The sequence below is a fragment of the Porites lutea genome, chromosome 13 (genome assembly GCF_958299795.1).
Source record: "Porites lutea chromosome 13, jaPorLute2.1, whole genome shotgun sequence".
NCBI classification, from domain to species: Eukaryota; Metazoa; Cnidaria; class Anthozoa; order Scleractinia; family Poritidae; genus Porites; species Porites lutea.
Window position 1 is genome coordinate 1,472,930 of NC_133213.1, and position 137,103 is coordinate 1,610,032.

At 39.2% G+C, this 137,103-nt stretch overlaps 11 protein-coding genes across 16 annotated transcripts; 4 read left to right on the forward strand and 7 right to left on the reverse strand.

The window, feature by feature from the left end:
• Positions 1 to 14,087: 14,087 nt before the first annotated feature.
• LOC140923347 (prolactin-releasing peptide receptor-like) lies at positions 14,088 to 26,692 on the forward strand. 3 transcript variants are annotated; one of them, XM_073373440.1, is made up of 2 exons: positions 14,088 to 14,121; positions 25,562 to 26,692. In XM_073373440.1, the coding sequence occupies exons 1-2, from the start codon at positions 14,103 to 14,105 to the stop codon at positions 26,641 to 26,643; spliced, it is 1,101 nt and encodes a 366-aa protein (XP_073229541.1). In that variant the 5' UTR covers positions 14,088 to 14,102; the 3' UTR covers positions 26,644 to 26,692. The 3 variants fall into 3 exon arrangements, with proteins under 3 accessions (XP_073229541.1, XP_073229542.1, XP_073229544.1); XM_073373441.1 differs by lacking the exon at positions 14,088 to 14,121 and adding an exon at positions 19,758 to 19,898; XM_073373443.1 differs by lacking the exon at positions 14,088 to 14,121 and adding an exon at positions 24,073 to 24,905.
• Positions 26,693 to 30,836: 4,144 nt separating this feature from the next.
• Positions 30,837 to 36,842, reverse strand: LOC140923557 (uncharacterized). Its single transcript, XM_073373630.1, has 6 exons — positions 36,701 to 36,842; positions 34,440 to 34,583; positions 33,300 to 33,526; positions 32,353 to 32,410; positions 31,231 to 31,458; positions 30,837 to 31,039 (listed from the first exon to the last, which is right to left on the reverse strand). The coding sequence occupies exons 2-6, from the start codon at positions 34,579 to 34,581 to the stop codon at positions 30,840 to 30,842; spliced, it is 855 nt and encodes a 284-aa protein (XP_073229731.1). The 5' UTR covers positions 34,582 to 34,583; positions 36,701 to 36,842; the 3' UTR covers positions 30,837 to 30,839.
• Positions 36,843 to 39,681: 2,839 nt separating this feature from the next.
• Positions 39,682 to 41,820, reverse strand: LOC140922923 (G-protein coupled receptor 83-like). The gene is made up of 2 exons (XM_073372970.1): positions 41,801 to 41,820; positions 39,682 to 41,356 (listed from the first exon to the last, which is right to left on the reverse strand). The coding sequence occupies exon 2, from the start codon at positions 41,319 to 41,321 to the stop codon at positions 40,281 to 40,283; it is 1,041 nt and encodes a 346-aa protein (XP_073229071.1). The 5' UTR covers positions 41,322 to 41,356; positions 41,801 to 41,820; the 3' UTR covers positions 39,682 to 40,280.
• Positions 41,821 to 47,225: 5,405 nt separating this feature from the next.
• On the reverse strand, positions 47,226 to 50,939 carry LOC140923645 (allatostatin-A receptor-like). Its single transcript, XM_073373717.1, has 2 exons — positions 50,836 to 50,939; positions 47,226 to 48,349 (listed from the first exon to the last, which is right to left on the reverse strand). The coding sequence occupies exons 1-2, from the start codon at positions 50,849 to 50,851 to the stop codon at positions 47,355 to 47,357; spliced, it is 1,011 nt and encodes a 336-aa protein (XP_073229818.1). The 5' UTR covers positions 50,852 to 50,939; the 3' UTR covers positions 47,226 to 47,354.
• Positions 50,940 to 53,545: 2,606 nt separating this feature from the next.
• LOC140922814 (zinc carboxypeptidase-like) lies at positions 53,546 to 83,246 on the reverse strand. Of its 3 annotated transcripts, none has more exons than XM_073372839.1 (10): positions 83,039 to 83,246; positions 81,265 to 81,346; positions 78,595 to 78,810; positions 77,465 to 77,566; positions 76,994 to 77,104; positions 76,361 to 76,468; positions 75,950 to 76,052; positions 54,425 to 54,630; positions 54,156 to 54,240; positions 53,546 to 53,797 (listed from the first exon to the last, which is right to left on the reverse strand). In XM_073372839.1, the coding sequence occupies exons 1-10, from the start codon at positions 83,143 to 83,145 to the stop codon at positions 53,547 to 53,549; spliced, it is 1,371 nt and encodes a 456-aa protein (XP_073228940.1). In that variant the 5' UTR covers positions 83,146 to 83,246; the 3' UTR covers position 53,546. The 3 variants fall into 3 exon arrangements, with proteins under 3 accessions (XP_073228940.1, XP_073228941.1, XP_073228942.1); XM_073372840.1 differs by lacking the exon at positions 54,425 to 54,630 and adding an exon at positions 75,206 to 75,411; XM_073372841.1 differs by lacking the exons at positions 53,546 to 53,797; positions 54,156 to 54,240; positions 54,425 to 54,630 and adding exons at positions 71,697 to 72,382; positions 74,577 to 74,661; positions 75,206 to 75,411.
• Positions 54,715 to 67,681, reverse strand: LOC140923441 (carboxypeptidase A2-like). The gene is made up of 16 exons (XM_073373535.1): positions 67,613 to 67,681; positions 66,527 to 66,742; positions 65,904 to 66,005; positions 65,135 to 65,245; positions 64,600 to 64,710; positions 64,216 to 64,318; positions 63,633 to 63,838; positions 63,065 to 63,149; positions 61,508 to 61,704; positions 60,649 to 60,842; positions 59,131 to 59,209; positions 58,358 to 58,573; positions 57,621 to 57,722; positions 56,814 to 56,924; positions 56,049 to 56,156; positions 54,715 to 54,867 (listed from the first exon to the last, which is right to left on the reverse strand). The coding sequence occupies exons 1-16, from the start codon at positions 67,679 to 67,681 to the stop codon at positions 54,715 to 54,717; spliced, it is 2,163 nt and encodes a 720-aa protein (XP_073229636.1).
• Positions 83,247 to 86,411: 3,165 nt separating the features above from the next.
• Positions 86,412 to 89,037, forward strand: LOC140923558 (uncharacterized). The gene is made up of 3 exons (XM_073373631.1): positions 86,412 to 86,607; positions 87,552 to 87,817; positions 88,579 to 89,037. Exons 1-3 carry the CDS (start codon positions 86,412 to 86,414, stop codon positions 89,035 to 89,037), a joined length of 921 nt encoding a protein of 306 aa, XP_073229732.1.
• A 584-nt stretch (positions 89,038 to 89,621) lies between these two features.
• LOC140923292 (indolethylamine N-methyltransferase-like) lies at positions 89,622 to 90,435 on the reverse strand. Its single transcript, XM_073373386.1, has one exon. It carries the CDS (start codon positions 90,433 to 90,435, stop codon positions 89,653 to 89,655), a length of 783 nt encoding a protein of 260 aa, XP_073229487.1. The 3' UTR covers positions 89,622 to 89,652.
• Positions 90,436 to 90,549: 114 nt separating this feature from the next.
• On the forward strand, positions 90,550 to 110,563 carry LOC140923045 (uncharacterized). Of its 2 annotated transcripts, XM_073373103.1 has the most exons (26): positions 90,550 to 90,633; positions 90,873 to 90,938; positions 91,506 to 91,591; positions 92,485 to 92,576; positions 92,995 to 93,094; positions 93,482 to 93,943; positions 95,050 to 95,136; positions 95,441 to 95,497; positions 95,983 to 96,063; positions 96,353 to 96,421; positions 96,530 to 96,580; positions 97,086 to 97,124; positions 97,368 to 97,502; positions 97,988 to 98,051; positions 98,424 to 98,475; positions 98,922 to 99,018; positions 99,565 to 99,645; positions 100,120 to 100,161; positions 100,594 to 100,702; positions 105,513 to 105,554; positions 105,934 to 106,027; positions 106,648 to 106,696; positions 106,839 to 106,936; positions 107,616 to 107,800; positions 108,627 to 108,688; positions 109,624 to 110,563. In XM_073373103.1, exons 2-26 carry the CDS (start codon positions 90,881 to 90,883, stop codon positions 109,768 to 109,770), a joined length of 2,439 nt encoding a protein of 812 aa, XP_073229204.1. In that variant the 5' UTR covers positions 90,550 to 90,633; positions 90,873 to 90,880; the 3' UTR covers positions 109,771 to 110,563. The 2 variants fall into 2 exon arrangements, with proteins under 2 accessions (XP_073229204.1, XP_073229205.1); XM_073373104.1 differs by lacking the exon at positions 91,506 to 91,591 and having other exon boundaries at positions 90,569 to 90,633.
• A 1,792-nt stretch (positions 110,564 to 112,355) lies between these two features.
• Positions 112,356 to 113,613, forward strand: LOC140922225 (adenosine receptor A3-like). The gene has a single exon (XM_073372208.1). The coding sequence runs from the start codon at positions 112,704 to 112,706 to the stop codon at positions 113,583 to 113,585; it is 882 nt and encodes a 293-aa protein (XP_073228309.1). The 5' UTR covers positions 112,356 to 112,703; the 3' UTR covers positions 113,586 to 113,613.
• An 11,689-nt stretch (positions 113,614 to 125,302) lies between these two features.
• LOC140922895 (uncharacterized) lies at positions 125,303 to 129,865 on the reverse strand. The gene is made up of 3 exons (XM_073372935.1): positions 129,734 to 129,865; positions 126,503 to 127,664; positions 125,303 to 125,990 (listed from the first exon to the last, which is right to left on the reverse strand). The coding sequence occupies exons 2-3, from the start codon at positions 127,652 to 127,654 to the stop codon at positions 125,586 to 125,588; spliced, it is 1,557 nt and encodes a 518-aa protein (XP_073229036.1). The 5' UTR covers positions 127,655 to 127,664; positions 129,734 to 129,865; the 3' UTR covers positions 125,303 to 125,585.
• Between the last annotated feature and the right edge of the window lie 7,238 nt (positions 129,866 to 137,103).

The following is a 137,103-nucleotide window of genomic DNA, read 5'->3' on the forward strand; positions in this document are numbered from 1 at the left end:
TAACTTTGGCTTTTTCTTGAGTGTGACTAATGTTAATTACATCTCATTTTGGCAATTTTTCAAGCATCATATTTTTCCAACATGGTAGCGGGTCATTTGAAATAATTATTTATGAGTAATACACGTCACTAGGTGACGCCGTCGTGTCGTGCAAATAGTATTTACTGTGGGTTAAACTTCGTTTACACGGCCACTCCCCGTCACTTCCTTTGACGGAGAGGCCCTGGGGACGAGGTTGTATTTATAAGTGAGGAAATTTGCAGCGGTCTACAAAATCGTCCAAGTTACCATCGCAGCTTTGATTTCTTTGACACTACGATATTGCGAGAAAACAGGATCTAAATAAGATGAAACTCGTTAGGGAAACTAAATGGAAGGCAAAGTTTTATTTAAAATTGCACCTGCTTCCGCATTCAGGAAGAAAGGAACGAATTAAACTGTACACTAAAGAGGATGCGATAGATGTCAAATCCGATTCGTGCATTTTGGTGAAAGGAAAGTCGTTGAGTTGAGTTACTAATTTTCTCAATTTTCTGGTAAATTGATTAGAACTGGTGACTAATACGTGCTTTTAGAAGACTTACTACTCTATTAACGCCACCCCGGAACAGGAACATCACTACTTTGCTAAATGGCAAGACCTGTTAGCTCCTGTTGTACAGGATGACGCAGTAAAATTACAGTTGAAGATTGAGCCTTAGACTAATAGTTGAGAGACATGTAAAGACCTTGGCGATAAATTTTTTATAAAGAGGGAAACTGTGGAGGTGTATAGGAAGATATTAGAACTTGAACTACATTGTCAGAGTTATTCCTGGATTATTCACTATTTTGCGTCAAATAAAGTCAAATAAATTTACAGACGTTTGTATGGCTGGGGGCAAGTTTGTGCTCCCCACCATATAAACGCCTGTAAAATTTCTCGCCTTTGAGGAGCGATATCTTCGTTAGTTTTCAACAAATGACTTTCAAATTTGGCAATTTTACTAATCTTCAGGCGTCGACGGATTTTCTCTAACTTGTCCGTGTCAAAAGTTGAAAAAAAAAACAGTATAAAGGTCTATTTGGGTTCACGCTGGTAATGTAAATAATGAAAATTGTATCAGAATAACTTACAGAATAATATTATAAGAAAATGTCAAAAAGTGTCATAAATGTCTGTTAAAAAAGCAGACGCTTCGGGTGAATAATCCTTCAGTGTACAGAAGAAAACCGTAGAATACACCAGAAAAAACCTTCTAAGATTGATCAAGATTAATTTCTCCTTATTGTTACACTACAAAATGATCAACAAGTGAAAAAAGGTCTTGATTGTTAAACAAAATCTTTCCATTAGTGCCATAAGAAATGTATGGGTAACTGTTTGGAGAATTAACACCGTGATGCTAGGGCTTAAAGGGTACGCAAAAAGCTTGGCAAGGGTAAATGAGAGTAAAGCACGTATCTTAAGCTATACATTTTCGACTGATAACCGATGCTATATACATACCTCTGTTGAAGTTACTGTTGGTTCGTATAAGCTTTTTAATTCTATCATGATCAGATTTCCAGTTTTGCATCTCATTGAAATTTGAACTCTGAGAGAATACTCATCTTCAGACTAAGAAAGCTTCAAAATGCTGCCAGAAATAAATAGTCTATATATCACCCCGTCACGTATACGATAAGTGAATAAACTTTTAAGTGAGCAATTTTTTTTTTCTGATTCACTTCGTGTGGGCTTTGGAAAGATAAATGTCTTAAACGATCTCGAAAACACAATACATTGGTAACGAATTAAGAGGCAATCAATCTGTGCTGACTGCACTTTGGACTCTGCAGGCGGAAACTCAGTAGAGGTCATAAAACATCACAATTTTTTTTCCAGTAGAGTGAGGAAGCCACTCTGGTTAATTGAATGGTAATAGATTGCGCCATGGATTTCATCAAATAAATGGGCTTTCATTAAAAGGACTTTTCACATTACGGTAAATGTGCGGTCGTGGGGGGTATTGCCTGATATTAGCCACATAGAGCTTTTTCTGGAACAGAAGAAGGCGTTTGCATAAGAAAAGAATTCATCTCCCAATATGGCCGCCGTGACGTCATGTCAAAATACTCTATACCCAAAGCGTATGGCTTTAGCGCCGTTTTGGTCTGAAAAGGGGTATTGACTTCAGTTGCCCATTTTGGTCTGAAATCGGGCGAAATATAGAAAATATCCATGCAGGGGAAAATTAACTAAAAGTAATAAGGAAATGTTAACGGAAAGATATTCATGAGGCGCGAAAACTCCCCAGGCACCCACGCCATAACTTTTTCTAATGGTCAATCCCTTAACCTACTCTGCTATTTTCTTGATGATGTTATATCCTGTATCTTAGCGTACGTAATCAGTGGCGGATCTAGGGGAGCGGCCCGGGGGGCCCGCCCCCTCCCCCCTTGTGTTTAGACCAAACTGAGGCCCGAGGGGCCGAAAAAATTTTTTTGGGAGACTGGGCCTCCCCTTATCTCAGGATCTGGATGACCGCCCCACCCCCCCCCCCCCCCCATCCCACCACTCCCCTCCCCCGATTATCTGAAGGTCTGGATCGGCCACTGGTAATGAATATAAATAGGAGTTCTCTAAGCCATAAACCTGCTTATTTCTTCAACCCGGGCTTTCAAGCAGGTGGTACAAATTTTGATTGAACAAATGATTAATTTGGCATAATGTTCACGCTCTCGTAAATGTAACGAGGTTCAAAATAAGGGTTTAAGCATGTAGGAATAATAGCAGCATCCTACTGACTGCTTTTGTTTCAAATGTTTTATTCATATGATTCACATTTACTTCTGCTGCACGCAAACTCTGAAAACTAAGTGTTCTTTCTTTGTCTCTCTCCTGGCGTAAACATTTATATTGAAGAGTACAGCAAGGACTCCCTCAATTTTCTGTGTGCGGCCGTGAGCGTTGTCCTTTTTATTGGGATACCGTTCTGCTCATATGGATTTGGCTGTTTGATATATACGTAATTGCTGAGATCGATACATTAACAGAATTGCTCGCTGCTGCATTAATTAAAAAATCAAACAATTCAACGTTTAAAAAACAGGAAGAACGTGTGGTGAATCTGCGTGTGAGTGCCAGAACTGTTCCTGTTTACTCATCACATTTGGATTACTTTTCAAGGACAAAGTAATTCTTTCTTTTTTTTTTAAGAGAGTTGATAAGATTTCCAAGTCACGTTTCACGGGAAATGAATCACAATATTAGAATGGCGGCTTCCAACAAAAACGAAGACAAAATATATTTCTCGTTTTCTTGATTATGTGTGGAGATGTCTGGACGTGGTTTATCCACGCGAGCGGAGCGTGGACTCTATATATGTTTCCCGTCCCATATATATCTTCATATTCAAAACCTCGGTGATTGGGAAATCAAGCTGTTTGTGAAAAGTTCGACTGTTATGCATGGAGATATCAGGACGTGATTTTATCGAGTTCCCACGCGCGCGAGCGGAGCGTGGACACTATGTATGTTTCTCGTGTCATAATCGTCTTCATATTCAAAAGCTCGGTTATGGAGTACGTAGTCAAGCTGTTTCTGAAAAGTTAAACTATTAAAGGACTTCTGTGTTGTGGTATTTGCACATCAGTGAAAATTATAAAGAAAAACGCCTCAATAAAGGTAAATATTGCGAAAAGACGACAAAGAAAACTGAAAAAAAAAAAAATACGGAAAGAAATAAGGCTGTAAAAATAATGTGGCCTCGGTAATGCATACGCAATGCTAGGTTTATCTTTGAGACGAGATCGAAATCATTCAACCAAGTAATTATATTTGTGTTTCAGTCGCCAACTAAATTCAACATTAGCTTTTTTTGTACAGTTTTGACAGAGCTTACGTTGGACAGTTCAAAGGGTAAATACAATCAACAATCCATCCATATTTCCTTCTTACCTGACCAGGGAATAAGCTGAATTTCTGAAGGTATCCTGTTCTTTCACTTTGTTTTTTTTCTGCTTAAAATGAGAGTAAACTTACAAGAATCCAACTCCACCGGCTATGCACTTCCTGTATCTTCTTACTGGAACCGTTTCACGCTTTATATGCAACAAGCGAGGGTTTTGTTATTCGATATGCTGAACAATTTAGCTTGGCTTGGTCCATGTTTTTCAAACTTGGTTTTGGCCATCCTGATATTTTCTTCTTTGCCAGATATCAACACGACACTCACTTTCTCCTGCCTTTCCGTAAGCACCTGACATGGCTTGATTCGGCGGGTGTGTTAGACTCAACAGAGTGTGCGAATTTTTTTTTTTTTTTAAATTTGTTGTTACGCCTTTCTGACGAGCCACATAAATGGCGAAACAGGTGTCTACAGCGACAAATCATCTTTATGGAGGTTCTATCGGAGTCATGTTTATGTCTTGCAGAATTTTTTTTTTTTTTTTTGCTATTCTAGATCTTGGTTTAACTACACCTACCTCGCTTTTAAGAGTCCTTTAAAAGTCTGTGGTTGAACAGGCATGCAAGTTCTTAGCAATTGACCAGTATAGTTAATAAATTTGATGTAATATATCAAACATGAGATGCAGTGTTTCATCACCAGATGAAACACCGAGAAGAGAGTTGAAAATACGACGCGCAGCGGAGTATTTTTGACGAACTTCGAGGTGTTTCATCTGGTGATGAAACACTGTGTCGAATGTTTGATATTTCTTCTCAAACAAAATCATTTTTGAAGGAGAAATTAAGGATGCAAATACTAAGCAGTGTTTCATCCGATTTCCAAACACTCATTAAACATTCATTTCCTTTGTATTTTCTTAATGAATTATTAATGAGTTTGAGAAGTAAACGGAAAAAATGAACGGCTTTCTTTTCAATACATTGAAGTTAACATTTGTGTTTCTCTTCCTTTTGTAATAAAACACGGTTGAGGTCTTTCAACAGCAGTTAGTGTCTTTGCTTTTTTTTGGCATGTTAATTTAGACGTTTAGAAAAAGCGGCGACTAATTAGCAGTTATATATACAGTGCCAGGGGGGGCTGGCAGCGAGGTCTGGAACCGAGTTTACATGATCGCCCCAGTTAAGAAATTCGGCCGAGTGAGACTGAGTACAAATTTTCCTTGAAAACAAATATGGCGGAGAATGCATGGAAGGACGATGAGTTATATCAAGAAAAGGTTTCTATGAACTTTTTTAATGGAGCTTTTGGACATCAGGAGCCGTGATATATGAACAGTTCATGGGTGACTTCACTTAACGTGATTCGGGATCTCGGCAAGTTCAGTTATTTTTAAGCTTCGTGAATTTTCGAGCGACCATCTTGCTCCATCTCTTATATTTTTCCACTTACGTACAGTGGTTTTAAGACTCTCCTCCTTATCTTAAACATATGCTACGCGCACAATATATTGGTATGAGTCTTGCAACAGTCATATGCGAATGTTCATTAAACCACTGATTTTCTACTTCGCTGTTCGTAAGTTTGTTTGTGTACACCGTGAGGCAAAACAAATATTTATGGGCGTAAATACAGAATACACGGCCAATTTAGTAAAAACCAGGGTAAATGTTCCAATCACTTTGCTTCACATATACTGGGTCTGTCAGTATAAGCTATTTTTTAATATCAGAAGGCTGGGAGGGGTTTACTGAACCTTCAAAACCTTCACTGGAATGATAATCAATAAATTTCCAACCGCAATAACGTATTTAGTAGTTTTGTATTAGATAGTGACTTCGGTTTCAAGTACTTCCTTGAAATTGTTGGTACAAAAATTACCCTTTAGTTATGAATTATACTTGAAATGATTATAGTGGTTTAGTGTAAGAACAAGAGGCTAATTCAGTTGCTAATAAGAGTGAGTACATTAGGAAAGAGTATGCTTTGAGAAAATCCCTCAAAGGACTGAAGTACAAGAAACAGAAAAAAGAAAACTGAACGTTTTGCAAAGTTTATAAAGAGAATCAGAACGGGCTTGAAAAATATACAACTTAAGTTTATTGTTTGTGTAAGTTATGAATCTGATTTACAACTAAATTATACAAGGTAAAATTGAGTTTTTATCAACCATCAAAAGAAGCTATTTTTGGGCTTGAGCCTTATCCTCTCAGCAGTTCTTCCTACTATACTACCCTTGGCTTATTTGGCCTAGATGGGTATGTGCTGCTGATTTAGGGTGGTGACCATTTCACTCTTTAGAGTTTTGAACAGGTGTCTGTTTGGGTTGTGAAGGTTGAAGAAGAAGCCATCTATAGAGTACAGTCTATTGGTACCACCATCCCCGCCCCCCCCAAGTTTTGCCATGTTTCTAAGGTTAAAAGCTACCTTAATTCTGTATGTTAAAGGAAATGAATCAGGATTATAAAATAAGGTCTCTTGGCTTAAAAAGGGTAGGGAAATGCACAATGTGTCCTACTACCCATACTCTCTTTCAGTGTAAGCCCAGGGAGGTGATCTCACATTTTAATTCCCTTTTACCACTTGTTGTAACAGCAAAGTCAGTGAAGGTTTATGGTCTCTGAAAAATATTTTTGCCAGCCTCAACACAAGTTTCTAACTGTTATTGTTGACTGCAAATAATATTATCTTAATAATCATTTTACATATTTTTCCAAGGCATCCTATGGTGTTTTCAATATCCACTAGTACAAGGCAATTTTTAAGTTGAGAGGGTTTACTTTGGTTTCATCAACAGTAAACTACATTTTTACACAGACACAAACTAACCTGGCAGGTTGATGTCCAAAGGTGTAAAACATTACATGCAACTATATGGCAAAAAACTGATCTCAGTGGCCAAAGGAAAGGCAAAAATAGAAATGTCACCATTTTTTAAATTTTATAAATTCCCTTTGAAGCATATTTAGCCAGATGTAGTCCCTGTCAAAACATGCAAACTTGAACATTTATTTTCTGACCTTAGCCAATCTTTTTTAAACCAAACTCTTGTTCCAGTAGGTAGTGTAGATTTTGGAATAAAATATTTATAATTTCTCCCTCTTTGTTTGCAACAAAACAAAAAACAATTGAACGAGGACTCAAACTGAAGGCAGTGTAGTAACTGCTGTCATGAAAAGAGAATTCCAAACACACAAAATAATTACTCTCTCATTTGCCTATATTCATTTCTTAGAAACTACGGTAAAGTTTAAATAAAATCACACGAAGATAAGAACTTAAGCATATCAAGAGTGAATGATCTCTTGGCAAAATTTATTTAACCAATTATTTATTTAAACAACTCTGACAACTCTTCTACTTGACCACGGCCACCGCGCTTTTTTTAAAATCACAAAGGATTAATTTTCGGCCTTTCACTTGAAAATATAAACTCTTCCGACATACGCATTGGAGAGTTGGCCCTTCTTCTAGTCTTGTGGGTCTTCTAAACAGAAACACAGCTTGAAAGCCTGTAGTGAGCCAAAAGGTCGGGCATCGAGGAACATGTACAATGACTGTTCACTGGTCTCGTTCTTAGCGTAGTAAACGGCATGTAATGGCAAACGCAAGACCAGAAGATAGGAAAACGTAAGCTCCACATTACTGCGGAAAAAATCGGTTACAGCAAAGAAAGCAATGACTAACAGGACCAAAAGCGAATTCACTTCACACTGTCGAATCGCTGTGAAGACGAACTCCTTGGTGTTGTTGTTCCCAGCCCGTTTCGCGCATGCTCGCTACAGTTCTCGAATGATTGACAGATTTCTTAACTGGGGCGATCATGGAAAGCCAAAAAGCGGCAAGATCAAAGGCCGTTGCCAGCCCCCCCTGTACAGTGCCCTGTATTCGCGAAGATTTCTTGTTCTACGTTATCTTGGATAAACACATTGCACCTTTTGCCATTATAACATTACAGAGAAAAAATAACAAGATAAGGAAAAAAATCTTTATTTCCTTGCATCACGAAAGTCCCTGAAGGTAGACTTATTTTTTTAAAAAAACTGAAAGATATAAATAACAAAAAATACTGTTTTCTCGAATAACAAATGCTACAGCTGGTGAATGATATTTTCCTCATTTCTAATTATCTTCGATTTTTGTGATTGGCATGAGACAGCAGATATGACCTAGAGGGTACATAAACATAATTTTAAGACAGCACATATGAACTGGCAGAACTGTTTCAAACATCTTTATTAATTTATTTTCTTAACACAGCAAAAGGCGAACTGTTTTAGCATATGTATAACAGAACCCGCACTAAAAAAATAGGAAACAAAGGCTCCTTTGACTTGAAAATAACCGTCCATCGGAGTTGCTAGAAAGCTAAACATATATGGTGGTCTTATTTGTTTTGAATTTATACATTTTTTATTAATTATTCCGTTGGAATGACAGGGACAGTTGCAGTCAAGGAAAGCAGACAGGGAAGCTAAATTTTTTAAAGGTTTAACAGGGTACTGGAATGAATTGATAGACTTAAAATCATTTTCTCACATTAATTTAAGATACTACTCATGGAAAAAGAAACTATAGCTATACGACATTGGGAAATTAACTTTATTTTGACAGTTTATCAGCTAAATGTTATTATGGATCTTATAAATTTGACAAATATAACGTCTGCCATTATAATACTTCTTCAAGTTATAACTGAATGTTTTTGTGAACTCAAATTGGCGTCAAACTATTGGCGTCTTCAACACGTTTCAACTGGACAGGAGCTGCCAAAATGAAGGATAGCTAAGGATCTTCAACTAAGCAGGATTGAGCTGTTCGTCTAGCCCCTGTTAAAATGCTTTATGTCAACCAGCGAGAAAAAGAAAAACTCTAGTAATAAATAGCAAAACTTAGAGGAAATATCAATATTTGTCTAGATTGAGTAAATATAACGCAAACTTGTCAACGCGCACCTTTGTAATGCGACCATTTCATGCACTGGATGACATTTAATTATTTAAGGCCGTATATCTGTATAGATACAGTTATACTGCTGTATAAAGCTCTTATCGAACCGCATTTCGACTATTGCTGCCCCGTGTGGGACGGTCTGAACAACGAATTAGCCGATCGATGAATGGCCGAATTCATATTAGAGACGGAAAACCGTCTTGGACGGGAAACTCGTCCACAGGCGAAAAACTCGCCTGATTTGAATCCGGTTATGGACGAGTTTGCCATCTCAAATTTTTCCGTCTATTTTCCCGCCAAAACCGACAAGAAAAAAAAAACGGGAAATTCGTCTTAGACGGAAAACTTAGACGCAAAAATCGAGACGAAGTCTTTTGCCCTTTCACCCAAGGGGAAGACTGAAACTAGAAAGGCAGCAACTTTTTTGGGGTAAAAATGGCGCCCAGGAAGTTAAGGTCACGAGAAGCAGACTAAGGAAAGGACGGAGGGAGAAGTGAACGCATCAGGTGAACGCACTTAGGCTCATGGTCGGATTAAGGGGTCGGCCAAGCGGATCGCAGACTCCTTCCCTTCTGTGATTTTTTATGAATTCTGATAAAATAAATGTGTATTTATGTTGCTTACAAGTGTCCCGACGACTCCTTCCTTAATTTTCTGGATCCACCCTTGTAATTGCTTAACGTTGATGTTCTTTGTAGTAATTTAGATCGCTTTTGGCTGGATCAGCTGGAGAATCACGCCTTGAAAAAGCAGGGATCGGTCGCGACTTTAAGAAGGTTTACCGTCCTTAGGAATTCCGTGTGTTACGAGTTTTCTCGTTTTCTAATAGCCAGTTATAAAAACTAAAATATCGTGCCATTAGGGTAATCTGTGAAAGTCCGATTACCGCTCTCCTAGTGCTACCGCCCTTTGCTCAAATTTAGGATTGGATAACCTCTATACCAGAAGGAAAAAAACAGAAAGCTAATTTCATGGTTAAAATTTTGGATAAATGAACCGCGGAGTACTTACTAGATCTATTCAGACCATTCACCATTCAGCTGATCTTTACGGACTTCGGGCTCCTGAAGAATCTCCAACCTGGAAAACTCAGTTCCCATGTTGTCAAAAACACACAGTCTAGATATTACAAGACTTTACAACTTGCTTTTATTTGAAAATATTTCGAAATTTTAAAACCGAAGGGCCAAGACAACCTCCAAGACCCAAAAGTTAATATTGATTTATACAGAAATTAATAGTTTCTTTAATTAATTCTTCAACTGATTTTCTACCAAGAGAGGATAAAGGGGACAGAGAAGGCATCCCCCATACACACTCTGCTCCATAGGTAATTCGTCTCGAGTTATTTTTAGAATCGAGATAAAGTTACCTCGTGCGCTGCGTGGATGTTTCGTGGAGGTTCCGCATGCCTGTAAACGCCGTGCAAAACATGTCGGGCGAAAGGCAAGGAAAGCGTAAAGAGATCGAGAGCATTTCTGAATATTGAAGCGAAATGAGTCGCGCTCACCTGGGAAAAGGGAATCGCTAGACTCTTTGACAACCCGTGAAATCAGTTTAACTCGACGTTGTCGTAACCTCAGTGCTTTAATATAAAATGAGAAATTTTGCCGGTCTATTGAAACCGGTCGTATGATAAAGCTAGTAGGACGCCAAGTGTTATTTCTGTTGAATAATAAAAGACTAATAAAAGAATAAATATCAAACCAGAAATTGCTCTGTTCAAGCTGTAAATTATAAATGATCCTGAGAGAATATTCAGTGTGGTAAGGATTTCCCTGCTGTACTGTTAGCTCTAGCTATACAAGAAAGGAAGGGCGATTCTTTTTTAATTTCCGTTTCGCTGACACAGCTTTAGCAGAAATCTCTCTTTAGTCGTTTTTGTCGACAAAACAAATAGCAATATCGCTCTCCGCGTCTTCTGCCATTTTTTCTGCGTCAATTCGTGAAGGACGCGTGGCTCTGAACGTGGGTCATCCACGCGGAACACATTCGCGGTATGTGAATGGCTGTTGTCTAATCCCCCTAGGGATCTGTGGTCTTAAAAATAACTCGAGACGAATTACCTATGGAATAGGGTGTGCATGGGGGATGCCTTCTCTGTCTCATTTATCCTCTCTTGTTTTCTACTTAATAACCGTCAACCGTAAAAATCTCTAAAATTTAACCGTCAACCATCAAAATTGGAACGAATTGGGGCTCACGGCTTGTTAAACTACAGCATTGTGGTTGGGTTGTTCCCTGTGAAGTGCTCTATTGAGTTTCTCCTCCACAGAGGCTCCTGCTGGGTAGCGCGCGCAAGGGACGATGAGAAGGGGGATCTTCTTTCTCTGCGCCCCATCATCCCCGCGCGCTTTATTTTTCCCTCTCCTCAGCCTTCCCACGATACAAGGGAAAGAGCATTTTTGACCAATGCAAGGCCGATGGGAAGTCCAGGCTAAGTGGAGGTGTAAATTAACTTGGTCTCGGGCGGATTAATTTATAAATATCACAACGTGGAAGACAAAGATAAGTCACCGGGTTTGTTTTTACGTGAATAATTTCAAAGATATGAGCCCTTAAAGGTGGTACAGTTTAAAAAACACTGAGCCAGCGCCACCCAAATCCATGTGGTACTCCCAAATTCATTTCGTAACGCTAATCCAGTCCAAAATTAATATACTTGGACGCCAACGTTCACGACTATCACGTCATATATTATAAGAAAGTTGATTTAAGTCTTTTGGACGTAGGAGCCCCTGTCTAACAGGAGATCCTAGTGTCTTAAGAGACGTTTATTAGCATAACCATTTTCAAAGACCAAAACTTTCAAATTAGTATCATTTTAAGGTTTTATCATGTGCCGTCATGATATTTATCACATCGATCAAAATCGATCAAATTTATTTTGCAGCTCGACACAAACCGGCCCACTCAACTTCGAGGGGTCAATATGCCTGCTGATTTTTGTGAAATGATGGTGAAAGAGAAGACATTTGAGACATTTGCTCTCGCCGTTGTGACAAAAGAAGATTACTGAGTTCCTCGAACAGTTGTCTTTTTATGATTTTTAAAAGTCAGTTCTCTGCCACTAGCTCCTTGGCTCGCCAATTTTCACTGTCACAGGACTTTCGTTAAAAACAATTTTGTTCAATAAATGATGTCAATAATCTATTATATATAACGTAGATCTTAGACAATTTTGAGAAGATCTAGATCTGACACTTTTTTTTAGTACTTAACTCAAAGAACTCTTCCATTCAGATTTAAAAGGCTCATTAAGGACTCGCTAAACGTAGGCATCTCGCTATGGGGAGTGGAAATCGATTGAAACTGAGTTTTGCTACGAAAAAGGTTTCTCTCTTAAGGGTGCGTTCGATTGGGAATTCCGGATTTAGATTTTGAAATCCGGACTTCGGATTTGCAATCGAACGCGAAATCTGGAAACGGATTTTTACGCTGAGATAGCTGTTTTTGGATTTCCTTTTTACGGTTGCATTGGGAAATCCGAAAAAGGATTTGAAAAACTGTCCTTAAGATCAGCGGTCTTGCATATGCACGCATAATTGGTAAAAAGAAGACCGCTGTTCACGAGAATGGTTTTGCAATAATCGTTTTTCGGATTTCCCAATCGAACGGTAAAAGGGAAATCCATGAAATCCGGATTTGGATTTCTTAATTGCAATCCACCCTGAGGACGGGTTTCTCAGAGGTGAAATCCGTTTTCCGATTTCGCGTTCCATTTCAAAATCCGAAATCCGCATTTCCTAATCTTAATCCGGATTTCCCAATCGAACGCAACACCTAGTGTGCTATATGACCTTCAGTTTGACAGCAAAAGCTTTATGGATAAGTATTCTTTTCCGCCCTGTTTGTCGTCAAAGATCTTATTAGAACTTTTATCACCAAAAAAACTGCAAAATAAGTTGGAAGTTATCTTTCCAATCTCTTTTACTTTTATCGCTCTTTGCATATTTTTTAAACCGCAAACTTCAGCAAGAAGTAATCTGTAATGATCTCCTGCTGTTAACTAGCGAAACTTTCAACATGCAGCAGATCCCATACTATGCGGATTTAAGTTTTTGAAATTTTTGACGCTTTATTTCATTTTAATATCATATATTTGACATATTTTCACACTTGGTTTAAAAGCGTGAACCAGAAGTTTTTTTTGACAACAAATTAATAGACTTGTTCTCGCAAAGGATTGTTTTCTCACTCTGGAAAAACATAACGTCGTAAAATATATCGGTTAAACTGTTTTTTCTAGAGTACAAAATTCTTTTCGCCAAATTAAGCAGTTAAAGGAAACCGAGAGAGAGGCAAAAACAATTTGACTTTTTCATAACTTATTTTGCCGGGATACATTGCCTGAGAATCATCTTTATGCTTGTATGCGTTTACATGGTATGAGGATCGCAACTTTCCAGTGTTTTAAGATACTAAGTTGATAAGAAACAACAGAAACTGATATTTATATCTTCGAAATTTGTTACGACTTCCTGAACCCAGCAGTTGGCTTTCTTTGAGACAAATAATCTCCAAAACCATACACAATGCCCTCTGTCATTTGCGGTTGGAAGGAGTGGCGACTTCAATTATTTATTGATAGATGTGGGTAATTGAATACGGTACCTAAATTTTCGCGCGAAAAAGGAGCCTCAGCTTACAAAAACGTACAGCGTCAGAGTTGTGTCAAAATTGTTTGGATAGCTACTTTTTTGGACGTTTGATAAAAATTTGTCGAACTCCTAAGTAGGACGACAGCGCTATTGAGGGTATTTGATATTCCGGCACCTGTCAACCGCATATTGTAGACCACAAAATTTGGAAAGTAAAGAAAAACACCTTTTGCGAATGGGCCTTCAAAAATTAAATTAGATACTGACTAAGATTCTAGACTGAACAAATGATGTCAAAATTTACCTTGTCGCTGATTTATGTAACAAAAATCAAAATTCAGAAATCTGTATAAACATCAATCTTGGTCGCGGAGAATTTTTTTGAGGGTGAAAACTGACAATTGAAAAATGTAAAGTCTACAATTTCTTGTTTTGCTAAAAGCTGTACAGTTTTAAACTATTTATAAATCATTCTTTTTTCTCCAATTAACATAATTAATTACTTTTTACGCCGAAAGTTCATTTCCTTTATTTATTTGAATAAGAATCTCTCAATAATTGATCATTTTTAAAAGAAGGAGTTTTCTGTTTGTTTGCATAGTAGACGAAAACTGTGCCTCGCTGTGGTCGTGGACGACAGTGTGCGACTGCATTGTCTTCCTTTCTTTGAAGAGAAATGATGAGCTCCCCTCACAGTAAGTGAAATCATGATACTCAAATAATTTGGCACTTAAGTCTACTAAGTGCATTATTGTTCCATCATTTTTTGATAAAGCGACGAAAAGCCTACCTATGTTTTTAGAAAGAATTACAAAAAATCCGCACAATTCAAATAAGTTGAAAACATTAATTTTTCTCGGCTCAGGCCTAAAACTAAAATGTGCTTTTTCTTAAAGCTCAAAGAAATGCACTTTTTTCAAATTTCATTCGTCTGTTTTTTGAAAGCGAGTGTCAGGCTGAAGCTGAAGGCTAAAGATAGAACTACGTTGTACTAGAACCTCAAAGTTATTTTACAAAAATTAGCTGGGACCAGGTAAATATGCAGAATCTTTTTGCTAAATGGTCTTGAACATTCACCTTTCGTATGCATGACACGCCTAAATTTTCGAAAAAATATGATTATTTAAAAAAAAAACGTCCTCACTTTTTAAGACTTATCATTGAGATATTAATTGACAATAGCGTTTACGAAATTGTCATATGGAAGATTTGACTTATCATCACGAGTATTTCCCCCAGGGAGGAGGGGAGGGGTTTGGGAGTGTACTTCCTTTAATGGCCTAAACATTAACGGGGAGGATTTGCCCGAAAAGGGTATAGGGATTTCACTAGTTGAAGTAAATTAAAGGCATGTGAAAAAGTGTAAATAAAAAGGCTTTCTAGTTTTGTGATTTATTCAGATTTTAAAGACAATGCATTTACAGCAGTCAAAAGGGATGAAAAGTTCTAACTAGGTATGTGAAAGGAGTGCATTTTGCCATTAATTTTCTATCAAAAATAATAAATATAAAGGATTAGGGGCTGGAACTCGGGCGGAGTCTCCCCGTATAAAACTTCGGTGAGTACCCCCCGGGAATATTTCACTGGTGGACCAATCAGGGTTTAGTTTTTCGTTAATCGATAACATTCATTTAAAACAGAACAAAAAGCCAGTATAATTTAAATGTAGAAAAAAACTGTTTTCCCTTCAAAATTGAATTGAAAAAGGGTCAAACAAGACCTTACTTACGATAACGTTTTACATTTTAGCTAAAACGAGTGCCGGCGGTGGAAGCTTAAATGAGGACCGCCTAATGCAGCCGTAAAAAATTAAAATGTTCATAATTCGGCAAAGATACCATGCGGTTTCACAAGATAGTGCCGCTTAATAACTTTTCATATATCGTGTCGAAACTCAGTAGGTTTCTTCATTCTGTTTAAATTTGTTTAATATATATTGTCTCCCTCTGTTTCCATCTCTGTCTGGCTATTAATTGACAGAGGTATTTAAATTAAAAAGGTAATATAGTGGCTTTCTTTGAAGTTAATGAGTAATGTATATTTCTGGGTTAGCCCTTTTTTTCTGATCACTGCTTAACACTTAGGGCTTCCATTCATGTGTTGGAACTGACCGTGACTGGCTAGACCACTCCCATCGTAATGAGAGCATTTTACATTTAATCAAAACTATCTAGCCCGAGATCAGTCAAATTCTAAAAAATATGCACGAAGGAGATGATTTTTCACGGGCAAATTTCTCCGTAAAAGCCCATTAATTTTCAAAATGACAGGTCTGGCCGGCCAGTTCTGACAAATGGAAAGCGCCCTTGGTTTCACTCACAGAATGAATTTATATAATGAGTCTTGCGAGGTCATTCTAATTTTTGACTCTTTCTGGTGTGACTATTCAAATGAAACCTCTTCAGCAATACTTTCACATGGTCCTTTACATTTAGTATGCAGTACCAACTTTTGAGTATGTGGATGAAATCCTATGGTGTGACCATTCAACTGAAACCTCTTCAAAAGTACTTTCTCATCGTACTATGTATAGTTCTAACTTTTGAGTCTGTGGACGCAATCCTATGGTGTTACCATTCAAATGAAACCTCTTCAGAAATACTTTCCCATGGTACTATTTATTTAGTATGCAGTTCTAACTTTTGAGACTGTGGATGATTGAATACTATGGAGTTACCATTCAAATGAATCCTTTTTAGCAGTACGTCCACTAGGTACTTTTTGTTTTCTAGCATTTTACAAAATGTCATTTAGGAATTTTGTTGCGTTTTGACTTTGGGCACTTCTGGGATTGAAATGGTTAACAAGAGAGTGAACATCTTAACAGTGACGTGAAGGAAATGATCATCAAAGCAAAATGTTCAAGGTGGTTAAACAAATCTTCTCATTAGTATAGAAGTACACCGGGACCGGTGTAGAAAATACATAGTAATGCTGAAGTTAAGGAGGAATGGATAGAGGACGACGACAAATTTGCGGACAAAATATATCCTTTCTTTACTGATTCGGGAAGAACTAAGCATGATTTCGGTGCAATGAGCAATGATTTGAAAATCGTCACTGTCACTAGAAAGAAAAACTGACGCTAAAGCACGTTGTGGCATACAGTAAAAACCCGCGTATAAGAACCTAGATTTTTCCAACTTAGCCTAAATAGGTTCTTATAAAAATAGTATTTAGTGGGATTTTAGGCTACTTAGGTTCTTAAATAGGTTCTCAATTCGATGGGGGCACTAGCGATCAGCACAGATAACTACTACGGGGCAAAATTATCGCGGTATGGAATATATTGCTGTGTTAAATGATTATCCAGAATACAGTTTACATGATAACGTTACAGTGAATTTATCTTTCCAAAGTATTATCATGCATGTCTTTCATGCTGCAGTATCCATAAAATGCTGTAGTGTTACATTTTGAATCTTACTAACACCTAGACTTAAAATGTTTTTTTCTGTGTTTTTCATCTGTGCCTTCATTTTTGTAAATTAAGAACCTATTAAAAAATTTTAGCCTAACAGGTTCTTAAATTCTAGGTTCTTATACGCGGGTTTTTACTGTAGTGAAAAACAGACGATGTAGAACTACGAAAAAACGAAAGCACTGGTAGGCGGCTCCCTTTACCAAAAAGTTGTTTGGGTTTTTTTCTGCTTCTTATTATTTTTGTTTGAATTAAACCAATGACCCCATTCTGTTTTCTCATATATTGTGGAGCAAAATTGATAAAACTCATTACGTTAGCTGCAAAAAGCAATATTTCTTATTGAATATTTCAGCATCGCTACCGTCAGTTTTGATGGGCTATACGTTGATTATAAAGTCCTTTTGAGAGAGAACAAAACCGACACAGGTTTAGCCGAATTATAATTTCTGGTAAAATTCGTGATCAACTACGTTGGTAACAACAGCCATTTCGTTCTTCAGGCGGAGAAAAAAATGCGACTCAAAGGCGTCAATAAACAATTTTAAAAATGAAATCTGAAATTATTGCCCGATAAATGCATTCATATTTTAAGATATTTATTTCAAAGATAAATCGAACGCACTGAACGACGTAAAGAAAATTTAGAAATTGAAACTTTCATTAAAATTTTAATGATGAATTCAAGCCTGTTTAAATTAGTTATTTCTTCCGGCCTTAAGTCACAAGTAAACGCGTTATGCTTTGGGGAAGTACATTTATTTTTTTTGGTCTTTCTCAGTTGGATATTCTTTATTAAGGATGTTTCTTCCATATATTTCTTCTTGGATCAAGGCTAGAACTGAGCCAGTGTTGCTATTCCATGTTAGTGCACTGCGGTTAACAGCTAGAGGGTATCAAGTTCTAAAAGCATTGTAGATATTATGTTTTTTTTTTTCGGCTAACAGTCAAATCCTCTCCTTTCTCGCTGTTGAAATAGTCAGTTGTTTGAGAAGTTCGAAATGGAAACATGAGATCTGTACGTCTCTAAGGTTGCCTTTCTTGGATGATTTGAGGAGTCTTAACAAGTGATAACGACACCCTCTAACTAACTGAATTGTGGCTAGATAAGTTTTAACAGCTTACTTCCTTTACGATTAACGGTTAAACGTTTTCCATTTTTTACACCTAACGATTTATATTTGTGGCGACGCTACCACTGGTTTCCCCGCCAAATGAAGTCTGAGAAACGAGCGTAGAAAATTCATACTGATGACACGTCAATGCCCAGATCTGGGTAATGCTCCTTATTGGTTAAATCAAATTTCCCACGCGGCACGACCCGTCAGAAGCACTACCCAGATCTGGGTAGTGACACATCATTAGTATGGAATTTCTGCGCAAGTTACTCAGACGCATATGGCGGGGAAAGCCGTCGTGGTAGCGTCGCCAAATGTCGGCTGTTTTCATCGGTTAAAGTATTTATTTTTAACACAGCAATGCTATAACTCCTTCCACTTTATTTCGACTGATTTACGCAGTTTTCCGTCTTGTATGAGGGCGTCTTTCGTTTTAGGAGCGGTTTTAAAACGCGTTTTCGACTCTATGGGGGATTGCACTCATCGGTTAAAGTCCTTTTAAACACTTCAGTGTTATAAATGGTAATCTCCTTCCACTTCGTTTGGACTGACTTGGGCAGTTTTTCGTCTTGTGTGTGGGTGTCTTTCGTTTTAGGCCGAGCGGTTTTAAAGCGCGCGTTTTAGCCTCAATGGGGGATTACACTCATCGGTTAAAAGTATTTTGTTTTTGCACTGTAATGCTCAGTATAAAGGGTTAACTCCTTCCACTCGTTTTGGCTGATTTGCGCAGTATTTTCAGTCGTGATTCGGACTAGAGGGTACTGACGGGTTCGGATCAGAAACATGAGGATGTCGTCCTTCACCCCATTGAAAACTCAGTTTGTATTTGTTTTCTCTTTTCTATTTTCTGTTTTTTTTTTCTTTCTTTCTTTTTTCGTGGATCTGTTTTGACTTACAACACTTCTGTTTTTTATTTTTAATTTTTCTCCTGAAAGCCATTGTGGAAATTATTAACTTTCATATACATTGAAGTGAAATATAGTAGGACTGAAACTACATACCTTAACTATTATTTGCTTAATCACAATGTGTTAATTTTACGTGTTGTGTATAGACGAATTGCATTTAATTTTAGAAGTGGTTTTACAGCGCGTTTTAGTTGAATACTACTTGAAGATTACACTGACGACCAAAGTATGTAATTTCAGTATTGTGCGTGGGTGCAACACCAGCCGTGTTTTTTCAAGCATTTCCTAATTGTACTCAATATCTCACACTTGGGTGGTTGGAAACCTGGTTTTGTTGCCTAAGCACGTTGAAGAGTTTATCACGAAAGAAATGCTTTGTTTTTCACTGACTACAAAGTTAGTCAAACACTCTGTAAAGAAAAGCCAAATTTCAGCTTCCTTCAACCCCATGTAAAAGCCAGTCTTTTGCTGGACTCGATTGCCGCCGCTCTTCACTTATTAATTATAAACCCTAAGATTAAAATTTGAATTCCCATGGCCCTATTCATTTCCTACAGAAGTAGTGGGAAGAAGTTGAGAAAATATCGAGCAAATTCATCTTGTTTGATGATGTCCGTAATTCTCATGACCACTCTTTTTTACAAAGCAGTGATAATACAAGGAGAAAATTGATGCTGTTCACTCTTAGCACTTAAAAGGTTAAATGATTAATGTTCTTAAAAAAACGAAAAAAACCTATAGGCAGGTATTAAATTGCTGTCACTGCTACTTATTAGGGGGAGGATTTTCTGCTAATTGAAATATGAAGTCTGCGGCAATTTCTTGTTGACCTATTAAACCGCCTCTGATATATACAAATGTACACAATCCACAAAATACGTGATGGCTTATTTTATGAGTGACACCAAGCAGATGTTAGGCAGTATTAAAATACGTTGCTATCACCGATCGTCCTTCTGTTGTGCACTTTGCGCTGTTAGTGTCATACGGAGGTTTCTGAGGAAGAAATATGAATTCATCTGATGGTAAGGTTGAATTCTATACATATCTAAGCTTTCTCATCCATCATCAGGCCTTTTAATGTGAATTCGTTTGTTTAAGTTCATCGGTTGAACACATTTAGGCATTAACTTGCAATAACGAAAATGTCTGCCGCCCAAACTCGAATTCGCAGAGGAGAAGATTGCAACTTTTCGTGTGATAGTTAATTCATATGAGATTTTTAATGGATTTTGATTTAGGATGTGAAGCCTAGTTTCGCGTGGCGGTAAGTAATACAAACAGAGTGTGAGGCACATGCTGTCACAGATTTCCATAAATATTTCATACATTTTACTAAGCTATACCCTCTTTGCTTGATCATATAGTCGTTTAATTTTCGACTTTGATAGCAGTCCTGGCTTTGTGTGTAATGTATATCTGTCATTTCGTCGTCTTTCATCCCGCTTAAACGTTTCGGTGAAAGAATAACCTGTTTTTAGTTTAACTCTGCTTTCAGCCCTGGAATTAGCATAGCCTGTTCAAGGCTCCGATTAAAACGCGCCCCCTTTCCCAAGTCGCGCGCGTCTTTTTTTCGCTTTCCCCCGTTTTAATACGTCCCCACTATACTATCTGAGAGCCTGGCACACGCTAGAACTAGCACGGAAGGCAAATTTGAAAAATTATGTTTAATCCAAAGATAACATTTTCTGCAATGCCTGTTTCCCTGATAAAATAACGTTTTTAAATCGGGGACTGCTTCATCTTCCCCGTACAACACAAGGTTATGTTTTCCAGCTTTTCTGACTCTCTCATTTGCAGTGTAACTGAGTATAAAGGAACTTATAAATTTTTAATGCTATATCCAGTGACTTCAGTGACTTCTGACCAGTATGTAGGGCTGTATCTTAAGTGCACACGCCATAGGTTAGTTCTTAGGTCAAGAAAGCCGATTAGAAAAACGTACGGTAAAATTAAGCCAAGGTTTAAAGACGCCTTTCTCTTTGAAACATAATTCTTGCTTAATTTTTTTAATGATTGTGAAAATTGTTAGATTATTTTTTAAATCGTCAACGATTTTCATCTGTAAATAAATGCACGTTTTTAAAAAAGAAAAGGCTTTGCGTTGGATTCCAAAGTTGATATTGATCTAGCAAGGTTTTTCTGATAACCTTAACATGATCTTTTCTTCAAAAATTTCGCCTTCAAGAGTGAAATTCTGAACACCAATGCAAAGGGGAGTCAATCTGTATTTCTTCTCTCCAATTAAGTACTTTTGATCTGTGAGGAGCAATTTATGGATTTACAGGTTCTTAAAGACACCTTAAACTCTTGAAATTGGATTAAGGTTTTTCTACAATTCGAAACATTTACAAGGTCGTCGTCATTACGAAAACAAAACTATGCCCCACGCAAATTAATAACCGCCTGTCAGTGTAGTGTCTGCTAAATAACGAACTCAGATATGATAAAGCAAATTATATTATAATAGCCTTATTATAACACCGTACGTGATTCATTTGGGAAATACTGGGCTACGCCGTAAAAAAAGATAAAAAATAAATAATTAATTGATAGTTAGTCGGAAATAGGCTGCAACTGAATGAAATAATCATTGAATACACTCTTTTATTTTTTCGATAAGAATATATTTTATAAGAATATCGAGGCTAAAGATTTGCGAAATTTTAAGAATAGATTAAGAATAAACCCCAGGCTGAGCCGTTTGAAAAGGGTGTAATTTTGTGTTTTCAAAAACTTAAATACAGTACAATTATATGTTTTCAACTTGTTCCATTCTCTAAACGGCAAAACTTGCCAACAAGACGAAAAAACCTGCAATTACTATAATCACCCCATTATATTCTAAAACGGAAATGTTGTAATTAAGCTATAATTTAAGAATGATACAACAATATTTTCAGCCTAAAATCGGCAGAAAAATAAGAATATTCAGCCTAACTGGAGAAACAACGTTCTTATAAAAAAAAAAGAGTGTAGAGACAAAACATGGAGATATCTTCAAAATCCATCCCATGGGTCTGTGAACAAAATTCTATAGTGTGACCATTATATAAGAGTCTCAATAGGGTTAACCCTCAGTCGTCAAACGGCCTAAGATTTAACCGTCACAAAAGGTTATTTTTTACCGTCAGCCGTCAAAAATGCACAGTAATATTAACCGTCAACGGGTGAGGTATTTCAAATCTCACTATTTCAGCTGATCTTCCACGACGGACTTCTGGCTCCAGAAGAATCTTTGAAGTGGAAAAACCACGGGCCAAGTTCTCAAAAATAGGCTCTCTGAACATTTCGGCCCGGGTCGCGCAAAAGCGAATGTTTTCAACTTCAAAATTTTTGGCGATAACATTTTTGGAGAAAAGAATAAGGTTCCAAATTTTAACACGGGTCGCATTATACGAAATTTGCATTTTCCAAAACTCCAATGACCGACATATATATCATACAAGAATAGCTACTTGAAAGCATCACGTAGGAGTAGAAGGCCGCCACTGATCAATTATTTTCTTCGACCTTTTCTTGACTGAATTTCCTTTTTTTCGCAACAAAATGCCATAGCAGTTCTGGTAATAGTTATGGAGACTATTAACACGCCTTTATGTAGTTGGCTGCAGCTTTCAGGAGTGGCAGATCGCTTGAATCGACGGCGATTACGAAATTGTCCGTGGTCTTCGACTTAACATAACACGACTCATTGATACAATGCTGCTAATAAAGTCGGTTTGAATTTATTGGAGGATAGGATGCAAAGTTCGTGGCACATCGAAATAATTGCTAGCGAGACGGAGGACCGAGGGCGTAGGAAAAAAAATCATTTGCCGTGGCAATTTTCAATTACACGGCTGAGGTAAATGACAACTTAATGTTTAAATAAACAAAATTGTCGATTATGCCAAAATTTGGTAGCCTCCGAGGCAACACTTCGACTTCTTTGAACATTGGCTGAATTTTGGCAATCGGGAAAAAATTGGATATAATTTTTAATGCGGGGTCGCACTTATTTTTCGTCATGTGTTGACAGATCCGGCAGGTGCTTCAATAAACAAAATTCGCTCCTGTGCGACCCGGGCCTTCTCCACACTGATCTCATGGCCGTACATTTGCTTAAAGAATTAGATGAGAAAATTCGTTTTATAATCAAAGCATTTTTTTTCTTATGTGATCATTTTGATATATTTCTCGTAACCTTTTCGGCTCTTGATAATGTTTTAATATCTAGGAGAACGATATCAATATGCATGTGTTTTATGCGGACTCGTGGTGACAACTTATTATCATGGTTACCTTTTATTGAAATAACTATGAAAAAAATTTCTCTGTTAGATTTTTATAGATTGTTAGCAACAAGCAAAATTATATTCACAGCTGTATGTAAAACAAGTTCCTGTTTATTTTGTTTTCAGTTTTGTCTATTTTCTGGTATAAGCATAAATTGGGAAACTCATGTCAACTGAGCCAATCAGATTCCATCATTTCTTGCCTGATACTCCTGATAAACGAATATATGTTCTCAAACTCATTAATAATTCATTAAGAAAATACAAAGGAAATTAATGTTTAATGAGTGTTTGGAAATCGGATGAAACACTGCTTAGTATTTGCATCCTTAATTTCTCCTTCAAAAATGATTTTGTTTGAGAAGAAATATCAAACATTCGACACAGTGTTTCATCACCAGATGAAACACCTCGAAGTTCGTCAAAAATACTCCGCTGCGCGTCGTATTTTCAACTCTCTTCTCGGTGTTTCATCTGGTGATGAAACACTGCATCTCATGTTTGATATATTACATCTCAACCAAATGTTATCTTGGATTAATGTCGTTGGTGATAAGTTTCCGTTGCCTTTCGTTCACATTGGTTTGAGTCAAATTACTTATCTCTATTTTTGACCCAATAACCAGGTTACAAATAATTTATTACGTGTCGTGCAGGGTTTCAAAATGTTTTTAAACATGTAAGAGACTGGAGACTAACTTAGTGGGGCAGGAACGCGTGACGAACCCCCAAGAATGTCTGCGTGGGAAGCTTATAATGAGATAGAGTAAGGACCAAGTCGTGCTACACGGCAGTAGCTCGACTTGGTTTCAAACGTCGTGCTACCGCCGTGCCGAACTCAATTTATAAATTATAAATACATTAGAATATACTTAAATACTTAAAAGTTTGCTAAACCGTTTCTTTATTTTTGTGTTTTGTTTTTGGCAACAGCCGTGCCATTCGACTGTCATTGTGTGAATTAAATTCGACGTCTGAAACCAAGTCGTGCTAGTGTCGTCGTGCTGCAGTCGAGCTACAGTCGAACCAGCTTAGCACGGCAGTAGCACGACGTTTGAAACAGGCCTTAGGCGGATTTTCTTGTTGCTAATGACTTCTTTAGTTTTAATTATGCACAGACTCGACTTTTGTAGACTTAGCTATAGTTGTTTGAGGCCTTTTGTAGTTAATTTTCAGTTGTTACCTCTTATGATCTGTCGCCCTTAAACTTTGCAATTGGCCAAAGCTAATTATTACTAAATATAGCCTTTTCTACTTGGACACCAATGGGATCTGCTGTTTTGGGTCAATTTACCACCATTTTGCGGTTTTTGAATTATCACGAACATTTGCAATATGTAGAAATAGATGTCATACACATTTATTATTGATGATCAAGTCGCTCGACTGAACAACCTGAGTTTGTTGTAAAGGCTTATAATTCACCTTTTGCCACATTTGTACCGTATATTAAACTTTATAATACACTGTTTATACAACGAATTTAAAACATCTTGGATTAGTTAATGAAACTTTTCGCTCGCTTGATTCACCGACTCTGGTCACGTGCCATTGATAACAATTTGTTTTGTTTAATTGAGTCTGTTCTGTTTTTGTTCTGGAATGAGTGCAAGTGCCGTGCATGCATTATTTTTATCCAATTCCTGAATGACGGCGACGTGAAAAGGGACGTCTGTCGGTAAAACAGTCAGTCCCTGAGTCTTGTGTACAAATTATCATCGCCTTGTCTACGGTCAATCATGAATTTTTCCTATGGTAAGTAGTTCACCTTTTAAAAATAGGTTATTTGATCAACTGTTTCGGACTGAAATGACACGTCATTAGCAAATGGTTCAGTGCAAGCTAAAACTGACATCGTAGCGTAAGGACTTACCTACTGTTTCGCGCTCTTCTGATTTGATTTAGACGACGGTTGAAATCTGCTTATGAAGGAGAGCAATGCAGAATTCGCCTTTACTTAATCCTAGGCTCTCTGTTGTGAAGTTATTTTCCATCAGATTAACAGAAAGCTCAAAAGTATACTTTTCACTATTTTGACGCATGCAACCAAGTCACTTTTAATTTTAATTCCATGTGGGCACTTTTCTATCTATCTAATCAGTCGTCCGTTTTGTTTTACTCATGTCGAAACCCAAGATGGCGGATGTAATTGGCGGCTGTCTAGAATCAAGATGTAACTTACGGTCCTGTGCGCAATTTCGTCAGAGCACCAAAAAGTCCCGTATGAGGGCCGGACGCCTCAAGAAAAACGCGTGAGGCCCTGAGGGCGAAACGAGGAAAATGCTGCCATGAACGCGTTTTTGCTTCGTCGGAAAATTTCAAAAACACAACGGTCATATGATAAAATGCTTATTGACTGAGTTAGGTCGGGCCGGACGGGAGGATTAATAATTCTCTATTGTTTTAAACAGATAATACAACTGTGGCGCCTTCTACCAGCCTATCAACTTCACACACCGTTATCATCACAGTGCTTTACTCCCTGACACTCATTGGGGCCGTGACAGGAAATTTGCTTTTAATTTTTATCATCGTTAAAAGGCGTGAGACAAGGACGTTAACTGGCTTCCTGTTCGTCAACATGGCTGTCGCTGACCTCATAGTGGCGTTTTTTGTCCTGCCTGCTACCATGGCAAATCCTTATACCGAATCAAAGTGGTTGACTGGTCTCTTTGGAGACATCACATGCAGAGGAGTTTATTTTGTCTTTCATGTTACCATTGCTGCGTCTATTTTAAGTTTGATGTTTATGGCGATAGATCGCTACTTGGCTGTGCTATTTCCTTTGCGAAATTTCACCACATTTCGACGTCCCAAACTCCTAACTCTTGTCATTTGGCTGGTGTCTGTGATAGCCATGGTCCCGGCAGCCGTTCTGTGGACCGTGGATCGTGGATTTTGTGTAGCAGTGTTTACCGTGTTTGGAACCGACAAAATGCAAGGTATGCGTGGATACTACCTGTACCTTTTTCTGTTGTTCTACCTAACTCCGCTCTCTGTGATATCTGTGCTTTATGGCCGTGTTTGCTTCAGATTGTGGCGCCGACAGATGCCTGGATTGGTAACTTCAGAAACCGAGCGACGCAGAGGGGCAACAAAACGAAAAGTGGTGCGCACTCTTATCATAATCACCGCTGTCTTCGCTGTTTGCTGGCTCCCAACTCAAGCATATCATCTGATTTTTGGATTTCACTTTGGACTTCATGAACAGTTACCTCAAATTGTAATGTACATGTGTTTTTGGCTTGGGCATACCAATAGCGCTTTTAACCCATGGCTTTACATGCTTTTAACTGATAAATTCCGCAGGGCCCTGCGAGATTTCATTCATTGTAAATTTTCCAGTTTGGGTCTCAGGCCAGAGACGTCGGTAAAGTACACCCAGTATACTTGTGTCAGGGATAACAGCCTTGTGAAACGACCTCTTTCAACGACTCGTTTGCGTGGCAATGGCCTGCTTAAAGCCAGGGACGAGGAGGAAACTCCTATATGATCTGACAAGGCTAGCTGCGATGGGCATTTCATCATTTCATCCTGCTTATCGCACATCTGTTTCATGGGATACTTTTGCATTGTGATGTTTCACTTGCTTTTCCTTTGTAAAAGAAATATAATATGAATGAACGTTAGTGAGAGATAAAGAGCGCTATAATATCAGATCAGATCGAGGTTCTCAGTGGTGAGCACAGACAAGAAGTGAAGTTCTTCGGGGGAGGGTACCCCTCTATAAAAGTGACGGGGCCCGGGGGAGGGACTCCGCATCTGAAAGGGGTGGGGATGCTCGTCGTCTCGCTTAGGAGTGTAAATTTCGGATTTTGGTCTCACTTAGGGTGTTCTGGGCAAAATGCCATCATATTTAGCCGTGTTGGTCTCGTTTAGGGTCGCACGTGAAAAAATATAAAAATATATATATTATCCGTGTTTTTACATGGTCTCTTTTAGGGGTCAAAAAAAGCTTAGGCCACGCCCAGATCGGTCTCCTTTAGGGGTTTAATTCAAAATTTCCGACGAGCATCCCCACCCCTTTCATATGCGGAGTTCCCCTCCCCGGGTGACGGGGTGCTCGTCGGAAAATTTTGAGAACACCCCTAAAAGGTACCAGAATTTTGTTTTATGGGCGTGTCCCAAATTCATTTTGACCCTAAGAGATACCAATTCATATCACTGGCACTGCAAATTTTAACAGTATTAAAGATAACTTTCAGTTCTCAAGGGCTTTTTGTCATAAATCGTTATCCTAATAAAGGTGGCAGCAGTCATTTTAGGTTTTAGAACCCTAAACGGTATCAATAATCCTCAAATTTAAACTCCTAAAAGGTACGACGAGCGCCCCCCGTCACTTTTATAGGGGAGTACCCCCCGGGTGAATTTCCTCGCCAGACTCTCTTGTGGAAAATCTTTCTGTTTATTTCGTGAATGCTACTTTATGCTAATACAATATACACGTATACTGCAAAGTATTAATTGCAACAATGTCCTACGGACATGTTAGCTGGACCGCGATTTCGTCATATAACACGATGATCGAGAGATTCAGACCAAACAATTAAAATGAATACAACTCTGATAATTTTTGAACAGTAAGAAGTAACCGATTGCTTAAACTATATATGCTTTATATGCTTATCAGATGGGGGTATGATGTGAAGGTTAATATTTAGGACAGCTTAGGCGGGTTGATGTTTTAAATGGCATTATCTTAATATCTTGTTATAATCGTAAGAAACTTGGTCTTCGGCGTTGGGCAGATAGCATGTATGCTGCCCATGCAATTCAAGTGTATTTACTCTATTATTAAAATGTAATACTTAATCACTCAGTCTTCATTTACCCTTGTTCTTGTCTTTCTTTTTTTTTGGGGGGGGGGGGGTGGGGTTGATCATCTATCTTTCTACTCGATTCGTACACTTCACTAAGACGGCTGTTACTAAATTTACACTGTATAGTTAGCTCATTTTATCGATAAACTTTGTGAAAAATTTTGATTCAAATTGGAAGCAAATCCACAATGACAAAGTGCAATGTTTCCGCTTCATCTACGACCCTAATCTACAATCGAACTGGAATTTGAACATGCAGTGTTTTTAGGAGAGGGAAAATCTCAGAGAAAAATCTCATCCTCGGAGCAGAAAAGATGTCACAGACTCAACCTGCGCATTGTATCAACGTCGCGGGGACGCAAACACAGGTTGTACGAGAGCTCTCCCCACAACACAACCCTTGGTTCCCTTAAAAACGACTTGTAACAGAGGCCATGTGTTATCACCAAAACGTTTTTGATTCAAGAAGTAAAGTTCAGTGTATATATAGGTGCGCAAACATTTATTCGAAACATAATTACTCGAAACATATTTTTTATTTCTTGACGACAGTAGCCCATGTTACATTTTCAAGTTAGTTGAAATATTTCATATTAGAGGCTCCCTTGTACGAGTACTAATTCCTTGGCTTCCTGTTTTCCCATCTGCTTGACTTTGGTAGCTAGGTAAAACGAGGTCTCAGAGGCAAGTATTTCAATGCAAGAGAAGGAAAATTTTGCTTACTTTAAAAGTCGACGCACTGAAACATCCCAAAATCTTGATAGGGTGGTGACGTGATATATTCAAGGCAAGTTGTGTTTATACCTACAACTGGCGACTAAGTAGTTACGATTGTTTTTCCTCAACTACATTTCTCACATTATTCATTATCTACATTAAACTAAGAAAAGAGCACTTTTTTCCTGGCCCCTCCTCCCTAAACAATTAGTGGCCCTGGTCAAATGAAGATACCTAGAGAAAACAACAACTAATAGGGGAGGGGTTTAGGTTGTTCCTCACAACAGTTTCTCAACATTTTCGGCGCCGATTGTAGCCCTTCTCATGATAAAAACAATAACTGAATTCCAAGTAGAGTATCAGTTAGAGAAAATTGTGAAGGCAAAACCACAACGACAAACCAGGGGAGGTCCGTCGCATATTTTGTAGGCCTGGATCAGTAAAATCTTGAGTACCAAATTTTAAACTTAAAACTGTAAACTGATCCTTACGGCAGGCAGAGTGATAGAAAAAATAAATAAAGAGAACATAAATAAAGTGGTGAATAAAATTTGCCCGATATTTCGGTTTGCAACACAAGCCTTCAATGGGGGCTATAAAAGAAAAATGAGTACAGATTAAAGATGAACGTCGACATATGCGAGAATGAGTACACAGCAAACAGAAAATGATAGGCTGGCTACTAAAAACATAAATTTCACGATTGAGTTTATCACGTCCGATATCAGGAGGTTCTAAAGTCATAGCTTTGTCGATGAGGTGAGCGTCGCGTGCCTTTGTGACAAAGTCACGGTTGTTACGGATTAGTTCTAAGGGAATAAGAAGGACGTCGTTGATAGAGTGATCGGCTTGAGAAGGTTTGTGTTGCAAACCGAAATATCGGGCAAATATAATTCACCATTTTTTTTTGTTCTCTTTCTTTATTTTTTCTATCGCTCTTCCTGCCGTAAGGATCAGTTTACTGTTTTAAGTGTAAAATTTGGTATCAGTTAGAGGCATGCTGTTAGAGGTATACTGTGGTTTGGTTGTGTAGTTTTTAAGTGGCGCGTAAGATCGTGCGGACTGGAGTTCATGATTAATTGCATGCTCCCGGGCACTCACAGATGAACTTATGGTTGTTACCACAATGCTCTGCAAGCCACTTGCCATGATCAGGGTCACCTTGATGTCTGATGTCGATGACCACGCAATCTGTACTCGAACTTTGCGGATGAGCTGGGGCCCAGTTGGTGTAAGCAGGTACTATACCTCCAATCCACTTATAGTTTCCTGCATCACTATAGTCACTCAAACCAATGAAGTATCTGCCTATGGAAAGAAACAACAGTAGTCGTTCATAAAACGCAAAGTAGCTCATTTTGTAGAATAAGGTATTCAGAGACGAAAAGAAAGAGGAAATTAGAATCTGCGGCGGTGAAAGCCGTGAGGGCGCAAGAAAGGGCCCTCTCTCACGCGACCTTCATGGAGCCTTAAAGCACTAAAAGTGATCAGCACTGAATTTTTCTTTGTAATACCAATTTTTTACAAAACAAAGTAGTCACCAGAATTATCAAATTGATCACACAAGGTGAATTGCAATGATACTTTAACAACTTCTTCTCCTCGTGATGTAAATGGCTTTGAAGGCTTGTTGGCATCCTGTTAGTGGTATGATCCTTAGATAGGTACCTAAATTGACATCAGCTAAAATTCAAGTGCGTAAATACCCAGGCTCGAGCCGAGAAACATTTGTTAAAACTGAATTATCTCAAAGATTATTAGGAGTAGTATCAGTTTAAACCATTAAATTCTTAGGTTTTGTTTTTCCCTTGAATAGGGTGCCATTTTCAGGTTTGGGCCTTGAGTAGGGTACTAGCCTGCGTAGCCGGCGGGGTAGTTATTTAGCGCGAGCAAAGTTTTCGCCAACCTCGTATTTTTTGAGGGAAAAGCCCTGGGGACGAGGTTGAGTTTTGGCAGAGAAAGTTCTCGCGGCTTTTAATTTCCCGCCAAAACACTCACACGCGCAAAAACAATTCCGCCAACTGTGCAGGCTAATAGGGTACCAGTTTTCGTTTCTCTCATCCTTTGTTAGGATCAGGGACTCGGACCCTTGGCGGCACACACCTATCCGAAATTTATGGAAATACCCCCATCCCCTCCCCCCCTGGGATTGTTACTTACCTTGGGCATTTGCGAGGCTAACAAGCAAGTTATTATCAGCCTGAGACATAATTTTGACCAATTTGCCTGAATCACCACCGGAAGTGCGAAACGTTTTGCAATGTTGATTCGCATTTCCTCTTGTATTATGCGTCTCGAACAATCGTACGCAACCTGAGTTGTAGCTATGCCAGTCTGCGCCACAGTTGACCACTAGTTAGAAAGAAATCGACATAGAAATATTCAAACTCTGCAATATTTTTATAATTAGTTCTTTCTTCGTCCCATTATCCGGGTAGCTTCGCCATATTAAATTTCTTTATGCGTTCAATTCTAATTTTCCGACCACTGTCCCCGTTGCTTTCAACTAACTGAGGAGTAGAAATGGTTACTAAGCTACATACCTGCCTGTTGAGCTGATGATGACGACATTAAATACATAGATGATGTTGATGATTGAAGTGACGTCATTGATGTTAATGTGGACGCATCTAAAGCAGGTGTTGACGTCATTGTTGTACATGTCGACGCATCTGAAGTAGGTGTTGATGTGATGGCCATTAATGTGGGGATATCCAAGGCAGTTGTTGACGCCATCACCGTTGTCGTGGTCGTTGCCGGGGCAGACGACACTATGATAAGAAAGAGGCTGTTTGTTGATATGGCAGGAACAAAATATAACAGGAAAACATGACGGTATACCTCGCAAAGCTTAAGCTGTACATTTATAATTTTATTTTTCTCATTGTACGCGCAAAGGGCGTAAATGCATGTTGCTGTTGTTAAATTTCATCGTCAGCTCATTTTTTTTCCTATTTGTTTTATCTACGTACTCGTCACTATCAGTAAGCACGAAAACAAAAGAGAGTTAAAATCAAATCAAGGTAACAAGGTGAAAACGAGTTTCCATTTGCCATTTAACAACCGAGAAGGAAACTGGAGCCGAAAAGCGTCCCGCAATTGTTTCTGGGGTCGTACTGGGGACCAACCTCGTCCCCAGGGCGCTTTTCCCTGGCTTTTGAGGTGGTCCGCCCCAAGTCCGCCCCACCAAACCCAGTGATAAGCGCCCTGCGGACGAAGTTGACCTGGGGACGCACCGGTCAGCTGAATTCGTTTGCAGTCCTTTGCGGTTTAAATGTCAATTTATTACTTATTCTGGGGCTGTAGGTCTTTTATAAATCCGATATGCTGTTCAATTTTGCTTAGTTTTCTCCATATTTCTAAGGTTGGTTTTGTTCATCCTAAATTTTCTTTGCGAGACATCAACGCGACTCTTGGACTCTTGCCCTCTCGGAGACACGTGATGTGGCGTGGTTCTGTGAGTGCTGGAGTTGAAGGTCAGGACTCTAAAACAGAGTGAGGGGGTATTTTTGTTGATGTCTTGCAAAGTTAATTTTCACGTAGTACGTATTTTCTCCATGACCCTTGTCACAGTCCCAGAGTCACGTCTTTACTAAAGTGGCGGCCCGGCCAGTTTCCTTAAATCAGTACTCTACACTATTGGAATTTAGTTGAAAATTACTAACCTTCTGAAACATTTTTCTCTTCTATTAGGAAATTTTTAGCATTTAAATTATCCTGGAAAAGAATATTTCAGAAATTAAAGATTCTATGTTAGTTATGTTATGTTATGTTATTGAACTGGACTTGTTTATCGTGAAAGACTTTTCAGGCTTGGTCGTAGACAGCTAATACAGTACGATGTGACTGAATCTCAAAGTGATGTCACAAGCACAATCAATTGTTCACGTGACGCAAAGACGTCATGCGACCTGACACCCATATCAAAGCCATGTTTTCTGTAAAACCACTGGTCGCCTAATCTGTCTTAGCGCTAAGTATTCTTGTGCCTCTCTGAATTGAAATGGCCGCCATTTCAACCGATCTGCTAGCCTAAGTCGTTCGCCATGTTACAAAAGTGCCAAAATTCTCGACAAATTTTGATATAACAAAATTTTAGCGAAAAAAACAATCATTTCATAATTGTTTTTAACTTCCACAGCACCTTTACCCTAAAAGTCAATTTTTTACATGCTTTTAAAAAACGTTATATTACATGCATTATGAACAAAATCAAATTCGAGATGAGTTTGCGTTTGCTTATCTGACATATATGTTGCAGTTAATTATAATTTTTTATTTCAGACAATTTTCGTTTTTCCTTAATTTGTTTCAAATTCATTAGCATATATTACCATACCCAAAAACAATGGAAAAATAAAAATTACCTAAGATAAAAAATTAACTACAATATATGCACCAGTTGCGAGTATACATAGAAAGTTCTGGCTCCTTTGTCATAGTGCAAATTCTTTATTCGGTCTAATCGTTGATAACTTTCAATTTTTCCTTCCTGAAGGCTCCCATATGTTTTACCGCATTAATTACGCTGTTCAAATATTAATGAAATAAAAGCTTCAATGGTGCAAAACAATGAAGAAAGAACTTGTTAACCTTCTAAATGACTACTTGCCTGTAGGATGTCTTTAATAGCCTCCCAGTAGGAGAATCCCCGCCGTGGGCCAAGTGTACGTAAATATTCTCGTGTGACGTCATTAAGTTCACAGGTGCGATGAAATTCGGGGCTTTGGTGTTGGAAATTGAACGAAACACATTTGTCTTGTGAAAGACATTTTTGTAAGCAGTCCAGGTCCGAAGACACTTTATGTACGGATATCAAATGTCCTTCTAGGACTTCATCTATTAAAAATGAAAGAAATAAGAACATTCTTCTCAGATTTTCCTCAGAGGCACCACGGAGTAGTGGAAGACTACTGAGTTATTACATGAAATTTTCACGACACAAAAAAAAATCGAATCGCGAAATGAAAGTGACAAGAAAATTAAGGGACTCATATTATGTCCATAATCAAGAAAGAACGAGTTTGTTACCACTGAAACGTTTACAAATCACATTTTTTACTTTGCTGATGAATTTTCAGTGTAAATGGATGTTGTGGTCAATAGACTCAAGAACAATAATTCACCTACAAGCATAAACTGCTTGTGGACATTATGAGAACTGCTTTGTTTTCTTAATTTTTACGTAATTCTTCCTTTGATAAAGTGGTTTAATTCAATGTTAAATAACATAGCCTATGAAACGTAAATTATTGTACCCAAAAACGCGAATTTAAAGTGATTCAAAATAAAATTTCGCAAAATCGCGAAATTGAAGTGTCGCGAAATATGCGCACATCAAAATCGCGAGATAAAAATGTTGCGAAAATTTCAACATGTAATATGGTATCTAGAATAGTCTTTGTTTGTTTATTATTTATTATGTTTATATTTTAACACAATTAACACTCTCCTTTTTCATCAAAATCATTCGAAAAATCATAAAAAAGATTCTCAAGCATTTATTGTGACAAGGATTCTAAGCTATTAAGGCGATTTTCTATAGAAAGTTTCGGGGAGATTTGTTTTTGGAAAAATGGGGAGATGTAAGAAGTAAAATCTTAACTGTAATACTTTGGTAACAACCATCTTGAAAAATAGTCAACCGTCACCCAACAATAAACGCAAAAGTTACTCTTCGCTATCTAAGCATTCTTAAAAAACAAGCAGTTGAGACTAGTGGAAAACTGTTAAACCGTTCTACTTCGCATACCCTCTTTTACTTTGTGGAACACTGCCGAACGCATACGGTCTTGTCTGTGAATCATCACAAACTCGCTGCCAAGGCAAAGCATTTCACTGACCGTCTCCAAAACAACGGAGAGATAGAAGAACGTTCTTTGTAGTTCCTTCATCACTGGAATTTTAACAAACGACATCGATCATGTTAGTACTTCATCAGAACTGCCACATTACGTTCATGTCATATCATTAAGTAAAGAAGGTGAATATCCTGACTTACTAACAGGACTAGCCTAAGACATTTTGCCGACGCCACCGCCGGTTTCCCCGCGAAATGACGTCTGAGGAACGAGCGCAGAAATACAATACTGATGACGTGTCACTACCCAGATCTGGATAGTGCTTCTGATTGGCTGAAGGAAATTTCCCTCGCGACACGACCAGATCTGGGTGGTGTCGCATCACGTCATCAGTATGGAATTTCTGCACTCGTCTCTCAGACGTCATTTCGCCTATGGTGACGACGCGAAATGTCGGTTGTTTTCTTAGGCTAGAGAGCTAGAGAGCAAGGTCATATCGCGTTCTTGAAAGAAAAGCGTTCCAGAGTATTCAAACATGAACTTTCACTATTCTTGTTGTATATATCCCAGTCGTCTTGTCGCCCCTTGCAAGAGGGAATCATCCGGATTCCGGAATCCAGCAAATTCAATTTCCCGGATTCCGGAATTTGCTTGTGGAATCCGGAATCTAGCAAATCCGGCGTCCTGGGTTTGGAATCTGGAATACAGCGTATGGAATAGGGAATCCCGTTAACGATTGGAAGCTGGAATCCAATTTCCACTGACAAAGAATTTTACGGAATCCACGGCGTGGAATCCAGAATCTAAGACTGTCTTGCATGTTGCTAATATTTTTAAATTTTAATTTATCTTTCAATGTTTTATGAACCGTGGAGGTCATCTTCAATCGACGTCAAACATGATTGAATAGAATAGATATTCAGTCAGTTGGTATTTATATTTGGTCGCTTGATGACACCTGCATTCATTATACGTTAACTTCACACAAAATACCTTATTGGTACTGTAATTTCGCGATTTTGGCGAGACAGCATTTCGCAGGGTTTTATTTTCACTATTTCAACAGGCAAACATGAAAAAGGGAGTTCTCAACTTCATTTCATCTTTCAAATTAAAGTCTGAACTTATTAAAATTCCTTGATGAACTGGAGCAAGCAAAGTGTGAAATCTTTGCAAATTAACGTTATTTCACATCGAAAGATACAAAAGGGAACGTACCAGTAAAAGCAGCTAACAACTTGTGTATTTGTCAATCTGTGTATGTTGTTGCTATTGCAATGTTGATAAATTTTTCGATGCTTTGAATTGTCTGTATGGGCTGGTAAATTTCGCGCGGATTTAAATTCGGGGGTCTTTAATCTCGCGAATTTTTTAAAATCGCGAACTGAACGCGAAATTAAGTACCAATAAAGTACTCTTCCAAAGACAAATAAAAAGTAATTATTTTACTTAGCCTTCCTTTCATTGAAATAGACATTTTCATGCCCCGGCGGGGCGCTTATGTTAAGATGAATTGATATGATTGAAATTCGTGCACAATGTTTTGGTAGTAGAAGATCATTGCATTGGCGATCTTGACATCTCATTGTTTTTGTTTGTGTATAATGGAGGTCTTGGCTTATTTGTTCCTTTCATGAACTAGAAACAAACCATTAGAATGCTATACACCACTGAAACACCTACGGCCAGACTGTATAAAGGCAAGAATAGCCGTCTAACAAAAGAACTGCTAATTGGCGGCTAAGATTTTAATCTCTCCGACTTTTTGTAACATCAAAAGAAAATAATTTTTAATCCTAGGATAAGCAGAGGATTATTTTGTATAAAAAGCTAGAAGGGTAAATCAACAAGGAAGAGGAAAATATGGCCCTTATAGGAAAGTTATTGCGCTCTTAGTTTTTCTTGAGAAAAATATTAATAGTTCTAAAACCAAAGAAACACCTTTCTGTCAATTACGGTAGCAAAAAGATTTTGGTTTCCCCTACTAGAAATTACATCTGAATAAGGTTATTTGATATTCTGCAAAAAAATCTAACATGGTGAATTCTCTCAGAAGTGAACTAAATAACGTGGACTCACATTCTTACCATTTGCTAGTTATTTTTCATATCAAATCTAGCAAATGTTAGTCCCGGATTGCTATTTTTGCATATTAACTGATTAAAAAGACAGAAATTTGATCAAATCAAGCGAGAGGATAAAGATACATTACCATCAATGGGTGCTTTTGCTAAAATCAACTTTCGCGCTGGTGAAAGGCTATAAGATGTTTTTTTCTTCTCTCAGCGCGGTTTTTCGAGATAAAGAACGTTCATTCGCTTCGATTCCTTGGTGTTTATGCTAATCACACGCACTTTCTGAAATAAACACCTACAGCGTTTATTGAAAACTGCAGCCCCTTTAATAGGGTGATAATTAATGCCATCCCGAACGATGACGCATGCCGTTCGAATTCGAGATTTTTTCCAAGTTTTAGAAAAGGTTATGCTACTATTTTTTAAAGCTAGTTCGGCGTGAAGTCTACTGCGACCTATAACAGAATCTTGCTGAACAAGATGGAGAAAAATTATAGAAATTGTTTTTTTAATTTCCCAACTCCCATTTATGGATATGAATGAAAGGACTCCCCAAGCTATCAGCGTTAGTTTGATATGTAAGACAAGTTTTATCGACATTTAACCTCGCTTAGCCGATATTGCTTTTAACTTCAGTTTTATCAGTCTTGTGTCACTTGCTGATGAACCGAGTCATCTTGAAAGTCATGAAAACGTCTAGATACGAGACTCCTTCAATTCAGGCCTGTGCTTGAAGCTGCCAAAAATTTCAATATTTCAACAAAAAAATTAAATCTTAACGAAGAGATTTTCACGGCCTTTCCGCCAATATAGTCATATAATTCAACATGAAAGGAAGTAAAATTTCGGAGTCCTGGTTTAAAAAAAAAAGATTAATAACAGTGTGAAATCTGCAGAAAACACCTGGCAAAGCTAAATTATAGGTCAACCGAAAACCCATGGAAAACCTCTAACCTTCGATGATTAGGAAAGTTCAAACAGCCGCCCCCCGCGCCTTTCTACTATAACATCAATCAATTTCGCATACTTGTATTCAGGTCCTAGCTCCTCTTTTCGGATACCTCTTCAACCAAATGCAAGAATTTCCCTAGCACAGTCTTTCTCAATTACGGCGTTAAAATACACGTAACGTGTTAGTCTAAAAAGCGCATTCATTTTATTAATTACGTGATGTATATTTCCCTTATAATAACGTCTGTTATTTCAGGCGTTTCTAGAAACACCAACTTTGTGCCGGCTTCAAAAAATGCAAAAACCAAATTTAATTAACGAGACGACCAAATAAAGTACGGCTTTCTTAAAAAATTTATATCAGTTAAGGGGGTATATTTCGGTTTTAGTTCGGTTCGTGTAACATTTACGAGTTTACTCAGTCTATTAATATTGGTTTGACTTACGCGAAGTGATCATGACAGTGACTCAGTCTGTAAATAAATAGAACACATGCACTATTGGAGCCTTGGTGTTAATAAGAGTTTGTTGAATTCTCTGTTTAAATAAGGAAGAGGTTTTCAAGCGATAGTCACAGAAGCTGTCAATTTTTACATATTGCCGCTATTCTGTACAGTGCAAATTGGTGAAAATTCGAGCAACAGAAATCTTTTTCCGCTATTCTTGTTGTTGTTTACTGACTCCGGTTGTTAAGAATTATTTCAATATTAGAAGAGGACTCAGATATAGTCGGAATTAAAATAACTCCATCTATATAGCTGGAAAGCGCATCGACATTTAGGAAAACTCGTCAAGGATCAAGATGGAATGTCATGCCTACAAAAATCGGAGATTCAGCTGTCAACGTACATTGGGAAGTTTTCAAGAGAATCTTTCCGTGACGACAGTTAGAACATGCCAATTATGGCGCTCAATAAGACATAATCGAATGGTTCCTAAGCCATTTTTGAGTTGCCTCATGCCTCTGTTTTTTTTTTTTTTTTGCTCTCATGCAAATATAACTCTTTTTTTATAATGATAAAGAAATTAGCAAAAACCATGGACAAAGATCCTGCTTGTTGTCAGCGTTGGATCACAGAAAAGAGATCTAATCAAGTTAAAATATTAAGAACAAAAAACGAGAAGTCGAAAGACTACTGCAAAGCTGATCATAACAACGTGTATTGCTTTTTAGGAACAATATTTCGGCTGGGCATGCAAACCGAGCATTCTTCAGGTTTACAGATGTTACTGAATTAATATCATATAGATGGATATCGCATTAAAAAAATTGTTTAAAAGAGAGAGGCGGGACTAAATGACGTACATGATAAGGATAGTGAATTACATGTTGAAAACTAGCGAAGATTTGGGTCCGCAGGGGGCGGGGGTAGGGGGGCAAGTTCGTGCCCCGGCACCACCCGATTCGCTAACTGGTCTTCACCAATGAAAAAACCGTGGAAGGGTCTATTAAAGGTGTTATGTTAGTATAAATAAGGCCCGGGGGTACTCACTTTTAGTAAAATCCAACTAGTGGTCTATTATCAATGCTGCGTTCTGATTGGTTGAGCTACTACTAGGCTATACGTTATAGGCCACTAGTAGCGAAAGCTGAATACAAGCCATATAGGCATGTTTCACAGCGGTCAAACGAGTGAAATTTGTAAAAGTTAAGCGAAATACTTCAAAGTTAAGGTTGCTACTTTTACTATCGAAAGTTTAGGGTATTACCAACATCCTGTTAGTTTACTAAACTTTTTAAAAGTTTACTAAAAAAGTTCTAAGTGATTGGAAACCGATGCTGACGTTATTATCGGCGCCATTTTCAAACATGATTCTCTTTTAGCGCGAAGCGTTTTCAGCGAAAAAAGCTCAAAATTTTGAGACAAATGGGAAGATAGTTATGTTGACTAACTGATTTATACATCTTTGCCCATTTTTCTCCTACTGGTAAATGAAATCCCAGCAATAAAAAACAAAAATAACGATTTAGACGTTTGACCGCGGTGGTATAGGTATGTGCCCCCTGCGTCGTATTCGTCTGAAAACGCGGGGTACAGACTTCAGTTATTTGCCCATTTTGGTCTGAAATAGGGTATGGTTTGCGAGGGAACTACGGCATATGAACGTGTTTGTCGTATCAGTTCCAAAATGAATATTGAGAAAGAAAAAGTAATATACGAATTCGAAGTGGATTTTAAGAAATCTTTTATTTGGCGTTCTCATCTAAGTAACGATGACATAATTTCTTAGAGACCAGGTCTGAAAACACGTGTGAAAAACGAAATTTTTTGGTCTGAAATAGGGTCAGGATTTGGAGAACTGGGCGGCATACTCCCACCAAGAATTCCCAGGAGTACCCCCCGCCGGGAAATAAGGCCTAAGGCCGAGGAACTTTCACATGTGCTGAATCTAATGCAAATAAGCACAAGCGCAATAGACTAGCTAAGTTATGTTAAAAAAATTAACTGCAAAAACCGTGGCGCAGATCCTGTTGGTTGTCAACGTTGGATCTCTAGAAAAGAGATCTAATCAGCTAAAATATTAAGAACAAAAAACAAGAAGTCTAAAGACTACTACTGTAAAGCTGATAACAACATGTATTCCTTTTATTAGAACATTTTAGAACAATATTTCGGCCGGCCATACCAGCTTTCTTCAAGTTTACAGATGTTACAATAGTCTTTGCACGTTAGCATTACGACTGGGTGTAAAATGCGACGTTTGAACCGGACCTTAGATATCTGACCCTACCCCTGTTAATTTTATTAATTTAATAACAGTATTCTATCCTGGTTCTAACTCATTGACGTTTTGTTGTTCATTATTATGAAATTTTGGGATAAGTCGCCTCATTGCGATATTCTCTCTAACCGTATAAGATTTACACTTGCTTTGATAACCACAATATCTTCCGCGCACTACGTCACGAAGGGCCGTACGGAATTTATCAGTCAATAACATATAAAGCCATGGATTTAATGCACTGTTGGCGTGGCCAAACCATAGACAAACGTACATCACATACTGAGGCAGAGAAAAATGAAGGTTAAGGTTAAACGCCCAAATAAGATGGTAGGCCTGTGCTGGGAGCCAGCAGGCTGCGAAGGCAGCGGTGACTATAACGAGTGTGCGCACTATCTTCTTTGACGCCTCGCGGCGTTTTGCTATATCCTGGCCACTTGATAACCTATATTGCATCTTTGAGTGCCACAATTTTCGCGAAACCAGGCCATAAAGCAGTGAAATGAGAAGAAGTGGAATGAAGTAGATCAGAAGAAACAGATATGTGTAAAAGAACGTCACACCCTTTTGAAAATGTCCAAACAGATCTTCAAAACTGAGGACCGGTGTACATTGCACTTCTCCGTTACCTTCGTAAATCTTGTACACAATTGCACCTGGGATCATTAGAATTATTGACACCAACCAGATCACTGCAATCACAAATTTCACGTTTCGAAGTCGGGGAAAACGATGAAAAGGTAAGACTACTCCAGAATAGCGATGCACTGCCAAGAATGTCAGACTAGAAATGGATGCTGATATGGACACGAAAAAGCTGTAGAATACGACTTTACACGTGATTTCTCCCATAACTCCCGACAGCCATTTCATTTTAGTATAAGGGATTGTAACGGATATTGGCATGACAAGCACTGTTACCAGAAGATCGGCTGCAGCCATATTGACAAATAGGAAACCCGTTAGTGATCTTGTTTCGGGCCTCTTTGACACGATGAAAATAATAAGTATATTTCCTGTTAAAGCTACCAGTATTGTTATGGAATACAGAGTCGTGATCGCCGTCCTCTGCAAGTCAGTCATGGTCAGGTCACCATCCTGTGTCGAACTGGAGTTGTCTGTGGAGGGAATTGAATGATGAAATGATGATTTAATAGTTTTTATAATATCTTCAAGTAGATCTTATTCACGATACCTGCCTTCTTTGCACGCGCTTAAGAACTGATTGGATAAACGCAATGTTACGTGGTTTTCCAGGGGGAGGGGGGCAAACAACTGAAATTGTCATGCAGGATAGAATTTCCTAATACCACCTTGGGCGCTTGCTGAACGAGAATTACCCAAGACCGCTATGCATACGTGCTGAAAAATGAACTGGGACCATCTTGCGCGCCTAGTTTCTTCAAATCGAGAAGATTTGGTACTGACCCAATACAACGAAAAAACGATACTTCTCTACGTGAAGGAATTTAAGGTGCTTCCTTGGGTTCCGGCCTCTGGGCCAGAACCCTGCGGGGAGCAATAAAGCGTTAAAAATATATACATTATATAACGATACTCACGCTGACGTCACCCATCGATAGTAAATAAGTAGTAGCTAAGTGCAAAACCTTTCTAGTGAAAATTGTAAATGGCTTCGCTCTTAGACTCGCTATGAAACAGAGGTTAAGAGCACTGTGGCCTATTTATTTTTAACGGAAAATTTAAAACTGGTAAACTTTTCCGGTAAAAACGCGATTATGATTATGTTTCCTTACAATCGAAACGTCTGTTACAACTATCAGTCACTAAGCGAATTGGCAAATGAGAGGCAAATATTCCGATGAAGGATAACTATATTAACTTTCTACGTCTGATTGCATGCCCCGGCGGCCCCTTGAGTTCTAAAACAAAAGCTTTTAAAAACGAAAAAAAAAAAGAGTTATCTTCAAAATCATTCCAGTTTGTAGACGTTCAACGGATGACCATTGCGGGCAGGTGTTTAGTGACAATGAAGTACATACATGTAAAATAGGAAAATGGACAAATATTTGGAAAGTATGAGAAACTGTCATACATATACAAACAAAGTAAAATAAATCAATCGTCCATCATCTCCAAGGAAATTTTACCTGAAAAATTTTAACAGTTGAGGTAATTAAATACCTAATATTATGATATGTGTAAGGCACGAATCGAAACTACAACTCTACACGTAGTGCAGGGTCCAAAAACAGAAAGAAACTTACAAAATTTGGCCATCCTGGAAAGTGTCAATAAAGCACGAAAGTGAAAATTCAAAATTTTACAAGCTTCCGACTTTGAATTAATGGGAGTCGATTATGAATACGCACAACTAATTTACCGCTAAAGTGGTTTCAAGGCATTTGAATACATGCCACTGATCATGACACCACTGGCTTTCAGCTTTTAGTTCACTTTTAGTTCAAATATTAGGACACTAACACCAACATCGTCAGTGTAAATAAACATATATTTATTCTTCATGTTTCTAACGTGAGTAAAAAAGGCCTTCAAGTTCGGGTCAAGTATGACTGAGTACTCAAGGAGCATATTGCAAAAAAAAAAAAACATGCTGCTAAGGAAATGGCTTTTGGTTTCCCTGAAGAATCTCAGATCTCATGAAGTTAAAGGCATGTTAGTTATCCTAAGTAAAGAAACCTTACATTTTAAAACTTCAATAATCAACTCGCAAGTGGACCATACATAACAATGATTTGAAGGCTGACCTGGTTTCTCCCAATTCGAGTCAAGCAAGGCCCCCGTTGAAATAATCATCTGAATCATAGCATGTTTAAATGTAAGCTTTTCTTTAAATTGTTATTAAATGTTTCATTGTAGTGTCCTCACTGTATTACAACTATTTTAGCTGTTAGTGGTCTAAGTAACATCAGTTAATGATGGCTTCGATGTATTAAGATCTGTAAACAACTTTTTCGCTGAACAAAGTGCGACTGCAGATGCAACTCGTCACATTGAAATAGCGAGCGACTTACCATGAGGAGTTACATTCATTGTTGCATCAATGTCTCCGATCGGGTGATCTTGAACATACGATATCGATTACACAATATTTCTGTGATTAAAGGGCGAACCGTGAAATGTTTGGGGTAATTATATCCCCGCTTTGCACATTGGCACGCTTCGGTACGAGTGGAAACTCGTTTTGGCGATATTGTATATTCAGCACCTGTGATCGATGTGAAGACGAGGGCAAATTGAACTTCTAAACCACTATGATATGATTGATGTATCTTGCCAGGTTTACAGGTGTGACTGTTCATCCAGCTCTGAAATACCTCTACCCCAAAGTTTTGAGGCTCCTAAAGTTACATAACCGAACTGTGTTTTAACACAGCCCAGCGTACATAATACCAAAATCAGATAAGTGACAAAAACACTGAAAACAGTGGAAAATTAGAACCGCAGGTCACGTCAACAACCATTGTCAACCGAGAGTGGAGGTGTTTTGTTTTGTCTTTAACTTATAGACAGTTCTTTGAAAGGATTTTATTCCTTTGTTTAAATTAAATCTCACTCAATTAAAATTGCCTCGTATCCTTTTTCCAATATGTTTAATTTATTCGACAGTCATATATTGTCCGCAATTTTGTTTACCCTCAAAATACATATCCGGCACCTTCCTGTTGGGGCACGTAAATAAAATGGGCAATGTGTTTGAAGGAATCAACGTTTGTTGACTTTAGAAGGTAAAAAAAAAATTATTATTTCGCCCATCAGACTTCTATTACACAAAGCCTCGTCTCGTTTTTGTCGATTTATCGTGAAATAAATATAAATATCAATCAGAAAATAAATTAAGCATATTTAAGTTATTTTTTTGCAACATTTTAAATCCCATTGAGAGAATGCCTCGGGGGAGACCAAAAAAATTAATTTGGCGCGGTGAAATAGATAAGCACCAAAGAAGGGATAATTAAGGCTTAAAACTGATGAGAGTATTATACCGGAAAATAAAACCACGAGCGATCTTTAGAATCAACAAGATCCTGAAGCACTGCACGGAGCCTGTTACTGAACGAGGAGTAACTTTTTATGCCAAATCCTGGACCTCAAAAAACTTAACGACCTAGTGTTCGTTTTTTTAATTTTTGGTTTTGATTTTAGTTTTTTTTTTTACAAAAAGATCCACTTCGAGGCTGCGCGTGGGACTGGGTCCGTGTTGTGTGAAATTGCACATTCTCGTCTCCAGAGCCTCCTGGGGGCCTGAGCACGAGGACCAGGAGGCTCTGGGGACACAGAATTTTAGGACTTCCGGTCATTTCTAATGACCTAAAATCTAGGACTTCAAATCCTGTGTCCCGCAGAGCCTCATGGTGCTCGTGCTCAGGCCCCCAGGAGGCTCTGGGGACGAGAATGGGAATTGCACGGTGGGACTGTTTTGACCCAGTTTTCCCGCCCAACCTCGTGAAAGCCAATGAAAGAAGCGATAGCTTCCTCAAGAGTCCCATAATGCAATTCGCAAAACGACGAGCCAGTCTCACACTCAAACTCAGAATATAATGGCCAATTAGGATCAACAGGAGCCGAGAAGTAATTGAAATGTAGGCTGTGTACGGACCCCTCCACTCCTCAGGAAAAATCGGGAGTCTGTACAAAGGCTATTGAAAATACGACGCGGTCTGTATGAATGACGTTTTAGTATCATGAAATTACCTTACCACCACCTCTGCTCTGCCTTAAACTGTAGTACACCACTTACCAGAGCGTTAGCTCCAATGCCTGTTGAGTTTTGTTACTTAAAATAACTTAAGAGGAATAACCTTCTGTTCCTGTACGACTGTCTTCACTTCGTCTCCATAAGATATGTAAATACTGCTTCGTAATAGTTCTGTCACGTCTGTCTATGTTCTTTTAATTAATTTTGTTGTTTTTGTTGTTGTTTTCTGTTGTTAAGTCATGCCACACAACGTACCAAGACATCGATAGAAAACATTGAAAGCTGTACGGTGAAGAACGCGTATATTTGATCTGAAAAAACTATAACTGAGCTCAAGGCTCTCCGCTTCACCCCCGAAGAGTGAATTTTCAGGAAACTTAAACGTAATTTAGTGTGACAATGGGAACGTCAAAGAGCTTTCATTTGAATGGACAAAGGATAGGAATTCTGCATAAGTTAGTTCATATACTAGGCCATCTTTTATAATAGGCCTTAGTTATGCCTTAGTAAAATGTACAATTATTAAAACTTATACCTCGAAGGAACACTCACTTTGATTGAATTCGACTTGATTTTGTGATTGTTTCATCAAAATATCAGACTGCGTTAAGTTTAACCTGCTACGTCAGGTTCTTAAGTTTCATGTTAATCGGAACTTAAATCAATCTTTACAATGTTGGCAAAAACTGAATAAGAATTGTACCATCGGATTCATTCATTGTTTTCCATCGACATACGCTGCGGTCTGTATGCGGTACAAGCGACTAACTTGCATGGGAACCTCGCCTACGATGCAGACACCTACGGATCATGGCTAATATCCGCCTCTAAGCGGATTTCGCTGGATGCGGAGTACTCTAAAATGTCGTCGGTTAAGTTACATTTCATTTGAAGAAAGTCGCATTTCTAGTTGCGCGGCACGTTAGGTTTCATAGAATTTCTCTCACGATTTTTGTATTTTAATCTTTTCCTGTATTCATGTATGGTTGCGGTCTGTGACGTCAGCCCCATACTGTATATGCCCACCAATTGAACCATGGTTCGTATGCTTTTCCGTGAGACGCAAGCTACATGTGGCTGCGATCGAGTGACAAACGTGACTGAACAGTGTGTGAAAAAACTCACCATATCAGAGGAAGGTCTTGGATGGACAAATGACTTTTAAAAAATAAAAAAGTAGACTGCTCTGTCAGAACTTGCCATGTCTAGTGAAACTGCGAAAGTAGTTACGCTGGTTTAAAATCCTTCCTTTCATACGTGTAAAGGGATTCATTAAATTAAGACTATTCACTCAGTCCCCCAGCAACAACGACAGTGGGCTCAGAGAACTAACATTTGCCATGGTGCTGCCACTGAAGTTATGCTTAGTTTTTTTTTTTTTTTAGAAACGTGGGGACCATTATAGTAACCTCTTTGCAGCTAGTAATTCACGTGGTACAAAACCAACATGCTGAAGAGCAATTGACGCACTGTGAAGACAAACAAAGAGCCATCTTTTGGTTGTCTTGTCTCCTTCTCTCCTGCATGGCGGTTTTGTAACTCCGTCGCGAATGGCTAGCTGCAAAGGGCCTTATTGGCGAATGGGTATTTCCTTTTTACTAGTTATCCTCTCTGAGATACGACCCTCCATTTTATAAACTTTAAGTAAGTATTAACATCGTTCAAAAAAAAAATACTGGAAACATTGTGTGGCTGATGATTGAAGAAATACATAATTGTCTACAAGAGGATACAACAAAAACTACAAGAACTCATGACGCGAATTAAATTTAGAGCGCCACTTAAGCCTACGAATGCAACCGTCTCTTCTTGCTCTTTCGTGGGAGAGACGTCTGCGATTTGGCGCTAAAACTTATATACTGATGAGTTTTGCTGCCGCACGTTCGCAGAACGATAATAGACCAACAGAAACTTAAACTCGAATAATTTTACATCTGAAGCCCCATGACTACCAACTTAATCATGTGAGCATTGATTCAATTCATTACTGTGGAATTTTTGGGGCCGAATCGCTGACTTCTCTCACTCGAAACGTCATTGGCGGCGAGGAGCGAACCCGGGAGAGGGACTCCGCATATGAAAGGGGTGGGGATGCTCGTCGTCTCGCTTAGGGATGTAAATTTCGGATTTTCGTCTCACTTAGGGTGTTCTGAGCAAAACGCCATCATATTTAGCCGTGAAGGTCTCGTTTAGGGTGCACTCGAAAAATATAAATATATAATATATTGTCTGTGTTTCAACATGGTCTCTTTTAGGGGTCAAAAAAAGCTTGGGCCACGCCCAGATCGGTCTCCTTAGGGGTTTAATTCAAAATTTCCGAAGAGCATCCCCACCCCTTTCATATGCGGAGTCCCCCCCCCCCCCCGGGGGGAAGCGAAGAGAGACGACTGTATTTTCTGGCTAGGACACAGGGTCGAAAGGTACTTACTTGTGACTCACACGCAGGTTTCCCTGTTGGGATCAGGATGGGATAATGTTAAGTAAATTTTCAAATATAGTTTATACATCATGTCACTTATGACTCTACGAAACTTTTTAGATAATAACATATACAGCCATGGATTGACGGCACTGTTGGAATGTCCACACCAGTTGCACACGAACATTACAAATCGAGGAAGACGGTCATGAAGTTCAAAGTTAAAAGCTAAGATAAGATAATAAGACTGTGCTGGGAGCCAGCAAATTGCAAAGGCAGCGGTGACAACGACGAGTGTGCGCACAATTTTCTTTGTTCCCTGGCGACGTTTTGAGTCGAAATCACTTGAAACTAAGCGATCACCTGGAACATTATGCCGCCAAAGTTTGCGAGAAACGAGGCCATAAAGTACTGTTATCAGGCAAAGTGGAATCAAGTATTTGAGAAAGAAAAGATACGTGTAGAGAAATGTTATATCGTTTTTGTAATCTCCGAGCAGATTCCCAAAAGAGGCAAAGCACTGGAATTTCCCAGGTTTAAATTGATCTGTAACCTTCCACAAAATAGCCACTGGGGTCATAAAGATCATCGAACTTAGCCAGATTATGAAGCTCAGGAGTCGTGCGTTTCGAAATCGTGGAAACCGGCGGAGCGGATAGACTACTCCTAAGAAACGATCCACTGACATGAGTGTAAGGCTTAAAATAGATGCTGTTATGGCAACAAAGAAACTGAAGTATACGGCCTTGCACGTGATGTTTCCCATAATACTTGGCGGCCATTGTATGCCCGTATAAGGGACTGCCATCGCAGATGGCATATCGACCAACGTTACTAATAGGTCAGCGGCAGCCATGTTTACAAAGAGAAACCCAGTTAAAGTCCTCGTCTTAGGCCTCCTCGTCAAAATGAAAATCAAAAGAAGATTTCCCGTCAAAGCTACTGGAATTGTTATGGAGTACAATGCCGCCGACACAGCTCTCTGCGCTTTTGTATATCCAACTGAAGTATCTGAAGAAACAAATTTAAAGTAGTCCATTATTAAGGTTCCTGTAATCTGTAAACAATTAAAAACGTTATTTTTCACTTTTGGCCGATTCTTATTTAGTTATGAAAGCGCGCAAGAAGGGTACAACTGCATTATCAAAGCAAAAAACACTGAATACAGTTTAAAATTTTGACTAGCACGAACCAGGTACGTGCCTTTGCGTCTTGGATCGAAGTATTTTGATCCGAAGCCCGGCTTTCCGCCTTATACTTTGCAGCTTTTCTGAGAGAAACTTGTAACAAGTCTAGCCACTGTTAATCAATATCAGTTTTCAACAACAGCAGAGAAGTGTAATGGGGGAAAACACGGGGGTGGGAGGGGTAAGGTAGACGGGAGAGGAAAGTGGGGGATGAGGGAGAAATGTGGGGGAATCACGCAACATCGCTTAACCAGAAAAGTGTAGGGGGGGGGGGGGGGTGGGGAGTCGGGAATGAAAGGTACGAGAGGCGGGAGGTAAGGTTCCCCTGGCCCCTCTCTTACAGTGTAGCGAGTTGTTACTAGCCAAGAAAGTCAAGAAATAATGTGAGGACGGAAAAAGGATCCATGGCCAGTTGTTTTCAGCTCAATCAATTCATTAGTAATATTTTATTAGCAATGAACAATAATTTATCGTAAAGTGTGCTAGTTAATGTTTTAGAAAGGCGAAAAGAAGATCAAGGATCTGTCATGACCTACTTGTGGTTCGGAGATTATTGGACAATTTTGGACTAATCTTTTTATCTTTTTTTTTTTTACTTAAAAAAACTACGACTGTTAGGTCAGCTAGCGTATCTAGCGTATCTAGTATTTGCACGAACCCAAAGTCGATTGCCTATTTTTGTCGGAATCTTTTTTTTTTTAATATAATATATAAAATACCGAGAAACAATATTTCTGTACAAAAGTACCGCTGGAAAGGTTTCAATTGAATGGTTAGCCCCATAGTATTTCGTCCACAGACTGAACAGATCTGAACATGTGAGTTTCATGTATTTTATTTTTATGATTCAAGGACAGGTTGTTAATGAGAACCGTGAGGTGAACAACTTGCCCTGTGTCATTTTGAAAAGCCTGAAGCTTAAAGATAATGCGATTTTACTAATGAAGTAATCGGCTCCTGTCAAAAATAAAAGTACCGACACAATAATTGAGAGTTTGAACAAACAGCATTAATATATAGAAGGGCTTTGTTTCATTCACCACCTCAGTTATTATGTGTATTGTTTTAAATGTACTGGAATGACTTATTTGTGTGAACATTATGTGAGCCAACGGTGTGTGACATTACCGGCCAGTAATCAAATTAAAAGATCTTGTTCTAGACTGCAAAACAGTCGGTTGTTTTCTCAAAATCAGTAAAGAAATCGGTAAAGCGTGGCGTCGAGCCCCACACGCCCGTAGGGACCTTTTGTTTGACTGCTCGCGCGTATTTTGCAGTCTAATCTTGTTCTTACAGCGATAAAACGATAAAAGCACTTTCGGTTGTAAGCTGTAGACGTGATTTTGAACCGGAACGAATGGTCCGGCTTTGACCGAAAAAATGTTGAGCACGCCTAACAGCCTGTTGGTTTAAATTTATGCCCTGTTCCCTTGCATTTTGTACTCAGTAAAAGGAACATCCTTCTTCTTCATAAGTTATGTTAATGTTGTATTGCAGTACTGACCTTCCAGTATCCGTTTTTCTAAGGTGTTCTCCACCCTTAATTTGTACAGAAAATAAAAAACAACAACAACGACGAGCTGTCGAGCACACCGTATATCTGATCTCGAGAAACCCAAAACTTAACTCTTTCCGACACACTATAAGCTCCATCGGTAGTAACATTTGAAGCAATTAGGAATTCTGCATAATTTCGTCTATAATTGGTTTAATGTGTATATGTTATAAACAGTTACTTAGCCTTGATTGTGACTGGCGGTCACTCGGAGTATGAATCAAAGAAACGTTGGTAGTTCCTTGGGTTTTAAAACTTTCCACTGACGCCTGTTTTCAGTAAAGAGGCTTTAAGACGACAAACAGTGTTGGTAAAAACTTACCATCAGAGTCATTCATTGTTCCTTCAAAGACAAAAACGGCGGCCTGTATCGTACAAACAGCTTGAACGGATAAAGGAAAACCTTTAAAAAGAGGACACCCAGCGAATTCTACGGCTGGTGTACATTATTTCTAAAAGGAATCCGCTTGATTCAGGTCTTGACTGAGGTCTTGACTAACATAGCCTCGGCCAGTTTAGTTTCATTGAATAGAAAACCTAACCTCTTTTCATACTTACTGTATTAGGTCAATGCCCGCCCGGGGGTCAATGCCCGCCCGGGGGACAATGCCTATGAATCTCATAAAATCAATATACTCAGACCTGGTGTACGTAGAGACGTCAGCCACCAGTTGAATCTTGACAAGTCGGTTTTGCGAGACGCACGCGACATTTACGGGTGATAACTAACACTGAACAATGTAGGAAAAACTCACCGTCAGAATTATTCATCCTAGTAATGTCAATGTGCAAACGGCTTGAAAAGTTCAAAATGAAACCTGCTGCTGATTTGCTCTCAGATCACTGTTAGATCGTAAAAACAACTCACATTTCTACACATTCCATTCGTGTTTATGACGTGCCACGTCACTCTTGTTCGACTCCTGTTGACTCAGCGCTACTGGGTACTTTCTTAATTGAAACAAAAATAAAGTATTAGTTTTATACGAAAAGGCTCCGCCCCGAGGTCCAACCTCTTACCGTTTCATCAGCACCATTTTTCAAGGGAAAGGTACCTGTTGTGAAACGTTAGAATACTTATGATTGTATTTTCTTATTTCATTAAATTTTCAGTAGTTGATAAAGTAAGCCATTATCTCGCCACCGCTAAAACAGATGTTTAGATTGTAACAGGTAATATCGTGGGATAAGATAATTAGAATTAATCAATGTTGTATTTAATCGGGTATTACTAGCGTAACCGCACATAAGGATTAGCACCATGATTGTCAAGTAAACCCACGCTTAATTGGAAATTAGTTGAAATTAGTGCCCACGAATCGATGTTAAACGTGAGCAAAGAACTTGGACCGCATTTGATTATTGTGACCACGCCGGAATTACGCATCTGGGTGTGAACTTCCTTAGCTAATGTACGCAGCATTTTTGAAGAATTTAGTTAGATTGAAATTGATCGTAGAACGGAACGTGTAATGTTGAATTGTGAAGAATAAAGTCAGATTTGTACGAAAGTATACAGTCCTCGATTGTTGAACCAGCGTGTGCGGAATCTCTCTCTATCGCAAGTGGGAAATTCTGCGAAAGTACCTCTTTCATACAACAACAACAATATAAGCTTTATTTGCGTGACTATAGGTAGTTACACTATTGCAAAAGCCTTAAGATAAAGTTACAATTTATACTAATGATAATACAATGCAATGAGTATAACGGTCAATCAAGTGTCATCAGCCCGGGGGGGGGGGGGTACTTCAGAAATTTCTGGGTGGGGATGTGCCGCTGGGACCCTAGAACCCTTAACCTATACCAGAGCTAGTTCAGCTGAATTTTGCTACCCTATACTAGAGTAAACTCCCCAAATCTCCCCTATCCTAGAGTAGCTGTTTCCCTAGTCTAGATAAAATCTTCAACCAACTGATCAGTTTCCTGAAAATGATACCCTATTCTAGACCCAGATGTTCTGATTTACATACCCTATCCTAGAGTAAACTGCTTGAAAACCATACCCTTCACAGCGGCACATGATTTGATAACGAATTCTTCGTAAATCATTACATAATGAGACAAATTTCAACAATAAGAATTTACAGAAAAATTCTGTGAATTCTTCAATTTAATTTTTAATTCAGTACAAGATGGCTGATTAAAATCGGCAAAATTTTGTTGGATTTGATTGTAGAATTTTTTCCCTTGGGATTGAATGCTTTGGCAAATGCAAGAAAAATGAAATCCGTCTTCAATTATATCGATCAGAGTTACAAATACGGCAGAATCTATCGTTGTAGGGAGTTTGATTGTATCTGTCAGTGTCATCATGAGTTTGTGGTTACTTATACGAATTTTCACTAAATTTTGAGCCACAGAAAGTTCGGAGTTATTTTCTTGATTGATACTTAATTATGGAGTTCATTTTTGTGGAGTAAAGGAACACCTCTTGAGTTGCGACCATTGTTTCATACACCTTCCATTGAAAAATGGTATCCGTTTTACATACCTAAAGTAGTTCACAACGTTCCATGCTCTGTCTTTAAAATATCAATAAACTACAAAGCAAGTACGTTTTCCCGACTTTTTCACAGCCATAAAATGAATCTGTTTGCCCTTTTGGACCTTTCTACGCCCGAAATGACAGATTTCCCTACGCTTTCATTTACCTCCACTAGTGAGATTCCCACCCGTTCATATACCTAGGCCTAGTTATACAAAGCTTGGTTAAGATAACCCAGGGTTAGTGCAAAATTTGAATCTAGCACGAGTGACAGTTTAAAAAGAAAATTCAGTTTAATTCTGTTTTTCTGCAATATGATGAGCTGATGAGCTCAAAAGAATAGAGAAAATTATCAAGAAAATGCTTTCGAATAAAAGAAAAGGAAAACTCAGATTATTAACCTCGGGTTAGTGCTAATCGGCCTTCGAGCAACTGGCTGAAAAAGGTCCCCTTTCTGGCGGAGCCTCCCTTGCCTTATGGGCCATTAAAGGGAGTACCCCTCGGGTTTACAGCATATCTGTCGCTGATGAAATCCAGCCTTAGGAAAGGAGTTTAACTCCCACAGCAATGCTTATGTACAACAATATGGTAAACACTGGTAGACTCCCACGCAGACTTTCGTAGGACAGGAACACGTCTGACCCAGAATGTCTGAGTGGGAGGCTTCCCGGGGGGGGGGGGGGGTACTCCCTTATAAGGGCTTAATGGGGACGTGCGGCCAGCCAGGGTATGTTTTTCGGGATTTTTGTCTTAAACAGGGTATCGAATTTATCATTTTTTGTCTTAATCAGGGTATCGATTTATCAATTTTTGTCCAATAAACAGGATAAATGTCTTAAACAGGGTAGGAAAATCAGCGATATTTGTCTTAAACAGGGTCAGAGTATGAGGGGCCGCGCCACACCTCCCCACCCAGAGATATATCGAGTACCCCCCCCCCCCCCGGGGGGGCTACCAATATGGCGGAGGGTCTTAACATCATGTAGAACGTTGTGACGTAAGTTTTCTTTTTCGTTTGACCTTTCTCTCTGATTTTGCCATGACCGGGGTGATAGCCTTGAAAGCAGCCATGATTTCTTTTCCACTGTCAATGATCTGACAAGCCGGCAGGATGAATCCACTTTCGCCCCCATTATCCGCAGATTCAGATGGCCTTAGTTCTATTGTATACGTGTGAGTGACACCCAACCCGTCGTATGTGTAATCCACTGTATCGCCATATGCAGCATCTGAAAAATTCAGTACTACTAAGTCAAAATTTACTTTAACGAAACGCAGTAGGACTGAATGAACCTCAGTTCGGTCTGTCACCATAAGAGTAATTTTTTTAAAGGTCCGATTAAATGAGAACAACATGTTCAGCCTTCCCCTATACATGTAAATCCGACATGCCGCACTCGTTAGGCAACTATGTTACACGACTGACACGTCATGTTGCCGAGAGCATGAACTTGAATGGGTAGAACAAAGCTTGATTTTCATCGTTCAACATTATTTTGTTGTTGTTGGTTATTTGTTTTTTTTCTTTAACCTAGGTCTGAACGACAATGCTGAATTTTATCATTGCCGTTTTTCAGTATTACTTACAAATAGTTGAATAAATTGTTCCGAACTCAAACACTCTTCCAGATGTGTTTCGTATTGCCTCTGTGCCAACTTTCATCACACGTCTCTGTGGTGGAGTCAAGAGAAATGAAAAAGAATTAGCCGAAAAATGAAAAAGAAATCTTAGTTAAAGTTTCATTCTCTAACCACCGATGGAAACTGGTTTAGGATAAGCAATTTTAGAGAGTTCGAACGTACCGCGGCGTAAGATAACAAGCACAAAATAACAGCCTCTAAGTCTTTCTACTCACCATTAGACTATAATCAGGCGGTGTGCCATTTTTAGACGACCAAGGAGAACACCAAACTTGTGAATAAGAGTGTATGTCGAAGAAGGAGATTAATTGTGGTGCACTTCTTTTAAGATGAGCTACTACGTTTCGAGTCTCAATCTCACTTAATGGTTCCTCTCCAGGATATGTTTCACAAATCGGGTCACTGATGCACTCATTCAACCCTGTAAATAACAATAATTTGAATACTTGACTTACAACTCAACAAAACAACAAAATCCAGAAAAAAATGGAATTGAAACAACTTATTAAACATCAAACAGCACGCCAACGGCCCGGAGTGTTAATTGGAAGTTCCGAGTTAAAGTTCGCAAAATCCACGCCATGTCAGAGAGATTCCCAGCGTCTAGTCTAAGGCTCATCTCCGCCGCAGTTCTTGAGAATAACGAAGTGGCCAGTTCCTACCAAATATGAATCTTAGCCTTAGCCCATTTACACCGCGGACATACAAAGCTTGTACTAATAACGCAGCCGAGGCTAAATCCGTCCTTAGCAGAACGCTCACGGAAAGAAATTGGGACAAGAATGATTGGGATACGATTCCTAGCCCCAAGGGAGGGAAAGAAGGGAAACGGTTGTTCTCTTCCCAATCTCTTGCTGCTTAATAAGTTTAATACGAAAAGTTTAATACGAAAACGTTCGCTTGGATCTCCTGATAATCAGCCGGTATGTAGGTTTATACGAGCAAAAGAGGACTGCAAGCAGTCTAACAGTACAAAACTGATCTTTAAAAAACTTTGTTTCCAGCCTTTTATAACCCCATTAAATTTAGTTCTTTTAATGAACAGAAATAATTGAAAATGCGCACCCCAGTATTCATTTGGAAAGTTCCTGTTTAAGTCCACGCCAACTATTGGACCAGAGCTGGTGAACAGAATCGGTCTGCGGTTTTTTCGCCAAAGACGGTCCACCTGTTGGGAACAAAATCTTTCGAGTTCAAAGAACTGAGGAAGACTTTCAAATTACAGAGCCTGGCGATAACCGGGGGGGGGGAGTAACACTCCCTTATATGGCCTAAACGGGTATGTGCCGCTGATCAGGTTATGTTTTTCAGCGATTTGGAGATTTCATCGGGGTTTGTAATTTCAACTTTTAGCGTCTTGTACATGGTTCTTTTTGCATGGAATGGACTACTTTGAAGGGGTGTGAGGGTTTTCGGTGAGCGGTCTACATGTGTAGCACTAACAAAACAGTCTCATCTAAATCCATGATGTTAGTTTAAAAAGCGTACTTAATTCTGCATAGGAAAGAAAGAAATTAGCTATAGGGTCTTGAAATAAACTCTCTTGTCTTAAACAGCGTTGCCAAATGGACGATTTTTGTCTTAAACAGGGTCAGGATTGAAGAACTCAGCAGCACAACTCGACCCAGACTTCCCCTGACTGTCCCCGGTCCCGAGCACCAATCAAACTTCAATGCTCTCGGCACAAAGCTCTGCTAGTTCCTAGACTGTTTGAGGCTTTCCTTAAAGCTCGACAAGAACAATGCGAAGCAAGGGCTGTGAGATGGGGGAATTCCCTTCTTCATCAGAAAATTAACGTGCACTTAGATCACTATTGATAATATTCGTTGTATTTCTTACCTCCATTGTAAAACTGTAGCCATCTACATTATAAACCGGCAGGAAAAACCAGTTAAATGTATTCAGCATTTTTGCTATTCCCTCATCACTGTCTGTGGATTTCAGAAGCTAATATCCAAAGGACAAACGCAAAAACGTACTAGTTGTAATATAACTTAAGGCTCCTTTTCTTCTGACATGACATTTTACGTAAAAGCCTATGAGACTAAAGTGTGATCAAGCAAAGCTGCAGCTCTAAGAAGGAATGAACAAACGGTCAGATGGCCTGACAAACAGCGAACGAACGAACGAATGACTGAACGAACGCCCACGAACGGACGAACGAACGGACAAACGAACGAACGAATAAACGAATGACTGAATAGATTAACAAACGGGTGAACGGATAGGTAAATAGATGGATAGATCTTCATTCAAGGTAATCACGGTGGCAAGCAACGCTCCTTGGCTCTTGCGCTTGAATGTCAGTGCTAACAAGTTAACAGATTTGAGACTAATGATCTCAATGCAAATTTCATCTGTGGTGGCGTTCTTGTCGATCTTAGAAAAAAAGACGAAGGTACTGTACACTTGATCTAAGGGTGGATTTCCACTGTCACGTTATTTTTTTCTGTCGCACATGGGTTAAAATACAATAGAGGCCTTTCATACGTCACCTCTATTTAACGCGCGTACGCATGTAAAAATCAGTCCGCAACAGTGGAAATCCACAATAACTCAGAAATAAAGCTACGTAGTAGAATAGGTAAATTCTAGTCTACTTACCTGACGTAGCATGTACATACACGTAGCCGGACTAATCCATTCTCTGGCGTGAATTCCCCAAACTATGAAGACTAAACCTCGCTCACGAGCATTGTGAGTCTTTTGTTTAATCTGAGAAAAGAAGATAAATCCAAACTTACAAACCAAGGCCGAGTTGTTTGAGTTCCGGTGACCTCTATTTCTGAGTTAACTATGAACAGTTTATTTGCCACTTTACAAACGAGAAGGGGACTGGAACACCGCAAATGCTCCTGGCATTGTTACTGGTGACGCGCCGGACAGCTATTCGGCCAATTCCCCCCCCCCCCCCCCCCCGTGCCTAACAGTCCCATAAGTCTTTGCAAGGTTGACTTGGCCCAATTTACGTCTCGTTTATTAAGTGGCAAATACTAAACTGGTTGGTGGTCCATTTTCTGCTACATGTAGCTATCATTACCTTAGCGGCCCCTTGTTCCTTCATGCTCTGACCACCATTAAGTACAACCCCGGGATCCGATGCTTGTGAATAGCTAATGGCTTGCCTACAAGGGGAAGGGGTACACGGCGTAGGTGCGACGACTTCTGGGATTGTTTGAGTGGACAAGCGTTACTTGTGATTGGTTAATAGTTGTCTTGAATATCATCGACCAATCATAACTAACGCTTGTTAGCCAGAAATCGCTGTACTCAAAGATTGTAACCATTCTCCCTTGAGTTTCTTAAGTGGGCAATTGATGCTCAAGATTGAATTAATTGTTTGAGTTATTTTCTGGATTCCACTAGCCTTTCCGCTCAATATAAGTACAGCCAAGGTCACACTGAACTCACCTGTATCCCTAACATATTTCGTTTCTCATAAGACTTGCCAAGGTTTATTAACTTCACCAAGTCTGGGTAGTTTTTCCTCAAACGAAATAGTTCATCATGGATCTGTAATTGAAAGGAAAAAAATTGGGTCGAGTGAATTCTCATGAAATCTGTTTGAGTTTATTTTTTTTAGAGCATGGACTGAATTTTATGAGCTGAACACTCATGCATGACAAAGCACTGAGCACTGCGGCTTTGCTCAGTTTTTTTGCTGTGTTAGAGGAGCTTATGATTGAGTTTTTGAAGTTTAAGGTGTGGCGATAAGATAGAAAGATTCTAATCGGAGCATTTTTGATACTAAGTTTTTGATTAGAGGTAGGATTGTAAAACAATTTAACCAAAAACAGATCCAAACATCTCTGTTAGGTACAGCTGTCTTGGTCCCATACTGAGATACAAAACTTCCTTAAAATCCCGGGCAGTCTTTTGGTCACCAAGATACATACATATACATACAATCAATACGAACAACTCAATGTGCAGAAGACACGTCGCTCCGTCCCTTTGCTTTCGTATCAACCCTTTCAGCTCCAGCAGTCATTATTACCAAAGTACGCTCATTGCTTAATCAGTTAGGGCGGTTAAGAGAATTAAGAACATGATCACTAGCTTAGGATTAGTTTTTATGATATTTTATCAATGTATTTTGATACTGGGGCTTACAGAGTTAATTAAAGGAGGTTTGACTGGATCAGTACCTCACCCACTGTATGATAACAGTTGTCAAAATTATCTTCATCCCTTTCTGCACAGCACAAGCTCTCCTTGTCTATCAGCGCTTGTATGTCGTCAATCATTATCTCAAACGCAAGACTTGTTTTTGTTAGATCTGCCTTGAAACCTTCAATAGCATCAGGACTCAAATGAATATGAAACTCCTCCCCCGGGATCAAAGATTCTTTCCATACATCTACCTACATATGATCAAAATATTCAGGAGGGTATATGTCACTTGCAAAATCTATCTACCGTGCGTAGTAATAGATAGGTCCGCAATGTGTCCACACAGTAAGTTACATTATAGTCCACTTGCACTGAAGAACAAGTGACTTCAGCATATAGTTTGACAAATCATATCGGTGATGAAAGCTCCGATATTTAAGGATAACCAGAAACGGTGAGGGGAAAATCCCGCTTTGTTTTTTTGCTTAATTCTTTCAATGTAAAGAAGGGTAAACACCAATTTAAAGCTGTAGAGATTTTGGGTGGCCCACCTTTCAGCGACTATTTAGGTGAGTAGAAGAGACTAAGCGATTTAAACTAGAAAAGTAGATAACCTCTGCATAGACGACAGCCTCCATCGTTGAGAGCAATTAACAAACTAGGTTTGTTGATAAGGAGATCACATTATTTTAATACTAATTCAGCAGAATCTTTTTTAATTTTATCAGTCTTTTTCAAGCAGGGCGCTTTGCGCTCTTCCCACTGTTTGAGCCAAAACACAAAAAAACGCCCTACGTTTTGCACTTACATCTTTTCGGCTTTGTAGTAGTTCTCTCATAGATCTTACTTGGTCCTCATTCTGTGGTTGCACTCGTAAAACCTTGTGTCTTAAAAGACATGTATCGTAGTTACAAAACGATAAGGCAAAAAAACGCTTTGCATCACTGAATATCTTGAGATATTTAGGGTTTATTTAAGAATCTTTGTATTATCCTCGTTCCAGTGAGGGACCTGTCCGTTCGCCTTGGTGTTGTTCATAGGCGCTTTTCCCGACCAACCTCCCCCCCCCCAAAAAAAAAAAAAAACTTGGAAAAGTAGCATTAAAATTAATTACTACGAAAATCAACATTGTGACATTTTGAAGTAATATTGATCGAAGTTGCATCAGCGAGATGGGGCTCGTTTTTTTCCAATTTTTTTTATACCCACGTAGAGTATGATCCAGAAACCAGAGTCGAGTTTAACGTTTCCTCAATACTTTTAAAATATCTAAGAAACGAATAATTTGTCATTCAGAGATGCAGTAGACATCACAACTTGTCGTCGGATGTATGATAAGCCGATAGAAGCGAGCAGAAAATATACCAATGCCCTTAGCAACCCAGGGGTATGAAAGAAGAAAATTTTTTTTTTTATGAAAGAGATCAAGAAAAATTTTCTTCAAAAGAGGATATACTAAGATTCTTTACGAACTGTCTGAAATCAAAGATAACACTTCTTCTTGCTCTTTTTTAAGTCTAAAAACTAAAGCTTAATTTTTAGAGGAAATGATTCCCATCTCATTTGCTTTTTGTAACTCCGCTCAATATACCTTCAAATGTTAGATTGCTAATCCTGAATGTATTTCAAGGATGCTTTTCACTCTAATACCAATGTAAGTAAGGGACTGATTTAGGGCGTTCGCTATCGTTTTAAGGGCAGATTTTCGATTAAATAGACGTTGCATTCTTAATGACATAATGTGGAACCTGTGGGAAAAAAACAGCATGAAAAGGGGAAAAATTAATTTTGTAGGAATTTTTGCTTTTGTGGGACTGTACAATATTAGGATCTCCTCTAACACAGGTGTGACTTCGACTCCAATCATAATTCCCTGTAATGATACAAACAACTTCTTAGCAGCAAACAAGTATCATTATTGGAGTATTGGTAAACTCCCTTTTATTGGTTGGGTCCATGACTGCTTTGTTGAAGATCATCATTAAAAGGACCTGCATGAGGGGGAGATAGTAACAACATATATTTGTAACCTGCAGAGGATACAACTCCCTTTAAGCCTGTATTAAGCGGATAGCCACCCTTGTCTGTTCAATAGAGTTTCCGTTAAATACAAGTTCATGTTCGAAAACACTCAGTGAACGACTCACTCTCTGCCGGCTCTCGCCTATAAAATACAAAACGTCTCTAGTTTTATAATGGATCCGCTTAATACAGGCTTCACTGTATGTGAAAAAATACGTCGATATAAATCGTTAAGGAGGAAAAAGATCTTGGAACTAAGTTGGCGCTAAATGCATGGTCTTCAATACTTCATCACTTCTCTTACCCATGATACAGCCGTTTACTGTGACTTTGACAGAGGGAGATGATAGCAATGGTCGCTAATATGGCCAATCTAAACTGGAATACGCTTAATCCTTCTGATTTCATGGCAAGCAAAAATGTATAGGTTTTTTTTCCAGATAAGTCCTTGCCGGCCGCTACTTTGGCAACTGAGACTAGAAGTACTGAATGAATTCCCTGAATAATTTGTTGTAATTATTCAGTTGAATTACGCATCTAGAAAATTGGTACTGCCCATTAACAATTTCAAAATTAAATTACGCCAGTATGCGATACCATGGTTGACCAGCAATTAAATTCTCATGATAGAAGTAAAACAAAATTCATGTTACATGGATTGGAGAATACTTTAAGCTAAAAGCTCAAAATAATATCAGTTATTAGTCTCAAAATTGTGAAGTTTATTTAACAATTATTCACCAAAGTGGTGAAGTTCGAGAGGCTCCACTATTTATATCTTTAAGCATTAGTCTCAACTTCAATGATATGCCACTTTCCGAACGGGCAGCTGATAGGCTCCCTCAGAGGTTAATATCCTTCGAATCCTTTGCTACATAGAAATATCTTGTGTTTTGTTATTTTTCAGTAAAAAGCCTACTACACTAACTTTATCAGTGTTTCAAAAGGCTTTTAAAAACTGTTTTAACATTTTTATCACTAGTGGATGCCAGTTATGTTAATGTTTAAAATTATACTCATGAATTCTTTGAAAATTTAATATTAATTTAAATAACTTAAAAGTCATTTATTTGTTTTATTTTGAGGCCTTAAAATGTCGTGATGTGACTCATGATAATGCTCTATTGTGACGTAAGTTTTCTTCTTCGTTTGACCTTTCTCACAGTTTCTGCCATGAGCGGAGTGATGATAGCCTTGAAAGCAGCCATAATTTCTCTTCCACTCTCAATGATCTGACAAGCCGGCAGAATGAATCCTTTTCCCGAAAACCCATCAGCAGGGGGCCTTAGTTCTATAGTATACGAGTGAGTGACACCCAGAGTGTCATACACATAATCAATTGTACCACCATATACAGGGTCTGAAAAACGAAAGATCACACTTTACTTTGATATCGGAGCCCCAAAGCAAAAAAAATTTGGTTATCTATTCATCCGAGAAACTTGATAGTTACGTGACCGTACGTACGCAGTCCCACAGGCAACCAATGTGAAATCTCACATTTTCTAGCTAGTGTGATAGCCTGCAACCTAATAATGAACATCTATGTTGTGGTCAATTGACAGCTGTCAAAGCAGGGTATCCGCTGACCAGTATCATGATATACGCGTCCTTTTTGATTGCAAACAACAAATCACTACTAAATATTAAAAGCAGAAAGCATCCCACGTAATTGTATTTAAAACGAAGTCCGTACAAAGTTATTTTAGGTGGAATCCGTGCTAAACACTCTGCAAGTTCTCTGAAAGTCTTAATTTGCAATTTTTGTTTATCCTCCAACGCCTCGCTTTCATGACTAGGCACCAGTTTTTTCCCGCGTGTCCGCCATTTGTGAATACGATGTATAAATTTATTAAAGGGAGCTTTGTTTTTGACCTTAGTAAAATCTGTATATCAAATGAAGGAGTAAGTGAACCCTAGTTCCGTTCGTAATTATAATAATGGTAATAAAAAGTTATCCCAAAAAAGTCTCACTTGAAGATGTGGCCTGCGAGCAGGATTTCTTTTTTTTTTTTTCGTTTTGAGAGTAAGAGGGCGAAAAAGAACCTTCCTTCATCACTGCTGGAGTAGCACACACTTGCCCGATGATGCAAGTGATGATGACTTTTCTGCTTGTTTAAAAATGCATAAAGATGACAGAAGTAACAATTGGCTGTATGGATATTTACGTACAAACAAACAAGCGCGCATTGAATTAGTCTGAAATGTCATACTTCTTAGCTTCACTCCCTAACAAGAGAGGGGCGCGGGCCGGAGAGAGTAGGGACCTTACGAAAGTACGACGGCGACGGAAACGGGAACGTCATAAAAGCAATAGGTTTAATGCGCAAAACAACAACTCTGCACGTGCATCACGCTTTTTTGTACATTTCTTTGCAGTCCCTATATAACTACGACGTAAAATGACCAAATTTTAAGTTTACTTGGGAACGGGAACGGCAAGGCGATTAATTGTACCATCTCTGCCTGAACTCAGGCGCGGCCCTTCTCTTCAGCTCCAACCCCAAATCCCTTCTTTTAAGTAGCTTGGCCCCTTAGAATATTCACGAAAAAAGTGAAAGAATGTGAAGTCTATTTTTCCGCGACGTTTTCATGGACGTCGCCGTTGTCGGATTGTAAGGTCCCTAGTCTCTCTCTCCCCCCCCCCCCCCCGACGGTTTAGGGGATGGAGACGTGTGACATTTCAGACTGACATTGAATGTCTTTTAGCTTTTACTTACATAAAGTTGAAAAAATTGGTCCGAACTTAAACACTCTTGCAGATGTGTGTCTTATTGCCTCTGTGCCAACTTCCATCACACGTCTCTGTATGGAGTCAAAACAAATGAAAACACATTAGGAAAATCATGATCAGAATCAGATCAGAATGATTATTCAATCAGCAATTGCAACAATTTATGTTATGTTAAAAAAATAAAATAAAGAAAAGAGTTACTGATTTTTCATTTATAAGGGTAAAGATAATTTAAATTGTAATTTTCAATAACTTTTGTAAATTGTAATTTTGTCACTTTTTTCTAGTTTTCTACAATTTTTGTTATTTTTCCTTTGTTTGTAAATATGAAATAAAGTGTTGCTGTAAAATAAATATATAAATACTAATAAAAAAACAATTATATTTTCGTGTTGACTTCTGAAACGTGGGAACATCATCAGTTGAAATTTTGCCGACAAACTACTTCTTGTTTGTTTTTTCTCCGACAAACTGATGTTGGCAACATCGAGCAGATTTATGGCGCTTCAGTTTTAAGGTAGGAGTGCATTCGTTGCTTAGCAAGACATACTCACCATTTGACTATATCCACGTGGTGTACTTTGATTTCTTCCCCAAGGGGACAACCACAGTTGTGCATAAGAGTGGATATCAAAGAAAGAAACTAATTGTTGAGCACATCTTGCAAGATAAGTAGCCACGTTTTGAGTCTCAATCTCACTCAGTGGTTCTCCCCCAGGATATGTTTCACAGTTCGGTTTATAGATGCAGTCATTCAACCCTAGAAATAAACCAATCATGATTTGAATACTAGATTTTGTACCTTAACAACAAAAAAATCCTGAAATAACACTGAGACAAAACCAAACTAGAAACAGCAGTGTCGCCCGGGGAAAAGTATTCCCTATAATGGCCTTTACCGAGAGGCTGTGGCCAGCTCGTGCCGCGCCGGAAATTTGCTTCAACCAATAAAAAGCACTGCCTAGATCTGGTTGGTGAAATGTCACCAGTATGGAATTACTGCGCGCGTTCGTCAAACGTTATTTTGCGGTGAAAACAGTGGTGGCTTTGCGGATTTTCGGCTGGTTTCTCAGGACAATTTTTCGTAGTGAATTCAGTATTTTGATTAATAGAATCAGATCTGAAATGAATACGCACCCCAGTTTTCATTCGGAAAGTTTCTGTTCAAGTCCACACCAATTATATTAACAGAGCCTAGAGACAGAACTGGTCTGCGATTTTTTCTCCAAAGTCGATCAACCTGTTGGGAATGAAAAAAAAAAAAAACAATTCAGGTCAATGCCTTGAAAAACACTGACGTAAACACGTCCCACGTTAACCTAAAATTAAGTTGCCGCGAACATAAAACAAAATTCCTCTCAACAAAAGGCTCTACAAACTGACTTGACTGTCAAGACACTTTCTTATTTCTCGACAAGAAAAATAATATGAAGCGAACGCAAGGGGGAATGTAAATTTTCCCTCCCTAACAAGTTTTCGGTCGGATCACTAATGATATTCTCCTCTGCATGTATTACTTACCTCTTGCGTATGATTATAGCCATCCACGTTAACAACAGGTAGGAAAAACCAGTCAAATGTGTTCAGCATGTTTGCAACTCCCTCATCATTGCCGTCTTTGGATTCCAGAAGCTAATATTCAAAGGAATAACGCAAAAACGTAACTACTGTTTGTAACTGAAAGCTTCTTTTCCTCCACTATGGGAGTATGATTACGTTAATAGAGCTTATGCGACCAATGTAAGGTGTGATCAAGCATACTCAAATAATGAATGAATGAATGGATGAACAGGCGGATGGAATCTCTGCTCTAAACAAATGCAGTCGTGGGAAAGGCCATGGCTCAAAGCAAAGCTATCTCTATCATTTTTAACAAGTTAGCAGTTTTGTCACCACCGATCTTAAAAAATTTGGCTTGTGATGTCATTTACCAATATATAATAGAACAGCCCTTCCGCCTATCTATGATAGCGATCTTGTACTCATTGAAAATGATAAACTGGCTCTTAACAAAAATAAAGCTCGTTGTCGACGAGGGGTTTTGTGACCTACTTACTTGACGTAATATGTACATGCATGTCGCCGGACTAATCCATTCCCTGGCGTGAATTCCACAAATTATAAAGACTAATCCTCGCTCGTGAGATAAATGTTTCTTTTGCTTAATCTGAGAAAAGAAGATAAATACAAAACTTGCAAGCCGCCAAGACCGATTTGTCTTAGTCTAGGAATGTTAACTGTAATCAAATTATCCTGAACGGGATGTCAGTCAGTCCACCCAGAGGGGAGGACGGAGTGGGGGGCGGGGGAGGGGTCACTTCGTTATTTGGCCCAAACGGTATGTGCCCCTGAACAGGGTATGGTTTTCAGGGTCTTGCGTCTTAAACAGGGTATAAATTTAACTAGTTAAAGGTATTAAGACAGAATCCACCATTGTAATTTTTCGGTGGACAAAAATCTCGTACCAGAATAATTTAAAACATATTGCATCCTTTTTTACATTTTTCAAGACCTAAAGATGTAATAAATCATCTGTAATAACACAAAGAAAATTTCTCATGGGAGCCCGAGAAAATGAATGTCAAATTTCACAAAATTACAATTTACAGAGATTTACAATTCTCGTGAAATTTGACATTCATTTTCTAGGATTCCCATGAGAAATTTTCTTTGGTGTTATTACAGATGACTAATTACATTTTTAAGCCTTACAAAATATAAAAAAGAATGCAATATTCTTTAAATTATTCTGGTACAAGGTTTTTGTGCACTGAGAATGGATATTACTCAATTTCCTAGTGGATTCCGTCCTAAGAAGATCTCACCTCTATCCCTAACATGTTTCGTTGCTCGTACGACTTGCCGAGGTTTATCAGCTTCACCAAGTGAGGGTATTCTTCAGCGAAACGAAAAAGTTCATTATAGATCTGGCAACGAAGAAAACATTTTATTTAGTAACTGAATTCTCGTGACGTTTCATTTAATTCAACTTTTTACACCATAGACAAAATTTAACTGGGTGAATACTCAATACCAAAAAATCAGTATTTTGTTTGTTCAGCTCATTTTTATTTGTTAGAGGAGATTACAATTGTGTGTTTGAACTCCACTGTGTAATCATAAAAATAAACATTTTGAGCAGGGCATTCTTGGTAATTAATTATTCGGGAATCATTGATTATAAGTGTGGGTTGTAAAACAAAGCAAAAGGGATCCGCGAAAAAAGACCTCATGATACGGACTCATCTCTGTTATAGGAGTCTTGGTCCCATAGACTTGATGCAGAATCCCCTTTCAGCAATCCTGGGAAGTCCTTTAGCAGCAAAAATACAAAACGTTCTACAATCTACACCTCTCTGAATAGGACATCTCTGATAAAGAGATTTTGCCCTGTCCTTGTCCTTATTAAGAGGGTTTACAGGTCTGTGAATTATAATTCTGCTCTTACCTCATCCAATGTATGATAACATTTGTCAAAATTATCTTCATCTACCTCTGAACAGCATACTTCCTCGTTGTCAATCAGTGCTTGCGTGTCTTCAATCATTGTGTCAAACTCAAGACTTCTTTCTGTCAGATATGCCTTGAAATCTTTAATAGCATCAGGACCCAAATCAATGTGAACTTCCTCCCCCGGAATTAATGAGTCTTTCCATACATCTACCTACAAATGATCGGAATATTCAAGAGGGTATAGAATCATAAAAAATTTATTGCATGATCCGGAAAGTTCAAAATTAAAGATTCATGCCATCTTTAATGCCATCTATCTAGTCGTTCAAGCGCGTGCGTACTTGTTTACTCCCAGGTACGGTAAGCAATTGGTCCACAAAGTAAGTACCAACGAGCCTCCCCAAAAAGTACGCGTGACTTCATCATGCTTGGACTAGTCACTACGGTGGTGAAAGCGCTTAGCTGACCCCCAAGGGGGAGTTGAGTCCATGAGGGAAAATCTTGCTTTGTTTATGTTTTTCCCTTTTTGTCAGTGTTCAAAGGGTGCCTTTTTTTAGGTTGAAGGGATTTCAAACAGTTAACTGCTGCACCTTCCAGCGATTATACAGATGGGTAGAACAGGCTGAGCAGTGTTAATAGGAAAAGTGTACAGCCTTATTTGCCTAGACCTTTTAGAATTGATAAGAGCCATTCATTAGCAATTAGGTTTTCTGATATCCTCCCACGCAGACGTTACCGTCGTCGTGACGAGTTTTGTTGGTTATTAGGCTGATTTAGCAACAGAAGGGGAACGTCAGTTGACGACGGGGCGCGCAAATCAAACAACTGGCTTGACCAATGTCAGAGCGGCAAATTGGGCACCGGAAGGCGTGTTTAGTCCTTTCCGCGCGCTTTCCCGTCGTCAATTGACGTTCTCGTCCTGTTGCTAAATCAGCCTATTCTTCTAACTGCGCCCTTCTCACTGAATGAGCTATATTTGTACCGTCAGACGCGAAAGTAGCCCAAACGCCGCCTTGAATTCGATCTATTTGTTTGCACTTACATCATTTCTTCTTTGTAGTAGTTCCCTCAAGGATCTTACTTGGTCCTCATTCTGTGGTATCACTCGCAGAACCTTGTGTCTTAAAATAGTCGCAAAACGTATAGTCATCTGTCGAATTATAAATTAAAACACAATTGCGCAAATGAAGCTCGCAGAAATAAGCATATATTTTTAGGTTTTTCTGAGAGTCTTGTATCATCCTCGTTATCTTACGGGACCTTTCCGTTTGCTTTAGTGTTGCGCATATGCGCTTTTCTCGCCTAACTCCAAAACGAAGAGGGAACGTATCCTTGAAATAAATTATGAGAATCAATTTTAAAAAATTGAGCAGTAAAATACGTACTGCCGGGTAAACACCCCATTATTTTTTGACCTGTTCAGGACTCAGTGTCTTGTCGAAGATCACCGCTGAAGAAGCAACAGGGAGAAAGCAGCTGTGGATGCATATTCCAAACTTTGTGAAGGACAACGTAAACTGGTATAGCTACGGTGAAACCTCTATAAAACAGTGGTGCCTGCTAAACACAAGTTTGTTAGATAATACAGAAACCTTTACAAGGCTAAATGACGGTAGCCTCCGCTAAATATAGGGCGTCCGTTGAATGTGGGTCCTATTGAAAAAAAAAAGGTTCCTTTTTATGTGACAAAACAAGTCGCGATTTAATTCGTTAAGGGAAAGAAGACATAAAGAATTAGTGGGGAGTTGTAACGTTTTTAAGTCGTTAACTGGGTTTTAATAATTCGTACTCTTACCCGTCATAAAGTCGTGCGCTGTGACTTTGATGCTGGAAGGCGATAAACACTAATATGGCCAGTCCAATCTGGAAGGATTTTAATCCTATTGCTTTCATCGCAAGCCAAAATTACGTGGATTTCATTCCAATAAATCTTTATCATACCCCATGTTTTAAAATTGGCTAAACCATACCAGGAGTGATGAAGTCACTGAATAATTTGTTGTTCTGTTATGTATCTCATTTTCTTCGACCAATGGAGAATTTTTAATAAAATCAAGCAAGTATGTCACCATTATGATATTATCACTGACATGTGAACACGGCGGTGGCTGCGTGAGTTTCCTGGCTTTCCCTTTTTCTCTTTATGTATAATTTTTGTAGTATACGTAAAACGTTTTGCTATCTAATGGTACTGGCGCCCTGGACGAATTTAAAGCCCTTTCTGGAGACCGAGCAGCGACCATGAGTTATCAACGATCGATTGAGCCGAAATTCAAACAGTGTTCAAATGATGATCTCAAAACTTTGGTCGACTAGTGCACTACCAAATACACAGGGAACCGAACACTGTATTAGCTGTATCATTATCATTTGTTACTTACCTGTATTCAAGAGTCTTTATGAGTCCTTTGAAAGGGATTTCAATCAGATCGAAGACGGGTAACATGGCCGGTTTGAAATGTTTAATTATGTCTAAACAGTGTCTAAATTGCTAATTAGTAAATATTAAATTACTGAGTTAAAGACCTTAGGCTACTGAGGGTCTGAGGTCTTGAACCTAGAAATTTACTTTAGCTATTTAATTAATTGGTTTAGCACTCCTGTGCAAATGTAGGACTACTTCTTTTGACCTTCAAATAGTTGTCTTTGATCCTAAATCAAATAATACAAGACTTACCTTAAATTTTAGTTTTTTAAACCAAAAAAAGTGACTGACTTGTAAGGATAGCTTCAAAGAAGTGTCAAATGCTTGTGGCGACAGTGTGTAAAAGAAAAGCTTTGGTTTATTAAAAGACAAGATCGGACGAGAGCTAGAACTGTCGGTTGATGGTCTTGAAACTTCCTTCATAGAACTGAAGAGTATTAAAAGAGTATTATCATTGGTTCTATAGACTCCTCGCAACAATGTAGAGCATGTTAGAGGTCCTAAACTCACAAGGTCTAGATATTTTCATAGCTAGTGATTTGACAAATTTAGATTCAGTTTAAGAACTGTTCTGACAAACTAACTTCTGATAACCGGGGCTTGAAATTACGGCCGGTCAATAACCTTTGTCTTGACTGTCTTGTCGTTTACTCCTCTAATGAAAAATTTAATTTAAAACTTCAGAGTTTAAGTAAGGTTTTAATTGGACATTATTGAGTGGCGTTATTAATTTTAAAAAAATAAGGGAAAAGAAAGCCTCGATCGTAAAACCAAGAACAGTTACGAAATTTCATGATCGTGATTTCTGATATTAGCCCTAATTGTTTTCATCCCTAGTGTCGTCACCGAAAATCCCGGCGGTAATGGGCTGACTTGTTCCCAGAGAATAATAGAACTAAAGCGGAAGTTGTCTACCCATGCCAGTTCCTAGAAAGATGTTTAAGTTTAACCCAGGATGAAGTCAAATTTTAAGCAAGGTTTTCTTGTCTATGAACATGCAACTCAAGCTTACAAAATACTGTTGGGCCTTAACTCCGAGATACAGCAATGATAACACAAATTATAAAATAACTAAGATAGTACGCGCGTTCTGATTGGGCGAGAGAAGTGTTTGCATGAGAGTATGTAAACAGATGTACACATGGTTGTGGCGTCAAGATGTTTTGCATCACGCAAGTACGAATTTTGAAAAAGTTTTCGAGTTCAAAACTCGACAACTTTAGTTTATTTACCCACTCCTTCGTCGGCTGAAACTTGGAAAATCATTACAAAGAAGGTGTGTCAATTTTTCCTCGCTTAAGCTGACATTTTAAACTAGAAAAACCCTAAGCTAAAAAAATTTTGGAAAGCATCTTTCTGCAAAACAAGAACTGATTACGCGTGCAAGACTTCGTGGACAAGACTTTGCGACTGGTAAGAATTTCTCTTTTAGTCAGTGCCATACAAAGAGTTTTGCGTTTTTTCTCGGGTTTGAATAACTGTCTCGACGTCTCCCCACCCCTCTCGTGTTCATATCAGGCTATGCAGACACTGAAAACTTTTTCTATTGCTTAAATGTTACTCTCAGCAGTACACAGGAAGGTAGATACAAAAACGAAATGAAATGTTAATCCTGGATTAGCGCTAATCGGTCTTTCAGGAACCGGGACCTGGGTACTAGAACAACAACAACAATAATAATAATAATAATAATAGCTTTATTCAAGCTTTCAATTTTAAAAACACGACAATGCTTGATGTCCGTAATTGGCTTAAGGTAGTAGAGACGGGCACAAGAAAAGAGAAAAAAAAACAATTAATGAAAGAATACAAATCTAGACGTACTCCAGTTTGTATCGACTAGACTAATACGTAAATGCTAGTTGAATTTTTCCATCCATGGAGCGTTTTCAGTCACGTGATCAGCAGCTACGTCAGTTTATTGGATCTGTAATAGGAGTCGTATCCAAACCTGGGGCCGTAAACGGAGTCACAAGCTCGACAGTATCGAAGTTTCAAGGATGAGAACGTTTCTATTTTTTCACCGCTTATAATGTGACTGCGTTGCCTACGATCTAAACTTGCTTAGAATGCAATTGTATCGTTCGGGTACAGTGGAACCTCGATGTAACGAAGTCCTCGCTATAACGAACGATTTTCTTTACCCTAGTAATAGTAAAAGATACGAAAAAGAACCTCGATATAACGAAACCTCGTTATCACAAACTAATTTCGCCAGTCCCTTGGTCCTTGGTTATATCGAGGTTCCACTTGTAATGGGGACGGGGCAAAGAGAAGGGAGCATGAAAAGCAACGAGGGGATGGTGGAGGGGGTCACTGCCGCAAGTAGAAGCGGAAAAATGAACCAGCCAAAGTCTAGACTACGAGTAGTCCCCCATTTTTCCTCAGGGATAGTAGAGCAAGCGCGCGTGAAAATCACACCACGCGAGAAAAGGCGACACGCGTTTTTCTCGCGTGGGGCGATTTTCACGCGCGCTCGCGTTTCGCTCGCTCTACTATTCCTAAGGAAAAATGGGGGACTACTCGTAGTCTAGCCAAAGTCCTCCATATATGTTTTTACTGGACTAGTTTAGCCGGTTCCAGTCGTTCAAGCAACGACGTTTTTGAGCGACGCACGTCAATCGGAAGTGGCTTTTTTTCATTTTTGAACGATGGTATTGTCCTTATTTTCAGTCAAATTGTCTCTGTAAGAGTAAAGAAGCTATACAATACAAATTTTCTATCGTTAAGGCTTATTAAGAAGGAAAATGCCTCACTTCCGGTTGACGTCCGTCGCTCAAAAACGCCTTTGCTTAAGCTCCCTAGTAGCCTGCGTAGCAAAGCGGTTTTGGTCGGGCGCGCAATTAAGCCAAGGGGGACGAGGGCAGTGAAACCGCGACCGACAAAACGGCGCGGCGCCATGCTACACAGGCGTTTCAGATAGTGGAGGCGTACAGACTGTTCAGACACAGTAGTGGAGAGAGGCGCCAAATGACACAGCTCAGTCTCCCCTCCCTCGTTTTTTTCTTCGTTTTTTTTTCGCCATGGGTGAACGCCTGGAACCAGCTAAGACTGGTTTAACGCTCGGTGCTTTTGATTTTGACTCCGTCGCTAAGGAAAACCAGTTTTAAGAAAATAGTTAAAAGGGAAACAGAGACTCCGACAGGAATGGTTTCCAATGTGGTCACCGGACTTGACAAAACGTGAAAACACTCTATTGTGACCTAAGTTTTCTGTCTCTTTTGACTTTTCTCTTGGGATTTTCTGCCATGATCGGGGTGATAGCTTTGAAAGCAGCCATGATTTCTTTTCCACTATCAATGATCTGACAAGCGGGTAGAATAAATCCATTGTCGTCCTTATCAGATGGCCTTAGCTCCATTGTATACGAGTGAGTAACACCCAGCGTGTCGTACACATAATCAATTGTTATGCCATATGCAGGATCTGAAAAATGCAATATCGAAACTTTATTGCGATGAGCTTAGAATATAGTGAAGCGAGCCTGCCCAATTCGGTCTGTAATCCCGGGTTGGTTACTTGGGTTAATTTTTGCTGGGTTACTAATGTGCCGCTGCCCTCTCAGAACTCCTGCCCCATTATAGTCTGTTCTGTGGCCAAATATAGACCCCATCTTGGTCAGTTTTGGGAAAATGTAATTGTGGCGATCCCAACTTAGTAACTATCCGTTTACGCACCTACCTTATGAAGCCTTATAACTAGGTCATCCTGACTGATGAATTGACACATTGTTCACACTCAATGAAGTAAACATCTTCCCATTTTTAAATCCCTACCTAAATGAATTTTCTGATCCCCAAAATCCCGAAAATAGGCGATCCCATACACTAATGAAAATGCAACCCCATTATCGTCAATCTACAATCGGCGACAAAATGAGTGAAGACACTTCGCCCTAAACGGGACTTTTTTACGTTTTACTGACTTCAAAAGAAGGAAATATAGCTTTTCCTCCCCCATCCCCTCCAAGCAATGTTGTGCCGATGTTCGAGCTACCTATAGAAAACAACAAACACCCAAACTTTGAATGGAGGGGGCAGGGGAGGGGTGCGGTTTCTTTTGTTCTCTGAAGTTATCCTATTTTGAGTCTCAACAATTTTGTCGCCCATTGTAGCCTTGAAAATGCGACCCAATCCAGTGGCACATCCCCATTAGCCTATAACTAGGAAGTACCCCCCCCCCCACCCCCTCCGGGTCTGTAATACAGTCAACTCTTCTCTAAGTGAACGCCTTTTACACCGGCTAAGTGCCCGTCTTAGAGAGAAGTCCGTCTTACAGAGAGTCAAACACAGAAAAGTAGCAAAGAAAGGCAGGGACCAACTCTTGGAGTTCGTTTTATATAGGTGTCATTTAAGAGAGAGTGGACTGTAGTAAAATTATTTTTTAAAAAATCAATTTTAAACACAGGCGTCCCAAGTTCACCTTACGAGCGGCGGTGGAATGTAATTTAGTCGGTGTCGCGTACAGGCGTTACAGGCGACCGTTGAGACCCCCAGGGTTGAGACGTTGTATGAGAAATAAAATACCGTATTTATTCGAATAAGCGCCCAACCTCGAATTAGCGCCCACCTCGAATAAGCGCCCACCCCCTCCTCCTCCCAATCAAACTCAAATAAGCGCCCACCCCCACCCCAACCACTGGCAATGAGATCGAAATTGATATTGAATAAGTACTAATAAGAGACTTCCCCAACGACGGAGATTTCTTCAGAGTATTTTACAGAAACCTTGCTTTGTTACTTCTTCGCGTTTTATGGCTCCTGTTAGCATTTATTGTTTTATTGCAAAATAAACATACTAGACTTGCTGAAAAAGGTAAAAAAACTAATAAGCGCCCAGCCTCCTATAAGCGACCACCTCGTATAAGCGCCCACTCTCAAGGTCCAAAAATGTAATAAGCGCCCAGGGCGGTTAATCGAATAAATACGGTACTGAGGTCTGCGAACGTTAAATATCAGGCCTCAGTATATTATTTCTCATCAAGAGTATTCTCATACAACGTCTCAACAGTCGCCTGTAACGCGACACAGACCCTCTTGCGAGAAAGTAAATTACATTCCACTCTTGTAACGTGAGCTTGGGACGCCTGTGTTTTAAAAGCCCTGGCCAAACCAGGGGCGGCGGGAGCCAGGGGTCCAAACTTGAAATCACCCTTAGAACTTTAATACAGCCTGTTTACAGCTTATCATTTGCACCCGTTTTAAGCTATTTTTTTCGATAGTAAACTTGTGAGCTTTAATTTTTCTGGCACTCAGTCACTTAAAGGCTATAAATTTCTTCCAGACTGATGGGTGCATTTAGGGACCCGGACCCGCTGGACCCCCCGATCCCCCAGAACTCCCGGAACCCCCAGTCCTCCCCCTGGATCTGCAAACGACTAAAAACATGTTGATTCAATATCGTTCAACGTTCTTAATGAATTCAATGTGCCCTTGTTTAAAGCAAATTTCCCAATAAAATAAAAGATAAAGGTCTACTTGGAAATTATTTTTAATACAGTGTATTAAAAAAAACTGAGAAAAGTAATACAAGTAAAGGTACTAGCTGTCAGTTTTGTTGACATAACTAGTATTTACTAGCACTCACACACGCACTGAGTTTCAGTATAATTTTAACTTACATATCGTTTGATAAGTCGGTCCGAATTTAAACGCTTTCCCAGATGTGGACCTTATTGCTTCGGTGCCAGCTTTCATCACACTTCTCTGTATGCAGTCAACAGAATTAAAAGGCATTAAAATAACGAAAATTATGTTTATTTATTTTCATACTTTGACTACCAAAACAACTTTCAAGGGTTTTAAATGGAGTTTTAGAGAATTTGTACTTACAACAAAAAGTCAAGCATTGATTGCGAAATAACTAGCTTCGGATATGAGTTGGCTGTTGACTTCAAATTAACGTGAAAACTTCGTTAAATTCTCAGACTTTCTTTTTCTTGAGCATACCAAATTCCAATACCTCCTTCGCCCCGTCAATAAATAATACAACGTAACAATAGTGTCCCCAATTAGTAATTTCGTGCTAAATACATCAACACTCAAAAAGTAATTTTTGGGGGGGATTCCATGTATTGGATTCTGGATCTCTTGTCATTGGGAGATAGATTCCGGATTCCAATCGTTAGGGGGCCGGATTCCGGATTTCTTGAGCTGAGTTCCGGATTCCAAAGGCCAGGGGATATCCTCACATGGTGCGAGCCTTTAAATGACACTTTTTTTTCGTTAAATAATTAGTCTTTCCACTCACCATTAGATTATACTCAGCCGGTGTCCCATTCTTATTCCCCCAAGGGGCCATCCACAGCTGTGAATAGGAGTGAATATCAAAGAAGGAGACCAATTCTGAAGCACGGCTTTTAAGATAAGCGGCAACGGTTTGAGTTTCAATCTCACTAAACGGCTTATCTCCAGGATAAGTTTCACAATTTGCTTTAGAGACGCAATCATTCAGCCCTATAAATAAAGCAATGGTTCAAATATAAGCCCGAAGAACAGGCGTAATTTTTTCGCTTTGCAGGCGAGCAAAGCGAGCGGGTGCACCAGACACACTCGACGGGGCCTTCCCGCGTCAAAGTCTATAACATGAATGACTAGCAATTGCTATAACGTGAATTTGCTCTGCTGCAGTCGCCAATAAATGACTTGAAAACAAGACCGGGTGCGTTTGTTCTTGTTCGAAACAGGGTAATAAGTTGAGGCACGGTTGTTGTACAAAACAGGGTATGTATTTTAGGATTTTTTTCCTAAACAGGGGCTGGATTTCATTCCCTCAGCGGCTCATCACCTATGCCCAAGTATTGGTCGATTACGTTTAAGCGGTTAGCGACGAAAAACATTTCCTTGGGTTATCAGTCGGTCGGGCTTTAGGAGACAAGGTGAACTGCAAGTAGTCTAAGGAAAATGAATGATCTCTATAGAAATCTAATCTTTCTTTCTGAAAACCCGTTAAATTAAGTGTTGTTAATAAAAAGAGTTAGAATTGACTACGAACCCCAATTTTCAGTTGCAAAGTTTCTGTTTAAGTCTACGCCGACTGCTTTACCAGAGCCTGTAAGGAGAATCGGCCTTCGATTTTTTCGCCAAAGACGGTCTACCTGTTGACAACAAAGTTTTTTATTTCCATTAAATGAACAAAACTCTCAGCATCGATCGGCGGTAACCAAGTATTCAGGTCGGCATCACCAATCAAAATTTCTAGCTATTTCTCTTAACACCAAACTCTACTGAAGTCCTGCAGCTATTTAAGACTATTTGGAGCCTTTTCAATTTCTCAACGCAAACTAGCCGAAATCTGTGAACAAAGCGAAGTGAGAATGAGGATTCGGGGAATCTCCCTTCCCCAACAAAGAACAATATAGTATGCGCGTTGATCACTATTGATTATCCTCGCTGTATTACTTACTTCTTGCGTAAACCTGTAGCCATCCACGTTGAAAACTGGCAGGAAAAACCAGTTAAATGAATTCAGCATGTTTGCAACTCCCTCATCACTGTCTTTGGATTCCAGAAGCTAATGTTCCAAAGGAAAAGCAGAATTAAGGTATAGTTTTAACTCAAGTTCCATCTCTTTACGTAACATTTTTAGCTAATGCCTCTCCGACCACATTGTGACCAAGCAATCGCACAATGAATGAATGGATGGATGAATGAATGAATGAATGAATGAATGAATGAATGAATGAATGAATGAATGAATGAATGAATGAATGAATGACTGACTGACTGACTGACTGACTGACTGACTGACTGACTGACTGACTGACTGACTGACTGAATGAATGAATGAATGAATGAATGAATGACTGACTGACTGAATGAATGAATGAATGAATGAATGAATGAATGAATGAATGAATGAATGAATGAATGACTGACTGACTGACTGACTGACTGACTGACTGAATGAATGAATGAATGAATGAATGAATGAATGAATGAATGAATGAATGAATGAATGAACGAATTGTTAAGAGTCTCTCAACTTGATTTAAATGAAAATAAAGCTAGTTGTCGAGGTACATTCGAATCTACTTACTTGATGTAATATGTACATGCAAGTCGCTGGACTGATCCATTCTCTGGCGTGAATTCCGCAAAGTATAAAAACTAAACCTCGCTCACTGGCATCGGGTGTGTTTTGTTTAATCTGAGGAAAGAAGATGACTGTAAATTCAAACCTAGCAAAATAGGGAGAGGTTGTTTGAGTTCTGGTGAGCTCTATTTCTGGCTTAATTATAAACAGGAACCTATACCCCAGAGCAAACAACTTCCATGTACTTGTGCCACGCCGCATTTGCACTGACCAGTTCATTTTTAGAACGGTTTTGACACGAATTTAAAAAATCTCTTAAGTGACACAAAAAAGTCAGCACTAGTTACCTACATCCCTGAAAAGGGTGTCTAAAACTTATAATGACATTAAGTTTTCTCCTTTTTGATATCTTATCTTTTGAATGTGCTCATCGGTGGATCGGAGTTTCCATTTTCGCTGCGGCCTAGATCTCACCTCTATCCCTAACATATCTTGCTTCTCGTAAGACTTTCCCACGTTTACGAGCTTCACCAAGTCCGGGTATTCTTTCCTCAATCGGAACAGTTCATCATGGATCTGGTTTGAGGAAAAATATTTACCGAGTCAAGTAAATTCTTACAACGTTTCTCACAACAAGGTCAGCTTTTAGAACATGGATTAATCTAAAGTATGACAAATAAATTAAAGTGCTGATCAATGTGTCCCTGGTTAGCTGTGTTTTGATCATATGGTATATTTTGTAACGTTTGAGAAAAAGAAAACATTTGATCAAAAGCCGATAATAAAAACACATCTTTCAGTTAGCCGGTTAGCCTCAGTTCAAACGTGGAACTTTTCATGCCCCGTACTTACCAGCTATTTAATTTGGGTCGATCCAAACGATAAAAGTTTGACGGTTGATTCAGACTTCAAACTTTAATTAATTAAAATTAGTCGGAATCAACTCATTTTCGCGATGTACAACAGTCTACAATGTTTACCAGTGAAATAAGTTTTAGTAATTTATGCATAAGGATCGGTACATGAAACTTCGACGTTTGAACTGGGCCTCATTAGGTACCGAGTTCCTTCATGTTCCCGCGAACTGTCCTAATTTCGCAAAGACAAAAAATTTCATACATCCCTAGCTACAATCGGCGACAAAATGAGATGAGACACTTCCCCCTAAAGGGGCTTTTTGACGTTTTCTTGACTTCAAAAAAGGAAAACATAGCTTTTTCCTCCCCCCCCCCCGCCCCATCCCCTCCATGCAATGTTGTGCCCCCTGTTCGAGCCACCTTAAGAGAACAACATCTTTGAATGGAGGCGACAGGGGAGGGGTGTGGATTATTTTGCTCTGAAGTTATCCTATTTGATTGCAATATCTCAAAAATTTTGTCGCCGATTGTAGCTCTAAAAGGAAACCAGGGCTATAATGTGGACATGGGCGAAACAGCCGTGCATCGGGCTGCCACTGTCCGGGATATATGTTTGTACGCATTTCTAAGGTACTGGCCATACCGCGGATTTGGTAGTGTGCGCTTTAGTGCTGAGATGGTTCCTGGTTCTTGTCCCCTTGCTCATCGCATTAAGAAGGTTTGAATGCAATTAATTCTTGTCCTTACCTCATTTACTGTATGATAACAGCTGTCAAAATTATCTTCATCCCCTTCTGAACAGCACATGCCTTCGTTATCAATCAGTGCTTGCGTGTCTTCGATCATTGTTTCAAACTTTAGACTTCTTTTTGTTAGATCTGACTTGAAATCTTCAATAGCATCAGGACCCAAATGAACGTGGACTTCCTCTCCCGGAATCGACGATTGTTTCCATACATCAAGCTACATATGTTTGGGACATTGAATAGGGTTAAAGACACATCAGTATATTTCAGAGTGAAACACGAGTTCCTTGTCAACTGGCTTATAGGTTTGCATTTGGCCCATAAAATAATCAACACTGGTGATAACCTTCGGATAAACTACTCGTTAAACTCCTTCGACTTCGAAGGTTGAGACATTGAATAGGCTTATAGGTATACGCATCAGTATATTCAGAGTGGTACCTAAGTTCACATTTACGCTCCACCCGACTACCTGACACAGGCCTTGTCGTTGGCCGCCTCTTTACATCCCCTGGTCACAGCGTCGGTGACATGCTGGTATGCGTGATTCGTTCTGGCTTCAGAAGTGCAACAGAGAAGCGCAGTTTTGAGGCCAGAATGATATTCGGACACCGAACACTCGCACCAGCCGGACCGAATGTGGACTTTAACTTTAATTGAACTACTCAAAGGTAGCGCGCGCATGTAACGTTAGCCTTTGTTTTGATTTGTACTTAAACGTTACATTGCGCGTGCTTTTTTCAGTTGCTATAAACCACTGAGGAGGAGGGAGCACTCTCGAAACGTCTGGTTTTCCATACCTTTTAAACGCACATTTTTATAAACTTTGTAAAAATCAATCGATCATTAAATTTGCGTTGCACAATATCTTCCAATTTTTACCTGAGTTCACTGTCAACTAGCTCATAGGTCCGCAATAGGTCCATAAAATAATTAACAAGATAACCTGCGCATAAACAACTCGTTAGGATCCATATTAACTTTGAACGTTATGGCGTCGATCTCCAAAGCGGCGATAACAGCCGCTAGGACGCGCTTCTTTCTATTTTCGCGTTTTTTTGTTTTCGTTTCGTTTTGCTTTTGGTTGTTTGTTTGCTTGTTTTTTTGTTTGTTTTTCACGGTAAGGGCGGAAACCCTTTCTCCCAACGGAATACACAGCCTTCCAACAACGTCTTCAGCACTGCCCTCAGTCTCGCGGGCTTTGGTTTTGATCACAGGTGGTCCAAGTGTAATATGAGAGTTTGTATGGGAAATAAAGAGATTTTATGGAAAATGAAACTTTGATGAGATAAATGACCTAAAAGAGGTAAAAGTTATCAATAAAGTGTAAATATTGCTACCTGGAGTCGTTGTCTTTGTTTTTACGAAGTTTCAGCGCGATTTGAGTATTTTTACATCATTTGACCTGACAGTGTATATTACCACACTGTCAGGTCAAATGATGTAAAAGTACTCAAATCGCGCTGAAACTTCGTAAAACAAAGTCAACGACATCAAGTAACAATATTTACACTTTATTTATAACTTTTATTGCTTTTAGTTCATTTATTTCATTCAAGTTACAAACTCTTTATTTCCCATACAAACTCTCATATTACACTTGGGCTACCTGTGGTTTTGATCTAAAAAAAAAAAAGCTTGTTCCGGGACTCCAGGCCCCTTCTCTAGATCCCCACGATCAACCTCGTCTCGAAGGGCTTTTCCCATTATTTTAGGGAAAAGCCCTGAGGACGAGGTTGCCCCACGATAAAGAGATTTAAGAACACTTATTATTCATTCAAAATATTTCCCTAATTAATTCTGATTGGCACACGCATAATTCACCATAACCAGTTACGTAAGAGCACCGTTGCCGAGAAGACCTGGGGACGAGGTTGAGTTGTTTTGGTTGTGAAAAAAAATGGCGGACATTTCACACGTTTCAAGAGTAAGACCTACAGCCGGAACTAGGAGAAATAATAGCTAAAAACAGGGCGAAAACAGCAAGAAGACAACTCAGAGGGCGACATCTGCTATTTGGAGAATATTTGCGGAGCAAGGACAAACCTAAACGTACACTATGGAAGACTGAACTTAACATCGATGCAGGTAAGCATGTTTTAGCTATGTTTTTTATAAACTGGGAATTATTTTGAATGAATAATAAAGCAATTATTGAATTCGGCTTTCGTCGGATATGAAGAATTAAGCAGATCTCGGAGGGTGTTATCGACCTCGGCCCGATAACATCCTCCTCGATCTGCTTAATTCTTCATACCCTACTCTGCCTCGTTCATTAATTGCTAAATGACTGGCTCTGAGGGAAAAGCTTAATTTTGTTTCTCGAGAATCCCAATGTTTCCCAAGGCAGAGCCGAGGGAAACAAAATTAACTATTTTCCGTGGGACCAGTCCTTAAGCGACTTATTATATAGCTGGAAATTTTAACGCTGGAAGTTCATTAAACTTCGCTACAACGGCGGTCGTCGGCCAACGGTATTAAACAGCGCAATGTTACCCTCTAACGTCATAGATTTTGCAATGTTGCTCGCTCAGAGACTTTGACGGGGAAAAAGTGGCCTAGCATGAAGTAACCAATGAGAGCGTGCGCTGTTGGGAAAAAAATTTCTTACTTAACAAGGTACGAACGGCCCACCAAGAACATCATCATTTGTTTTAATGTATTCACTTACAGCACCATTCCAGCTTTGTAGCAATTCCCTCAGGGAGCTTACGTGGTCCTCAGTCTGTGGTTGCACTCGCAGAACCTTGTGTCTTAAGATAATCGCACAACAATCAAACAGTTTCAACTCCTGTATATGAAAAAGCACTACGGCAAACTTAAACTTGCCTCTATAAATGCCTCTAATATAGTGTTAGCATCTTTTGCTGTGTCATTAATTAGGAATTTTGGAGGGGGGATTTTGAAATTATTTCAACTTAAGCAAAGTTTAAGGGAAGATCTTACACCCAACATTTAAGCACCAAAACGACACTCTTTCCGGCCGCGTAAAAAATGAATTGATGCTCCCCGTCAATGATAGACATGATAGCGTTTTTGCATCGTTTTCGACCTTCCGGGGAGCTTAAGCAACGAGCGACGTAGGCGAAAGCTTCTGGTAAAAAGCGAATTCATACTTTTTCAAAATTCATCGCTGATATTCCATGTCGTTCAATTTTTCGAATATTGATTAATTTTTCTGGAGTCGAATTCTACAGAAATGTATCCAAGTTTAAAAAACGAATTAGAAAACCGTTGTCTTTTGTCACGTCCTCAACAAAACTTGAAAATTGGCAGGTTCACGTCGTGGTCGTGTACCGATGGCAAAGAAATGAGACCAAAAAATTGTGCTGAATGGGCAAAGTTGTTGTTTTGTTTATCTAAACACATTACTATTTTAGTTCCGTTCTCGTCGTCTTTGCTAAGCTTCCTAATTAAAAAGGCCAACTCGGGCGAGAAGTCTAAACTGGTAGAGAGACGTTTTATTCATCCTTTATTTCTGAGCTCTGTTTAAGAAGGGAAAAAACACAAAAAAGGCAACAAGAAGTGGGAACCATTGACGATGCATACCAGGCCTTTATCCGCCATGATGCATACGTCTTTTTGTATTCAAGGGACTGAGACAGCAGAGTCACATCATCACAAGTTGTCATCGGAACAACAATAAACACGTTGTACCGAGCAGAATATATAGAAATAGCTTGATGAATTTAAATTTTTCATGCTTAGCAAAATCTCCCCTCACTATTCCGATCCGGGGGTATACGCAGTAGAAAACATTTTTGCTTCAAACGAGAATATAAAACAATTATTAAGGAAACGTTTGAACTTGGATCTTGTTAATCGATCACCCGCTTGATTTTTATTCTTCCAACTGTCTTTTGAGTCTGAAAACTATAGCGTAACGCGGAAATGAGTCTTATCTTGTTTTTACAGCTCATGTCACTTATAGGGAACTTATGTTTGTACGAATTTTAACCCTGTTTGGGGCTCTGCAATATCGGGGTTCCCGATTGGACAGGTGCCGTTTCGACTCCACTTATACTTTCGCTATAACAGTTTTCGAAAGCCCAAGGTACTGGCATAAGACCTGTATTGTTAAATTCTCCCACGTCAATGCTGCGTTCATGTCTGCCTCGAAGATCACCATTGAAGGGATTTTGTTTCAACATATTTGTGACCGAGAATATAGCTCCTTGAACCCTCCATCCTAGTCGGTTGCGCCCTATATACCGGCAATTTCCGGTGTTTACAGAAAGTCAAACATCGGAACGACTCACTCAGTTTCTTTCAGCCACTGATTAGCCTTTAGCTTTGTGCTACAAATACTGCCCAGGAATCATAATCATTATTATTATATTCTTCTTAATACAGGGCGTCCTTTGACTTTGTCGTCCGCTTGAAACAGGTTTCCCAATATGCGTTTTATAAGTCGCTATAAAAAATTGATACTTCTTTACCCTTACCTGTCAAAAAGCCGTAAACTGTGGCTAAGATGCTGGGAGGCTATAATCGCTAATATAGCCACTCCAAACTGGAGGAAGTTTAAGTTTAATCCACCTACTGCTTTCATATCAAGCAGAATTAACGTGGAGTTTTTCCAGATTAGTCTTTGCTAGCCGCCCTGCGTTGTTTAAGTAGCAAACGCAGACAAAAAGTGATGAAGTTACTGAATAATTTCTTGCAATTAATATGCAGTTGAATCAGTTATGAATCTCATTTTCTTCGATCCTAGCTGAATTGGCACTGTTGATAACTTTTCTTAACTTACAATCAAGCACGATATACCTCAGTTGACCAGCAAATAAATTCTCATCATAGAAAATCAACAAAAATTCAGGCCTTAGGCGAGAGAATAAATATTTTGAGCTACAACCTCAAAGGTATCAGTCTCTCCATTGTGAATTATATATCTTATTACAGCAGCTGTACAGCTGCATGAGAAAATTGGACAAAAAGAAAAAGACATGAATTTACAGTAGAGACCGGTTTTATATTTTACTGAAGTAATTTCCCCTTCACTGTGATACAATGAAAGTACGAAAGAAAAGATTTGAAGCAAGTAAGAAAATTTTTTCTAACTTCATGTTATTCTGAATAAATAGAGTAAATATTTTTAAATTATTACTACAATTTAATTGACCTTCAATTCACGGCAAGCCTTCCTTTCTCTCACGTGATCACGGTAAACAAGTGTATGCTTAACCCTCTTAATTGTTAAAAATCTAAATTCTACCGTTTCTTTACTTCAGACATAATAATAAAACAGCAAGAGATTTCATAATAACATACACTACAGCGCGAAGGTGAATATCGTTTCTCAGGAATTTTGCTTTTTGAAAGGAGCGGTGTCTGATGTGTTAATTGAAGGCGACACTTCAGAGTTACTTCGGTTTCAGGTTCTTACTGCTACACTTTGTTTAAGTTGTCCGCTTCCAACAGAAACTAATGAACAAGACTCGTGATTAGTCAGACAGACTGTAGACAAACGTTAATAGTTCAACCGATGGTCCTCTTACTTCAAATGGAAATTTAGTGTTCCACAAGAAAAAAAATGCCGACCGTTGGACGAGTGTTTACATCCATTTTCTTGGTTAATGTTCAAATAAGATTGAAATTTTGCAACGACAAACAGCACCCTTTTCCTATATTGGAGTGGTACTGTCAAACCCCGTTAATTCGCGACACCGAGCGGGCACAGAAAATATCATATCAACGGGTTGTCCGTATAAGGCGGGTTGAATTGGGCCGCTATAAACAAGGAAACTGAACTGCCCGTATTAACAAGGTGTTCGTGTTAACCGGCTGTCCATGAAGCGGGGTTCGACTGTTGCGGATTTCCATCTTCTGATTCAATCGAAGCGTGTACGACATCCAAAGGGATGGTTAAATTCAACTGGTTTTTCAGTTCTCTACTTTTTTCGTGAACTGGGGGAGTGTAAGCATCTAGTGTCGAAAATAAAAGAGCATACAATTGTCTATTCCCTCCTATATCAGTAATAATAATAATAATGATAATAATAATAATAATAATAATAATAATAATAATTTTTTTTTTTTTTTATAATGAAATTTTATTAAACTCTTCTCAAAATTGAAAATTAAGTACAAATTTAGTATAACTATAGTTAAAAAAAGACTTCTTGGTGGTCTGGTGGTTTTCAATAGAGCAAATGTAAACAACTGTCTATAAACTAAAAAAAAAGAAAATTTCTATGTTCATCCCAATGATAAATATAAAAATTATTAAATTTTACTATTTACAGATTCAAGAATATGAAATATTAAAAATATATACCCTATGTACATTCTTCTTGTGTACGAAAGAGAATTGTCGTAAAATGACTATCTAAAGACTACTAATAACAATTATAAAAATAATAATAATAATAATAATAATAATAACAAACAAAAAACAAGACTGATCCCCACTTGTCTAGTTTCGTGGTATGCTAACCTGAATTGTCTTTTTAACAGAAAAAAAAAACACAAGGAAACCTACGAATTTTCCTGATTGTGGTCTTTTGAAAAACGGAAGCTTTATGAGAGATCTTTAATTTACAGACGCACTTTTTAATGCTTGGAGAAACATTTAATAAAATGAAAAGAAAATCTTAAAAGAACGTTTTTAGCTATCTCATATAACAATGAATATGCTATGGTACATGTTTTCAGTGCAGAGAAATAATTAAAGAACGAGGGTTCAGGGAATGAAAAGGATGTCTTGGAATCCACTTTTAGCAAAGAAGCTTTAATTTCTCGAGGCTGTTAAGAGAGGCAATTTGTGCTTGTTGGAACCATTACTTTAAAATTAAGCACATTTTTTTCAGTCAGTTTATATAGTAACTCCATATTAACTGGAAAGCAGCTTACCTCTGTTGAAAGCCTTAAGGAAAAGAGGACAAATTCTGAAAGGAAAACGGTAAAGGAATAAAGAAAAAGCTTTTTCCTCGACCGCCATTTCTTCTTTCGCCTTCTGTGCGGTAGTCCGTTTGTTACAAAAATAAATTTAAACGGGAAAAGGTTGACTTAAGTTTATAACACATATGGAGGCTTCTGATAATCACCTCCTGTTTTGAGTTAAGGTCAAATTCCATTGACACGAACCCTGAGGGAGGAGGGGGGCCCATAGAAAGTGTCCGTAATATTTAGCGGGTTGAATTTAGAGAAAATTTTAGGGCTTTCCTTCCCCAGGGACAAAGCAAACTGTCCGTAATAATTAATGAGGTGTCCGTATTAAGCGGGGTTTGACAGTGCTGAAATCTTATTGTTATATTATTATGCTCGCCCGCTTTTAGAAGAAATGCTCAGTTGATTCAGGGAGGTTAATACCTCCAAAAATTGAATTCTCGCCATGATGTCTTAAGACAATATACCGGTATATTCAGTTAAGGGCCATCAGCATGCATATATACTTTGTTGCGCGCAATATACCTTCCTTGGGCCTTCCGTGTCTACTGCGAGATGTAAGTAAGCTTACTTGACAAGTGCCGCATGTTGTGTTTGCATGATACCACTTGATGAGCTGAGCCTATCCTAAGAACAGCGCTGTGACAAAGTTATACTCTGCAAAGTAGCCGCCTTCACGAACCCGCGGACGGAGAAATTGTCTTAAGTTCCCGCTTTCGCTTTGTTTGCGCTAAAGACAGCCGATCGCTTTCGATTGGTTTATTCGATACCTAAAAGGCGTAAAGGCAAAGTCGGCCGCTTTTGATGTAATTGATTGACAGTCGCTGGTGGATTTAAGTGAAGAGCTTATTCTTGCTCTCAAACTCTTGTTTGTACGATTCTTGCGCTGCTCTCTTGCACGATTCTAATCAACCGAGATATTACTGAGGAATGGCTGCGCGTCGAAGTATGAGTCCAGTCGGTGGATATTTGCATTCCAGCGAGTCACAACGTCAATCAGTGGCTTGTCCTTCCCTTCCTACAGTGTCCACGCCATTGGTACCAGTCTTTTCTCAACCTCTCTCCTTTTCTATATCTCGGATACTGGGTCTAGAAGACCATAACACTCAGTCTCGACCGGATTCTGGTAAGTGTGATTTTCCTGTACATATGTCTACGTTCGCGCCTGGCTTTGCCGGCCGACGAATTTCGGAAGGAGAAGCACTTGTAATTTCAGTAATTTCGCCGTTTGAAGCGTGTTGAATGAGAAACGGAATGAATACTGATAATTCATCAATGGCTTATAAGCAGTGTATAACTATCTTTAACAGCCTTCCCACACCTAAAGTCGCTGAGTATTTCTTCGGTCTCCTCAGTGGGGAAGGCTGTGCAATTCAATAATTTTCAATTTAGTTTACTGTGTTTAATGCTGTAATGAGCAAGTTTCTTCAGTAATTCCCGATGCAAAATTTTAGCCACTTAGCTGCAAACAAAATGAACTTTCGTTTTGTTTGGTCGCTTATAACGAAAATAACTCCGGTTGTCATTAACTAAAACCGTTGATGATTTGATAGTACTCTAAAGGTATACCAAAGTATTTTTCTCTTCAGTTTTTGTTTTTGTTAACTTCAAAACTTTTATTGTAAAAAATGATAAATGCTCTAGAAGTTTTGAGAGATAACTTAGTCACTAATTCTTCGTAGACAGAGGAAAATATCTGAGGCCTCTAGACTGGCTTGATGAAAGGCATTCACAGAACTTCATTTCCGTGTTGTTCTTTCTAAGGAGCTCAGTTATTTCTTCTCATGTAATACTTGTGTTTGGCGTTGTAGTACTACAAATGAGAAGGAGCAGAGAAGTGATGACATTTGAAATTATTAAATTTTATGACAAGACAAGTAGAATTTAGAACAGGAAAGAGAACGCGAAAACAAAGGGAGGACGCAGCTGGTAAAAGCTACACGAATCCCAGTGTCAGTTCAGTGTTAAGCGCCTTGCTAGGATGGTCGTGAAAACCGAGAGGGAAAATGCATAATACCTTAACATACGAAAATTATTATAGCTAAAGTTGATTTTGTTAAATTTTTTTAGGCAACTGCACTAACACTAGCCGCCAAAGTGCCGACAACTCACCCAACGTTGACTCCGATACTGACGTCGACAGCGGTCGGGAAAGCGACGCAGACCGACCAAACCCGAGTTCTACCGAGAAGCCGAAAAAGAAAAAACGGCGCATCACATTTTCACCGATTGAAATTTTTGAGCTGGAGAAAGTGTTTGCTGAGCGACCTTATCTGATGCCAGAAGATGAAGACGAACTGGCGCAGAAACTTGGACTCGCAACCAGGAATATTCGGGTGAGAATTATTTAATTTTTTGTGACCATTTTGTCCGCTTTCGGTCTTTTCAAAAAATTGTGGTGGAAAATAATGGAGAAAGGTCAGCACATTAAAGTCATACATTTGTAAGGTCTTGTAATAATTTCAAATTTCGGGGCAGTGCGTTTGACAGGGAGGGGTAATAACGCGGGGGAGAGTGACAGGTGGCGGTAAAGGGGGCGCAAGGAGCGGCAAGAATGATCCTTCACTTTCTCTCGATATTTTACGTCCGTTTTTGATCGACAAATTACAATCAAAACTCTTCGTAGAAAATTAATGAGACATTGCTGAAGCTGGTGAAGATCGACTGAAAATGATAAACAACTTACTTGCGCTACCTTTCATTGCAAAAATGTCTTTTTAGTCTGGAAATTGTAGTTTTCTGATTATGTTCATTCGAAAACAAAAGTTTGTCATTGTTTTGACGATCTAGTAGCGCGGTTGTGCTAATATGGGTTCCATTTGGCAGTCAAAGAACCGTGTTTTATTTTAGTTATTTATTATTTCACAATACTGCGTTAGAAAATTCAGCAGGCAAAGATTATTCGATTACATTATAGTAAGATTTGTGCAGTATGTAGGAATTCATTGGCTGTTGTCTATTGCCTTTGGAACGGAAAATCATGATCGGTTTTTTAATGTCAGCGCTTTTTGTAGGGTCACCATTGAGCTTTTCCCTTGATACTTGACTAACATAAGTATGATATCGTTAATCGTTTTTATTTTTTTTTATTTTTCAGTTTTGGTTCCAGAATCGCCGAGCTAAACTAAGGCGGCAGGAAAGGTGTTCACCCGCTATACCACAAACGAGTTTCCCAAACCAGTTTGACCAGTACCAACCAGCCTCAATCCATCAGCCCCAGCTTAGTTATCCTGTACACGCTCGATTTCAAACACCACCGTTGTCTCCTCGTTACTCTGGATATTCACCAGACTATCAGCAGTCATACAGATCAGAGCACACCACCTTTCCGTGTTATCCAGTAAGGCCAAACCGGTTTCCAACTGTGGACATGCACTCACAAGCAACCCAAGACTTCCGAAGGTACCTGTCAAACCAGTATGCCGAGCCTTCACCATTCTTGCCAACATTACCCAGTTTATACCCCACCCAGGTGAAAACTGCTGGACACCTGGTGTCACGTGATTGCAAGACGCAATGGATGATGGGAATCCGAGAGGATGAAGACCAGGAGTAGTTTTAAAAACTTTTATTCATGAGTTAATTTCCTTAGTTTTTTACCATATCTCTTGTCCAGATTTAAGTTGAACAAAATGTAATTCCATCACAGGTATGATTTTTCTAAGTGTTCATGTTTGGGATACAATATGCCGCAAAGACAATATCTTGTAAATATACTATTATGTACAGTATGTTATAGACAGACAAAAAGTATAGCATGTCTTGTAATTAATTTAATAGCAAAGTTAATGTACAAACTCTTTAGCTCTTTGTAAATAAACTTGTTTTCTTTAAGAGACAGTTGTTTTTTGGAACATTTCATTCATTTTGCTGAACATTCCAAAGCTCATCCTAACCCTCATTATTTAGCTTTTTTATCTTCAAACTCAAATCTCTTTTAAATTAAGAATCTACATGCCATCTTAATATTTGTTATGTCTGACATAAAATCTAATACAGATAGTTTGTAGTTTTATCTCTTAAATACACAACGAAACTTCAAAACACACCAGCAGATTTTGTAGAGCAAGATTTTAATTTACAAGATAAGTGTATACTCTCGTAGCAGTTAATACAAACCAAATTCTTATGCAAATAGGCTTCAGTCTGGCTAAGCATGTGTTAGTTTTTGCTAGACCTCTTCAAGAGTTGCTGTGGCAAAAAATATTTCTTTTGCATCACAATAAGCTTCCAGAGAAACAGCCAGCAGTTTTATCTCATTAAACGTCTTGAATCCCTCACTAGCTAATGTCTCTTCAATCAAATTCCTAGTCAGTGGAAAGCAATAAAATCGTTCTTGGCCAACCAAATAATAGGTCTCTTCCATAACACCATACATTACAATATGTCCACCTGGTTTAAGGTACTTCTTCAATTTACCAATTGCGTGACGATAGCTTTCTTTAGATGTCACGCAAGCTTCTAGGCACAGGGATGTTGTCACGACATCAAACATGGCGGACTGCGACTCCCAAGACGAAGGCCATTTCACTGGATTATCCCACTCAATATCACATGGTAGAATATGTGTTATCTTTCTTCTCAGCTCCGATTCTCGAATAGCGGCTTCTTCACCTGACCTGCCCTCCAGATTTTCCACAATAAACCTGAAATGTGCAGACCAATCGTGCGAATCTGGCAAATTTTGTCGCCATTTTTCCACGGCTTGCCGATTTCTCTCACTGTACTCGGCAAAAATGATTTCTTCGACAAAAGGCGCGGCGCTGATGAGATCTGAAATCACTGGTCCGCCGCCAAAGTTTAAAACCCTCAAATTCTTTCTAGGCGCTAGCCTTGACCAAAATTCGTGACGCGCCACATATTGGAATTCATTCAACTTGGGTTCTCTGTAAAAATCCAAATAGTTCTCAACGTCAAAAGAAGTGTGGTAATCTTTTCCACATTTTAGCTCCATGTTTCTATAGTTTAGACGCCCACAAAGCGGTAGAGGCGGAAAGAGCCACGAGTCATGAGATCGGGAGAGAACGTGCATGTGACGTCGGGCAGAACGTCGGGAATGTAATTGACTTTTTTTCAGGCCTGGTCTCTAGGCACTCAAATATGGCGGCACAGGGTTTGTTACTGCACGTAGCAAGAGAGTGAACTGATGAAGGTAGATACGTAGCCTGTGTACTTTTGGTCGATCGAGCTTTATTTTTCTCTTTTACGGTTTTCTTTTCCTTGTGTTACTCGATTTTCCTCTTCCACCCTGTGCAAATGATAAAATAATGGGTAAAATTATACCTGACTATACCAAGGCAGATTTGACACATCTTTGCTTGAAACCACTGCAGCTTCGTAGCTTGTTCTTGATCTTTTTAGACTTTATTTCTCTCTCTCTCTAACCTTTAGGAGGAATAATGCTGAAACTTCAAAGTGAACTGGACAAATTCAAGCAGGTTTTTAAAAGCTCAAAAGGTAAAATTTTGGACTGATAAGGAACAAATCCTACCGTAGATAATTATACTTAAAATTATAGTACAGGGGATCGTACGTACCAAAAACAGCCAACGAGTGAAGTTGTACATCATGAAAAAAACAACAACAACAACAACAAATAAACAAACAAACTAAAACAAAACTTCAGCAAAAACGTTTGTTGATTTGTAGTTGTTGGGTGGATTAGGAGTTGTATGGTTATATGTGCCTTTCCATGTTGTAAGCATGATTCATTACCTGCCTGCGTTTTGTGCTGTTCATGTATATGTTACAGGTCAAAATTATGCATCAGACAATTCCACCTGTGCCCAGCCTGATTGACTGATGCATTAATTTATAAGTATATTTATAAGTATATATAAGTTCAGGTGAAAAATTTTTAACCTAGATTGATTCCCAATTACCTTTATCTCCAGTAATAGCCCTAATTATTCATGAAATAGGGCTAGGATACAAAGGAATTGAGAATCACCTTAGGTTAAAAAATTTTAAACTGAATTTAATTTTGACTCGTAACATATCGAAACTGGTTTTGTTATTGTTCAGAGTCTCAGAACTGGATAAAGAGTGAACAAGTGTGTAGATGTAGCGACCAAGAGTTTGATGATCTACTGAGTTCTCTTACAGCTGTTGTAAGTTTCTAAGTAGCAGTTTACAGCACTGTTTATAGCATACCGCCTCCCATTTTGCACTTACCTGTCGACTCTCAAGCATTGTGCATGAGTCCTTGGATGAATATTATTGTGCTTTAACACGTAAAATATTTAATAAAAATGCTTAATGTTGACTTTGTGGCCTAACTGTATCACAACACGCTAAAATTGTCACCTATTAAATAGCTTTGGAAATGCCCAAGGGAATCAGAACATCTTCAAATATTTTCAACAAGGTTCTGAAGTCTTCGAAGAATCATCCAAAATCTTTGGAAGTCGCTGGGACATTTTTAGAAATCCTGGTCATGGCAAGATGAAAATCTCAGACATTTGACTCAGAAAAAGTTGGCAGGACTATAGAACACCAGCCTTTCAGGTGGAAGGTCTCAGATTTGAACTACAGCTGGACCATCAAGCAGGGTCTATAAAACCTAGTAATATGATACTGGCGGAGATTTAAGTCCTTGGCTCAGTTTAAAAGATTGTGTCATAGTCTGGTAACATCAAGCTATTGGGGTTGACTCTTGACATTTTAAATTCTTCTTTTCTTCACAAAAAAAAACAAGGCAATTAATTAAAGGAGAATTCAGAAGCTTATCATAAGCCCTTTGGTATCAGCTGCATTAATTTGACTCTGAAGATGACTACCGCACGGGTTGTCGAATTGTCAGTCACTGTCAACAGAAACAGTCCTATCCAGGACTACGATCACCCGGACGTTCATATTCAACCTACGTACATGTACTTATGAAATGACTCCTCGGTTCAATCCTTTTGCAGTTTTAGTGTATAAAGGAGCGGTTTGACTTTACCATTCCCAGATTCAAATTTTGTTGTTAATTAATCATTTATTTATTCATTTATTTTTGTAGGAACTGGAGGCTACCACTCTTATTCTTCAAAGGCACATTGATTTAGAGCAACAAATTTGGAAATGTTTAGATAATCTTAAAACGGTGCAGAGGTATATTAAGCAAAAATGTGTTACTGCCTGTACTTTTTTCCTATTATTATTAGATATTATTATTATTGTTATTATAATGCCTTTATTTATCTTCGACAGTATTTAATAGCACGAAGGTTAGTGGGGCTGAGCAATGAACTCTTGCGAAAAACATTTAAATAAACATAACAGGGTTAAAAACTCCCTCTGGCTGGGCAAGCCAGTTGGCTGTTTTATAAGCGTGATCAAGGATTCGACCTTAGGACTACTGAGAAGAAAACCAGCTAGTTGTCAGGGTAGGTCTTCAACTCAGGGCCTCCAATAATATGGAAGTCCAGTGCTTTAACTGCTCAGCCACACTGCCTTCCTCTTGCTGAGAATAGTGGAATTTTTGTTTTAACTTGTTGTAATTTATTTCATTGTGAATTGATTTTATTAGTGGATGGGAAGGAAAGACCATTGATGTCACTGAAAAACTTATTGCAAGTCAGACCAAGGTGGCAAGACTTAGAAGCAGATTATTACGTTGTATCACTCAGGTAACAAAAACGTGCTCGGAACCTGCATGACTTGTTTAGGAGCTGTGTCATGAAGTTTTCCAAAATTCAGACATGGGGAACTGTCACCAAACTGAGTGAAACTAAAAATAACTGCTTTAAACATTAAAAGAAGGTGTAAAGAACACTGACAGTAGATACAAAAGGACTTTCAAGGTCAATGTTGTAGCCAATTTGACCAAAAACCTGGTCAAGAAAGAATAATATATATTTCATTAATGGCGAGAAGAACATTTTTTGCAAGAGCAAAGTGAGTTATGGAGAAATAGCTCAATCTTTTCAGCTAGAGTTGTCAGTAACATTTATTTTAAAGACTAGAATCATTTTAATCATTTTCTGAATATTTTTTTATGTTATCATGTCTTCCAGCAACTTCACAAGAATGGATCAATGACAGTGAATCTCCCAGCTTGGTCAGGAATAGATGTTGATAATAAACAGAAAATGGAAAATCCTCTTGAAACAGAAAAAACAGAACAAGACATAAACACAAACGATCAGCCAGGTCCTGCTAAAGAAAATCCAGTTGAGTCCACAAAGCGAGAATTTGTCGAGCCTGAGGATTTAACGTATTCAAATGTTGGAGAGGTACAAGAGCTAAAGGCTGCACAATCTAACCGAGTGCCGCAAGATCACAGTGTGTCACCTCACAAGGAAGAGCCAGTGACCATGGAGAGTGGTGATAAAGAAAGCAATGTTTATGAAACTGTATCTCTAGAGCAAACTGGACCCTCGCAGCTAGTTCCACCTACAAAACCAATTCCCTATTCATTGTCAAAGAAGTTAAACAGCACTTCTGGTGGTGATGGTAGTGTGGGACAAACTGAAAAGGTACCAAGCGTGTTTTTCATAGTAACAAATTTCAATGGTACTTAATTTTTAATCATCTTCCTGTCCAGCTTGTTTACATCTAAGAACATGGTCTTCAGGTGAATTGCAATATTGTTACTGATTGCTTGCTAAATTGAAGCGTGTAGAAGTTTTACTTTGCCTGCCCTGCCCCCCACCCCCCCTGATTGCATGTGACGGTTAACTAATCAATCTTTGAGGAAGTCACTTCAAGCCCAACTATGGAATGTTCATAAATTTTCCCTGAGACATACAGGCTCATTGTACAAGCAAATTTATTCTCCCTCCTCCATAGTACAAAGAATGGAGGAGTGGGCTGGCTGCAACCCTCCTGTTTAGTTTTAGCTGCGTAATCATATGTACTTGTTGACTGAGTTAGGTTGAGCTTGACAGGAAAATATTTGGCCTAAGGTCATGGTTTATTATTAGACTGACTGCAACAAGGTCCATGTGCCATGACTGGCAGCCAAAATAATATTTTCCTGTCCAGCCTAACCTAACCTAACCTAGCCTGAGAAAACAGCCAACATTTTGCGATGCCACAACTGGTTTCCGTGCAACAAGATGTCTGAGCAACAACTGCAGAAATTCCATACTGATGACATTTTAACTGGTTGGTTGTGTTGCAAGATAAATTTGCTTCAACCAATCATTTCAGTACATATATATGAACTGTAAGCACGGTAATTATTGTTCTGCTGCTCAATTTATCTGCTACTTAGGTAGCATCATTATTACTACACGACATGGAATTATCATAAACAAGACAATATTTTAAACAGCTGACTCTTTGGATCAGTTAAGCTACACAATAATTTTTCTTTGGACAGTTTTAATAAATGTGTATAAATGCAATCTATTTAAGTAAAATAAACTGCCGCGGAATCCTTAAAGAAGTCTCATCATTTGTTACAGCAGGATTTGTCATTGGAAAATGAAATATATTCAAGCACATGGCTTTCAGCACATTACTGATTAAGAAGAAAAAGACCTTGGTGCATATTGTTAACTGGTTTTTTAGTTTAAAATAGAAAATATAGGTGTTATTTCCTTTGATACATTGTATGTTTTTTCATTCATTCAAACAGGATGAAAAATCGACAGCAGATGTTGAGCAAGTAGATGTGGAAGATGCCTGGGTTGTAGAGAACCACCATATACAGGACTGGGATCCTGTAAGTACATTTATCAAAACACTCCTGACAAAATACCTTAACAAATGGAACCATGATTGAAATAGCCTACGGACCAACATAACATATTAGACCAAGAGTTGATTTACGTCATTCATACCATGTGATATATTTTTTGTGTATTTGGTATAATTATTTTGTTTTCAGCAAAGTGTGATAATTGTATTTGAACTTGAAATCTGCTTCGAATTTTGGTTTTTGTCTGTTTTAGCATTGAATATACAATCATGTACAAAGGTGTATTTATTATAACATTTTTTATGTTTGCCGTGCTCTTCTTTCACAGACACCTGTTCTGGAAGAGTTATTTGGGAATGTACACCCTTTGCCTACTCCGTTTGTTGTAAGTGCATCAGTCTTAATGTGATTAATTATTATAATACAGACATTTCTGCTTTAAATCAATGAGTGCTTACCATTTTGTAAGGAAATCCGGTTATTCCTCGGAAAATTCCAATGGAACGGCTAATCTCTCTGGAATTTGTTTTAAAAGAAAAATGCAGGGAAGATACTGTATTACCCTTTCCCGATTTTACCAAAATGACCGGAATTTTCTGTACCATTTGTTTGGAGTACCTGTGCCAGGCTTCATGTTGAGAGAAATAGAAAAAATTTACCGGTATTTTGTTACTGATACAACTCAATCGCATTCCCATTTTGGGGGCAAAAAAATAACAGTACAATTTTGTACATGTACCTTTCAACAGAAAATTTTCATAGAAAGTTTCATCAAAATGGTAAGCAGTTAACATCTACATTGTAAGTCTGCTGTTGCTGCTTCATATGTACATGTGCATTTACACCTTGATAATGTGATTTCTATTTCAGCCAACTACAGAACCCAAGGTTGATAATATTCGTATGGCTGGATACATGGAGAAGCTACCAGTTAAAAGTAATCAGAAAAAGGTACATGCAGTAATAAAAAACCCTGCCATGAGTATAGTTCACTGATCCCCCAGCCCCATCCCTCGTCTGCGAGGCACGTCTTCACCGGGAGAGATGTCTACGTTTTGACGACAGAAATTCCAGACTGATGACACAAATCAATGTTTACATAATAAATTCACTGGCCTGATTGCAAAATGTACTATCTCCAGGCTATCAGATGCAACTTTCTTCGCACCACCCCCCCATGCTGTAAATTACTTTACTGATACATGTATCCTAATAGATATCTTTGGATTTTATCTCTCAGGGTATACTAATTAGGAGCTGGAAAAAACGTCATTTTAAGGCTGTCAAAGGAAAACTGTACTATTATGAGGTATCCAAACTGAAATTTATAAAAAATCTCACCAAGGTTCAAACTGCAGTTATGTAGTGGTTAAGGCTAAAGCTGTTCCTTTATGTCTTTTCTTTGTTTTTAAAACAGGATCATCGTGTTTTAGAACCATTAGGATTTATAAACCTGACCAACTGTTCGGTAAGATGAATTTACCCTTTAACTAATCCACTTGCAAATTCTCCAGACTGAATTGATATATTTCTTATAAAATTAGTGGATGTTTTTGGTGGATATGTGGGTTGAGTTTGCTATCGGTTCACTCCCATGCTCCAAGAGGTTTTGTTCCAAGCACTCTGGTTTTCCCCTCTCCTCAAGAACCAACATTTCCAAATTCCAATTTGATCTGGAACGCACGGACACGTTTAAACGAGTTCATAAGAACTGCTAAGTGCTTCGTTGGTAAACAAATTATTGTTAAGAGATCAAAGTATTTTCTCTTTAGTGACTGTGATCATTTTATTTTTTCAACCTTTATTTTGAGCATGTACGGATAATTGTTTTGAGAAAATTAATTTGACGTTGGTCACCTCTGGGACTTAAAGGGTGAACCTTTTTTGTTTGTTAAACTAAAGTGCGTCATACAAGTTAGATATGCAATTTATAGATGGCCAAAGTTAAAAGTTGATTGGTTTTGTGTCATCAGGTAAAAGTCGAAGATAAGTTGCTGGATGTTGCGGAAGAGGTAAGTAAGCAGTCTCTGCTAGCCTAACCCTACTCTCCCCTCCCTCGCAGCTGTTTTTGTCTTGTCACGCAACGCTTCTCCTGGGAAAGAGCGTTGTGTGACAGGACAACAACTGCTGTGTGGGACACTAGCCTGGCTTAGTCTCTGTGGCCGGTATTGTTTATTTGTCCCTCTGTAGATTAGATAATGTTAAGTTCATGGTGTCGTTACATGTGACCTAGTGTTTACTGGCTGTATTTTCAGGGTGTGAAAGGGAAGTCCGTGAAGCTGAGATGTGCTTCGGTTAAAGAAGCAGAAGACTGGAAAGAAGCTCTTGAAGCTGAGTCAGCAGCGTCTGTGGACAGCAGCACTGTTCCAGAAGAATCTTCAGCAACTGAGGTACTTATGACAATAAGCTTGGGGATTTGTTTAGTTTTGCAAAAATGTTGGTTTTGGTTCCTACGTGATTGGTTGAAGAATTTCGTGCTACTTTCTCAACCAGTCTAAAATTGATGTGGTCGTTTTCGCGCGCTTGACGATTGTTGCCTGTACCGCATGAGTTATGATTGGTTGTTTTGGTTCTGCTGTGTAGATGCGATTGACAGTGTTCTACTTTGACCTTTCTCCCAGGGACAAAAGGCTGTAATGTGGACAGTTCTTTCTGCTTGTGTTTTTTCTTAATTTGTTTCTAAAAGCAGATCGCAACATTCTTCTTTTACATTTGAATTAGGTCCGTGTTTCACTGTTTGTCACCGGGAAACAATGTACATGAATGTGACAGCTAGAAATGTAGAATTTATCTACACTTCATTTGGCGAGTAGAAAATACATGTATCAATGCATTACTGTTAGTAACAGTTAAAGAAATTTCCCCTAAATTGCAGGGCTTGACTATCATTATTGACTTGGGTTCAAGTTCAGTCAAAGCTGGGTTTGCCCAGGAAAATGGTATGGCTTTATTTATTTATTTTTATATTTTCAATAACCGTTTTGTTTTCGGCAACTTACTCTTGCAAACAAAGGATAAAGCTCGCGCTAAAGTAGTATTTGCCCAGCTCTTGAAAAACGGCCAGAGATGCAATGTCTTGTATAAAATTAGGTAGCAATGCATTACAAAATACCGTGCCAAACAAGCTCAGTTGATAAAGAAGTTTATAAATACATCACTGATCAACGCGAAAAACGGGTGGGGATCATTCATGATGCCTGACAGGAAAGTTGAGCAGGAACAAACTGATGAATTTTATGTGTAGATGTATTTTTCCTAACAACTAATTCGTGTTTCTTTCTGTCTCTTTTGTTCATGTCCTTTTTGCTTAGCTTGGCCTCAAGTGATATTCCCATGTGTCATTGCTATGGATAAAGAGAATCCGTAAGTTTTCATTCACATTGACTCTCCAAGGTTTATAAGTGTTCTTGTATTATGGTTTCTTCGCAAGAACCCTGTTGTTTGTTTGTGTTTGAGGGCACTTTCCCTAACCCTAACCACTGCAAATAGGTTTTTAATTTATTCATATTTTATTACCAGTGGGATCTTTTTAATTATTTTAATGTTATGAATTGTAAAGCGCTTTGGTCAATTAGTGGAGTTAGCGCTATATAAATTATGCTATTATTATTATTATTATAAGGCAAGACCAGTTAATTCATTAGTATTGTCCTGCTCCTAAATGGTACGTATACACCACAGTCATGGTTGTGAATAGTACTCGACGTGCGCTTCAAGGCTGCCTTCGCTCGTCCGAAAAACGCGATAATATGACGCCTTTTCTGCATGCAGGTTAACCTTTGTTTTGTCGTCTTTGTTTGTTCTTGTAGAGAAAACTGTAAATACGGGCATGGTGCTCTCCTACCAGAGACAAGAAAAACATCAAGTCTCCGTTTCCCATTAAGAAAATCGCTGAAAATTGACAAGGTAAGATTGTCGACCGCCTTGTGTCAAAAGACAGCATTACCTGTGCATTAGAGGCATAAAAAGTATGGGGTTCGAAATAGGCACACATTGCCCGTGCCCCCGTTACATAGACTGAAGACATCTGTATAGAAAAGTTCTTTTCATCGGCTCCCTTTGAATAGTCTTGGAGTAACAACAATATTATACCATGATAATAGACAGCTCTAGAGAGTTCTCCCATTGTTGTCACCTCAATTAAACGGCCATCATGCACTTTATACACTTAGTTTCGCTTCATTTTAAGAATAAGATGAAGGAAATACAGGCCGAGATAGAAGGTGACGACCGATTGTGGACCAGTAATGCTTCTCCCGTCACGCGTGCATTTGTCGCCAAATAAATCAATGTTTCCGCTAAAGATTTTGCTAATTTATGACAAACCTCTATCAAGCGGCTAACCTTTATTAAGTGACTTCTTGCCGGTACCCCGAGGGTGGCCGCTTAATGTAGGATTCTAAAATTTGTCAGAAGCAAATGGCTAACTGCGAAGCTTATGTCTCTTTTCAGCTCAAGGTCCATACAATGGATCTAATAGGAATCCTGGAACATTTGTTTGACAAACTCAAAGTCGATCCAACTAAACACAAGGTACAAACTGCATTAGAATCACTTTGCATTTATAGCTCACAGCCAGGCACCGGTGCTTGTTGCTATGGGCTGTTTTCAAGTTGAGCCTAAGACTGGGTCGGGGTTCTCTGGAATTGTACTCTGGGACCATTTTGGAGATGCTTCTTCGCCAATTTAGAAACGAGAAGGAAACTGGGCCGAGTTAGCTTTCGCAAAGAATTATGGGACTGTTACTAGGGACAGGGAAAACAGCACGTTTCCAGTAACTATCCCAGAAACAATAATATTGTGGGATGCATTTCGGTTCCATTTCCCTTCTCAGTTCTAAAGTAGCGAACTGGCTTTTTCAAAGTTGCGTAGGAAACTAGGTCTGCTTTTGCCACCCAAACAGTCCGATGATACTACTCAACAATTGCAGCCTCGATCCTGTTTCAGGCCCAAGCTCTAACTAGCCAATCAGAACAGAAAATAATGGTAATGTTTGTTCCATTGCAGGTTATAATGACGTTACCGCATGGCTCAGGGCCACAGGAAAAGGTAGGCAAACGAGTTTAGAGGTAGAAACTTCTAAACAGAAGAGAAAAGTCCTACATTCTGGATACCCTGTGGAACATTTTCATCCAATACCAATATTTAACAATAACACAGAAATGTACGTATTGTATCATTTTTATTTGACTCCTTTTGTCAGAGATTCTGACATTCCCTAGCCTGCGCCTCTGCTCGCAGGGTAGACGCTCACAACGCCGAGTTTCTACAGTGTACCATCCCATGTTCACGCTATACCAGACACAGGCGGTCCAAACTCACGTTACGAAAAAAGGGTGTAAAATAATTTAGATGCCACAGGTGACTTTTGTCTTTTGTACCGATGATGCTTAACTAGACACACTATCGCCTGTAATTTTGTACTGTTCATAATGGCCGATATTTATCTTATGGTTGTATTTTTTCTTATCTGTAACACAGGAGGAGCTTGTGGAGATATTGTTGGATCACTTCCAAGTAGAGGCTTGTTACCTCCAGGAACAGGCTGTGTTGGCCATGTACTCTTACAGTGCTATTTCAGGAATAGTTGGTGAGTTGTACAGTTTTATGCTGCATCCTCTTAGACTATGAGCAGTCTCTCTTTTTTCTTAATCCGTCGAGCATAACGCGCAAGAGACGAAAATGATCACGCGCGTGGTGCGAGGCGAACAGAGACTGCTCGTAGTCTAACATCCTCTTGAGCAGGGTTGTCAAAAAGATTTTAGGTAGCAGGAGAATAACAGAAAGTAGCCAGCATGGGTTTCCCGGCAGGGCCGGTAGGGGAAAACATATCACTATTGATATAAACAGTTCAATCCAGGTTAGTAACAGCTGTCAAACATGATAGCATCGATACTGCGTCTGAATTACTAAGTGAAACTTTGGTGGAAGCATGCAAAGAAGCCAGATGGAAAGCGAGAGGCAGCAAAATTAAATGCAAATCAGAAAGAAAATGGTTCGATCAGGAATGCGAAACAGAAAACCTGCAATCCCTTGGGGACAAAATTTCTCATCACATTAGTAATTTAAAACTGAGACAACTACTGTGAGACAAAAAGAAGAGGTTCAAACAAACTTGTTGACGGAAGAAACGGGAGTCTATCAGCAAAGCCATGTCTAATATCGATATGCAGAGCTCGAAAGGGACCTGGCGACAGATAGGAAAAATCTTTAACTTAGGAAAAAGAAAAACACATGAAACTAAAGCATTGAGTACGGAACAGTTTTATAAATACTTTTAGCAACAGAATGCGACCCCTCTCAATAATATACTAGATCCGGAGATGAATATTGAAACCCACAGTAACGAAAAGAGTAGAAGGCCCAATTGATTATCCAATAACTGATGAAGGGTTCAAAGCCGCAATTAAGAAACTGAATGCAAACAAATTTCCAGGTATCAATAATATGTTAAAGGAACTAATAAGGATCGGAAAGGAAGCCATTAAAGGGCATTTAGTAAATTTATTTATTCCAATCTTATATACTGGCAAATACCCTGCTCTTTGGAGTTTTAGCCTCATTGTACCTATTCATAAGAAGGATGATCGATCCGCTAGGAATATGTGTCTCCCAGGTGGGGGAAAACACATCAATAAGGATATCTGTTTCCCAGGTAAGGAAACACATAATTATCACTAAGAATATGTGTTTCCCAGGTGGGGGAACACATATCACTAGGAATAAGTGTTTCCTGGGTTGGGGAACACATATCACTACGGATATGTGTTTCCCATGTGGGGGAACACATATCACTAGGGATAAGTGTTTCCCAGGTGGGGGAACACATATCACTAGGAATATGTGTTTCCCAGGTGGGGAAACACATATCACTAGGGATATGTGTTTCCCAGGTGGGGAAACACATATCACTAGGGATATGTGTTTCCCAGGTGGGGGAACACATATCACTAGGGATGAGTGTTTCCCAGGTGGGGGAACACATATCACTAGGGGTATGGGTTTCCCAGGTAGGGAAACACATATCACTAGGGATATTTGTTTCCCAGGTGGGGGAACACATATCACAAGGGATATGTGTTTCCCAGGTAGGGGAACATATATCACTAGGGATATGTGTTTCCCAGGTGGGGGAACACATATCACTAGGGATATGTGTTTCCCAGGTGGGGGAACACATATCACTAGAGATAAGTGTTTCCCAAGTGGGGGAACACATATTACTAGAGATATATGTTTCCAGGGTGGGGGAACACATATCACTAGGGATAAGTGTTTCCCAGGTGGGGGAACACATATCACTAGGGATATGTGTTTCCCAGGTGGGTGAACACATATTACTAGGGATATGTGTTTCCCAGTTGGGAGAACACATATCATTAGGGATATATGTTTCCAGGGTTCGGGAACACATATCACTAGGGATATGTGTTTCCCAGGTGGGGGAACACATTTCACTAGTGATATGGTTTTCCCAGGTAGGGAAACACATATCACTAGGGATATGTGTTTCCCAGGTGGGGGAACACATATCACTAGGGATATGTGTTTCCCAGGTGGGGGAACACATTTCACTAGTGATATGGTTTTCCCAGGTAGCAAAACACATATCACTAGGGATATGTGTTTCCCAGGTGGGGGAACACATATCACTAGGGATATGTGTTTCCCAGGTGGGGGAACACACATCACTAGGGATATGTGTTTCTTAGGTGGGGGAACACATATCAGTAGGGATATGTGTTTCCCAGGTGGGGAAACACATTTCACTAGTGATATGGCTTTCCCAGATGGGGAAACACATATCACTAGGGATAAGTGTTCTCCAGGTGGGGGAACACATATCACTAGGGATAAGTGTTTCCTAGGTGGGGTACACATATCATTAGGGATATGTGTTTCCCAGGTGGGGGAACACATATCACTAGGGATATATGTTTCCCAGGTGGGGGAACACATATCACTAGGGATATATGTTTCCCAGGTGGGGGAACACATATCACTAGGGATATGTGTTTTTAACAGGTGGGGGAACACATATCACTAGGGATATATGTTTCCCAGGTGGGGGAACACATGTCACTAGGGATATGTGTTTCCCAGGTGGGGGAACACATTTCACTAGTGATATGGTTTTCCCAGGTAGGGAAACACATATCACTAGGGATATGTGTTTCCCAGGTGGGGGAACACATATCACTAGGGATATGTGTTTCCCAGGTGGGGAAACACATTTCACTAGTGATATGGCTTTCCCAGATGGGGGAACACATATCACTAGGGATATATGTTTCCCAGGTGGGGGAACACATGTCACTAGGGATATGTGTTTCCCAGGTGGGGGAACACATTTCACTAGTGATATGGTTTTCCCAGGTAGGGAAACACATATCACTAGGGATATGTGTTTTCCAGGTGGGGGAACACATATCACTAGGGATAAGTGTTTCCTAGGTGGGGTACACATATTATTAGGGATATGTGTTTCCCAGGTGGGGGAACACATATCTCTAGGGATATATGTTTCCCAGGTGGGGGAACACATATCGCTAGGGATATATGTTTCCCAGGTGGGGGAACACATATCACTAGGGTTATGTGTTTCCCAGGTGGGTGAACACATATTACTAGGGATATGTGTTTCCCAGTTGGGAGAACACATATCATTAGGGATATATGTTTCCAGGGTTCGGGAACACATATCACTAGGGATATGTGTTTCCCAGGTGGGGGAACACATTTCACTAGTGATATGGTTTTCCCAGGTAGGGAAACACATATCACTAGGGATATGTGTTTCCCAGGTGGGGGAACACATATCACTAGGGATATGTGTTTCCCAGGTGGGGGAACACATTTCACTAGTGATATGGTTTTCCCAGGTAGCGAAACACATATCACTAGGGATATGTGTTTCCCAGGTGGGGGAACACATATCACTAGGGATATGTGTTTCCCAGGTGGGGGAACACACATCACTAGGGATATGTGTTTCTTAGGTGGGGGAACACATATCAGTAGGGATATGTGTTTCCCAGGTGGGGAAACACATTTCACTAGTGATATGGCTTTCCCAGATGGGGAAACACATATCACTAGGGATAAGTGTTCTCCAGGTGGGGGAACACATATCACTAGGGATAAGTGTTTCCTAGGTGGGGTACACATATCATTAGGGATATGTGTTTCCCAGGTGGGGGAACACATATCACTAGGGATATATGTTTCCCAGATGGGGGAACACATATCACTAGGGATATGTGTTTTTAACAGGTGGGGGAACACATATCACTAGGGATATATGTTTCCCAGGTGGGGGAACACATGTCACTAGGGATATGTGTTTCCCAGGTGGGGGAACACATTTCACTAGTGATATGGTTTTCCCAGGTAGGGAAACACATATCACTAGGGATATGTGTTTCCCAGGTGGGGGAACACATATCACTAGGGATATGTGTTTCCCAGGTGGGGGAACACATATCACTAGGGATATATGTTTCCCAGGTGGGGGAACACATATCACTAGGGATAAACGTTTCCCAGATGGGGGAACACATATCACTAGGGATATGTGTTTTTAACAGGTGGGGGAACACATATCACTAGGGATATATGTTTCCCAGGTGGGGGAACACATATCACTAGGGATATGTGTTTCCCAGGTGGGGGAACACAAATCACTAGGGATAAGCGTTTCCCAGATGGGGGAACACATATCACTAGGGATATGTGTTTTTAACAGGTGGGGGAACACATTTCACTAGGGATATATGTTTCCCAGGTGGGGGAACACATATTACTAGGGATATGTGTTTCCTAGGTGGGGAACACATATCACTAGGGATAAGCGTTTCCCAGATGGGGGAACACATATCACTAGGGATATGTGTTTCTCAGGTGGGGGAACATATTTCACTAGTGATATGGGTTTCCCAGGTAGGGATATCCAGGCCGGTTTTCGGTGCATTTTGACGTCCCTGTTCTTGAGTGGGAACTCCCCTTGGAAATAAAGGTGGCATCTTCGTTTCTCAAATTGGGTCCATGATTTGATTTCTAGTTTGTCCTTAACTTCTTTCGTCTCCAGGCCCCGGTTGTTCAAACGTTGGATAGCGCTATCCACCGGATAAATCACTATCCAGTGGATAAGTATTACGAAAATCAATCACGCTATCCGCTGGATAGTGATTTATCCGGTGGATAGCGCTATCCGACGTTTGAACAACCCGGGCCAGGGCTTTTCAGCTAGAACTTGGGAGGGGCGGAAAAGACCTGGGTATGAGGTTGACTCTCCTTTGTAGCCACCTAACCCATCCTGTATCCTCTCGTTTTGTAATCAATCATGTTTTACAGTGAGATAAAAAAAATATACTTATTCTTTTTTTTGTTATCATTTTCAGTGGATATTGGGGATCATATCGACGTCATCCCGGTAGTTGAAGGTAAAAATCGCCTTTTATGTTTTCCTTAAGCTCAAATCAAGTCACTGAAATTATCAATTTGGTTTTTATTCAACAAAAAAGAGTATTAATGGGAAACCTTTTCCAGGAATTGGCACCTAAATTTCTGACAGTTAAGAAGAGTCAAAGCTACTCCCTGTAGGATTTTTTTGGGGTTTTTTTTGCTGCACGTGCAAAGTTGCTTTTTTGCTAATAAGACCTATTGTTGTTTTTCTCCGTTCTCCGGCGTTGCCTTCGCCGCTTAGCATTTCACGATTCTATATTTCGTTTGAACAAACTTTAATTATTATCGAGAGCTTCGTTTTTAGCCCTGGCTAAATCTATATATTACTAAACCGTAAAATATTATAACTCAATGCAGGGTGTATGATTGAATCTGGGACTACAAGGCTTCCATACGGAGGAAAGCAGATTACAGACAGTTTTACAAGACTACTGACAGAGAAGGGAGTACGGTAAGACACAGCCAAAGGATAAGTTGTTTTTAATTTGGCGTCATAGCACCTACTTAAAGTAATTACTTTGGCCAACGAACCAACAGGAGCTGCAAGCAAACACCTCTAGCTACAATCTTGGACAAAGCTGTTGCGGAAATTGTATACATGGGGAGCATTTCTACACATCGTAACCGTACCGATTCTCCCCTCCCCCCTTCCTCCTGGAAGTAGTATTGCTGGGTCTCCCAAAGAAAGCCGGATCCCTGAGCGTTTGTAGGAAGCCGTTGATTTGGAAATAGTTTTGTCGCTTTAGGTAGTGCGCATTGACAAAAAAAATTTCTCAAGTATTTTTGTCCCGGATTGTGGCGTGTAGTTCGAGTACACGCAAGGAAGCAGAGTCTTGTCTGGTTTGTTGCTTGGAAAGTGGCGCCAATTTTCGCCAATCGTCAGTTCAGTTGCGAAATCTTCGCGCGTTTTTCAAAGGATGTTTCTACCCTGGCTTTGAGAGGTATCTTTTTTGCGTGGTCGTGATTGCCTCGGAGATGGCCTGAAAGCGGTTGAGCACGTAAAGAAAAGCTTCCGGCATCCACTCTAGATACGTTCTTCTGATAATTTTCCTTTTCTTTTTTCGATGTTAGGTTTTTTTCAGAAGTGGAATCCTACATCTCTAGAGCCATCAAAGAAAAGGTATTAAAGCCTCCACAACCATGCGAAAACTAACGAATACGACCCTCCTTTCTTTACAAACCACGCCTGCAGGTCTCATTTGGTGAGCGTTCTTGACACATTTTTTCTCTTTCTTAATGTCCTACCCACTCTTGGTTTTTAGGTATCGTTTGTCGCGAGACAAGTAGATCAAGAAGAAGAAGAAGCAGATTGTTCAATGGTCGTGGATTTGGGAAAGTACTCTATTCCTGACGGAACGAGGTATCTTTTTAGACTTGGCTTAACTGGTGTAGTTTGGAACTTTATATCGCTGATAGTTTTTCGTTACGGTTGCCTAAAAATTCTCTATGCTTTTCCGCTGGCTAGAAATCGCTGGTAAACCAACCATTCCAGCTGATATAAATGTAAAAGGACATTCGCTTGAAGGTTGAATGTGTTAGTGAACCAAAATTTGCTCCAAACGTTTTAAAAACCGGCTAAACTTTCTGGAAGATGTTGCCTAGGTGTTACTTGACTAATCTTTGTTTTGAACAGGGTTCTTACAGATTCTTAAATTCTTGAAAAAGTCTCCAAATCAGTCAGACCAGTTTTCCAGGCCTGGAAAAAGTTTGAAACATAAAGATGAAGTCTAAGAAAGTGGGGAAAAAATTGGCTTTTTTAAAACCTGTACTGATTGGTTTTAAAAAAAAAATTTAACCAATCAGAAGCACGATCCAGATCTGTGTGGTGACACGTCATCAGTAGGGAATGTCTGTGCTCGTTCCTCACACATCATTTCGCAGGGGAATTAGTGGTGGCGTTGCGAAATGTCGATTGTGTTTTCCCAGGATAACAAAACTCTTTACGAACCTGTTTTTAAGCTTTCTCAAGCGTCTTTTAAAACTGGTGTCCTTACCAGTCTAAAAGCTTTGTCACATTATTTCTTCTCTCCTTTTCCAAGGGAAGTGACCGTAGACTCTGCAAGACACCGCTGTACCGAAGGACTGTTTAAACCGTCCGTCTGGGGTAAAGATAATCCGGGAATTCATGAGTTGACAGTCAAAGCCATCATGGCCTGCAGTATTGACATGCGCAAACAAATGTGTCGAAATATCTACCTGAGTGGGGGAGGGTCCATGTCTCCAGGTTTGTTTTCGAAAGTTTATCATAACTAGAAGCGCGTTTGCGTTTTAAAAAATTCCGAACTAAGAAATATCAAGCCTTCTGACGTTTTAGTTGCGTTATAAATTAGAGCAGCATTGCATCGTCTTGTGATAGAGCATGTTTCTAATTTATAGCTTTTTGCGGCATGCAACATTGAAATGTAAACGGGAGTTCTTTCACTCAAGGAATTTTTGAATACCTTACTTAACAGTCAGAGCAGATGATGAAAACGCATTATCCCGGTAGTACTGTGTCTACTGTACTGTTATCTGCGTTTATCAAGAGTGACAGCGCGTTAAATTTTAGGTTTGTTTTTAACATTTTTCTTCTCATAAAATTCGTTAACTCTGTCTTAGGCTATTACTCCATTTCTACTCAGAGCTCGTAGAACTTCACTACCTGAAAACTTTTGGGTGTTAATAGAGAGGAGGAAGTCGTTACGTTTCTTTGCCATGGTAGCAAGCTTTCTGGATCGCGACAAACCGTGGTCCTGCAAATATGGCAGAAAAAACGAAAAAATTGACATGACATGTGTGACTTACACTCAGGAACAAAAGGGTAGCCCATACAATTCTTCCATCGTTCCACAATGCAATAAACCCTCTCTGGCAAGAAAGATTGTTAAAATCCAGACCATGGTACCATGGTAACGTGACGTCAAACCTCTCCTCTATACTATCAGAACTTTGCTGAGAAACTACTTGCTATCATCAGATAACAAGATGATTGCACCGTGTTTTGTTATCTGTTTTTGACTCCTGAATTATTTTCCCTTGATTATCGTTATTGGTTATTTTTTCATCATAAGGTCTCGCTGAACGGCTCCAAGCGGAAGTAAGCCAGCTTACGCCTGTCAACTCACACGTGCAGGTAAGAAGTAACAAGAAACGTTAAAAGAACAGTAACACCAAGATACATGATGACCTTTAATTCATGGTTAATAGTCGACCGCACTGTAGTGCTGAAAATTGTACTTCATCTGTCTTGTTTTGACATCGACCTAGAATGCGCAAAGGGGACGTATGAAGAATGAGACGCCTCGCGTCTCCCCAAATCCGCCCTTTAAAGCGAGGTCATAATGGTTTTCACTTGCGACGCAAACACAAGCATAAGTGTCTTGCATTGCATCAAGTGAATTGAAACGAGCACAATCAGCTGAAAAGAAAACATCGTGATTTAAGTGCGCTTGGGCCGTTTTTACGATGAAGTAAAGACTCTGATGTTTTTACCCGTGCCCTGTCTTGTAGACTACGAGTAGTCCCCCATTTTTCCTCAGGGATAGTAGAGTGAGCGAAACGCGAGCGCGCGTGAAAATCACCCCATGCGAGAAAAGGCGACACGCAGTGGGGAGAGAGAAAAATATCTCTCTCCCCACCGCGTATCGCCCTTTCTCGCGTGGGGTGATTTTCACGCGCGCTCGCGTTTCGCTCACTCTACTATCCCTGGGGAAAAATGGGGGACTACTCGTAGTCTACCTGTCTTGTGTTTCAGTCGCTAGTGGATAGCGCTATCCACTCGATAATCAACCATCCAGCAGATACGCGTTAGGGAAACAAACTGCCCCATCTTATGGATAGAAACTTATCCAGTGGACAGCGTCGATTTTTCTCCTTTTGAACAACTGAGGCCATGATTTTAACTCTTGCTGTCGCTTTCGCTGTTTTTTATCTGTCGCTTGGGTGAGAAAAAAAACATTTTTCTTTTCATTCTACGAGTCGCAAAACGCAAACGCGCATGCGGAAATCTTTCACAGCAACATTTCTTCACCTACTTAACGGTCTGTTTTTCGTTACCTTGGAAACCAGGTTCACGCAGGAGTTGAACGTCAGTACGCTGCGTACATTGGAGCCTCAGTGGTTGCCAAGCTCCCTCTGTTCACGGAACTGTGCGTGTTTAAAGAGGACTGGGACGAAATTGGTCCGGACGCTCTGGAAAAATGGCTAACCTTATAACTGGCTGTTGTTTCCTTGCGTAAACGAATGTAGAGACATATCATAACAACGTAAGACTACTACTCGTGAGATCAAAATTGAAGACAGATAAGCCCATTTTGAAAGACAGAAACAATGGACTTTTTCAGCTAAGTTGATTTTTTTGGGATCTGTTATAACAGAGAGGTCCCCGGTCGCTTCGCTACAAGTCATTTCGCTGCATTATGATGTTGATTTGCTGCAAAATATTTTTTCGCTTGGCTACATACTAAAGTAAATTCCCTTCATAATAAAAGTTAAGTCCCTTCATACCTTCAGTTTATGGTAATGATATTTTCGTGGGATCCTTCTTCCAAAATCATTTTTCTCCGCGTAGCTTTGGGGGAAGGAGAGGCGGGGGGAGGGGGTTCTGTGTTTTCTAGATTTGGTCGGAGTTTTCTAGACACCCTATCCGGACATGATGCCGCGAAACGACCTTGCAGGGAAACGACTTTGTCGGGAAATGACCGCTAAATCTTACAGTGACTTTCTAAACCATATACCCAATTATTTTCTTGCAATCTGCAAAGAATCCAAACGCGTACTATTGTCTATAGATTGAATGCACAGACAATTTATATCGGCCTTATAGTGCATAAGTTAAGACCTCGACATGGGATTTGTCCGTTAAAAAACGAATGTTGAACTCAAGAACCATAATTAGTTTTCCACAACCGGCCGAATTTGTTCAAAAACAGTAGTAAGGTTGCGGTTTTGTAATGCATTAAGGCAATGTAGTTGGTGTCATAGGACGAATAAATTTTTTGGACCGTGATCTTTGTCGCTTGTGTGCATGTCGTATTCGGTTTTTATTTGGAACTCCTCCTGCATGAAAGCTTAATGTGTGACCTTCGAAAAGACACACTGTTTAATAACTGTTTCGTTTTTGAAAGACTAGGAAGTTGTTTCTCTGGAAGGGGGACCATTATTTCCCAAACGTGGTAATGGCATCATCGTTTTACCCTAGAGATCTTCCTGTATTCACAGCTATGAGTAAGTTAGCTGTACCAAAAGAGAATATTCTCTCTTTCTGTACCCACACGTGACTACTGGTATCCGTATCAGAACAGGCTATATGTATAAGGAACCAAAACAGCTGAGAACTCAGCAACCAAGAGCCAAGAATGAATGCGCAACCTCGTTCCCAAACCTCTCTCTCTCTTTCTCCCCTCTCTTGTCCCAAGGGCACAACTAAGAGAAAACCCTGGGAACGAGGTTGATGAATGTGGCTGCGTCGACTGCGTCGTTGAGAGATTCAGGTCGAGCACTAGCCCTTGGTAACCTCTCTTGCCCTTCGTCAGAACGATACGTTCCGACGATAGGCTGGCCGTAGAGAAGTAGATATGAATGTTAATTTCCGCGATTATGTCTGCAATCTAAATTACATCCTTGTGCTTTGTCGTGGCGATGTTAGTGAACTTATATTTTTCACTGAGGAAAACTGTAAAAATAAAACTTGAAAAAGAGGCCCTTCATCTGACTCTCTTCTACTCATTTCCTAATTTCTCTATTTAAGAATTCAAGGAAAAAAACTATGTTCGTTACATTGGCTTCCCGTCAAATTTCGTGTTGATTTTAAAATACTCCTTCTTCTAAAGCCTTTCTACGGTCCGTGCGCCTGGTTACTTAATTGACTTGATTGCTATTTAAGAACAGCTGGGCTATAATCTCCGTTCAGCCAGCGGTCTTATCTTAAAGACTGAAAAAGATTTTTGTAGATTGTTCCTTTTCATCTGCGGGCCCCGAATTTATGTAACAATCTGCTCCTTCACTTTCGTCTTGACGACAATTTTGAATGTTTTAAATCTTTACTTAAAACGCATCTTTTTAGACTAGCTTTTGATATGCAATGTTTTTCACCTGCTTTGAAATATATTTAGTCCTTTAATTTTTATTTAAAATTTTTAGCGTTGTTTACTTTTTAGCCTTAATTGCTATGTTCATTTTAGCTTTTATTTGCTTTTAACCCCCCTTGACATTTAAAGCATCAGCTGTTACGCGCTTTTGATCATATTCACATGGAAAAGGCGCGTTTTAGATTTCTAATTATTATTATATTATTATTATTATTATTATTATTATTATTATTATTATTATTATTATTATTATTATCATCTTTTTCTTCTTCTTCCTCTCTTCTCCCTTCCCATCACCCCCTGCTCCCGCCGTGCGTTACGCGCGAAGACGACTGGGGACGAGTCAATGTTTGAATAATGTTTTTAGTTTTTCGTTGAAACACTATTGAAGCTGTGATAGCTTTTGATCTGTTCGATCCTTTTTTCTCTAGCTCTCTCCCTCTCTCTGTGACGTCTATCTTTCTTTCCCTAGCTGTGAAAGTAAATTAAATTACCAAGAAAATTCTACTCAGCCACAGCGTCCTTATTCATAATTGATATTTGCAGCGGTTTCTTAATATAACAGGATGACCGTTTATTAAGCTTTCCAGGCTTCATAAACAATGATGCGTCAATAAAGAAAAAGGAATATCAGTTTTCATTGAAAAATTGAGACAGGTGCAATAAGACTTACGTAATTTTTTAAACACGACTGAATATATGCAAAGTGCGAATTTTTCATACTGTCAGGCAGAAGGTCAGCAATTTGCTCACACCTTAGTATATGGATTTGGTTGAGTTCATGGGTTTTTTTAAGCTCAGTGCGGTTGATGGATTATTTACAAGGTGTTAAAAGGTAACGGTAACTACGGCAGGACATCGTGGTCTCGCCATCTGCTTAAGTTATAAGCCATTAAGTGATCAAGTCGCTCCATATGTCTATGAACAAATTCAGAAGAAGTTAATGCAGTATTTTTGACGAGCCATTCCGCCCTTGAATTCAAAACCGTTTCCAAAAGTTAACTGAAATTGTAACTCCACCTTGTAAATTACCAATAGGTTCTTTACAAACTCCGTACCATGTCTACAACAAACACGACTAGCGGAAATTGGCAGTTTAACTTGGACAATATTATGTACATTGTCAACAGCTTCTTGTCCTATTCCAGCATTATGCTAAACATTGTAGCAATACATGCCCTCAGAAAGACACTTTCGCTACCAACAACGTTAAAAACATTGCTTCTGAGCCTCGCTGTTTCTGATCTTGGTGTAGGATTGCTTGTCCAACCTTGGCGCATCGCAGGTTTGGCAATGGGGCTACTTCAACACGAAGGACGACCAAACTTTACCGTGTATATCGCTTATAAAATAACGATGAATGTATTTTATTATGCCTCATTCCTTGGTGTCATGGTTCTAGCAGTAGAGAGATTCTTGGCCATTCATCTTCATCTCCGATACCAGAGACTTGTGACTCACAAGCGTGTTGTTACCATAGTGATCTCACTTTGGGTGATAAGTGTGTTCCTTTCGTTGTTTATGTTAGAAATTCGGAAAGTCCGCCTTGTTATTTATACCACTGTTGAAGTTTTGTGTCTCATATCTACTGCATTGTTATTCTTCAAGATTTATTTAACTGTTAGACGACACTCAAGGCAAATACAGTCTATACAGCCCGCGGGAGGGCAAAATAGTGTCTCGCGAAGGAAAACATCTGCCGTTGCTACGTTTTACGTGTACCTTGTGTTTTTGGCGTGTTACCTACCACAAAACTGTCTACAGATAGCCTCTATCAGCCATGGATCTCAAGATACCCTGTATGATAATTTTGAAATCTATACTTTGACGCTGGTGTTTCTTAATTCGTCTCTCAATCCACTGATATACTGTTGGAAGATGAAACAAATTCGAAAGGCTATTTTGAACGTTCTGCGAAATATGAATCCAAGACACAACTAACGAAATCAATTAGGAAATTCAAAATCGAATTAGCAATGTAAGGAACGTTTTTTGTTATAATCTGCTCAACTTGTTGTAGCATGTTTCAGGCGTTCGGATAGTGAAGTGCTGCGCGAAGGAAGCGAGGGAGAAAAAAATCACCTTGTTTCTTTTTCTGCTCGCATCTCTTTGCGCTATCCCGACGATCTGAACGACTGGAATAGGCTAATCTTGTTGTGATCATTAACCTTGACTAGAACAGAAAACATCGGTAACCCTTACAGTTTTAAAAAAACCCTTAGCATTTTTCTATGTTGAACTTCAGTGCCCCGCAGGGGTTTCGCCCAGAAGGCGGAATCAAAGAGGCATCCTAGTAGCTCGCGCGTATATAAAGGAAAGTACTTTCAGTTAAAATAGGTAGTCGGTCTACCAGAAAAATCTCAATTTGCTTGAACAGGGGCCGCGCGGAATCGTTGAGTGATGATGACGTTTTAATGCTAAACAAGGCTGCACGCCCGCAAGTAAATATAAGAAATGGTTGGGATGACGTAAATCAGGAAATTCCCAAAGGGACCGCTTGGGTTGTCACTTGTTACCTACCACAAAACTCTATTCTGCCATTCCTGAGCCGGAAAACAGGGTAGATTGATTGAGCATTTATTATTGTATACTATGACGCTTGTGTATGTCAATCCACTAATATACCGTTGGAAAATGAAATCCATTCAACAATCTATCATGAGCATTCTACGAAAAATCTTTTCCAGTTACAACTTATGAAAACCGCTTACAGCGTTCTCTGTTCTATATAGAATAAAACGGAGTGTGCATTTCAACTAAAAGCGTTTTACATATAGACACTTGTATACTTTATTTAACCTCGAATTTAGAGTAGCTAAAGATAAGCTAGTATCTTCGAGTTACAGGTATAGTGTTAAATACCACTAAAATTGTGAAATTGATAACAATCTAAAACTTTAAACTAATAAAACGAGTCATACTGCAGAATCTTGCACTTGAAATCAGAAAAGTTAGGTGTTCTTAAAGAATCCGGAAGAGAGTTCAGTAGTTTTGAAGCCATGCACGAAAAGGAGTGAAGATAATAAGGAGTACCGTATTTATTCGAATAAGCCCCCAACCTCGAATTAGCGCCCACCTCGAATAAGCGCCCATACTAAAGGCAGAAAATGTTAATAAGCGCCCAGCCTCGAATAAGCGCCCACCCCAACCCACTCCCTCCCACAAAAACTCCAATAAGAGATAATAAGACACCCTCTCGAAGACGGAGTTTTCTTCAGATTATTTATTATTACAGAAACCTTGCTTTGCTACATCTTTGCTTTTCGTTAATACCATTTACTGTTTTATGGAAAAATATACTACTACACTTGCTGAGAATGGTGAAAATTTTATAAGCGCCCAGCCTCGAATAAGCGCCCACCTCGAATAAGAGCCCACTTTCAAGGCCCAAAAATTTAATAAGCGCCCAGGGCGGTTAATCGAATAAATACGGTAGTTTTCGGAGACGGTAGAGACAAAACACAATTCCCGCGTAGACTCTGGGATGTGGACCGGAGAATAAACATATATTTCTTAGATAGCCTGGATAGCAGGTTTTTTATGCTTAGTAAAAATCTTAATTAACACATGCGTTTGAGAAACTATTTATTATTAATAATTCCCTTACTTTTGTCCATCAATAATAATGTGGAAGATATAAAAATTAATAATCTCCCCTCTGCGGGGCTTTTGCACGTAAACAGCCTTATTAAAAAATGAACGAACTTTGTCACAGTTTTGTCATACAGTGGAACCCCGTTAATACGGTCATCAATGGGTCAAAAAAATTGTCTGTATTAAAGGGGTGACCGTATTATAGGGGCAGGCTCAAATTTCATGACTTGAGGGCCGTAATGACAAAGTACATTTAAATTTTCTAAATTTTGAACAAGTGGCCGTATTAACGGGGTGAAATGACAAGAAATTCTACTGTTTGGGATTTTAAAATGTGTCCGTTGGTCGTGTATAACGGGTGACCGCATTAACCGTGGTTTTTTTAAGGAAATGTAGGGCCGTTTTGCCGGGCCGCAAAAAAGTGGCCGTGATAAGGAGGTGACCGTAAGGCGGGGTTCCACTGTAATTTGTAATAGCTATCTTAAAGGCGCTGTGACGTTACGGCCCCTCTAATTTGTAAAACTTTGCGTCATACTTTGCAATAACAAAGCGACAGTAATAAAGCAAGAAATGGTCAGATTTGTAATAACTTTGCGTATAAATCGTAATTTGCGGATTGTTGGTTATCCATCTTCATCTTCGATACCATAGTCTCGTGTTCTTACTTTTGTGATATTAAGTTGGATAGTACGTGTTTTGCTTCCGTGAATTGCCCTGTCGAAAAGATAATCCGGCGATAAGAACCACTGGTAAAGTATTACGACACGCTTTCGTAAGATGGAGGATCAAAGGAAGGAGGCGGAGCATCTTGCTGAGGAATGCCATAAGGTGCAGGATACGGCACCTGTAAGGGCGGGGCCAGGGGGGCTGCAGCAGGATCGTACATAAAATATATACTATCGATATCAACTGGATCATATCGGCTGTCATCATTGTCTGCATGCCTGGCGGAGACATCAGCTGCCACTACTGCTTGCCAGCCGCGACTTGCGAGAGCGCTGATTAAATGACACAACATACTTCAAAATTGCTACGAAAAGCCCCAACCGGCTCATTACATGTCTCCAAGACATACAAAAGCTTTTACGTTTCCGTTTTTCTTTTGATTGATTTAACAGCGAAAGTTATATATCATCTACAATGTGTCTTGCTGCGCATATGTGCCTGTGGTAAAATCGTATGTATTGGCCACGAATTTTTACTCTCATTACTGCGGTCTAGTCTTTTGGGTGGAAATTAAAGATCATCAAAACAGATCATGAAGCTTCCTTTGATCCATTAAAAATGCCCGGCAATTCAATAACACCGAACAATCTGGGCTCAAACTAAATCTTATAGAAAATGTCAGAAAAATGTTTTACCACGAAACAGATAAAGTTCATTCGGGTTCGAACCAATTAAATAGGGAGACATGTATTGTAAGTACAAAATACTATTGGACGGGGGTTGCATACCTTCATGATGTCGTCTGATGTGTTGATCAGCCAAAGATTGTTATCACCATTGACGCTCAGACAGAAAACTGAGGCTTCTTTCGACTGGGACTGTCTAAAAAGCAGAGAGCTCTTATCGGACATCTTCTTGGAGCTGTCAATTGCAGCAACAAGGCCCCACCCAAAAGGTAGGAGGGCTTCCATCACTTTAATGACCAGAAGTTTGGATTTTACTCCTTTGCTTCCAGAAGCACACCATGGGCTTCCTCGTAGCTTAAACTGCCAACTATCTGCGTAACGGGATTCTTCCTCAATGCCTTTTGGCCAAACAGACCGGATGGTACTTCGGATGACGAAAACGAAATCGTCGGGAGCACCGATGACCCTCAGTAAGTCGGAACTGTTGAAGCTGATCGTGAACTGCTCCGGAGGCGACTGCCCTTCTGGTATTAAGTTTGGATGGTAATCAAAGAAAAAGGTGTTGCTCTCACTTCGGATGTTGGAATTTCCATATAAATTCCATTGTTTCGGTATCAGATCACTTATAATTGTCTGCAACATCGCTTCTGAATGAACCGCGTCTGCGCTCTCTGAAAACCATGGAAAGCCTTTTAACTTAATCATCAGTACATTATTCTTGTGAGTCCATTTCTGTATTCCATTCGGCCATGATTTTTCTATGGCATCTTTAAAGACTTGGTGGAGCTCACTTGGCGCATTGAGTATCATTAAACTGTCAAAACCACTCAACCCAACAACAAGAAATGGCTGTTCTTGTTCTTTCCTTTCTCTTTGACTGCTCTGTAAACAGCATCTAAACCACCGAAACTTGCGGGTTGACTTGGGTCGAGGTAGATGCTGGTCAGTGCTTTCTCCATCACAGAACTCGGAATTTTGTACAATCACTTGACCCCCGCAACAGGCTAATACGCAACGAATGCGGTTGAAAATACGCTCTAATACCAGAGAGGGTGAAGATGGCCAGCAACCCATTACTAGTGATTGCTGTGAAGGTTCAAAGCTGAATGATTTCTTTTTTCTTGCTGTTTACTTATATAGCTACCCTCGAATCTGGGTGAGAGTGGGCACGAGAAATTTAAATAATAGTTCCCATTCCTCCTCGGTTAATTCTAGCTGATCCGCGAAGTTCAAAAATACCACCAATCGTCCCAAGTTCACTTTTGTAAAGACCTCAGAGTGGAGTTTTTTCAACTTTTCTAGACTCGAGCCCGGCATATCTTTAACTTTTTGTTGAAGCATTTCCATTTCACTTGAAGACACTTTCAACGTTTTGGTTTGTGCGCGATACAGAGAAAAGTTGACTCGAAGCAAAGACAGAGAAAGCCCCATCTTGACAAAGACAGAGACAAACACACACTGACTCACAATTTAGATATAAACAAATTTTATTACTTTTAGAAACAAAGCTTATTTTGAATGTCATTAATTATCAAGTCAAGGTCCATTGGTTGTTCATCTTTCCTCACAACTCTCTCAGGGCATTGCACTTCAACTTGGTTGTCAATTTCCACAGCACTGGGATCTTTGCACTTCATTCCACAGGGTCCGTAGTAAATAGCATGCAGAATTCGGTCTTCTAACTCACCATAATCTTCGAGTTCCAAGGAAGTGAGATAGATGTTAGTCCAAGGCAGCTTTGGTAATTCGGTCACGTACGCTTCCCACGTTTTGCCAAGTTTGAAACCAAGAGCACTGCACACACTTTCAGCCGTTTTTAAGATAACATTGAGGTCACTTCATCATGGTAATACATCCATGCGTCATCATTATCCATCACCAGGCAAGAATGTTGGTTTTGACTTGGGTGTTGAATAGCACAACCGTGGCAGCGATTCAGCTTTTGTTCTTGGATGAGTTTGTCAACCGTAGCCGCATAAGTCAGTTGGAACACATGACCGATAAGGCTAGCTACCCGTTGACGTTGGACTTTTTCCACTTCATCTACTGTCAGAAGCGGTGTAGCGCTCGATTCGACTTGCATGTTTGGAGTAATGTTTTAAAAAATATTGGTGATAATAAGACTTTTTCCTTAGCAAAGCGATTGCAAGAATAAAATGCTGAACGGAGAGCGCGCTTTTATGTTGAACACATAATAGATTGTTTACTATCCAATCAGGGTTAAAAGAGACCGGGCAAGTCTAGGCAAGCCTATTGTTCCTATTGTAGTAGAGTGACGCTCATTAGTAAACCTATCCACTTCATTATATATGGAGGAGGGCACTTAATTAGTATGGAGGAAGGCACTTTTTCCCAGGTTATAACAATAGGTGACGTCATTGACTAGACCATATGCATTTTAATAAAGGGAAGGCATACGGAAGGCAAGGGAAGGCACCAAAGGGGGTTAAATTTCAACATAGTAGACTACTACTACTACTTCTACGGGTCGCAAAACGCAAACGCGCATACGCAAATCTTTCACAGCAACATTTCTTCACCTGCTTAACGGTCTTTTTCTCGTTACCTTGGAAACCAGGTTCACGCAGGAGTTGAACGTCAGTACGCTGCGTACATTGGAGCCTCAGTGGTTGCCAAGCTCCCTCTGTTCACGGAACTGTGCGTGTTTAAAGAGGACTGGGATGAAATTGGTCCGGACGCTCTGGAAAAATGGCTAACGTTATAACTGGCTGTTGTTTCCTTGCGTAAACGAATGTAGAGACATATCATAACAACGTAAGACTACTACTCGTGAGATCAAAACTGAAGACAGATAAGCCCATTTTGAAAGACAGAAACAATGGACTTTTTCAGCTAAGTTGATTTTTTTGGGATCTGTTATAACAGAGAGGTCCCCGGTCGCTTCGCTACAAGTCATTTCGCATGCATTATGATGTTGATTTGCTGCAAAATATTTTTTCGCTTGGCTACATACTAAAGTAAATTCCCTTCATAATAAAAGTTAAGTCCCTTCATACCTTCAGTTTATGGTAATGATATTTTCGTGGGATCCTTCTTCCAAAATCATTTTTCTCCGCGCAGCTTTGGGGGAAGGAGAGGCGGGGGGGGGAGCTCTGTGTTTTCCAGATTTCGTCGCAGTTTTCTAGACACCCTATCGGGACATGATGCGGCGAAACGACCTCGCAGGGAAACGACTCTGTCAGGAAATGACCGCTAAATCTTACAGTGACTTTCTAAACCATATAACCAATTATTTTCTTGCAATCTGCAAAGAATCCAAACGCGTACTATTGTCTATAGATTGAATGCACAGACAATTTATTTCAGTCTTATAGTGCATAAGTTAACAGTTAAGACATCGACATGGGTTTTTTCCGTTAAAAAACGAATTTTGAGCTCAAGAACTAAGATTAATTTCCACAACCGGCCAAATTTCTTCAAAAACAGTAGTAAGGTTGCGGTTTTGTAATGCATTAAGGCAATGTAGTTGGTGTCATAGGACGAATAAATTTTTTGGACAGTGATCGTTGTCGCTTGTGTGCATGTCGTATTCGGTTTTTATTTGGAACTCCTCCTGCATGAAAGCTTAATGTGTGACCTTCAAAAAGACACACTGTTTAATAACTGTTTCGGTTTTGAAAGACTAGGAAGTTGTATCTCTGGAAGGGGGACCATGATTTCTCAAACGTGGTAATGACATCATCGTTTTACCCCATCGTTTTTCCTCCTGTATTCACAGCTATGAGTAAGTTAGCTGTACCAAAAGAGAATATTCCCTCTTTCTGTACCCACACGTGACTACTGGTATCCGTATCAGAACAGACTATATGTATAAGGAACCAACACAGCTGAAAACTCAGCAACCAAGATCCAAGAATGAATACGCAACCTCGTTCCCAGAGAAAGACTCTCTCTCTTGTTCCGTAGGCACAATTAAGAGAGGACCCTGGGAACGAGGTTGATGAATGTGGCTGCGTCGACTGCGTCGTTAAGAAATTCAGGTCGAGCACTAGCCCTTGGTAACCTCTCTTACCCTTCGTCAGAACGATTCGTTCCGACGATAGGCTGGCCGTAGAGAAGTAGATATGAATGTTAATTTCCGCGATTATGCATGTCTGCAATTTAAATGAAGCTAAATGAGTTACATCCTTGTGCTTTGTCTTGGCGATTTTAGTGAACTTATATTTTTCACTGAGGAAAACTGTGAAAATAAAACTTCAAAAAGAGGCCCGTCATCTGACTCTCTTCCACTCATTTCCTAATTTCTCTATTTGAGAATTCAAGCAAAAAAAACTATGTTCGTTACATTGGCTTCCTGTTAAATTTCGTGTTGATTTTAAAATACTCCTTCTTACTTCTAAAGCCTTTCTACGGTCCGTGCGCCTGGTTACTTGATTGACTTGATAGCTATTTAAGAACAGCTGCGCTATAATCTCCGTTCAGCCAGCGGTCTTATCTTAAAGACTGAAAAAGATTTTAGTGGATCGTGCCTTTTCATCTGCGGCCCCCGAATTTCTGGAACAATCTTCCCCTTCACTTCGTATCGACGACAATTTTGAATGTTTTAAATCTTTACTTGAAACGCATCTTTTTAGACTAGCTTTTGATATGTAATGTTTTTCACCCGCTTTGTAAAATATTTAGTCCTTTAATTTTTATTTAAATTTTTAGCGTTGTTCACCTTTTAGCCTTAATTGCTATGTTCATTTTAGCTTTTATTTTCTTTAAACATTTAAAGCATCAGTTGTTCTCTTCTCCCTTCCCATCACCCCCTGCTCCCGCCGTGCGTTACGCGCGAAGACGACTGGGGACGAGTCAATGTTTATTTTTTTGTTGAAACACTATTGAAGCTGTGATAGCTTTTGATCTGTTCGATCCTTTTTTCTCTAGCTCTCTCCCTCTCTCTGTGACGTCTATCTTTCTTTCCCTAGCTATGAAAGTAAATTACCCAGAAAATTCTACTCAGCTACAGCTTCCTTATTTAAAATTAATATTTTCAGCGGTTTCTTAATGCAACTCAGTGGGTGACCGTTTATTACGCTTTCCAGGCTTCATTAACTATCATGCGCCAATAAAGAAAAAGGAATATGAGTTTTCATCGAAAAACTTTGACAGGTACAGTAAGACTTATTTACGTAATTTTTTAAACAAGACTGAATATATGCAAAGTGCGAATTTTTCATGCTGTCAGGGAGAAGGTCAGAAATTTGTTCACACCCTAGCCATTACTGTATTGTTCAGGTATATGGATTTGATTGAGTTCATGGGTTTGTTTAAGCTCAGTGCTGTTGATGGATTATTTACGAGGTGTTAAAAAGCAATGGTAATTACGGCAGGACATCGTGGTTTCGCCACCTGTTTAATTAAGTGATCGAGTCGCTCCGTATCTCATCTGAGCAAATTCAGAAGAAGTTGTTGCAGTATTTTTACGGGACTTCCCGCCCTTGAATTCCAAACTATTTCCAAAAGTTAACTGAAATTGTAACTCCACCTTGTAAATTACCAGTTGGTTCTTTACAAACTCCATACCAGGTCTACAACAAACATGGCTAGCGGAAATTGGCAGTTTAACTTGGACAATATTTTGTACATTGTCAACAGCTTCTTGTCCTATTCCAGCATTATGCTAAACATTGTAGCAATACATGCTCTCAGAAAGACATTTTCGCTACCAACAACGTTAAAAACGTTGCTTCTGAGCCTCGCTGTTTCTGATCTTGGTGTAGGATTGTTTGTCCAACCTTGGCGCATCGCAGGTTTGGCAATGGGGTTACTTCAACACGAAGGACGACGAAACATTACCATGTATAGAGCTTACAAAATAACGTTGAATGTATTTTACTTTGTCTCATTCCTTGGTGTCATGGTTCTAGCAGTAGAGAGATTCTTGGCCATTCATCTTCATCTCCGATACCAGAGACTTGTGACTCACAAGCGTGTTGTTACCGTAGTGATCTCACTTTGGGTGATAAGTGTGTTCCTTTCGTTGTTTGTGTTTGTAAGTCAGAAAAACCGCTTTGTTATTTATACCACAGTTGAAGTTTTTTGTCTCATATCTACTGCATTGTTATTCTTCAAGATTTATTTAACTGTTAGACGACACTCAAGGCAAATACAGTCTATACAACCCCCGGGAGGGCAAAATAGTGTCGCGCGAAGGAAAAAATCTGCCGTTGCTACGTTTTACGTGTACCTTGTTTTTTTGGCGTGTTACCTACCACAAAACTGTCTACAGATAGCCTCTATCAGCCCTGGATTTCAAGGTACCCTGTATGACAATTTTCAAATCTATACTTTGACGCTGGTGTTTCTTAATTCGTCTCTTAATCCACTGATATACTGTTGGAAGATGAAACAAATTCGAAAAGCTATTTTGAACGTTCTGCGAAATATGAATCCAAGACGCAACTAACGAGATCAATATAGAAATTCAAAATCGAATTAACAATGTAAGAAGGGACGTTTTTTGTTATACTCTGCTCAACTTGTTGTTGCATGTTTCAGGGGTTCGGATAGTGAAGGGCGGCGCGATGGAAGAGAGCGAAAAAAAATCACCTTGTTTCTTTTTCTGCTCGCATCTCTTTGCGCTATCTCCACGATCTGAACGCCTGGAATAGGCTAAACTTGTCGTGATTATCAACTTTGACTACAACAGAAAACATCAGTAACCCTCGCAGCTACAGTCTTATGACAATGGGAGCGGGGTTGGTTTTAAAAAAACCTATTTTTCTATGTTCAGTGCCCCCGCAGGGATTTCGCCCAGAAGGCGAAATCAAAGAGGCATCCTAGTAGCTCGTGCGTATATAAAGGAAAGTAGTTGCAGTTAAAATATGCAGTCGGTCTACCAGAAAATCTCGATTTGCTTGAACAGGGGCCGCGCGGAATCTCGGGTAATGATGACGTTTCAATGCTGAAGGCTGCACACCCGCAAGTAAGAAATGGTTAGGATGACGTAAAACAGAAAATTCCCAAAGGGACCGCTTGGGTTGTCACTTGTTACCTACGACAAAACTCTATTGTTGCAGCCTTGGTCTGCCATTCCTGAACCGGAAAACAGGGTAGATTGATTGAACATTTATTATTGTATACAATGACGCTTGTGTATGTCAATCCCCTAATATACCATTGGAAAATGAAACCCATTCAACAATCTATCGTGAGCATTCTACGAAAAATCTTTTCCAGTTACAACTTATGAAAACCGCTTACAGTGTTCTCTGTTCTATATAGACTAAAACGGAGTGAGCATTTCAACTAAAAGCGTTGTACATGCATACATAGAGGATATTACACGGTGGCGCGAAGATATGAATTTTATTTCGAGTGGCAAAACAATATTTTACGAACGAGCGCAGCGAGTGAGTAAAATATTGTTTTTGCATCGAGAAAATAAAATTCATATCTTCAAGCCACCGTGTAATGTTCTTTTTATTATATAGACAAAAAGACATCGATAAAATAATAGAGGGAAACTACCGAAATTACGTCATCGATAAACTCACGTGTGAGATTATGACAAATAAACCACTCGGGTCCCGGATGTAGTTTTTATGAATTTTACGAGTGGTATATTTTCCAGTAAAACACTCGTGTCTATATAATAAACATGTATACTTCATTTAATCTCGAATGTAGAGTAGCTAAAAATAAGCTGGTATCTTCGAGTTACAAGTATAGTTCTAAATACTGCCAAAATTGTGAAATTACAACATTCTAAAACTTTAAGCTCTAAAACGAGTCATACTCTAGAATCTTGCCGGAGAAATCAGAAAAGTTAGGTGTTCTAAAAGAATCCGGAAGACAGTTCAATAGTTTGGAAGCCATGCACGAAAAGGAGTGAAGATAATAAGGATTAGTTTTCGGAGACGGTAGAGACAAAACGTAATTCCCGCGTAGACTCTAGGATGTAGACCGGAGAATAGACACTGATATTTCTTAGATAGCCTGGGTAGCAGGTTTTTTATGCTTAGTAAAGATCTTAATGAACACATGTGTTTGAGAAACTATTTATTATTAATAATTCCCTTACTTTTGTCCATCAATAATAATGTGGAAGCTATAAAAATTAATAATCACCCCTCTGCGGGGCTTTTGCACGTAAATAGTCTTATTACAAAATGAACGAACTTTGTCACAGTTTTGTCATACAGTGGAACCCCGTTAATACGGTCGTCCATGGGTAAAAAAAAAATGGCCGTATTAACGTGGTGACCATATTATCGGGGCAGGCTCAAATTTCATGACTTGAGGGACGTAATGACAAAGTACATCGTACATCGCTTTCGCATTTCTGTTCTCATTAAAATAAACAACGGAGATACCGCGTACCGAGTAACTGAAACTCTATAAAAAAATTCCTTTAGTAAATAAAACACATTTAAAATTCGGCTACAGAATCCCAACAAGTGCACTTGTAGTGTACTGTAGTCTAAAAACAGTACAAGAACAGGCTCAGAGTACTAAATCAATAAATTGACATGTCACAGGCATTTAAATTTCCTAAATTTTGAACAGGTGACCGTATTAACGGGGTGAAATTGCAAGAAATTCTACTGTTTGAGATTTTAACATGTGGCCGTTGGTCGTGTTAACGAGTGACCGCATTAAACGGAGGTTTTTCATAAGGAAATGTATGGCCATTTTGCTGAGCCGAAAAAAAGTGGCCGTTATAAGGAGGTGACCATAAGGCAGGGTTCCACTGTAATTTCTAATAGTTATCTTAAAGGCGCTGTGACGTCACGGCCCCTCTAATTTGTAAAACTTTGCGTCATACTTTGCAAGAACAAAGCAACAGTAATAAAGGATGAAATGGCAAGATTTGTAATAACTTTGCGTATATATCGTAATTTACGGATCGTTGGTTATCCATCTTCATCTTAGATACCATAGTCTCGTGTTCTTACTTTTGTGATATTAAGTTGGATAGTACGTGTTTTGCTTCCGTGAATTGCCCTGTCGAAAACGTAATCCGGCGATAAGAACCACTGGTAAAGTATTACGACAGGCTTTCGTAAGATGGAGGATCAAAGGACGGAGGCGGAGCATCTTGCTGAGGAATGCCATAAGGTGTAGGGTACGGCACATGTAACGGCGGGACCAAGGGGGGTGTAGCAGGATCGTACATAAAATATATACTATCGATATCAACTGGATCATATCGGCTGTCATCATCGTCTGCATGCCTGGCGGAGACATCAGCTGCCACTACTGCTTGCCAGCCACGACTTGCGAGAGCGCTGATTAAATGACACAGCATACTTCTGGCGTGGATTCCGTCATGGCGACCTTCCTCCCCGGGAGTCCACGGCTTGCCCTTCAGTGAGAACTCCATGTTGTCAACATGTTGCTGCACCCATTGAGTTCCAGGGGCGTATTGTGATTGGATGACCTCTTTGCATAGCTAGATGTGTAACAAAAATATGAGGGATCAAATAATTTCACCTCTTAAAGAATGGCCTTAAAATCAAAATTGTTAGGAAAAGCCCCAACCGGCTCATTACATGTCTCCATGACATCCAAAAGATTTTGCGTTTCTGTTTTTCTCTTGATTGATTTAACAGCGAAAGTTATATATCATCTACGATGTGTCTTGCTACTCATACGTGCCTGTGGTAAAATCGTATGTAATGGCCACGAATTTTTACTCTCATTACTGCGGTCTAGTCTTTTGGGTGGAAATTAAAGATAATCAAAACAGATCATGAAGTTCCTTTGATCCTTTAAAAATGCCTTGCAATTCAATAACACCGAACAATCTGGCTCAAACTAAATCTTATAGAAAATGTCCGAAAATTTTTTTACCACGAAACAGATAAAGTTTGACAATTTTTAAAAGTCCATTCGAGTTCGAACCAATTAAATAGGGAGACATGTATTGTAAGTACAAAATACTATTGGACGGGAGTTGCATACCTTCATGATGTCGTCTGATGTGTTGATCAGCCAAAGATTGTTATCGCCATTGACGCTCAGACAGAAGACTGAGGCTTGTCTCGACTGGGACTGTCTAAAAAGCAGAGAGCTCTTATCAGACATCTTCTTGGAGCTGTCAATTGCAGCAACAAGGCCCCACCCAAAGGGTAAGAGGGCTTCCATCACTTTAATGACCAGAAGTTTGGATTTTACTCCTTTGCTTCCAGAAGCACACCATGGGCTTCCTCGTAGCTTGAACTGCCAACTATCTGCGTAACGGGATTCTTCCTCAATGCCTTTTGGCCAAACAGACCGGATGGTACTTCGGATGACGGAAACGAAATCGTCGGGAGCACCGATGACCCTCAGTAAGTCGGAACTGTTAAAGCTGACCGTGAACTGCTCCGGAGGCGACTGCCCTTCTGGTATTAAGTTTGGATGGTAATCAAAGAAAAAAGTGTTGCTCTCACTTCGGATGTTGGAATTTCCATACAAATTCCATTGTTTCGGTATCAGATCTCTTATAATTGTCTGCAGCATCGCTTCTGAGTGAACCGCGTCTGAGCTCTCTGAAAACCATGGAAAGCCTTTTAACTTTATCATCAGTACATTATTCTTGTAAGTCCATTTCTGTATTCCATTTAGCCATGATTTTTCTATGGCATCTTTAAAGACTTGGTGGAGCTCACTTGGCGCATTGAGTATCATTAAACTGTCAAAACCACTCAACCCAACAACAAGAAAAGGCTGAGGTGAGAAATCTACCGGTGGTGGAACTCTCTTGAAAATCCACGTCGTCAGATCAAGTCTCTGATATATGTTGCACGATATGTGAAGCCTCCATCCATTCTTGTACAGCATATACAACATTCTTTCCGCCATTCTTCTACATCCTAATGCATCGCTTGACGAAGTCGCAGCGCTAAAAGGATTGCCTTTTAACTTGAACTCGTAAACTCCATTGAGCTTAAAAGCTTCTTTTTGAATGCCCTTGGGCCACGCTTCTTGTATAACCTTGCGCATAATAGCTGCCTCCGGTTCACCCCCACAAATAAGGTGAAGAGTATCTCCACCGTAAAGAGCAACACACATGTATTGAAAGTCTTCTGGTCGAGGAGGCAATTCGAGGTTGCTACTTTGATTATCCGCCATATTCTACTGCCTATCAATAAGACGAAAAATTTATAAACTTTACCTCTCACACGCACTCTACCACACAACTCAAGGGGAGGATCTAGGGGGAGGGTGCAGAGGGTATGCACCCCCCCCCCCCCCCTGAGATGACCTGCGGTTTTCTAATACAACTGGTATTCTGCAAAAAAAACTATGTGGTTTATTGGTGTTGAAGTAGAGCAAGAGACGAGTGCACCTCCTCCTAAAAAAATCCTGGATCCGCCCCTGTGTTCCCATAATGATGATAACAGATCATTTTAATTGTTAGTTATTTTTGAGTTACTGTCAAGCCTGGCTTAATGGACACCCGCTTCACAAGGACACCTCATTATTACGGACAGTTTGCTTTGTCTCTGGGAAAAGAAAGCCTTTACATTTGCTCCAAACTCAACACGCTTAATACGGACACTTTCCATGGCCCCTTCAGTGTCCGTTTTAACGGGCTTTGACTGTATTTCCTCAAATAACCACCCACTTAAGCTCGATTACCAGCCGCTGTTCGGGAGATGAGCCCACGCTTCTCCCCCGAACAGACGGCTGGACGATGCTGCAGGACGCCAATCTCGTATCCAGAGTCTTCTGGCTTTTTGGTCAGCGGGGCAACGCCACCAAATGGTAGGTACTTCATATATTATTCCTTTAGTGTACCGAGATAAGCCAGTCTCAGAAGACGCTGGATACGAGATTGGCGGTAAAATTAAATTTTGAATTTACGTCACAGACACGATAGGCCACTCACGCGTCCAGCCGTCTCTTCTCGGGGAGGACCAAGAGTGCGGCGGAAATCAAGCCTACCACCCACTCCTCGTTGATAATAGTACCTGCAGTTTTTACAAAAGCCCCTCGTCCTCATCTCTTTGCCGTCCTATTACAACGAAAGCTACATTCCTTTCTTACTGTTACTTGGCTACACCGGTATCACTCTAGAAATGTATTTTTCACTGGTATTCCAAGTAATTAGCCCCACTTATTTTCCGTTTCACAACTACCGCGCCCCATATTTCTTGTGTGTCTGCTTGTTTGTATTTCGGGAATTTAAGAGTAAAATGATTTACGATCGTTTGGGCGAAGTGAATTAGAACGTGAGGACAATTTTTCGGGCGTTTCTTTCTTCAGTTCTGGATCCTGAATGCAAAGCGGGGGCAGGGGGTCCGGTAAACCTTATAAACAAAGCCATACACTCCCCCCCCCCCCCCCCCCCCCGCCCCGTCGATTATCTGCTCTCTTTTGAATAGACGCCTGGTCGGTACTCCTATGCGGGGTAAGTTAAGTTATTTGGCAAGTTATTTTGAAAGGACGGTGCTAATATTGTTCTGCATATCATTGTTTGCATAATCAGCCAAAACACTTTCTGAAAGGAAACCTTGAGGGGAAATATACATCAGATCGTGACAGCGTAGCGGTGCGTGACGAAACAAACAGGCGGCAATTCGGGAAACGACCTACACGCGTGCCAAGACTGATCACTATTTAATGTTCATTTATACGGTTCGAAAGTCGAACTTTAATACGTACGTGACTCATTTTAATTTAAGTTGACTTTACTTGACACCTTATATAGGTGCGTGCCTGACAAACTTACTGGTGGCGTAGGAAACGTACAGAAGACATATTTTATGCTTCAAGGTTTCGAAACGAATAAACCTTTTTAAAATAAAATGCATTTACATACGAAAAGAGTCCACCCTAATATCCGCACTATCAAACTACTTGTGGTTATGGCGGTATAAAAAACTTGTGTGTGTTTTGAAACGTGTACTCCGTGAAGTTGACGGAGAACCGATAGTGTCGAACATAAATAAATGAAAATGTCCTGCAAAATGTCTTCAGGAATAACTGTTTCCGGCTTCTATTATTCCTGAGTTTAAACCCAGCTTTGTTTTTTGCCCTTCTGGACCTGCTTAATTTTTTCCGTTTCAAGATGCAACTGCTATTGCAATGCTAGCTAGTCATACTTCAGTGGGATCTCTCGAAATAAGTCAGCGAATTAAAGCTGTTGTTACATTAGCAGTAAATGAGGGCAGAATAATATTTAACAATACAAAAAATACGTATTACCTTTTGAACTGTTATCCCTTGTTTCCGTGCAATCAAACGTTGTCTCAGCGTAGTTTACTTTTAATCATAATATTTGCACATAAAGGACAGATGAAATAAGAACTTCGTTATGAAATCGCAGTGGCATACATATAGCGGTGGCACGGTGTTATGTATGTGACAAAGCACTTATCTTGCGCAATATCGGTTACAAATGCCTCAATCAATTCCGAAATGACCACCCCGCACCCCCACCTTCCCCGCCCGGTCATTTGTCAACAGTGTTCCAGGGGACCGGAGGCTACTCAACAACGTGTAGTACGAGGAGGCCCTGCCCCCCGAGGCCAGGTCCAGCCCCTGAGCCCGGGGAGTGGTACTCCACTAAAGACCCTTTTCAGCCTTTGTAGGTCTTTATAGCCTTGGAGAGCTTGCTAGCATGCTACAGGGGTTCTACAGGGATCGGGACACCCAACTACGGTTTCCTCCTAACTACATCGAAAACGCTTTTTATGCTAGCTGTCCAGAGTTCTTAATGCATTCTGATTGTAACCGGCGCCATAAAATTTGTATCTGTTCGGTCATCCTAGGGCAGCTTGAGTCCTTTCGAAAAACCAAGCACTTCAGCATTATTTTCTCCAAAATTTTAGATGCAATTTAAAGTTTGACGAAAGTGAGAATTTTCCTGATTCCTTTCTCTATCAAATTTTCAAATCCGAATAAACTGGGAACGATTAAACTTCAGAAGGAATTTATAAGATACCAGCTTCGGATCTTGTAGCCTGCGAACCGTAGACGTATTTCCGGTGGCAGATTTTTTCTTGGCTCGGTTTCGCAGACGGTTTTTCTCGGCAGGTAAAACTTACGGCGAAAAAACCGGATGCTCTCGACGAAATACCCCTTTTGTTTGTTTCGTCACGCAACGCACCTCCGCACAAAGAGGAGCTTTGCGTGACGACCTCTGTGGAAGCAGGCTGTGGAAGCAGGCTGTGGAAGGTGCCCGGATGAGCCCGCATATGCAGCACATACTGAGTGTAACCTGGGACCAAGAAAAATAAAAAAAAGATGGCGCCTGAAATTTGCCATGTTTATTCACATCCTGGACATTATGGTAAACCCACTGGTTGTATTCAACTTCAACAATATGGCTTAAACGGCTAACTGCTTGGTGGCTTATTCCTCCTCGTTTGGCTTATTTACATGTATACAAATGTACCAACTTCAGCAACGGGAAGCTTTAATTACCTCACAGAGCAGCACGCGGGACGTTATTGAGCTAATATTTAAAGGTAGGCTTTCTTGAGTATGTAGAAATTTTGATAGAGACTACCTCTACAAGGTTATGCACACATTTCCTGACTTAATATCCATATTTTCTTTGCCGGTAGTTGTAGTGTATGTCATCGGGGTTTCGTGTACTGCCTGTACTGGAAAATCAGGATGGGGAATTGGGGATTGGGGATGTGGGATCCCTTTTTTGGGGGAAAGGGGAGGGTGTTTCGATTGATCGCCAAATTTGCTGTCTTATTTTTAGGGAAAAAGATGGTGCCTGCAATTTCTATGCGCATGTTGCACGAAACATCCAGCACATCACGTGATCTTAAAAGTTTCTGATGTTTTGGGTAGCATATTACTGTGACATTTGAATGTACTGAATGCTTTGTGCAAGTTTAGAGACCGATTGTTTATTACGTCTTGTGGAGAGGGGGGGGAGGTACAATTTTCAAAGAGGTTTGATTTTTGGGTATCAATTTTGAAAATGCGTAGAATGTGAGCGGGGTCGAAATATTGAGACACAGGACTGGCCTTCTATGTAAAACTTGTCAAACTATAATATGATTGAAGCACATTTTTATCATTAAATCACATTTTTATCATTAAATCTGGATAAATATTTTGCATTATACAGTGAATGGTACTGTATTGGTGTTTGTGTGTTAGGATTTCCTGTATTCTTTTACTGATTAAGTGGAGTGAAATGGATCCGAATGTGAAGCCACAGACCTTGGTTGAGACTTTTGACCAAACCAACTCCAATTCTATGACAGAGTGTATGTCACAGCTCTCATAACTTTGTCGACTTATCCTGTGTCAACATGTAAAGCTGAGCGTAGCTTCAGCAGTATGAAGAGACTGGAAACTCCTTTACGAAGATGAATAGTAGCCGGGAGAATTGCCCGGTCTTTGGTGACAGTGCATTATTCAGCTAGCTGCTTTTGAGGAAAACAATAGGGTAGGGAAGTCTGTAATAGGAATAAGGTTTCCACAACTCATGCTGCACTCTTGAGGACAGAAGTTCGGTTCTGATATAGGGTAGGGAAAATCACATATTTTGGTCTCAAATTGGATTAAGGTTCCCAGGACACATGCTGCACTCTTTAGGACAGCAACTCAGTTCTGATATAGGGTAGGGAAAATCACAGCTTTTGTTTTTGTTTTGAAGTTAAAAGTGACTACCGATCTCGAACAGCTCTTGACTTGCAGTTACTCTAAATTTCAGCTGCTGAAGAGAATTCAGTGCTGCTGCAAATTGTTGTCCCATTTTAATTTTATCCTCTCTCAAAGCTCCTCATAACCACATCATGTTCAGGAGTCCACTGGAAATAGTTGCCTTTACATGTTACTAGCGGCTAAAAACAACATGGGAAATTAATTTTAGTACAAAGAAATGAACATTTATCCTACAGTACAACCTAAAATACATAAGTAAACATAGAACGTCATGGAAGGAACAGCATCTAATCTAACATGTTCAGAAGATAGCAGAGGAAAGCTTACTTGTCTTTCCGACTGGTTGTTCTGCCATCACTCAGGTTTTCAGACAAACCGAACTTGAAAAAAAAGTTTAGTTAGCAGGCGAAGAAATGAACTAAGTGCATAACATTTGGATTCTGCTAATCCACTGGAAGAATATATTTCTACTTGTACTGAATAAAAAGGGGGGAAAGAGTGATTTACATGCAAAAAGTATAGTGTTATATATAGTTACGTTTTAGCGACAGTGGCAAACCTCCCTGTATTTCGTCATCGACAAAGGCTGGATGAGCTTTTGACAACCTTACGCATGCGCAGAAGGTTCACGCGGGAAAATTTCACTTGCGGTCAGTGTCGTCGACCCATTTCATCATTGATGCTTAAGGTCCCTATTAACTAATAACTGCAGGCAGGCTTTTGTAGTCTTTTTGTCAACATCTTCGATGAATTCTGCTATGAAACCCTGACAAAACCATGAACACTTGAGATATTTCAGGAATGTTTGTTATCTTATGATCAATCACACCAAAAAATATCAAGACATGTTGGTTTGCTAGAAAACCACAAACTTATTTATCATCTTTGCTCGCGGCTTAGTTTTGCTCATGCCTGATTGTCTTTTTTTTTTTAGAACACATGTTCCAGAAATATTTGTGGTGTTTGTTTGGGTTGGTGGTTTGTGAGTAAAAAGATCAAAGCAAGGCTTTATTTATTTAATCTGCTAGGAAACATTAATTTTGCAAAAAAGGGCGTACATATATACATGTAGGTAGGAAACTATTATTCTTTCTTTCTACCTGGCACTTTGAAATTTTTTTGTATAATTTATCTCTTATATTTCTGCCCATTTTACAGAACCCCTTCTATCTTGGAATGTTTTCGAAATTTCCTTGCGTATCACAAGTTGGATATCAAGACATTTCTGCAATTAAAGGGAGGACATCAAAAGTGACAGCTGAGGATGGCAGTGTCCCATTAGTGGTTTCAGGCATTCCAGGTATCAAAAGCTTTTTTCTAACCTTCTAAACCTGTATGAGACACTTTGTTCTGTGACTGGGGTGTCTAGCAGGGGATAAGCCTAGTGCTACTGTCCTAGTCATCTCAGTCATCCCAGTCAACCCAGTTATCCTACTTATCCCAGGTTCATCATAGTCACCCTTTCCATCCTAGTCGCCACAGGTATCCCAGTCATTCCAATCATCCTATGTATCCCAGTCATAGAGTCATTCACCTTATCCCACCCACCCTAGTCATCCTAGTTACTAAAGTTACCATTGCAATGCCTGTGATCCTGGTCATCGCAGCCACCCCAGCCACCCCAGTCATCCTAGTAATCACAGTCACCATTGTCATCCTCATTAATATTAGTCATGAACCCTAGTCATCCTTAGTTGTCCAAATTATCCCAGTCATCCAAGCCATCCAGTCATCCTTCATCCCAGTCATTCCAGTCACCACAGTCACCCTAGTTATCCCAGTCATCCTAGTTATCCCAGTCACCTTGGTCATCCTTCTTAATGGTAACTCTATTTATACACGGTATTTCCTTCAGGTACATTTACATTCAAGTATAGAAAACTAACTACCTAACTAAACTAGAATGTAAGATAAAACTAAAATAATAAAGATGAAAAGAAAACACCTGCTTTTCAAGGAGGCCGTGTGTAAAAATAACATATCGCTAATTAAGTTATTTCGCAATCGAAATTAAGGTCCCTTAATATTCCCTTAAATACATTAGGGGGTGTCAATTGCTGCACCTCCAGAGGCAAGCTGTTCCATAACACGCTTCCACGATAAGAAATACTTCTTAAATTATAAAATTCAGTGATGGGTTGTGGAACAGCAAGCTGGCATGTATTCATTCTCTCTCTAAGGTTATAACTACACTGTAGTTAACTCACACCAACGAACAAAATGCGAAGTCAGATATTCTGGTGCTGTGTTATTTAAAATGCTATCCATCCCCATTATTGCTTTACTAACTACGTGCTGATAGACAAGTTTGATTCTTTGACTTTTTTAACTTGCTGGCTGATTTTGCCAAAAATAAAAACATGGAAAAATTCCAAATTTTTGACTAAACCAATGACTAACTTCTTTGAAAAATCATGATTCTTCGACTTTTTTCACTTTCTGATTTTAGAGTCTAAAAACGCGTTTTTTCTTTCTAGAATATCGTCAAACACATTTTCCTCTCTGATTTTGCCAAAAATAAAAAGATGGAAAAATTTCAAATTTTTGAGCAAAACCATGGACCCACCCCTTTCAAAAAAATCCCAATTTTTGACTTTTTGAACTTTCTGTTTTTTATAGTCTAAAAAAGCTTTTTTCCTTTCTAGAATGTTGTCAAACACATTTTGTTAGCTGATTTTGCCAAAAATAAAAAGATGGAAAAAATTTCAAATTTTTGACCAAAACTAGGACTAACCCCTTTGGAAAAATCCCAATTTTTGACTTTTTTAACTTTCTGTTTTTTATAGTCTAAAAAAGTTTTTTTACCTTTCTAGAATATTGTCAAACACATTTTCCTCTCTGATTTTGCCAAAAAATAAAAAGATCGAAAATTTCAAATTTTTGACCAAAACCATGGACTAACCCCTTTGGAAAAATCTCAATTTTTGACTTTTTTAACCTTTTTTTTTTATACTCTAAAAAAGTTTTTTCCTTTCTAGAATATTGTCAAACACATTTTCCTCTCTGATTTTGCCAAAAATAAAAAGATCGAAAATTTCAAATTTTTGACCAAAACCATGGACCCACCCCTTTGGAAAAATCTCAATTTTTGACTTTTTTAACTTTCTGTTTTTTATAGTCTAAAAAAGCTTTTTTCTTTTCTAGAATATTGTCAAACACATTTTGTTAGCTGATTTTGCCAAAAATAAAAAGATGGAAAAAAATTCAAATTTTTGACCAAAACTAGGACTAACCCCTTTGGAAAAATCCCAGTTTTTGACTTTTTTAACTTTCTGTTTTTTATAGTCTAAAAAAGTTTTTTTACCTTTCTAGAATATTGTCAAACACATTTTCCTCTCTGATTTTGCCAAAAATTAAAAAGTGGAAAATTTTCAAATTTTTGACCAAAACCATGGACCCACCCCTTTGGAAAAATCTCAATTTTTGACTGTTTTAACTTTCTGTTTTTTATAGTCTAAAAAAGCTTTTTTCTTTTCTAGAATATTGTCAAACACATTTTGTTAGCTGATTTTGCCAAAAATAAAAAGATGGAAAAAATTTCAAATTTTTGACCAAAACTAGGACTAACCCCTTTGGAAAAATCTCAATTTTTGACTGTTTTAACTTTCTGTTTTTTATAGTCTAAAAACGCTTTTTACCTTTCTAGAATATTGTCAAACACATTTTCCTCTCTGATTTTGCCAAAAATTAAAAAGTGGAAAATTTCAAATTTTTGACCAAAACCATGGACCCACCCCTTTGGAAAAATCTCAATTTTTGACTGTTTTAACTTTCTGTTTTTTATAGTCTAAAAAAGCTTTTTTCCTTTTTTAGAATATCGTCAAACACATTTTCCTCTCTGATTTTGCCAAAAATAAAAAGATCGAAAATTTCAAATTTTTGACCAAAACCATGGACTAACCCCTTTGGAAAAATCTCAATTTTTGACTTTTTTAATTTTCTGATTTTTATAGTCTAAAAAAGCTTGTTTCCTCTCTAGAATATCGTCAAACACATTTTGTTAGCTGATTTTGCCAAAAATAAAAAGATGGAAAAATTTCAAATTTTTGACCAAAACCATGGACGGAAAAATCCCAATTTTTGACTTTTTTAACTTTCTGTTTTTTATAGTCTAAAAAAGCTTTTTTCTTTTCTAGAATATCGTCAAACACATTTTGCTAGCTGATTTTGGCAAAAATAAAAAGATGAACAATTTTCAAATTTTTGACAAAAACCATGGACCCACCCCTTTGGAAAAATCCCAATTTTGGACTTTTTTAACTTTCTGTTTTTTATAGTCTAAAAAAGCTTTTTTCCTTTCTAGAATATCATCAAACACATTTTCCTCTCTGATTTTGCCAAAAATAAAAAGATGGAAAAATTTCAAATTTGTGACCAAAACCATGGACCCACCCCTTTGGAAAAATCCCAATTTTTGACTTTTTTAACTTTCTGTTTTTTATAGTCTAAAAAAGTTTTTTTACCTTTCTAGAATATCGTCAAACACATTTTGCTAGCTGATTTTGGCAAAAATAAAAAGATGAACAATTTTCAAATTTTTGACAAAAACCATGGACCCACCCCTTTGGAAAAATCCCAATTTTGGACTTTTTTAACTTTCTGTTTTTTATAGTCTAAAAAAGCTTTTTTCCTTTCTAGAATATCATCAAACACATTTTCCTCTCTGATTTTGCCAAAAATAAAAAGATGGAAAAATTTCAAATTTGTGACCAAAACCATGGACCCACCCCTTTGGAAAAATCCCAATTTTTGACTTTTTTAACTTTCTGTTTTTTATAGTCTAAAAAAGCTTTTTTCCTTTCTAGAATATCGTCAAACACATTTTGCTAGCTAATTTTGCCAAAAAAGAAAACATGGAAAAATCTCATATTTTTGCCGAAAACCATAGTCCAACCCCACTAGTCATCCTGGTCACCCAAGTCATCTTAGTTATCTTTTCACCC

Coding starts and splice junctions, on each gene's coding strand:
- LOC140923557 (XM_073373630.1), bottom strand. CDS start 34,581: ATGAAGGAACTACAAAGAACGTTCTTCTATCTCTCCGTTGTTTTGGAG. Junction 32,411..33,299: donor CTATTAAAGACATCCTACAG/GCAAGTAGTCAT, acceptor TGAAATATTCTT/TTCCAGGATAATTTAAATGC. Junction 31,040..31,230: donor ATCATCAGCTCAACAGGCAG/GTATGTAGCTTA, acceptor CTTTCTAACTAG/TGGTCAACTGTGGCGCAGAC.
- LOC140922923 (XM_073372970.1), bottom strand. CDS start 41,321: ATGACTGACTTGCAGAGGACGGCGATCACGACTCTGTATTCCATAACA.
- LOC140923441 (XM_073373535.1), bottom strand. CDS start 67,681: ATGACTATACGTTTTGCGACTATTTTAAGACACAAGGTTCTGCGAGTG. Junction 63,839..64,215: donor CTTTCCGAATGAAAACTGGG/GTGCGTATTCAT, acceptor GTTTATTTCTAG/GGTTGAATGACTGCATCTAT. Junction 54,868..56,048: donor GCTACAGTTTTACAATGGAG/GTAAGAAATACA, acceptor CATATTTGGTAG/GAACTGGCCACTTCGTTATT.
- LOC140922814 (XM_073372839.1), bottom strand. CDS start 83,145: ATGAAAGCAGTAGGTGGATTAAACTTAAACTTCCTCCAGTTTGGAGTG. Junction 77,105..77,464: donor AAGATATGTTAGGGATAGAG/GTGAGATCTAGG, acceptor TTCTTTCCTCAG/ATTAAACAAAACACACCCGA. Junction 54,631..75,949: donor CTTTGCAACTGAAAATTGGG/GTTCGTAGTCAA, acceptor TGTTATTTACAG/GGTTGAATGAGTGCATCAGT.
- LOC140923558 (XM_073373631.1), top strand. CDS start 86,412: ATGGCTGCGCGTCGAAGTATGAGTCCAGTCGGTGGATATTTGCATTCC. Junction 86,608..87,551: donor TCAGTCTCGACCGGATTCTG/GTAAGTGTGATT, acceptor AAATTTTTTTAG/GCAACTGCACTAACACTAGC. Junction 87,818..88,578: donor TCGCAACCAGGAATATTCGG/GTGAGAATTATT, acceptor TTTATTTTTCAG/TTTTGGTTCCAGAATCGCCG.
- LOC140923292 (XM_073373386.1), bottom strand. CDS start 90,435: ATGGAGCTAAAATGTGGAAAAGATTACCACACTTCTTTTGACGTTGAG.
- LOC140923045 (XM_073373103.1), top strand. CDS start 90,881: ATGCTGAAACTTCAAAGTGAACTGGACAAATTCAAGCAGGTTTTTAAA. Junction 105,555..105,933: donor CGTCATCCCGGTAGTTGAAG/GTAAAAATCGCC, acceptor AACTCAATGCAG/GGTGTATGATTGAATCTGGG. Junction 106,028..106,647: donor CTGACAGAGAAGGGAGTACG/GTAAGACACAGC, acceptor TTTCGATGTTAG/GTTTTTTTCAGAAGTGGAAT.
- LOC140922225 (XM_073372208.1), top strand. CDS start 112,704: ATGTCTACAACAAACACGACTAGCGGAAATTGGCAGTTTAACTTGGAC.
- LOC140922895 (XM_073372935.1), bottom strand. CDS start 127,654: ATGGCGGATAATCAAAGTAGCAACCTCGAATTGCCTCCTCGACCAGAA. Junction 125,991..126,502: donor CATCAGACGACATCATGAAG/GTATGCAACTCC, acceptor TTACACATCTAG/CTATGCAAAGAGGTCATCCA.